This window comes from Rhipicephalus microplus, chromosome X (genome assembly GCF_043290135.1).
Source record: "Rhipicephalus microplus isolate Deutch F79 chromosome X, USDA_Rmic, whole genome shotgun sequence".
NCBI classification, from domain to species: domain Eukaryota; kingdom Metazoa; phylum Arthropoda; class Arachnida; order Ixodida; family Ixodidae; genus Rhipicephalus; species Rhipicephalus microplus.
Genome location: NC_134710.1, coordinates 185,844,059 through 185,988,237, shown reverse-complemented (window position 1 = coordinate 185,988,237; position 144,179 = coordinate 185,844,059). Strand labels below are relative to the sequence as shown.

At 43.9% G+C, this 144,179-nt stretch overlaps 3 protein-coding genes across 9 annotated transcripts; 2 read left to right on the top strand and 1 right to left on the bottom strand.

Annotated features, from left to right (window-relative positions):
• The first annotated feature begins 25,948 nt into the window (after window positions 1-25,948).
• Window positions 25,949-86,182, top strand: LOC119177257 (D-aspartate oxidase). 3 transcript variants are annotated; one of them, XM_075878339.1, is made up of 11 exons: window positions 25,949-25,958; window positions 31,331-31,385; window positions 41,039-41,262; window positions 45,569-45,692; window positions 50,038-50,117; window positions 54,322-54,387; window positions 54,448-54,601; window positions 54,951-55,009; window positions 74,114-74,231; window positions 82,004-82,102; window positions 85,849-86,182. In XM_075878339.1, exons 3-11 carry the CDS (start codon window positions 41,039-41,041, stop codon window positions 85,972-85,974), a joined length of 1,050 nt encoding a protein of 349 aa, XP_075734454.1. In that variant the 5' UTR covers window positions 25,949-25,958; window positions 31,331-31,385; the 3' UTR covers window positions 85,975-86,182. The 3 variants fall into 3 exon arrangements, with proteins under 3 accessions (XP_075734454.1, XP_037284595.2, XP_037284596.2); XM_037428698.2 differs by lacking the exon at window positions 25,949-25,958 and having other exon boundaries at window positions 31,190-31,385; XM_037428699.2 differs by lacking the exons at window positions 25,949-25,958; window positions 82,004-82,102 and having other exon boundaries at window positions 31,190-31,385.
• A 12,743-nt stretch (window positions 86,183-98,925) lies between these two features.
• LOC119176973 (uncharacterized) lies at window positions 98,926-112,033 on the bottom strand. Of its 3 annotated transcripts, none has more exons than XM_075878337.1 (2): window positions 111,519-112,033; window positions 98,926-107,341 (listed from the first exon to the last, which is right to left on the bottom strand). In XM_075878337.1, the coding sequence occupies exon 2, from the start codon at window positions 107,315-107,317 to the stop codon at window positions 106,874-106,876; it is 444 nt and encodes a 147-aa protein (XP_075734452.1). In that variant the 5' UTR covers window positions 107,318-107,341; window positions 111,519-112,033; the 3' UTR covers window positions 98,926-106,873. The 3 variants fall into 3 exon arrangements, with proteins under 3 accessions (XP_075734452.1, XP_075734453.1, XP_075734451.1); XM_075878338.1 differs by having other exon boundaries at window positions 111,604-112,031; XM_075878336.1 differs by having other exon boundaries at window positions 111,635-112,014.
• Window positions 112,034-112,396: 363 nt separating this feature from the next.
• Window positions 112,397-142,379, top strand: LOC119177256 (peptide methionine sulfoxide reductase). 3 transcript variants are annotated; one of them, XM_037428697.2, is made up of 4 exons: window positions 112,397-112,533; window positions 113,115-113,272; window positions 122,955-123,206; window positions 141,928-142,379. In XM_037428697.2, the coding sequence occupies exons 3-4, from the start codon at window positions 123,025-123,027 to the stop codon at window positions 142,139-142,141; spliced, it is 396 nt and encodes a 131-aa protein (XP_037284594.1). In that variant the 5' UTR covers window positions 112,397-112,533; window positions 113,115-113,272; window positions 122,955-123,024; the 3' UTR covers window positions 142,142-142,379. The 3 variants fall into 3 exon arrangements, with proteins under 3 accessions (XP_037284594.1, XP_037284593.1, XP_037284592.1); XM_037428696.2 differs by lacking the exon at window positions 112,397-112,533 and adding an exon at window positions 112,609-112,807; XM_037428695.2 differs by lacking the exon at window positions 112,397-112,533 and adding an exon at window positions 112,706-112,971.
• Window positions 142,380-144,179: the final 1,800 nt, after the last annotated feature.

The following is a 144,179-nucleotide window of genomic DNA, read 5'->3' as shown; positions in this document are numbered from 1 at the left end:
CACAACGAGTGACGTCAGGGCATCTCCTACCTCTCTTGAAATTCTCCTCTTTTGTTTACATATGAATGCGAAGCAGAAGGCGCGACTCCCTCTCAGGCTCGGAGAGCACTTTCGTGGGCTGCGCAGCGCGCGTGTCATGACGATCCGAAACTAATGGAAGGGGGCTCAGCACTCTGGGGCAGCACGACACCTTCGGCGAAATCATTTCCTCCGAGTATTAAAAGCGTGTAACGGCTCACCGCCAAAGAAGCAAGTACAAAAGAACGCGCGCTAGATGCACTGAAACGGCGAGTGTTTTCACGTCATTAATTCAGCAACTGTACAGACATCACCATTGGTCGTGCGTCTCTACGGTTGCATTCCGACACGAGGCCGACGCAGCGCCCGGCCACTGTGCCCATGTTCCGCGTGAAACTCACTGGCGTCACCATTCTGCTACTATGGTGACTGTGAGCACGGTGCAAGTGACACTAGAACGCGGTCGCTCTAACGTTGAGATTACAATGCCGAGGGCGAGTATAACAAGCGGAGCAGATCAGGTATTTTAATACGCGCATGCAAGTTGTCCCTGTACACATACCGAACACGAAACTGCGTATGTGCACATGGTCCTCATTGCGTCTTGCTGGGCACAACAGTTTCGTCCCTTGCCACAAGCAGGATAACTGCCCAACCGCCACTGACCTGCTAGGCGGTCGTCGTCGTTCCGGTTCATCATGGTGCCAAACGCAATTTCGCTGAACACTTCAAATGCTTCATCCACGTCATCCGCCGCACGAATTATAGATATCCGCTCGTTTTATGCTCTGTTCAGACTCTCTGGCGGACGAAAGGTTTTGTAAACGCTGCTAAGAGTACAGTAACTGCCAATAGAACACTGCGTAACCAATAACGCGGCGCAGAGCACGGATATTGTCCGCCACGGCTCAGCAGGAGACCTGCGGAGGCACACATGCCGCGCCAGCCGCGGCCGCTCACTGCTAGACCAGCTAAACAGCACAACACGTAACCATAGCAACGCCGCCATTGTGCCCTGTGAATATGGCCGCCGTGATGTCATCTCCCCCACACTTACCACGTAGCGCGCCGGCTGGGCATGCCCTCTCCTATCTTTCCTTCCTCCGTGGTTTTATGTCTCTTTTCATGCCCGAGCCAAGACTAAGGTCACCGAGAAAAGCGTCGGGTGCGCTAATCGGCAGAACAATAGGTAAAAAAAGTAGTATTTTTCTACAACTTGCATATTATTAAATAAAAGTTCGTCGCTGCTATCAATATTGTTATGCTTAGCTGAATAATGATGTCAGAATACTACACAAAATTTATCAAGACGTTATAGTTTTTGCATCCAAACTAGCGACACGATGGTGGGTCTCTATTACCACATGCCACACACACACACACACACTGCGGATTGTTAGCTATGAATAAACAATGTTGATCCATACCATGCATATTGCTGTGCTGTGCCAGTAATTTTAAAGGCCCACGGGACGGCTTTATGCTCTCCCATAGTAGAGTACGAAGTACTCTAAATCGTTAATCATTTAACCTAATCACAGCTGTATTTACGGACGGCTTACAGATCTCTCGTAGTAAAGCAGAAAAAGTGCTCTAAATCGTCGACCACTTTCTAAATCCGAAGCATTCCCTAGCAAACTTCGGCAACATTGGCCGTACTTATCTATCTAGCCGACAACAACTTTCAGCTCTCCTGGCCGTTTCGATAATGGTATCTATACAAAAATTGGTATGTCCTAACATGACTGTACGAGAAGCATAAGCGACTAGTACTAACATGAAAATGATGACATGTATGTCATGAATATCATAATTTACATGACCTTGTTGCTCTTGCGGTGGTTTCGTTCACATGACACATTGCAAAATTGCTATAGTAAGACAAGACTGCATGGCGAACATAAGTGACAGGCCTTTACGTAAAAAATCATGATATGCATGTCTTGTACGTCATGACTGCACACCAAGCTCATGGTGTGCTCGCGGTCGTTTCGCAAGCTTCACATATACCAAACCTTGTATTACTTGACGAAAGTAATTGACATGAAAGTAAGAATGACGACGAAAGTAAATGACACGTCCAAACATGATAATAATATGTATGTCTTGTAAAAGATGGCTTTATGCTATGCTCATAGCACGTTCATTGCCGTTTCACTAGCTTCACATATACCAAAGTTGGTGTTACGTGACGTGAATGGAAGACGAAGGTATATGACTGGTGCAAACATATGATAGTCAGGACAGGCGTGCCATGTAAAAAATGGCTACATGCTACGCTCATAGCGTGCTCGCGGCCGTTTCGCTAACTTCATATACTAAACGTGGTATTGCGTGAGGCAAACGGACGACGAAGGTAAACTACACGCCCAAACGCGATAATCATTATATGCGGGTCATGTAAGAACATAACAACATACCATGTTCGTGGCCGTTTCACTAGCTTGACATATGCCAAATTTGGTATTACGTGACGTGAATAGACGATGAATGTAAGTGACACGTCCGAAAATGATAATCATGAGATGCGTGTCATAGAAAACATGGCTTCATCCCACATACATAGTGCACTCTTTCTCTTTTCGCTAGCTTCACATATACCAAAATTGGTATACTTGCATCTCATCTAGATACGTGAGTGCGCATAACATGTCTACTTGTGCTTACTGTGTACAACGTTCGTCCGCCTCGTAACGTTGTGCTGATTTTAAAGTAACATATCAACCTTCCTCATTCGTGCTTCGCATATCGATTCCCATGGTAAATGGGATCTCCCTTTTTTTTTTCGTTCAGTGTGTCAGTGACTTCACTGACGCTATGTGCCTCGTGCGCTGCTGCTTTGAGCGGTGCCAACGGCGCCACCAACGGCAAACAGTGGGGAAAAGCAGATCGCGCTGCTGACCTTTTGCCCGCTACTAACCATATTTTTTAAATCACTTTATATTCTTATTTGACATTTTCACTACCGACCCTGCTCCGCTAGATAGCCATGACGTTTGTTACGCCAATGGTTTTTTTGTTTGTTTGTAATTGTTTGAAAATTACATGAACTCTTTTTATTGCTGTGTGCGAGTGCGGTGTAATGCATGTGGGTCTAACGCTCATGCGTTGAATATGTTTGCGCGACCAGCTAACATAAGCGAAGTAAAAGCTATTGCAACGTAAAAAGGTCTTCCTGTTTCACTGACTACCCTGAACAGTAGAACAACAATGCAGATCATGGTCGGATGCATGCTTAAGAAACGCACAAAAGACATACATTTTCAGCTTCGTCCAGCACTTTTAATCTTTTCCAGCTAATTATTAAAAAGAACAACAAAGAAAAGGCTAAGTAACGTTGTACCATGCGTCACAAATGCATTATATATATATATATATATATATATATATATATATATATATATATATATATATATATATATATATATATATATATATATATATATATATATATATATATATATATATATATATATATATATATATATATGCATAGCTTTCTTTTCATCCATTGGAATGCTCTTACGACAGTTTTTGGTTGCGTGGGTTTTCTGCTTGCAGAATAAGAATATTCTGATTGATTTGTGGGGTTTAACGTCCCAAAACCACCATTTGATTATGAGAGACGCCGTAGTGGAGGGCTCCGGAAATTTTGACCACCTGGGGTTCTTTAACATGCACCCAAATCTGAGTACACGGGCCTACAACATTTCCGCCTCCATCGGAAATGCAGCCGCCGCAGCCGGGAATCGAACCCGCGACCTGCGGGTCAGTACAGAATAAGCATATTCTGTCCGCTTAGCTATAGAAGCTTGAAGTTGTGCGCATCTGTCCGCGGTTCTCTCTTGGTTTTGCAGTTATCCTCTCTTGTTCACGTTGTGTTTCTTAACTAAAAGCCGCTTGCTTTCTTTAGAATAACATAAGCCTGTCCAGCTTTTCCTCGCACGCTTTTCCCGTTGCGTTGTTTTGCTCGCCGTTTTTTGAAGCTGAGCTGTTTCTCATAGCCTCTTTTGACTTGAACTGCACTGATGATTCTGGTGGAATTGCTCTTTTCAATACCGGTAACAACATCGGCGCATAGCTCTCGGTTTCCACTTTTAGGGACTTGAGTGCCAATATGTTAACTTGCACTCTCTGTACTAGCCTATTTAAGTCATCGGTATCTTGAACAGACCTCACTTTCCCCAAACTCAATAACTCATTCATGTGCATTTCAATGGAATGTTCTCGATTGCCGAACGTTTTTTGCAGTATTTTGATTGCGTCATCATAATTTTCCTCTGCCGAGTACTGAAGTCCTTCAATAGCAGCCGCCGCTTTTCTGGTTAGTGATGCTAACAAGTGATTGAACTTCTGTCCCTTGCTCATGTTCGGTCTCAGGTGAATTGCCGACTCGTACTGAGACCAAAAGCGGTTCCACTCCAAAGCTTTTCCCCAAAACTTTATCATTTCAAGCTTTGGTAGCTTAACTAGTTCCGTTGCTTCTTGTCCTGTGCTTGAGGGCGTCACCTGCCTTGTCCTATCGCTTGAATCCGATTGTTCAGGCTGTCGAAGTCTGCTGATTCTATTGCAGATAAGATCGTCGTTGATTTCATGTCATACTCTATGACGCTTTCGAATTCAGCTTCGGCATTGTCTTCTGTTAGAAACATTTCCATTTGCTCGTTCGCGCTGTTGAGACTGTCACTTATTGCTTTAATCTGCGCCTGCGTTGTAAGCAGCTGCTCTCGGTTACCTCCATCATTAATTTGCTGCTCGGCTGCGTTAATCAGTCGCGTGATCTGGGAGCGAAGCGCTTTCCTTTTCTTCGTTATCACTTCTTTGCTCATATTGAGGCGGTTAACAATGACTTCTTACTTGTCAATCGTTCGTTCTGATTCTCGTACTGCCCACCGTGGTCTCGTCGCTCGATCCAGGTCGATCCTCTGCTCCCCCGCCGTTTTCTTCTCTGCTGCTCCGTGGCAGGTTCACCTTTCTTTCCGGCGAAGAGGTAGTATCCTGGTTCACGGCACCATTATTAAGACGATCGAGACCTGTGACTGCTTCGAACGAATACGGTTTATTAGAAGAAACGAAGTAGCGCGCGCTCGCTCCAGGCAGCAGTCTTCTTTCTTCTTCTTCCGGCTTTTGATGATGATATTTTATACCGCACACTGGTGTCAAGTAGACGCACAAAGCCGACCGTGGTGTTTCAACTGTACCACAATCAGGCGCCTGCAGTAACGTCGCAAAAGTTGCCATCATGCCAGTGGTACCCAAGATGTATCACCTTTTTTACTCCTCACCCTGCCACGCTGGTCTAGTGGCTAAGATACTCGGCTGCTGACCCGCAGGTCGCAGGATTGAATCCCGGCTGTGGTGGTTGCATTTTCGATGGAGGCGAAAATGCTGTAGGCCCATGTACTCAGATTTGAGTGCAGGTTAATGAACTCCTGGTGGTCGAAACTTCCAGAGCCCTCCACTACGGCGTCTCTGATAATCATATGGTGGTTTTGGGACGTTAAACCCCACATATCAATCAAAAACTGCCGTGACCCCGAGAGCTGACTGTCAAGGAAAAACGCGGTTTCGTATATGGAAGGCCATCTTGTATAGCGACCAACGAACGAAAGTTCACGTCTGAAGCATCTGAAGCATTTCCGTATGCGATGGCAGCTGAGTGAAATCAGGGCTCATCGCCCGATGTGTGTATACAATTATAACGTTGCAATGTCCAAAGAAGACGCGACCGTGACGAAAGTGACGTGCTGCTGGTCTTGTTGGGAGAGCGTGCTCCAACGTCAACTAAAATTTATAAAAAGTGTAAAGAGGACTTAACTTGGAGCATGCCATGGCGATGAAAGCGAGAAGAAGTCTTTTTGTTGGTGTGAAAAACTTTCGAGACATGGCGCTCGCGTGAGTGATCATAAACGCATAACACTGGCAACGGGGCATAAAACTGAAATTAAGAACATAGAGTCAAAGCTCGTATTTAAAAGCTCGTATTTAAATGACACACAAATTACAAATATAGCCGCAAGAGTCGAGGACGAAGTAGGAAGACTACCGGGCAAACACTGGGACTATAATGAGCTGTTGAATGTAATGGCAAGGGAAAAAAAGAGAGAAGAAAACGACTTGCTGGGAAGGAAAGAGAAAGCCTAAAAATTGGTGGAACAGAGAAATCCGCGAAGCTATTAGGCAACGTGAGACATCATGGGAGCACATACGTGCAAAAAGGGAGATGTGGCCACAGGATGAAGTCAACCAAATATGGGAAATATTATTATTACAAAGTTAATCGCGAAATTTTGTGGGAAATGTTGAAGGAAGTGGGCATTGGTGACGACTGTACACAGCTTTTGAGATAAATATACCAAGAAAGCACAGTTTGCATAGTATGGGCCCAACGCCAGCGTTGAAATTAACAAGGGGTGGAGACAGGGACGTCCTTTGTTCCCTCTGTTATTTATGCTGTACATTGGGAGGATGAAAAAAGCGCTAGAAGGTAGCAACATTGGGATAAATCTGCAACACGAACAGGCTGGCGCGATCAAGGGTTGAGCAGAAGCTTTCAGGTCTATTTTTATGCGCACGATGTCGTCCTATTTGCAGACAGTAAACGCGATATATGTGGAAGGGAAGGCGAGGTTCTAGGACTAGGATTTATAGTTGGAAATCGATGGTATTCAATGGTCACGAAGACCAGGTGGTCACAATACAGGGCCAAGAAATACCGAAGGTAAGCGAGTACAAGTACCTCGGAGTATGGATAAATGAGAGAGACAGATATATGAGGGCAAAGGAAAAACTTATCTGCAGCAAAGAGAAAGAGGAATGCTGCAATAATGAAGCATAGAGCGTTATGGGGATACGTTACACGTTTTCAAGTTCTTACGAGATGAAACCGCTATATTGAAATGCGCACCGTCTAACGGCCAAGTTTGGCGAAATCACCATCTACGGCAATGTATGGCTGCGCGTACTCGAATCGGCGCGCTATCCGTTGGTGTGAGAACCCTGCTAAAGTCTGTGTCTGTGGGACCGGCGCCACCTCCTACCGCCGGTCCCCAACGACGACGACAGCGTAGCTCTGGCCGACCGGATAAGCCCTACGCCTTCTTCTGTCGCCGAGGAGAGCTCTCGCCAGTGGTGCCCCATCCTCGGACTCTTGCAAACGTGTCCTTCTTTTTTGTCTTCTCATCACTTCCGTCGCTCCCTCTCCCACCACATCGCTTTCTCCTTCCTCTATCTCTATCTTTCTACCTTTCAATCCTATCCTTTTATCCCCTTCTCTACCCCACACTTCGTGAGCTACTGTTGAGGTGTTCTCCCCCTGAGAGACAGTTACGGGGCTCACTTTCTTCTTTTCTTTTTAAAATAACTCCCCCCCCCCCCCGCTGTTCGGGTTTCATTTGACGCCGATAGTACATAATTTGCAAGCACAGCACGGAACTACTCTTATGATCAGTGCGGACGGACAGTGTTTTAGAAAGTCAGGAAACAAACTTTTTCTGCAGTATACGTGCCTTATACACGGCGAAATTTGTGCAGATGAAATAGCCTGTGTGGCTTCTGATATATGGGACAAAGGTTTTGGCAAATGCATCATAAACTACACTGTGCAGCTTCACAGTAATTCACATACCATTAAGCAGAAAACTCCCAGCCAGCAGTCACTTACTAGAAAGCACTACAGAAACGAATTGGTATGTTGTAGTTTGGTTTCGGTAAAAAAAACTCGCAACAAAAGCTTCTCGGTTTTTCGAATTCCGGATGTGACCAGAGATTGCCCTGGGACTCTTGGTTAGTGGAAAACCGTCAATATTCAAACATTGGCTGAGTTTGTTAAGCAAACGTGTACATTCCAGAAATACACCACAGTGCTGCCTCTAGGCCAAAATGGCGAAACTTCCCTCGTGCCCGGTCTCTGATGTTAAGGGTCCTACATGGAGTTTGCAAGAGTATCCTAGCGGATGACCGTAGTGACCAGAAACAAGAGTGGCTCCGTAAAACTGACAGCAGGGCCGTGACCGCCGCGCGCTGGCACCACGATTGTACCACTCACGCTTGTAATCTTTAGAAATCAGGCACACTGATTTCGTCGTCGTGAGACAGGATGCCTCAACTTAGACGGTCATAATCTGCACATCATTGGTGAGTCGGCGCTGATCATGCTACAACAAAAAGGCTAGTGGCGGCAAGTTTACGTCGTCACCACGTGAGCCACCACTGAGCGGACCACTTACTAGATCTGCAACACGCTGGTACACCACGTGTGCATATCATTAACAAGGCCGAAAAATCACCACTAAGCTTGGGACTATGCGCCATCCGTTCACTGTGCCGAGTCGCTTGACCTTGAAGTAGGGTGGAAACAGTACAATTTGTGTCGAGAAAAGAATGTTGTAACAAATTTAACAGCCTCAAAACAAGAATATTCTGTTTACACTGTTTATTATGGGTGAACTTGTGCCCAAAGTGAACGACGCACATCATTTAAGAAGAACCGAAGGACGGTAGTCCTGGTGAGCCTCTGCCTAAAGCACCCTCGTTCTCTTCTTCACGCACATTGCAAGGCTGTTCGGTCCCACACGTATGCAGGGCCGGCTCGTGCATTGCGGCTGGCTTCATCGTTCGTAGTTGTGCCGTCAACGTTTCTCGTCGTACACGACGTCCGCGTTGCGTGGGGCATTGGCAATTTCTCCTGGCATTATCCCCCCTCTCAAGAGGAATCGCCCCGATGCCTGCGATGATAATGTATGCAGCATTTCCATCCCGGCAGGTTTGAAATAATGTGGTGGTTGTACAGCAAGCGAGTGGGGTGGCTAGTCTTCGTATCGGTCGTAGAATGGTTTCATGCGCACAATGTGTACACGCTCCGTGCGTTTGCGTCATTTAGAATGCCCGTGTCCTGCAGGCTTGGCTTCATAAACAAGGTCACTGAGTCACTGTACTACCTCATAAGGACCATAATATTGACAAATGACTTTTTAAGACAGGCCTCGTAGTCGTACTGGGGTCCATATCCACACTTTGTCACCAACTTCATACCATGTTTCACGTCTTCCTCGGTTGTAGCGGTCGGCATTAATTCGTTGTTGGAGACCTATTCGGTATTTTGCTAATTGGCGGGCCTCTTCCACTCTCTCTATGTAGCCGTCAAGATCAGAGGGGTAGTCATCTTGGTATATCGGTAAACATAGCGTCCAGTGTTGTGGTAACTACACGACAGTAAACTAGTTGAAATGGGGTAATCTTGATAGTTTCTTGTACGGCGGTGTTAAAGGCAAAGGTGGCGTATGATAAAATTTTGTCCCACTTTTTGTGCTCGACATCCACATACATAGATATCATGTCAGCGAGAGTTCTGTTAGGGCGTTCAGTCAGGCCGTTGCTTTGAGGGTGATATGCGGTAGTTTTCCTGTGAACAGTGTAAGTCATGTTCTGCAGACACTTCATGACTCATGAGTTGCGCCATGAAAGCCGGTCCGCGATCGGGGATTACAACAGTCGGAGCGCCATGCCGTAGCACTATGCTCTGCACAAGAAACTTGGCCGCCTCAGCCGCCGTTCCCCGATGCAAGGAATCTGTTTCGGCGTATCTCGTTAAATAATCAGTCGCTACAATGCTCAATTTCTCTCCGAGTGAAGACGTCGGGGAGGGTCCAAGGAGGTCCATTCTAACTTGTTGGACAGGCGCTTTCGGTGGGTCTATCGCTTGCAGAAGGCCCGCTGGCTTAGCACGAGGCGCTTTCCGTCTACGGCACTCGCGGCATGTTTTAACATAGCGCTGTACTGAAGATAATAGCTTGGGCCAATAATAATCAAGGCTGATTCATGCAAGCGTTCGAGTGACCCCCAAATGCCCATACGTAGGCTCATTGTGGCACGCTTGTAGTATTTATTGCCGCATATTTGCAGTAACAACAAGCAGGAACTTTTCACGGTTGGGCTTAAACTTTCTCATGTAGAGTTCCTCGGAGGCAGAACGATGCGACGCTTCGAGAAAAAATACAAGGTACTTGTACGTCAGCTATTTCTAGGTGTTTGGTGAGCGGGAGCAATTCCTCGCCCGCGTGTTGAAATTCGGCTATCTGAGAAGCCTCGGCAACACCTACGAATTGAAAGTCTTCTTCTTCTGATAGTGCTGTGTCTGCACGTGCCCGTGACAAACAATCGGCATCGGTGTGCTTCCTCCCCAATCGGTATACCATGGTTATATCATATTCTTGCTGTCTGAGGCTCCGCCTTTCTAGTCGTCCGGATGGGTCCTTGAGGTTGGCGAGCCAGCAAAGGGCATGGTGATCGCTGACTGCCTTGAATGGCCCACCATACAAGTACAGCCGAAACTTACTGATGGCCCAGACGACGGCAAGGCATTCTTTCTCTGTGGCCGAATAATTAGTCTTCGCTTTTGTTAGAGTCCAAGAGTCTGGCTAGCGTATGTTATCACCTTTTCTTCGCCATTCTGCCACTGTATTAGAGTGCATCCAAGGCCGATGTTACTGGCATCTGCGCGTATTTCCGTGTCAGCTGTTTCGTCGAAATGAGAAAGGATTGGGGCTCTCGCAACCGTTTTCTTAATTCGTTGAGGGCACTTTGTTGCTCTGTTTCCCGCTGAAAAGGTACATCTTCTCTCGTAAGTTTCGTTAAGAGTTCTGCTATCTTCTAGAAATTTCTGACAAATAATCTATAGTAAGCACACAGACCTAGAAATCTCCATACTTACTTTTTGTCTGCTGGCACCGGGAACCTTGTAACGGCGGCTGACTTTTCGGGATCAGGGCGAACAGCGTGGGCACTGACGACGTGCCCAAGGAATCGAAGTTCTTCGAAACCGAATTGGCACTTCTCTAGCTTCATGGTGAAATCTGCTGAACAGATTGCTTCTAACACTGTCCGCAGGCGCTTGATATGCTCCTCGAATGTAGCGGCGAAGATGACCACGTCGTCTAGGTACACTAAGCAACATTGCCACTTCAGTCCAGAAAGTACAGTGTGCATCATGCGTTGGAACATCGCCGGCGCACAACGGAGACCAAAAGGGAGAGCCTTAAATTCATACAGTACATCCTGGGTAACAAAAGCAGTCTTCTCGCTATCACGTTCAACTTCTATCTGGAAGTATTCACTTTTCAAATCTAGTGATGAGAAGAACTTGGCACACCGAAGTCGGTCTAATGTGTCGTCGATACGCGGGAGGATATATACATCACGTTTAGTCACAGCATTTCCTTTCCAGTAGTTCACGCAAAACCGTAGCGTGTTATTCTTCTTGACAAGTACTACAAAAGATGCCCATGAACTGCTAGAAGGTTGAATAGCATTATCTTCAAGCATCTTCCGTACTTGATTATTGATAACTTCCCTTTCTTTTAGTGAAACACGATATGGGTGCTGGCGTACCGGCCTGGTTGTCTCGTCCGTTACTATCCTGTGTTTTGTAATGGTCGTGCGTCGTACCTTTGAACTGTTGGAGAAACAGCTGCCTCATTCCCGTACAAGGTCGTATAGCTGTTCACGTTGGATCACTGAAAGGTTAGGATTTACAGATATTACGTCGCAGACATCAGATGTTGGTTTCATATCCATTGATGTTGTTTCAAGGCTGCATATTTCTGTCGCTTCACAAAACTCACGAAGAAAGGCTCTATGGCTGTTCCTTTTGCAATGGCTGGAATTCGTTCCCAAAATTTGTCAGGAGGATGTCTGCGTACCTATAATTCCACGGAAAATTGCCAATGCTCCACACAACGCGGACGTCGTGAACGAAGAGACCGAAGCAACCTTGGCCGACTCCGACCATTGGCATGTAGTCGGCAGCCGACTTCACTAGCCCCAAGACATTCGAAAAGGGTCGGCCCGAGGTGCGCTGCCGGCTACGTTGGCCTTGGTCGGCGGCATGGCCAGCGTCGGTGGCCGAGTGAACGCCGAACGTGCCAAACACTCGTCAGGGTGAGCAGCCGGCAACACATCGGGCCGGCCTTGGTTGCCGAATGAGAATAGTGAAATAACGTATGTTTATTTAGGTTGGCATAAAATATATTGTTGCGTGAATCGGCTAATATTCTCATGTATACGCATCAATATAAACACCAGTGTGTTTTCTTTAACATTCAGAAACAATACCTGAGAGACAATGAGAAACAATATATCTGCGGTCTCAAGCTCGATTACTTTAATTGGCAAAGAGTACTTGTGCGACAATCCGATTACAATGTTGTTTAGCAAAAAATGTAAGTAATTTAATTCGTACCTGGTTTTGCCAGGTGAGCATACCTACTTCGAGAAATTTTGCGGCTCCATCATCTATCATTTGCCAAGATGGCAACAATAACTAAACTATATATATATATATATATATATATATATATATATATATATATATATATATATATATATATATATATATATATATATATATATATATATATTATTTACAATACTGCTAGCCCTTGCGGGCTGTAGCAGGGGTGGGAGGTGAACAGGTGAACAATACACAAACAATGTTAGGCAAAAAACAAGTCCAGCCGTCGTTGAAAATCCTGTGAGGATCTACATTCTGTAAGTACCTCGGGAGGAAGCGCATTCCAGTCAACAATAGATCGCACCAGAAACGAAAACTTAAATACATCCACCCGCGGTACATAAGCTTGGACAGAAAATGAGTGATTGGTACGAGCCGACACTCGTCCTGGGGGGCGCAGGTATACACTGGGATCCAGCTTGTAGTTCTTATGATACAAGTCATAAATAAATTTTAAGCGAGCTATTTTTCTACGTGTAGCTAACGATTGAAGGTCAGCCCTAGCAAGCAAAAGTGATACAGACTGTGTTCTCATGTAATTTGAATAAATAAACCTCGCGGCCAATCTTTGTACTCGTTCAAGTTTGTTAATTTCAGTTTTAGTATGCGGATCCCAGATGATAGCTGCGTACTCCAGCGTTGGTCTAACAATAGTCTTATACGCCAACAATTTAACAGAGGGCGTTGCATTACGGAGTTTCCTTCTCAGAAAACCCAGCTTTCGCTTCGCCAGTCCTGTAATGTTGTCAATATGATTGTCCCACTTTAAACTGCTGGATATAGTAACACCTAAGTATTTAAACTCATTAGAACTCTTAATTTCTCTATTGTTTATTGTGTATTTATAGTTAATGGGGGATTTTTTATTTGAAATTGTCATGCAAACAGTTTTATCAAATTTAATTTTCATGTCCCATTTTTCACACCAGTTGTCAATACATCGAAGAGCATCATTGAGGAGCATTTGATCAGAAACACTTTTCACATGACAAAACAAGAGACAATCATCTGCGTATAACCTTACATCAACAAAAGGAGGCACAACCGTTGCAATATCATTCACATAAATTAAAAAGAGTAGAGGTCCCAACACGGAGCCTTGTGGCACACCAGAGGATACGCGCAAAAGAGAAGAACGTGCGCCACTTATTTCAACAAACTGCAACCTATTGCGCAAGTACGCTTCAACCCATCTTACAATTTCGGGATCAATACCATGTATTAACATTTTTTGAATAAGTTTCTGGTGACATACTCTATCAAAGGCCTTAGAGAAATCAATTGCTATGACATCGACTTGTTCTTTTGAGTTTATCGCTGTAGCGAAAGCATGAACAGATTCAAAAAGCTGAGTGACGGTTGAAAGGCCTTTTCTAAAACCGTGTTGCTTATTATAAAACAGATTATTGTTATCTATATATTGAAATATATATTTTGAAATTATATGTTCTATTACTTTGCACGCCGTGCATGTGACAGAAATCGGACTGTAATTACAAACATTAAGGTGGTCACCAGATTTGAAAATGGGCGCAACTCTTGCTAATAACCAATCAATCGGAACAGCGGCAGTACACAAAGATAAATTAAAAATTTTAACTAAGAAACTAGAAACCCAATCAGAGTAGCGCCTCCAAAATTCGTTGGGAATCATATCTGGACCAGGTGATTTTTTATGATCCAATTCAAGCAGTAATGCCATTACGCCCTCTTTAGATACGGTAAGAAGGTTGGAACTAGTATCATCGAACGTACATCCTTTTTTTGAATGATCAATACTTGGAGAAAAAACAGTACTGAAGTAATGATTTAGTGCTTCGGCAATCTGAATCGGTTCGCTATAGGAGGTCCCGTCTATAGAAAGCCCAGTTATTTCAGACTGTGAACTAGACAGGTACCGCCAAAATTTCTGGGGAGAGTTGGATATGTATTCAGATAATATATTAGTTAGAAAATTACTTTTAGATTGCTTGACTTCTCTTCGTACCTGAGCACTAATGTGAGCAATAACAGACGAGTTTCTTGGTATTTTCTGACGGGCGCGACATAGTCGCCGTTTTAGGTGAATGATACTTCTGGTAATCCATCGGTTAGCTTTTGCAGTTCTCTTTTCTCTTTGGGGAACAAAACGTGACAAACAGTCGTTTACTACCTTCTTAAAGTATTCCCAGAGGTCATTTACATCATCTGTAGGCGGGATAGCGCCAAAAGCCATATATATATATATATATATATATATATATATATATATATATATATATATATATATATATATATATATATATATATATATATATATATATATATATATATATATATATTGTCGCAGTACAACGCGAACAAAGCACAAGTACGCCTTGAGGCAGCGAAAGCAGCGTGTTCTCAACAGCTGAGCCACACGATCTTCTTCGTTCCCGCGTCAAGCCAGAGGCCCACTACCTGGTGTCCACTAAATCCCCCCGTCATCGTTTTTGTCCACATGTAGACACGGGTCATTTGCCTCCCTCTCAAAGAGCATCGACCCGATGCGAAGTCAATAATGCAGTTTTTGTTAAAAGATAAGTCTCACGCAATCACTCGCTGACGTAAGGCTTCATGCGCACTACGTGAACGAGTTCAGGATGGTGCTGGCGACGATTGGTACTACACGAATTGTCGGGAACAACTTCGTAAGTGACGTCACTGAGTTGTCGCAGCACTCGGTATGGCCCAAAGTATCTTCTTAAGAGCTTTTCTGATAGTCCTCGTTTCCGTACGGGTGTCCAAATCCATACTTTGTCGCCAGTTTGGTAGACGACTGTTCTGCGGTGAGCATTGTAGCGGCCTGCATCGTACTCTTGTTGCTGGCGGATCCGTAAACGTGCAAGTTGCCTAGCTTCCTCCGCGCGTTCCGTAAACGTGTTGGCGTATGGGTCGATGCCGTCACCTTCGTGCAGCAGCATCGCATCTAACATAGTTCGTACTTCTCGTCCATGAACGAGACTGAACGGGGTCATGCGGGTCGTTTCTTGCTTGGCCGTGTTGTACGCAAACGTTATGTATGGCAAGATTTCATCCCAATTTTTGTGTTCAATGTCTACGTACATCGAAAGCATGGCTTCAATGGTTTTGTTCAGACGCTCCGTCAGCCCGTTTGTTTGTGGGTGGTAGGCAGTGGTCTTACGATGCGTTGTTCCACTCAGCATCAGGACGTGATCCAAAAGAGCTGCCGTAAATGCGGTTCCTCTGTCTGTGATCACGACGGTTGGCGCACCATGCCTCAGTACAATATTTTCGATGAAAAATCTTGCCACCTCCGCTGCTGTACCTCTCTGAATAGCTTTTGTCTCGGCATAACGGGTCAGATAATCCGTCGCTACGATAACCCAGCGGTTTCCTGCAGTGGAAATAGGAAGTGGGCCCAAAATGTCCATGCCTATCTGGTAGAATGGAGCTGTTGGGACCTGCACGGGTTGCAGTAGGCCAGCTGGTTTAGTCGGTGGTGACTTGCGTCGCTGGCAGTCGAGACAGGTACGAACGTGGTGCTTCACGGCTGTGGTTAGTCTCGGCCAGTAATACATTTGCTGTACTCTGGCCAACGTTCTCATGTAACCCAAATGGCCAGAGGTCACCTCGTTGTGGCATGCTTTGAGTATTCGGTACGAAGGGCTGCTGGTATGACGAGCAGATAGGCGGATCCTGTCGACGAAAAGTTTCTTTTGTAAAGTACTCCGCCCCGTAAACAAAAAGATGACAATACTCTTGCGAAAACTCTTGGCGCCTTCTGAGATCTGCCTTCCAAGTAGTTAATTAAGCCAAGCAACTCAGTGTCATCACGTTGTTGCTGCGCAATGGCGGTCGTGTCGAGGACACCGAGAAATGCCGTTTCCTCCTCCTCGGGTAGGGTTGCCGACTCAATGGGTGAACGGGATAGACAGTCAGCGTCCATATGTCGCTTGCCTGACTTGTGCACGACCGTCATGTCAAACTCTTGCAGTTTTAGGCTCCAACGCGCTAATCGGCTGGTGGGATCTTTTAGATTAGTTAACCAGCAAAGGGAGTGATGGTCACTAATAACTTTGAAGTGTCGGCCATATAAGTACGGGCGAAATTTCATTACTGCCCATACTACGGCGAGGCATTCTTTCTCTGTTGTTGAATAGTTAGCCTCTGCGCGTGTTAGCGTTCGGCTTGCGTAGGCGATCACTCTTTCTGTGTCCTCTTGCCGTTGCACAAGCACAGCCCCAAGACCTACATTGCTAGCGTCTGTGTGAAGCATCGTCGGGGCTTCTTCGTCGAAGTGGGCGAGCACAGGGGGCGCTTGGAGACGTTGACGCAGGTCATTAAAGGCAGCCTCCTGTTCTTCTTTCCACTCAAAGGCAACATCATCTCTTGTGAGACGAGTTAGTGGCGACGCGATGCGGGCGAAGTCTGCGATAAACCGGCGATAATAGGCACAAAGGCCTAGGAAGCGCCTGACAGCCTTCTAATTGGAGGGTACTGGGAACTGTGCGACGGCGGCAATTTTTCCAGGATCGGGCCGGACGCCTGCGTTGCTGACGACGTGACCGAGAAACTGAAGTTCGTGAAAACAGAAATGGCACTTTTCTGGTTTTAATGTTAGGCCCGCGAACCGTATGGCACGTAAAACAACTTCCAGCCTTTTGAGATTCTCGTCAAAAGTGGTCGAAAACACTATAACGTCGTCCAGATAGACTAGGCACGTCTTCCACTTCAATCCCGAAAGTACCGTGTCCATAAGCCTTTGAAAAGTTGCGGGCGCGGAGCACAAACCGAAAGGCAAGACCTTAAATTCGTATAAACCATCTGGGGTCACAAAAGCGGTTTTCTCTCGGTCTCTTGGGTCTACCTCGATCTGCCAGTAACCACTCCTCAGGTCCATGGAAGAAAAATAGCGAGCGTGCCGAAGTCTGTCAAGGGAGTCATCAATACGTGGGAGCGGGTACACATCTTTCTTGGTCACCCGATTCAGCTTCCTGTAGTCCACGGAAAAACGCAGGGTGCCGTCCTTTTTCTTTACTAGCACTACAGGCGATGCCCAGGGGCACTGCGACGGTTGAATGACGTCATCTGCAAGCATTTTCGCGACTTGTTGTTGTATGGCTTCGCGTTCCTTTGAAGCTATACGATAAGGGTTCTGGAGGATAGGTCTCACCGTGTCCTCGGTGATTATTCGGTGCTTTGTCAAAGGTGTTCGACCAACTCGTGATGTCGTTGAAAAGCAGTCGCGGAATTCGGCTAGCAGCTGAAGAAGTCTCTGTCGCTCGTCCTTTGACAAAGTGGTGCCAACATCGAGAATGGGTTCTGGTTCTTGATTAGGCTCTTCGTCCAATACCGACAAACATAAACTGCCTCGCATTTCTACAATATTGTCGTACGAAGCGATAGCTGTGCCCTTCGGAAGGTGCCGGCGCTCAGCACTAAAGTTCGTCAGAAGTAAATTCGTGCGTCCACCAGTGAGACGGACGATACCTCGTGCGACCAAAATGCCATGACTAAATAGCAGCGAGCCAATTTGGTCAGCAATTCCTTCGCCATCAAACGCTTCGTCACCTTCTACTGAAACAAGAGTGCATGACCGGGGCGGGACGACCACATCATCATCAATTATACGTAAAGTGTTGCTTATTGCGTCTGAACAGTCAACTAAACCAGGGCTGTTGCGGAATGTAATTGAACGGTCCGGGATGTTGATGACGGCACCATATTCTCTTAAGAAGTCCATCTCTATGATCAAGTCCTTGCAACACGAGGTGAGGATGACGAACGTCGCCACGAAAGAAGAGCCACCGATGTCGAGTCTTGCTGTACACCTTCCGACAGGCATCAACAGCTGGCCGTCTGCTGTCCTCAGGTGAGGTCCCGTCCACGTAGTCTTCACTTTTTTTAGGCGTACGGCAAGGTTTTCACTTATGATAGAAAAGTCGGCGCCGGTATCAACTAAGGCTGTTACTTGCTGTCCGTCTACCGAAATGGTAAGATCTGTGGTCACAGTTTCGTCGGTGTTACAACTTCTCGGCTTTACGGCGTCCTGTGGTACAAGTAACGGGGGCTTTTTTTCGTCGCCTTGACGGCCTGCAACCTCACCCCCGGAGGTCGCCGCCTTCAGTTTCCCCGGCGTGGACTTGGTGACCTCCTTCCACTGACGTCGGCTGTAGTACGGTGGCGCGACGAAGGCGAATATGCCGGAGACGGAGAGCGGGGTCGACGTCCCAAACCTGGCTGGTAATCAGGCACACTGTCGTCATTATTGGCACGGCGGTTGTCAAAATGGGACTGAGACAAGGGGAGTCCTTGAGAATGAGTGTCCCGGCGTGGTGCGTAGCCGTCGTTGGCGCGTCGATCGTCAGACCATTGCCGAAGAGGTCGAAACATATCTACGTGGTGCCAGCAATGGCGGGAAATGTGGCCCACACCTCCGCAGGTAAAACAAAGCGGGCGCCTATCTACAGTGCGCCAGGCGTCTGTTTTACGAAGCTGTGGACGCCGCAACGGCTCGTAATGTGGCAAATGCCGTGTCTCGTTGGGAGACGGCTCTTGGTACGGCGGCATTTCGTACGGCGGTACGACGGCAGGTCGTCGCGGTGTCTGTTCTTGTGGCGACCAAGGAACGGCTGCCGATGGCTGGCGGTACGACGGCGCAACGGGCGGCGGGCGGCGAAGCGCGGCTGCGTAGCTCATAGGTCGCTGATCGTCAGTAGGATCAGCTGTTGAAAACGCTTGGCGTATTTCTTCGCGGACGACTTCAGCGACAGACGCCGTGGGTGGTTCCGTGACCAGATTCCGGAACTTCAGCAGCTCTTCGCGAACAATCTCTCTTATCAAATCGCGCAACGAGTTTTGAATGCCAGATACCGTAGCGGCGACTTGCATGTGGGCGCTGCTGGACAAGCGATCGTATTGTCGGCATCGTAGGTGAAGCGCCCGTTCGATAGCCGTAGCTTCTTTGATGAAGTCTGTCACGGTGCTTGGCGGGTTCCGCAAAAGTCCGGCGAACAGTTGCTCTTTAACGCCGCGCATGAGGTAGCGCAACTTTTTGTCGTCGGTCATGTGCGGGTCAGCTTTACGGAATAGACGGGCCATGTCCTCAGTGAACATTGCGACCGTTTCATTGGGTTTCTGAACCCGTAGCTCGAGTAAATGCTGCGCACGTTCGCGCCGGTCGACATCGGCAAATGTGTCAATAATCCCTCTTTTAAAGTTGCTCCATGATGACAAACTGCCTTCTCTGTTCTCGTACCAAGTTTTAGCGCTGTCTTCGAGATAAAAATAGGCGCGGGAAAGCCTTTGTTCAAGGGACCACTGGTTGGTGTTAGCGACACGTTCATAGTGATCAAGCCATTCTTCGACGTCTTCATGTGCTCCACCACCAAAGCGATCAGGCACCAGCGGTGAAAAAAAGGTTACCTGAGATGGGGTTGGCAAACTACTGTCTCGTAGTAACTGTTGTGGATTGGCGGTGGCCATTGGTAGATCTGAGCGGTGCTTTGTAGAGTGTTCCTGTGAGAGAGTGAACTCTGGAAGGAGGCCTCGCAAGCGACGACTGAAGCGATGCACGGGAGTGTCGACAAGTGCTTCTGGGCTGGATGAACGGCTCCCCGTGGGAGTTTGGAGCATCAGGCGGGGTCGCGGGCCAGCACCTCCACCAGTGTCGCAGTACAACGCGAACAAAGCACAAGTACGCCTTGAGGCAGCAAAAGCAGCGTGTTCTCCACAGCTGAGCCACACGATTTTCTTCGTTCCCGCGTCAAGCCAGAGGCCCACTACCTAGTGTCCGCTAAATCCCCCCATCATCGTTTTTGTCCACATGTAGACACGGGTCAATATATATATATATATATATATATATATATATATATATATATATATATATATATATATATATATATATATATATATATATATATATATATACGGGGGGGGCTTTCAGTGCAAGTAACGTCCACCCCTAGGAGTAAAGTTTGACTCACATCAATGCGTTTATGTCATTTCACAACTACATTACAACCATTAAAAAATGATTCTGTATAACCTTAAAACAGCATATCGATATTCATACATCACTCATGAAGATTTTTCATTGCTTCCCGGGCAGCACTACACCATCAAACACTAGTCCACTATTACAGGTACGTAATTCTTTGTTATAAAAGCTAGTTACTAGTGTAGTACATACTAGCAATGCATATTTCGCTGACTACTAGATAGTTCGGATCCCGGCTACGGCGGCTGCATTTCCTATGGAGGCGGAAATGTACGCCCGTGTGCTCAGATTTTGGGGCACGTTAAAAAACCCCAGGTGGACGAAATTTCCGGAGCCCTCCACTACGGCACCTCTCATAATCATATGATGGTTTTGGGACGTTAAACCCCACATATCATATCAATCAGCTGACTGCTAGATATTAAAACGGCGATGCCATATGTGCTATGTGGGGAGAAAAAAAGCTCCGCGAAAGGCGTTGCAGTGTCCCTACGACTCGATGGCTCATGTTGTGAAATAGCGAAGGGTGAAACAAAGCCAGCGATTAAACAAAACGAGCTTATTTAACGACACCAATAAAATGGAACGTCCGCGCAGCTCAAATGTTTCACTGGCAGCAGGTCACTGAGGTCCTTGGAAGTCCTGTGGTCTCTTCTCCTTGCACCACACATATGTAAACACACACAAAAACAACCACTGACACTGGCAGACGTGTCCCCCATTTTATGGGCCACTTCGTAGGCGAGAACAGTATCCGTTGAGTCGAGCGCGCTTTCGATGGTCCAAGACCACGGATCCAAACTCGAAATGCCCCCAAAATGAGGTCCACGACAGGCGTGACCTCATGTAAGATTTTAGTACAGACACACTAGAAATATTCCTTCGAGATTGTCAGAATGAACACATAATAAGTGTACTCTTTTCAGAACGGACGGGTTAGATGCGCAGGAAAAGCACAGGCAAGCCAAGGTCAACACAGGAATGACGTGCTGCTTTACAGATAGCAGAAAACACGGAAAGGAAAAAAATATGTAAAAAATTTTACTGCTGGTTCCACCGCCCCTGCCGCTCGTGCTTACTGCTTACACAGAGCAGAACGTGCATTCCTTCGAAAAGGTCCGCATTTAAAAGTCAGGAACTCGCCTTTGCTTGCCACATTGTCTGGGTAATTGCTCAAATCTTCCGACAGCGTCTGGCAGATTGGGCGCCGAAGGGATTGAGAGCCTCCCCAGTAGACCGGCTTACGCACAATGGCGTCTGCCCAGACGAATTTCCAGGCCAAACTTAACAACGGCAAAAGAATTATATATATATTAGGTTATTTTTTCTTTGAAAGAGTTATCGCTTGGGTACGTTGGTGTGAACATATTACAAAATGTTACAAATGAAACAAAAGAAGAAATGGGACAGAACAAACACAGGCGAAGAGCGTTGACTTCCAACTGATGTACGGTCCAACTGATGCTATACGGTCCCCAAGCCGACGTCAAAATGATGACGCAGGCCTCCATTTCATTTCCCTCATTGGCTGTTCGCTTTCCCTTGTCCTTGCGACCGCTGCGGACCGCCCGCTTTTGGACGTCACTGACGGAACGCCTCTGTCGGGATTTGTAATTTGTACGTAATTGCTGATAACATATTTACGTTGACATCTCTAACAATCATTCATATAACATATTTGAGTTGAGGTCCCGTCGTTTCGGCCTTGGAATACTCCACGCGTCACGTCTCCGGGAAAGAATATACAGATTTAGTTGCGCGTCCGCAGCAGGCGTAAGGACGCAGGACGCGATTCCAAAAAGCGTTGTGCTGTGCTCCTGGGCTGCGAAAATTAGGGGACTCGCTCGCTGAATTTCGTGCCGACCGGTTGTGCCCTCGCGATCGACGACGACAGCGCAGCTCTGGCTGACTTGGTTAGCCCTACGCCAATTCCTGACGCCGATCTCCGACGACAGCGTAGCTCTGGCCGACTGGGCTCGCCCTACGCCATCTCCTGACGCCGACAAAAACTCTCGCCAGTGGTGCCCCGTCCCCGGACTCCTGCAACCGTGTCCATCTTTCCTGTCTTCTCCCTACTTCTGTCGTTCGCTGTCCCTGCACCTCTCTCTCTCCTTCCTTTCTCTACCTCTTTACCTTTTAATCCTATTCTTTTAATCCCTTCTTTACCTCCATCCCTCGTGAGCTACTGTTGAGGTGTCCTCCCCCTGAGGGACAGTTACGGGCTCACTTTTCTCTCGTTTTCGCTTAAAATCGCTTCCCCCTGCAGAATTTAGGCGCCTTCTTCCAACCACTACCACCACCATTGCAAATGGATAGCGGGCTGCGCCCGGCTACTGCGGACGCGTGACTAAATCTGTCTATTGATAACACCTGAAAGCAGAAAAGGAATGCGCTAGCCACGGAGTCGCTGTCACTCGCTCGCTGGATTTCGTACCGACAAGTTGTGCCCTCGCAATTTCCGACGACAGTGCAGCTCTGGCCGACTAGGTTAGCCCTACGCCATCTCCTGTCGCCGACAAGAGCTCTCGCAAGTGGTGCCCCGTGCTCGGACTCCTGTGACCGTGTTTCCATCTTTTCTATCTCAGTCGCTCACTGTCCTAGCGCATCTCTCTCTCTCTATCTCTATCTCTCTATACATTTAATCCTATCCTTTTAATCCCTCCTCACCCCCATCGCTAGTGAGCTACTGTTGAGGTGTCGCATGCTGATGCAGACAGTACGGGGCTCACTTTTCTTTTCCCTCTTATGTAACCACAATCTCTCTCTCTCGCTGCGTGCGTCGGGCCTTTCGCTTTTTTCCCTACTTTTTTGTTTTTCGTTAGGGAGGAGACAACGCAATTTCGTTCCGAGGGCTTGCTGAAGCACTGCCATACAAGTGACGCGCATGCATTGAGCAGCATTTCTTTTGATATGTTCCTAGAGCTAGCCGCGTCCCGCCACCGAGGATTTCATACGTACTCGTGACATTTAATTTCCTGGTGCATTGCTAGAAGGCCAAGAAGGTCACAATGCGGTACGCCCACGTCGCAGGGGCGCGATGCAATGCGGTGGCCCACGTAGCAGCTGCAGTGCTGCTCCACTGCGTCTGCTAGGTAGTATCCGTTTACGAAGACTCTCTTGACAAAAATCGCTTTGATCTGCGCAACTGATGTGTCAATCAGGTAGTCTCTTTTAGATGACGGATCAGAATGATTCAGGTGATCAGAAGGGTTCGGGCTGTTGTATAAGTCGTCGTTGATCGTTTACGTAAAATAGCTAAATATGTGTCTTTCAGAATCTCAGGCACGTTTCAGAATCTCAACGCTCTGACAATTATTGTGCGTGTACAGTTTTTTCCTTATTTGTGTATATACCCACAAATTGTTTTGCCAAATTTAGCGAATAGAGCTTATAAACGCATGCGACTGTGAACTAGTCATGCAAATAGTCTGCCTTTCTCTAAGTATTAATCGTTCTGTTTGTCCTTTCCGCTCTTACCAGCAAATAACAGAACGATACAAGCCTCACATCTCGGTGGCAAAACGTCGCGCACCAAATACGTATTGACGTCCAAGAGCACAAGAATTGGCCGAAAGAGAGAACTGATTTAGCAGGAATATACCACTCCATCGACTGTATATATATAGTTAGGTTGCACAAGACCTGCTGCAACTTGTTCTATGCGATCAATGTTGCATGAAAACATAGTGCATTTATGCAACTGTGGAATAAACATATAAAATGAGGAAGCTTACGTTCGTCTTTCTTTTATTGCGTGTTACGTACTAACACGCTAACAAGTGCATACTTTGTAAACGTTTAATTTCGTCTTACATGTGCAGTGAGCCAATGTCATGTGCACAAAATACAAAAAAAGCAGGGCAAGGAACGTTGGCAACTGACCTGCAGCCGGCAGTAAATCGACGCTTATGTAAGGTCGGGCCATGGTCAACCCGCGTTTGGCACGCACTCGGGCTCGTCGGCCAACTCGGTTGGGCCTACGTTGTGTTCTGATGTCGGCCAGCGTGAGGCAATGTCAATCCCCAAGACCGGCCCTACGTTGGTTGCCAATGTTGGACCAACCAATTCGCAGACAGTCACAGACCTCTCACCGACCTCTTGCTGAGGACAAATTGTTGCTTGGGAGAAACGCTGACGGCACAACTACGAACGTTGAAGCCAGCCGCAATGCACGAACCGGCCCTGCATGCGCACGGGAATCCACCGAACAGCCAACGTGAGTGAAGAAGAAAACGAGGGTGCTCTAGGCCGAGGCTCGCAAAAACTGCCGATCTTCGGTTCTTCTTAATTGCTGTGCGTCGTTCACTTTGGGCACAAGTTCCCCTCTTAATAAACAGTGTAAATAGAACATCGTTTTTGTGAGGCTGCTACATTTGTTACATTTTCTGGTGTAGGTGCGGGGTGGATGATTCTAAACTCCGCGAGAGAATGAAGTCCAAGCCCTGACCATACGGAAGCTGTGGAGCTTACACCGGTGCACCAACGGACAAGTCGTCGTATTCGAGGAGATTCACCAGAATTCGGACCACTTCCCTCTGTGTCAAGGGCATCGGTGACGGAGACAAGGAACGCCACCACCAAGACTAGCCAAGTTGCACCGTCACAGCTCATTGTCAGCCAACCCATCATACCGGAGGTGTTCTATGGTGACCCGTTCGAGGACGCCGAAGACTGGTTGGATCATTTCGAGAGGGTGGCGAACATAAACCAATGGAACGAAGCAGGCAAGTTGCGCAACGTCTACGTCTCTTTGTAAGACGCAGCGTGAGTGTGGTACGAAAACCACGACGCATCTCTGACGTCCTGGGAAGAGTTCCGGTGGCAGCTACTGTGTACGTTTGAAAACAATGATCGCCGGGAAAAGGCAGAAGCAGCTCTTCGTGCACAGAATCAACACACAAACGAGACTATCGCTATATGTACATAGAAGACATGTCCCGCCTGTTCAAGCGAGCTGATCCCAACATGACTGAAGACAAGAATGTGCGTCATCGCATGCATGGGGTAAAGCAAGAGCTGTTCACGGGACTCGTTCTCAATCCGCCACGCACTGTTGCTGAGTTTCGGCCGGAAGCAACAACCAAAGAAACGACGCTGCAGCAGAGATCCCGGCAATACAATCGTGACGTAGCCTGTACATCAGCAGGAGTCTTCTCGGCAAACGTTGTCGATGATCTTGACACCCTGCGAGAGCTCGTCCGGTCGGTTGTCAGGGCGAAGCTACGCGAGCTGCAGTCACTTACTTCACCGGAGCTGTATATTGCAGACGTTTTCCAAGAGGAAATTCGGCAGGCCATACGGAAGCCGCAGAGTGATGCACCACCGACACGGCGCGCGGTAGCTTATTCTGAGGTGCTCAGCCGGCCTGCTGTCCACTGTGCGCCTATCGAGACGCCAAGTACTTACCCACCAACAACACGTAACCCACGCAATAACGTAGAGGCAACTCGCAGCACACATTTTGAGACAGAGACAAGAACTCGGAAAAGCGATGTATGGCGAGATGCGGAACGTAGGCCCCTGTGCTTCCACTGTGGAGAGGCTGGCCATCTGTACCGGCTTTGCCGATACCGTCAAGCTTCGGGGATTTGCCATCAACGCACCATGTCCGCGAAATGGCGAAAGACCGTCCGATATCGAGGAATCCCTGTGCTCACGTCAGAGCTTCGACCTGCATCGTCGTCATCAACCGCGATCCCTATCCCCTCTACCTTGGCGCTCGCCAAGCTCACGTTCCTTCACAAACGCACCTAGGCATCGTTCGCCTAGTCCAAACCCGAGAAACTGAAGTGGGCGGCCTGTGGAGGCGAGGCCACTGGAGATTCAAAATATGAAGATCCTCCACTGCGACACCAGCGTCGATGACTGTCTCCCGGTAAAGAAGTGCAGTAATGAGAAGATAACTTCGGACTTGCCGTTGGTGATTGACGGGCTAGAGCTCATATACTAAGAAGTGAATTGAAAACACTAGTTTTCAGTGCCAATACACGCTTTACAGAACCCCGTCAGAATTGTGACAAGTAGACTTGGTTATAATCTGCAGAATAACGTAAAATAGTTGCAATGAAATACGACTGATACGCACGCGCGGGCGTGAGGAGGGGCATCTCGAATGCGACCGCAGCGCCGCCGCATCCGGATGAATTCTCGCTCGCTCTCCGGCATGCCGATGCTGACACCTCTCCTTCTAACCACCACAGAACACCTGTACACACGGTGTCTGTACACTACCACGCTCGACTGAGCCAATGGCTTCTAAAGTTTAGCTGTCAGAACACCTACTAGTTTGCGCCGTTTCAAATTGAATAGTGGTGGAGACATGAGAAGAGAAACTGCTTGAAACAAAGTTGTACCTAGCGCTACTACTAAACGTCCGGCTAAATTTAGCGTCATTTTAAAACAATGACAAAAATACGTTTGGATTGCGCCGTATTTCTTATTCATCGTTTGAAAACTAGTGAAAACACATTTTAATAACGAGTAACAATAGTTGAACATTTCTCAACAAGCTAACAACACTTTTCATTTTGCTATACGGTCCCCAAGCCGACGTCAAAATGATGACGCAGGCCTCCATTTCATTTCCCTCATTGGCTGTTCGCTTTCCCTCGTCCTTGCGACCGCTGCGGACCGCCCGCTTTTTGACGTCACCGACGGAACGCCTCTGTCGGGATTTGGAATTTGTACGTAATTGCTGATAACATATTTACGTTGACATCTCTAACAATCATTCATATAACATATTTGTTTTGACATATTCATGTTGACATAGCTAACAATCGTTCCCTCTTCCCTTTACAAATGGTGGCTTTATAAAGTTCGAATTAGCCGAAGTCCATTGCTCTTGACTAGTTTTAACCTTAATTAGCTGCATAGTGCGATTGCGATCACATTGAAGGTAAGCCTCGCGTTCAAAATGAAAGTGCTCAGGGCCATGACGCATTTTCTTGCCCTCTAGTCACCCCCTTCCCCGCGTATCTTTCAGCGCTCTCGCTGGCACGAAAGCAGAGATTAATATGTTGATTTCTACGTGAGGTCTAACGCCCCAAAACCACCATATGATTATGAGAGATGCCGTAGTGGAAGACTCCAGGAATTTCGACCATCTGGGGTTCTTTAACGTGCACCAAAATCTGAGCACGGAGGCACACAGCTTTTGCGCCTCCATGGGTAATGCAACCGCGGCATCCGGGATTCGATCCCGCGACCTGTGGGTCAGCAACCGAGTACCTTAGCCAGTAGACCACCGCGGTGGGGCACGAAAGAAATGAGAAAGCACTTGACGCGTGAGATAAATCCGCGTAACTCTACTCTTATTTTTTTTAACGGCAGTTCATTCATGAGGCAAAAAGCTCTTGGAGTGAATACATTCGATGATTGCTCGAAAAGTGTTGCAAGGTCTCTGCGAGTGAAAAAAAAAATGCGTCCTTTTTAAATGCGTTGTTAGGAAAAAAACTTTAGACAAACAATACGGGTTTATATAACATTATCAGAAATAATGGTTCAGCTAGTACTCGTTACTATCTTTAATTCGTTAAAACTGACACAAGCTTATCGGTAGTTTTTGAAGAGATGCAATGATTCGGGAATGAGTGCTTTGATGGATGCGTAAGCATCCACAAGTGGCTTCAAATTAGATTTATCAATGTGGGTAATTTTGTATGTGTAATCAACGTTATTCTATCTTCTATTAAAAAGAACTGACTTCTTGGCGCTTTTTTTTTTCTTTGCGTCAAAAACAAGCTCAGTTATTTTTTTCTTCATAACATTTTCATTTAGCATTTCTTATGCACAACAGCAAGTGACTTGCAAAGGTTATGCACGAGCACTGAAATATGATGCTTCTTTTTGTAAAGATGTTTGTTTTCATGCGGCTTCTAGTGTATATAGTCTCTCCCCAATTCATTACTTTTTAGATAATCCTACTTTCTTTTCGGATTTCAGTGTCTGAAAGAAGGAATGATTGTACGACAACAGCTTTGTTAAAAGCTGTGAGAAGGCTAGTTGTGGATAGCATGGTGACAAGAATGGAGAACTATCCGGTCTTAAATACGATTTCCAAGAAAGATCTTTTTAATCCAATTCCTAGATTGGCATCTGGGAGTCGAACAGCCAGACGTGGTCACGGGCAGGGAAGCGGGGACATGATTAATAATTATATATCAGTTTTCAACTACACCTGGCCACCCGAGTGTGGGGCTAAGGGGAATTTTCCTGAAATGGTTTAGACGATTTAGTACAACGTATTAGACCATAAAGCTACTCCGAAGGATCAGTTGCAGAGTGCAAATCATTTGCATGCTGCAGACATGCGAATCGCTACAGATCTCAGTGGCGCAGCCGAACGAGTTTTCAGCGTCCCGCTTTCATTCTACCTAGCAGCGTTACATGACAACATGGCTATAGGCGCGCGTAGGCCTGTTCTTCTTCATGGAGGCGAACGTTGGTCGCAGCAACCCCCTCCCTACTACACTTCCGCTCAGTGCAGTGAGGGTCGGGCTCTCGTCAACGTCAGGATCGACGCGCCTAAGCTTGTAACTTGATGCACCCCTGCACGCACAACCACGTTAATTGGTCCGATGGTCGTTCTCAAACGATTATTGTTCGTCCGCGTACGTGCACCTTGCCGTTTGCAGATTGTCAGCGCGTAATGTGAGATGGGCTATGTGTGCTCACCTGCTCCACTAGTGTATCTCAGGCTGCACAGTAGAATAGAGTGACAAAATGGCTGGTAGTGCTTCGGCACCTGTCGGAGCATATCTCAACCACTCCATCATCTGTTTAGCCTCCGCTTGCCAGACACGGCTCCGCGTACTGATAAGACAGTACTGTGAAAGAGGACAAGATATATCCGTAACTGCCTTGATACAATGTGCACATCGCGTTATCTATGGTGCGAATTATATGATTATTTTATAACCTAAGCGGTAACAAAATGTCAAAACCCGTTTCAGGATACTCCCTTTAACAAGGACATTCGTGGCCAAAATTGAGTGTTAAAGAAAGATGAATAACTGACTGAGTTCGAGGACGAGCATATAAAGTTCATGTTCATATCGCTCGAAATTTGGCGTACTTGTTCTTCACTTTGGTCATGGTCTTTTCGGTAAAGCACAAAAATCTGTTTGATTGATGATTTATATATATATTGTGATGGGGCGAGGTCTAGGCTTATAGGATAGCGTCCACCGAGAATCGGCAGCCGAACAAGATGTCTGAGTTGCCTCTCGCGCAAGCGCCTAACACACAGGCGCCTTCTTCATCTTCGCAAAGTGCCACGCTTGCTCCTGTCGATGATGCACCGTAACAATATGATTATGAGAGACGCCGTAGTGGAGGAATCCGGAAATTTCGACCACCTGGGGTTCTTTAACGTGCACCCAAATCTGAGCACACGGGCCTACAACATTTCCGTCTCCATCAGAAATGCAGCCGCCGCAGCCGGGATATGAACCCGCGACCAGCGGGTCAGCAGCCGAACAAAAATCTGTAACTGAGGGACAAGGTTAACTGCAAAAGCAAACAAAGATATTCGTCTCTCATTGAGTAATTTAGTTTGGATGAAATTCCAACCAAAGTGATTCGCAATTATGGATATAAGTGAGCTCAGTTATTCGCTTATAAGAGGTATGTAGACAGATAAGTTGAAGACAGCTGCCAACGTGATCGCTTATAAGAGGTATGTAGACAGATAAGTTGAAGACAGCTGCCAACGTGATTGCTGATTTTTTCGAGGGGGTGGGGGGGTGGGGCTGGGCTATAAGAAGAGAAACATAACTTGCATTGACGTCATTGTTGTCGCCATCTTCAGGTACCAGCTAGTCAACATGCTACACGATTTCTTGCTCGATCACGCGGAGCAAGAAATGGTGAAATCTGATTAAAACCGGTGCCCCTTCCAATTCTGTGTGTTCCCCCTTGACACGGCTGGGATGGCGAATAGAAGGAAGCGCGAATAGCACAAAAGAATGCGAGGGGTGAACGAGTCTCTGTTGTCCCTTGCACTGGTACTCTCAAATGCGTCAAAAAGTCATAATGGCCGCCATCTTCAGGTACCCAGCACAGAGAATCCATGACGTCACGAGCAAGTTATGTATACAATCTTTTCGCAACGTGGCCAAGCCATATCTGTAGAGACAGCAACTATTGGAAAAGAATTAGTCGCAGTCTCCCACTACGACGTGCTTCATAATCATACCCTGGCTTTGGCACGTAAACCACACCATTTGTTTTAGTATACTGTGCTCTCCACTTTCAGCTGTCAAGAGTGTTATGCAATGCTGACAGCCACACGCCTTTACGTGACCAGGAAGTGTGAGTAGTACGTGAGATGTGTGGCAGCGAAATACCCGGAATCGTCTTTTCTGCCTTATAATGTATGAATGTTGTGCAACCGTAAAGTAATTCTTGCACAGCAAGTACGCCACGACTGACAGGCAGCGTGGGCTGACTTGATACGATGAATACCTTGTGACATACCCTCCGAGAAGACTCGCTCTTGGATGTTCAGTAACAATGCTTGTAGTAATAGCTGTGAGTAGTAATGAAAGATCTAGAATTGCGACAAGAGGGACCCGCACCTCTTGTGACCGAAAACATTTGAGTTCAAATATGGCGCCATTATGTCACACGCCATTATGTCGCAACTGACCAGTAGCGGCCTCTAAACAAGCTTTGATTAAACTAAAGGCTATGGCACAGAACACCTACCAATTGCTATGGAACATGGCATCCGAGACAGTGAGCACGTCAATAGTTATAGCGCGAGAACAAAACGACGAAAAAGAGACAAGAAGGACACGAGCGCTAACTCTGTCGTCGTTTTGTTCTCGCGCTATAACTATCGTCATGCCATACCAAATAGCCCAAGCTGCCACACTTCTAAGTGAGCACGTGGCAGGCGCTGTGCGCCCAAAATTTCGGAGGCCATGTATGGAACATCACCATCAACGTATCGTCATTGCCCCCTCGACCATACGAATGGCTTCCGATAACGCAGTGGCCATGCTGTATCGGTGGAGTGTAGAGAGGCAGAGCTAGTGAGCTACATAATTGTTTGTGTATGCTCCAAACTTCTCGCCGAATTATTATAAGGTAAATACGTCCACTTCCTTTGCCGGAAGAGCGAACTGCTTCGATGCAGTGCGCTCTAGCCGGCGACTTTTTTTAAATAACACCGCATGCATTCCATGCCTTGGCTTTGGCAAAAATGATATTTTGTGCTCCCGCTCTGCGGAATCCTGTCGACAAGGTACGACGTTAATTGGGCTAGCATAACTCTTACGCAACGGCACGTTGCTACTGCTTGCGGACCCGCATTCGAGCGCGTTTTTTCTTCGGCGCGACTGTCGTTCTATTCTAGATTTTCGCCTGGCGTTGCGACGACACGCGGTGCACGTGAAACGAAGCACGCGACACGGCACACGTAGGTGCGAACTAAAAACATCATGACGTCCATAGGTCTATCGGCGGCGAGAACTTTGCGCCATCTCGTGGTAAATGTGTAAACAATATTTTGTGGCATTGACTTGCCTCAAATACGCTGGTGGGCGTGATCTTGGCTGAGCTTGAAGGTCAAATGCACGAAACGAGGCGTTTTCGGGGTTTTTTACTTAGAGCAGTGTGGCGGAATGAGCGAATCCATTCCAATTTCATACCAGGGAATTTGGACTTGTCGCAATTCTTTTTTTTTTTTCAATACCTCGGAATGAAAAAAAAAACTTAGCCCATTCCCATTCCGGGAATGGCCGGGCTGTTCCATTCCTGTAATTCCTCAATGTAGGAAATGCATATTGACAGTTTTGTTGAGTTGAGAATGAACACCCCATAAAATTGGTGTCACGAGATTCGTTGAGAACTGCAAAAGTAGGCAAAACAAGTTACCATGGTCGATGGATATCTTGGCGGCATATCTCGTGCAGTATAAAACCACCCTACTAATTCCCATAGGAGCAGTTCTTCCACTATATATAGTATTTGCATGGTGAGCATGCATGTTTGAAAGTTTGTGGTGTTTTAATATTATTTAAGCTTAAATTTGTTAGTGCTGCAATGACGACATCGCATATGCTTATGCTGACAAAAGTAGCGTTCAAGAAGACTAAGCTGTTTCGTCACGCGTACGAAGAGGCCGTGAATATAGAGAAAACTAATATTTACTAAAATTTCGTTAATACGAAACCTTCGAAATCTGCTGGTATTAGTAGGAACAGTGCACCACTGCTCGGGCACCTTGTGCCTTTGCATCGAATACCCGACACTGAGCCGCACTGCTCGTCAGCACTCACGCTTGTTAAGCGCGTCTCGCAGGTTTGGGTGGGGTGTGGAAAACTTTCTGTATTCGCCTGTGCACAGCTATGCAATGTCTTCCTTGTCGCGAAGGTTACTTACGTGTGTCAGGTGGTGGTGGTAGTGGTTAGAAGAAAAAGAAGATGCTTGATTTCTGCAACCAAGTGATATTTGTTCAAACACTTCTAGATGCTTTAAATGCTAATATACTCGAGATCATACCATCTGACAAACCAATCGGCCAAGTGCAAAAAGAATTTGATGATATCTTCCCAATGAATGCTAAACACTTGCCCTCTAAATATTTGATTGGCTTATTAGAAGAACACCTGTCTCAATTAGGTACTAATATAGTAATTGTAACGGATGCATCTATGAGTGGCTAGAAGGCAGGTGTGGGTATTTTTTATCTCTCATTATTCTGGTCTTTTTCATTACGCCTCCCAGATTATACACCAATATTTGAAGCGGAATTAACGGCTGTTATACTAGCTCTTCGGAAACTTCCTGCGACTCATTCGACAGCTGTGATAGTGATTGACTCGTATTCTGTGTGTTCATTTTTATCATCGTCGTCGGCATCAGCAGTGCTAGAAACTTTTAAATCATTGATCCCAGCAAACTTTTGTCTAGTGGGAATGATATGGGTGCCAGGTCATTGTAGTATACTTATAAATGAGATGGCTGACTCACTCGCGTGAGCATCCCTTGATCTACCGATTGTGTCAATCATGCCTCTTGCAGATTATGTAACAGCAGCGAGGTTCAGAAAACTTTCCCTTCTTGAAGACTCATAAAATATTACGATACCGAGTCCAGATTTCTCGCACCTGCACTTCACTTGGAATAATAAATGGTGTCCCACGCGTAAATTGGAAGTCTCTATAACAAAATTAAGTTGTCATGTACCACCTCTTAATTTCTACTTAAACAGGTCTGGTCTGGTGCCATTCCCTCTGTGCTCAAGCTGTAATGAACCGAAACTTATCGACCATTTTCTTCTCACATGTCACCGTTTCAAAAATCAAAGAAAAATTGTGTCGAAATTTTATTTTAAAAACTAGGAAGATCACTTACTACTCCTAATATTTTGTCTTTCGAGGCTGCTTCATTAGGACACAGCGACAGGAAAATCTGTGGGGCTCTTTGCGAATTCCTATGTAACACAAGAAGATGACCTTGCTGAGCCATTGATCAGCTCTCGATTTTTACTAGCCAATCTAACATTTATTATTTAGCTATTGCACTGTAATGATTTAATCTTCAAAAAAATTTCATATAACGATTATACCTCAGAGATTCAACAAATTCTAGCCCCGCCGCGGTGGTCTAGTGGCAAAGGTACTCGGCTGCTGACCCGCAGGTCACGGGTTCAAATCCCGGCTGCGGCGGCTGCATTTCCGATGGAGGCGGAAATGTTGTAGGCCCGTGTGCTCAGGTTTGGGTGCACGTTAAAGAACCCCAGGTGGTCTAAATTTCTGGAGCCCTCCACTACGGCGTCTCTCATAATCATAGGGTGGTTTTGGGACGTTAAACCCCACATATCAATCAATCAACAAATTCTATTGTTTCTCTTCTTTCCCTTTTTTTTCACATTGTGCCAAATTAATCCCACCAAGTCAAAAACAAAGTAATCCTATTCCCCTAGCCTGGATAACCTAAAGGCATTGACTTGCATTAACCACCGGCTTCTTGGCCAATCCCCTTTATTGGGTGAGAGCCACAAAAGAAAGGATCAAGCAAGCAAGCAAACCACGTAGGTAGCAAGGCGCAGCACCTATGGAACATGTACCAAACTGCTTCTAAGACCAGGTTTTTCATACGGTATTTGCCCCTTTTGTGGGAGTGTCGTTTCGACAGCACCCAGAGTCCTTGACGGACGCACACAGTGTCTCTGCAAGAGACCTCAGCACACTCGTAACAGCAGGCATGCTAGTTTTCTCTTTGTTCACAAAATGCGTTTCGAAGATGGCAGAGGTCACTCATGTCAGTACAAATCTGGTGTGACATCCCGACAACTGCCGTTGCTTCTCCTATTCTGAAATGTCAGTTTTTCTGTGCAAACGATTTGCCTAGATTGCGAGAGTGAGCATTCAGCTACACTTTTAGAAGTGAATTAAAATATATTCTACACGTTTGTTGTGTCTGACTCTTCGTGTGGAGGGTCTTTACATACAGAGGAAACCCACAACAGGCTTGGGATAGCCTCGAAATTTGTTGTCACCACCCCTTTAAGTGCTAGGCTTCAAAGAGTGGCTACACTAACTTCATATTACCATCATGGACCAGGACTAGAGTTATCATCAGAGAAGTGCTCACTGGTTGCCTTCACATGCGCGGTGTCATGGGCCTATATGTCAATAAAGACAGTGGACTCTCTATCAGCTATGATAAGACCCACTGCTTTTTGGGAGTAATAATAGGCCGCGACTTGTCCGGTATACTCAAATCACCTGTATGAAAAGGAACCTCTCAATCACCTCCCATGGGCTAAACTTTCTTGCAGAAAAATTGTGCATCTGTATGAGTGATGCTGCAACTTTAGCTTTTTTGTTCCTCGATTTCATGCAATGCACCATATCTGTGCTATTCAGGACCCAAAGAATAAGCATGCATGTCCTCTAGTTGCTTCAAGCTGAAGCGCTGAGAATATTCCTTGGCCTTTCGAGATGCGAATCTTAGCAGCGACTGTGCTCATTGCGCATGATCACCCTACCACAACATACGTTCGCATCAATACTTCAAGAAGTTCTGACACAAAGTTTAGACATTTTTATAATATTGCTTAATATACATTGATGTTGGTATCCCTAAAAAGGGTATTGTGGTGCCTTGGAATGCATAAAATTAATTTTTATATCACTGCATTAATAAAATGACTTTTGGTTTTGATATTGAGGGTGCAGTCTCACGGTGATGTGTCAACACAGTATGATGTAGGTCAAAGTAACATGGCAAAAGCAAGTCATGATGTCCTAGCATCAGCTCTGTCATCTGCTGTCAGTTGCACTTGGTGCACGTAAACAATGATGAATATGAATGCCTTGCTGTCCAGGGACACCGATAGTGATTCCGACATAGATTTCAGCTTCATGCAGGACAAAGAGTTCTCAAACCCTGGGAACTGTGCTGACTCTTTATGACAATGTTCATTGCAGTTAGGCTGACATACAGATAATGGGTAGCGAAAACTTTAAATTCAAACTAAAACTTTTATACGAATTTCCTAGTTTGCGCCACGACCATTTACTCACTATTGGCAGGCCGTACCTTGCGGCGTGAGAGGTGATGAAATCTGCGACCTCATTTGATGTTTAAGCCTTATGTTTGAGCCAGATGTTCGAGCCTGATCCAATGCTCGTGATCGCGTTCTGCATTTCCACTATGCGGGGATCGGCGTTAGTCCGTGAAAATATAGCTTGAAGTAGCGAAAGGCAATCTGTGTACATGTGGACGTCTTGAGCAGTGGGGTGATTTCTTAGCCAATTTAGCGCCTCTGCAAGGGCCACGGCCTCAGTACAGAACGCACTTGTGGCTCTTGATACCGAAAATCTCCCCACTGCCGCCACAGAACTTTATGTCGCAGAAGAAGGCTGTGAAGGCGCTCCTGCGCTTCTCGCATTCATCCGGCCTCTCTAAACGACTGTGATCGAAATGCCCTGCATGTGTGTGCATGTGAATTTTTTTTTCTAATTAATTTTACATCTCTCTATCTCCATCTTCTTTTTGACCCTTATTTTCCCACCCCTCTGTACATGGTAGCAAACCAGTTTCTTCTAGGTTAACCTCCCTGTCTTTTCTTTTTATTTATTTCTGTCTCTCTCCTGGTTCCAATGTGTGGAGAGCGTTGACAGTGCATTCCAATGAAATGAAAACTGTTCATTTTGTCAAGCCTCCAAATTGTGTCGGCACTTCTTTCAGACGTTTCACTCAGATTTCATGTCATCACCTTGATTCTCTCCCTCTACTTCTAGGCTGCACTGTGAACTTAGCAATATAATGGGTGCTCATCATAGAGTTCTAACGTCGAACTTCGTGCCTGCAGTAACACCACCATTACTGCTATTGGGCTTACATCTCTTTGAAGCCCTCCTATCCATTCTAGAACTAAAAAAAAAACAGTTGTCATATTTAACCCCGGAAGAAACCATGCTTCTGTGCTGTTTAAGAAACAGTATACACATTCACGTTTACATGGACGACTCAATTTCCTCTGCAAGCTCAGCAGAGGCAGTGATTATGCCTGCAAAGTCTACTGCCATGAAATTCAAGACATCACATTTCACATCTTCTGCACAACTTGCCATCCTCCATCCTGCTCCAGAGTTCGTGAACCTTCACAAGCATGATCAATCATCTCTAACTCCAAGGCAGCTTTCGTTATTGATATGTGGGGTTTAACGTCCCAAAACCACCATATGATTATGAGAGACGCCATAGTGGAGGGCTCCGGAAATTTTGACCACCTGGGGTTCCTTAACGTGCACCCAAATCTGAGCACACAGGCCTACAACATTTCCGCCTCCATCGGAAATGCAGCTGCCGCAGCCGGGATTCGAACCCGCGACCTGCGGGTCAGCAGCCGAGTACCTTAGCCACTAGACCACCGCAGCGGGGCAAGGCAGCTTTCTTATGTCGGTATTTTCTTATTAATCTAATGATCAATTAGTTCCTGTTGTCAGACTTATTCACTACCATGCAATCTGGAAAAAACATCATAGTGCTGAAAAAACAAGTAGTACTGTATTATTGCAGCATCTATGGTAAGAACTGTGCAAATGAGGCTGCCCGGTCTGCCCATGATGGTGTCCACCCTACAGTTATACTGTTATTGAAAACCAATAAATCTAGGCTTTTTTCTCTGGCATGTTAACTCAAACTTCTTCAGTAACACTTGGCAGAATTTTATAACGCTAGTCTACAGAGCTTGGATACCGATTCCCAGCTCTCTTTTTTCTCCATCTCTTTTTTTCAACAGTAGTACCTCAAGCTGTCGTGATGCTTCTGTGCCACCTGGGGCTTAGTGTGGCCCTCGTGAATGCCTTCTCTTTTCTGACTGGAATGGCCAACAAACCTATGTGTGATAACTTAAGAGTACTGAACACTGGGCGAGTTGGTAATTCATAACTACAAAACTGCAAAAAAGCGACAAGAAACAGAGAAGGCGCTTGTGTGTGTGCCTTCTCTGTTTCTTGTCACTTTTTCACACAGTTCTGTAGTTATGTGATAACTGTAGCTGTAAAGAAATAGTTCATATCTGCAAGTGGCTTTGTTTTAGTCTGCCCATGAGAGAACCTTCAATATGTTATACAAACTTTATAATCACTCTTTCTCAAAGGAAATAGCCCTGGTACTCTGTTCAAATCCGTTCTCCGCTCAGTAGGCATTGAAAGCTTTGTAGTGCATAGCACTTTAGGGCTGGCTTCTCATTTGTAGATCTCAGGTGGTGTGATCATTCTCACAATCAAGTGCTCAATACAGGCCTAAAACGTGGCTAGCGATCCTTAAAATAGGGTTACAACAAAGAAACAAGGTTTAAAATAATATAAGTGACAGAAATAACCAAGAAGTAACTTCAATAATTCATTTCAAATCTTTAAAAATGATTCAATAAAGATGCAGCTGACACCCGAGCCGTGCAAGTGAGGGGTTCAGTGTCTCGCCGAGCGAGCTATTGCTCCTCCCACCGATGCTTTGCTGGCATCATCGCTGCATCCGAAGGAGGAAAACAACCTGATGAGACTCGCTGCAGACGACATGTATCTGAACTACCATAACAAGCAATAACTTTATTGATGAAGTTCAACAAAATGCAGTGCCTTGTCGCGCAATGAGTTTGCAAATCTCCCCAAAAAGGTTTTACTTGTGCCTGGGAAACTGTACATGCTTACCTCAAACACTAAGGTCATCGGCAATTTGATAAATGGAGCAGTGGAAACTCTGCGAACGGGAATCGCTGGGTGCCAGTACTAGGCACTTCGTCAGATTTCACAGTAGTGCAGCTGCATTTAGCGCAGGATTTAGAATTGCACCAACCGCTACACAAGCTTTTCAAGGACATCTGGGCTTAGAGACAGACTTTAAACAATGTTGCAACCTACTTCACTTTTTTCTGTTTTTTTTTTCTTTTGTTGTAGTGCCTCCTTTCTGTTCTTTGATTCCCCTTTCCCCACCAGACTTTGAGTAAGGTCATTCTCTTCTTTTGTTCTTTTGTGGTTTTTTTTCTACACACTGGTACCACTTTAGCTCGGTGTTATTAGGATAAATTGTGGAAAATGTTCAGCTGGGAAGGGACTAACTTACAATTGGAAATGGACCATACCTAGTGGGAAGTGGATTAATATTCACTGGGAATTCAGCCAATTATAGTGAGACACTGGTGTATACTAATGAATACATCAGTGATGCCATTGCACACACCGACAATGCTCTAGTATTTGCACATGCTTGTCTGAAAATTTCCCAAGAAAGCCAGGAACACCACTTCTGTTACTGTTAGATGCACTTTTCGCCTGAAGCTTTCGTTTTTCTTTGGTCACCCTCTCGAAAAGTTTTTCAAGAGACTGTGCTCTTTTTACAGAGGCAAATGCTGTGTTGTTCATCACGTGGATGATGTGTGAAGTGCAAAATTTTTAAGTGTGAATACACTTTATAAGCGACCCCAAACCATCCACCGCCGTCGGCGGCGTCCGCAGTCTTCTCTCTATCTTTAAAAGAAAGAGGACTTGGCGGGCTGCAGCGCGACGCTCTACCGAATAAGCCACGGACGCGACGCTGATATCGGTGTCAGTAACGCACCTTATACCCCCTCCCCCTTCGCTCGCTCTTCCGCTCTCCTCGCTCGCTGCAGCTGCGCACGCACCCCTCTCTCTCGCGCGCCCGCCTTCTCTCTCAGTCTCCCGTCGAGAGCGGGTCGTGCGATGGATGTCCCGGAGGCAACGCTACCATCAACAACGAATGCAGTACAACCGAATGCCAGCACTGCACCCGTCGTTGGAGGTGACGGTACCGCGGTGGTTTCGCCGACGTTGGAAGACAAGGCGGCGCTGCGAAGGGCTCGTGAGACCGAACGTAAGCGGGCGAAGCGTGCAGCGGATGCCGAACTGCGTGCTCGCGAGGCCGAGTGCAAGCGGGCGAGGCGTGCAGCGGATGCCGAACTTCGCGCTCGCGACGCCGAGGACAAGCGGGCGAAGCGTGCAGCGGATGGTGAACTGCGGGCTCGCGAGGCCGAGATGAGGCGTCAGCATCGAGCCGCGAACGCGGCCCAAGAAGCGGAACGACAACGCAAGCGTCAGGCGGAGAAGGGCGATGAAGGCCGGGGTCAAGACGCCGCTCGCAATCGTCAACGGCGAGTGGACGTTCCCGAAGCCGTTCCAGCCAGTGAATGTGCCACGCGGGAGAGGGTGCGAGCCCTGGACTTTGCTCGTCCGGACGCGTCGTGAAGTGTAAATAAATAATACTTCGTATATAATGTATCTGTGTACAAATGCTTCATGACAAACAACACTTAAGTTCATTAATTACACTTTAATCATCATCATCAGTAATAAAACTCCCAAGCATTTCCCCGAGGGTGAACATGGTTAAGTGAGAATGCACGGGGTGATGCTATGAGGGGGAGTAAAGTTAAAATCCGTTGGCATTCGCCAGTGAGTTAACGTAAACTCCCCTGTGTGATCAAATTGCGATTCCCAGGAACCATTACATCATAAAGGCACCATAGTGTGATTAATAAATATAATAGTGCAAATTAATAAATAACCTCATAGCATCACTCCGTGCATTCGCACTTAACCATGTTCACTCTCGGGGAAATGCTTGGGAATTTTTTTTCTGCACTGCTAGCCTTGCTGTAGCTCTATCTGGTGTGACAATCAATGGCATGATGCACATCACTGATCTCAAACCCTACAACTCTCTACTCTTCAGAGAGATCAAATGACACCGAGATTTGCATCCAAGCTTTTGCAATTGGATGCATTGTTATGATACAGCATACATTTAAATACAGGCTAAGCAACAAATTCTAAAAAAGTGTACGAAGTGGGATATCTGTGTTCAGAGTGCAAGCTGGTCTTAGTCTTGGGTCTCTCAATGCTCCATATATCGTTTCTCTTGTTTGTGTGTCACATGTTCCAATATTATGAGCAAATGGTAAAACTGTTTTGTTTTTGCACATGAAAGTCAAATTATCTTGGCATAATTATTAGATAATAATCCAGAAATGAATTGTTAAAGTTAATGTGACATTTCAGTCAGTATTTGTTTTGTTAAAATGGTTGTGCTCAGTGTAAATTACTGCTTTTACAAGATAATCACTCTACTGCAGCACTACTACTTATTGTTTTTTACCATGCATGACTGACCATCTATATTTAGCTTTTTTAGCATATGCAACATCATGCACAACCCACATAGGGCCAAGTGCAGTGAATTAAAATTTTTTATATCTTGTGCAGATGACTCATCATCAAAGCCAAGTAGGGAGGATGCAAGATTCAAGAGTGGCGGTAATTGGGGCTGGTGTCGTTGGCCTGTCAACAGCCTTGTGCATCCAGAACAACATTCCTGGCACTTCTGTTACAGTCATTGCTGACCGTTTCATTCAAGACACACTGAGCTTTGGTGCTGCTGGCTTCTTTCGCCCAGATGAAAATATAGGGCCTACACTTGGCATTACAAGGTACTGCTCTTTATCCTGCCAATTAACATGGGCTCATTACATCTTCATCAAATTAAACTTACACACTTACTGATTCAGCCTCACTTTTAAAGGGAAGCTCCTGCTATTTTTCTTAGTAATTCATTCAGCCTCCTTTACTGGTCAATTAGGTCATACTTTTCGAATGACTTTAGCGGGAGTTTTTATTGTTTACTCTAAAGGTCGGAATGTGAACTCCTAAAATGTGCCATCTTACAGGTCAACATAGCATGGGCGCAAGATCAGCAGTGCTATTTACAACATCTTTTAAAGCTTCCTAAAACAAGGTATAGGGCTCTAATGGAGTGACTGTGTTCTGTTTATCTGCTCCATGAAAATGTCGGTGGCTGTATTGAGCAAGCCTCGCCACTTACCTTCAGTGCAATTTGAAATTAAGAGCTGTCTTTGACAAGCTTAGTGAGCCAAGTAGCTCCTAGCAGGTATGTGCTACAGATATTGGGCATGTCCCACCACTCACTTCTGGTCTGTCAAGCTTTATGAATTTGAAATTTTAAGCAGTTTCATTGACTTGACATCAAGAAGACGGTTAAATACTAAACAGTGTAGATGGTAGCAAAACTACTACTATAGAGCAAGGTCAAGCAATGAAATAACAATATGGTTTTATCAGCTCTACTTTTTAACCCTTTGTGGTTTTTTGGTGGGCTCTGACAGCACAATACAGTCACAGAAGTTCGTGGTTGAGTGGTACTGGACAAGTTCTTTTTGTACCACGCATGTATTTTCTCACTAAATTTTGTGCCATCTGAAAAAAAGTAAGTAAACTTCTCTTACTTGGGCTTCGAGTCTTTCAGTTTCTGACTAGAGTGGGCAGAAGGTGAAAAAAGGTTTTGGACCGCAAAGGTTTAACCAGTCTTCCTGACAGAAGGTCGGTGATTGAGCATCTAACATTATCACATTAAAACATTTAGCCATTCTAGTCATAATCTGGGTTTTATTTTCACGAGGCTACATGCCATACCCACTCATTCAATAATAATGGACTCAGAAGTCAGTTGTGCTCTTATGTACCTGATGACACTATAGATGCCGGTGGTTTATTGTCCCTTAAAATGCTAATCCAGATTTACTTGCAGTCATAGGTTGGCAAAAAATTTGTAGCTCACTCAAACTCACCAGAAATATATTTTGCTCTTAGGGATCACTTGGCCTCAGGCTTGTTGAAGTTTTCCTCAACCAGACTGACTCAGTCACGGACTTGCTAAGCGTTTTCTGAACTGGTGCCCACTCAGATTTGGACTCACCCGCATATTACTTGGCTGAACTCACTCATACTGACTGATTAATCTGAGTATGTGTGAACTGGAATGAGTTGACTCATGAATGCAGTAGAGCAAAATTAGCTTTTTCGTTACTGGTGTCAGTGCTGTTTAATGTCATTATCTTGCATATTGGGTACTCTACATGCCGTCTTATGATCTGGTACCTTCAAATACGAGTTATTGGTGGTTCTAATTAAGCAGGAACATTTTTATAAGAGATGCCATTGACACGAGATATTTGCATCAAAAATTTTCTGTGAAGCATTTTTGAGGGGAGAAGGGGGGAGGCACTTTTTTTATAACTTGTGCCTCCGAGCAAAATAAATATAGTGGTGGTATATAAAGGCTAGTGCATTGAAATATATGTGAGTTTATGGGAGTATAAACGTGAGCCGATATGAGGCTGATAGTAATGCTGAGTATTAGTAGATAGGACCATAAGTTGGCGAAAAATGGGGCTTTCTCAGACTCGCTCCAGAAATATGTTTTACACTTAGAGCTCGCTCGAACTTGGATTCACCAATATTTTCCTGAACCAGACTCACTCAAATACAGTGGCCTGATCTGAGCCTGAGTGAATCGACTCTTGAATAAGTTTGCAGGTTTATGCTTGAACTGTGCTTGAGAGTACCACAGGGGTTGGTGTTAGGCCTACGAATATTTCTTGCTTATATCAATGATGTTGTTAACTGTGTTGAAGAAGTTGTGAGAGTGCAGTTATTTGCTGATGACCTGGTTGTGTATACCATTGTGTGCAATAGGGATGATCACAACCTACTAAATGCTTTTTAAATAAAAATGCTCAATAGTGTGAAACGTGGGATATGGAAATCAGAGCAAGTAAATCAGAGTGCATGAGTATTAGTCACAAGAAGTCGTTGATCATATTCCATTATAAAATGATGGGTCATAGCATCTGTTCATGGCTTATGATATACCATGAACAGCTTCGATAAAATGTTTGTCTTTAACCATTACAAGTAAGCTAAAGTTGAAGGATCACATTGAGATAATATGTGCGAAAGCATTTAGAGCACTTAGATAATTACTAAGAAAGCTGGCTGCAACTCCTGCTTCCATGAAGCAAACAGCCAACAAAACTTTAGTGCATCCCATTCTTGAATATGGCAGTATTGATTGGAGCTCTTCTCAGGTAAACATTACAGACATTGTAAAGAGTCCAAAATAAGGCACTACTGCTCATCAACTGAAAATTTTTCTGTGAGGATAGCATCAGTGCTTTTCTAAATGCAGCGGGAATTCTTTCACTTGCCTGTCGGCAGCAGGTGGCAACAACGAAGTTCCTTTTCATGTTTATATCATGACCCTATAATCATAGGTAAGCACGGGCTCAAAAAACCAGCACATCATTATTCTTATAGAAAATGTCATGACAAACACATGAAGCAATATGTCACATGCTGTGACATTTTAAATGTTTATTTTTTCTGGCTTTTATTGAAATATGAAATGCGTTGTTCCAGAAAATTATTGGCATAGATAGTGTAAGATAAATCTGTAGAGTAAATAGAAGCATAATCAGTGTGGCATAATGACAGTAGCATAACCTTTTCTGCGTACAAGACTTATAAAGTATTTGTTGTCTGTATTTGTCATTACTAATGTATAATTTAATTTATTGTACACTATATCTCTATTTGCACCCTCAAATCCACTTCCTGTTATAACCAATGTAAGGCTGACAATATTTGTCAAATAATTTAATCATAAAGCTTTGTTGTGCATCTGGATGTCTGTAACTTGGGTGTGTTGACTATTGTTGCACTTTCCCACACTTTTTTTTGCACTGTATGTTCATGCAAATGTCCATCATATGTCATTTAGAGTGTCTGGCAATGGACATCCATCCAATGTTATGTGGACATCTGTGGTGCATTAGAAAGCTTTTTTACATTATCTTTGAACTTCTTTTTTCATAAAAGCACAATAGATGCAGTCCAATCACTTGAAGATTACGTAAGAGTTCCAGTCATCATCTTCATTGTGAAGATATAGGACAGACACGAGATTTTCATTGTCCATTTCATTTTGCCCTTGCATAATTTTAGGGGGGGGGGGGGAGGAGTTATAGTAATTTTAAAGGCGATAGTCTTTCTTGGGATACTTTAATGCAGAAATTCGGTCTCTCTGTCTGTCTTTCTGTCTGTCACTCGAAATGATTCAGCCACCCAGCCAAAGTTTAGACACTTCCTCAACGCTCAGCCATCTTGATCTGGTGCCTGCATTCATACTTGTGAATGTTGTGAATCAAAAAGCAAATACTATGCATATTTGAGGTGCAACACCAATACGTAAGTATTAGGTGGTGTGTTTTTTTATATAAAATACATGAATACAAAATTCCAAAGACCCTAGTGTTTATTACGCTTTGCTAAAACGATAAAATGCTGCCACCTACCACTGGCTCTGCATTCTACAGAAGCTTCTGTTTCCCGAAATTACTGCCATATGGCATCCATATCTCACGCAGCGCCTCCAGACAGAAGACTATAGTCTTTTGACGACATTTGCAGCGAAGTAGGCAGATACTCTACCAGTTTTTTTGTTATACGTTAACCCTTCAGCAAGGCAGTCAACTTACTTAATGAAGACGACTACATTTACACTCAAGGCCATGTTCTTGACTGATCAGTGATGACTTACAGCGACATTTCAGCTTTTGGATAGTGTAGCCTCTAGCTTTTGATGTGATGCCTCACAGGAGCAACAGATGTTTCATCCTTTGGCTTGCCCATTTCGTGGCTGCTGAAAATGATATGACTGTAAGTGATTGTAAGTGACCCAATATGTGACTGTAGCTTACTGGTACTGTTAAATTGTTCTGGGTGGCTGCCTGTAGGGAGACCATGGGAGCTGCCTTTGGGGAGCATTTCCCATGTGTAATTTAATAGAAAATACGGAAAATTGGCTATGTGTTGTATAAATTGTGTCTTCTTTGATACTGGCCCTGCTATCAGTCTTGCTCTTACTTTTGGTACTTTCAGGGAGTGGTTCAGAGCAACGTTCAGACATTACGAGGGCCTGTTGCATGGCAATGCAGCTGAAACAGCTGGAATCAAGAGGCTTTTTGGCTACGCTATCAGTTCAAGCAACCCAGAGAAACTTGTGGTATGAACATTTGAAATGAGCAAAATTTGGCAGTGGCATAGTTTTTAGTATTCTTTGACAGCTAGATAAATGAAAGAAGAGGAATGGATCAAGAGCTTGTTTTATTCATTAAAAAAAATTTAATGGAACCAACACACTGTGAAGTTGAGGAATTTATGGGGGATATTATTTGTAGTCTTTTACACGTATTGTAGTAATCATGATATAAATCTAAAGAAATAAAATGGGTGAAAATACAACTTGCTGCAGTTAAGGACCAAATCTCCAACCTTCGGATAATGCATCTGAAGCTCTACCAATTGAGCTACAGTGATGTTTGTCCTCTCATTTGCCTTTTTTGGGTATTTCTGTGCTTGTTTAAAGTTTGAAGTTCATTATTATTAGTAAACTAACGATACATAAAATGAAGGAAACGTTTTACAGACTAGCATCCCATAGTCCAAAGACTGTAGGGGGACCCACGATAAAAAAAAGTAGGTTAAAAAATTGCAATGGCAATTGGCAAGACGAAATAGTATAAACAAAACAATGTTACATAACAGTGTATATAGCAAAACGAATAAAAACATAGTAATAGATACAACTACAACAATACAAACACTGTATCACAAATCAAAAAGAACTACATAGAATAATTTATGATATTAGTAAATATAATTTCAAAGTTTTTTGAATGTGTGTAGGTTAGCTAAAGACCTTATAGTGGGTAGAATAGAGTTTCATATCGAAATGGCTGTGAATGACAATGAGTTTATGCTGTAATTAGCACAACTCAGCATAGTAGTAAATTTCCTTCTACTGCGAAGTGAGTGCGGTTAGTGTTTTTTAGTAAGTCACAGTTGATGAGATCGAAAGGTAGCCGACGGTTAAATATATTAAATAATAAACAAGTACAATGAAATTCAAATAACTTACTAATACACAGAATATTATATTATTTAAGCAATAAAATAGCGTTAGAACGACGAGAGCTGAAAGTGATAATGCAGATAGCTTGATTTTGTATATGTTGCATAGATGAGATGTAAGAATAATAGGTATTCTCCCAGGTATTTATGCCATAGTTAAAATGACTATGGATAAATGAAAAGCAGAGCGATAATAATTCATTGGTAGAGAACTATGGCCTAGCTTTAATCAATGTGCGAATATCAAAAGCAGCTTTTTCTTTAAGTCTAACAAGTGTAGACAAAAATTAAGGGTTATATCTAAACGTACGCCAAGAAAAGAAGCAGAACTGCAAGCATAGATAGTATTAGGACCCCACGTTACAGCAGCAGAAGTTAACAAATGTTTTTTAGATGTTCTGAAAACCATCAACTGAGTTTTATAGGGGTTTATAGTTGGGTCATTGTTGTTACAACATAAAGCCACATCATTCAGTACAGAATTTAGTTTGGATATTAAAGATATAACTGTTTTGGCTTTACACGATACCTGTTCATGCTGGCAAAAAAAAGTGTTTTAAACTCACCGTCATGGCTATGAGTGGTGCTGGCTAACACTTCCAGGTTGTTCTAGGCTGCACTTCATCTATCACATTGATTGATTGATATGTGGGGTTTAACGTCCCAAAACCACTATATGATTATGAGAGACGCCGTAGTGGAGGGCTCCGGAAATTTAGACCACCTGGGGTTCTTTAACGTGCACCCAAATCTGAGCACACGGGCCTACAACATTTCTGCCTCCATCGGAAATGCAGCCGCCGCAGCCGGGATTCGAACCCGTGCCCTGCGGGTCAGCAGCCGAGTACCTTAGCCACTAGACCACCGCGGCGGGGCAAAAAAAAAACCTCCAACCTTTCGGTTAACAGCCGATCGCGCTAGCCAATTGCGCCACGGAGACAGTCTATCGCATTGAAAGCTTGGCATATTAAACATAATGCCTTGTATGCTCAGCAGGATAACGAGGGGGAAGAGAGAAGGGCATTTCATGTTCCTCTAAAAGCAGGATTATTCGCTGTTCAATATGTATGAGAAGGAGGTAGAAACCATCGGTGTATTTGAGTGTACTCAGCTTTTACAAACACAGTCATGGTGTAGCACCTGATTTGCACTCCAAGCTGGCTAGCTGTCATGCATAGGTATACTCAGGGACTTTTGTTAAGAGATGCACCATAGCTTGAAGAATTGTCATCCTCCCTCCTCCAACTGCCGTTGGCACCCACCAAGAAAATAAATTACAAACTCGAGGTGTATGTGATGTTTGTTCTGTATGCATGGGCACTTCTGATTGGTTATTATAGTGGTGAGTAGGCTTGTGTGAATATTCGAATGCTTCGAATATTCGAACGAATAGTTGAATATTCGAATTCGCTTTGATTTGAATTTCAATTATCGAATATTTTGGAAGTATTCGCAATGTATGAATAGATGTAGATTAATTTGCATGTCACTGCCTATAAAAATGGTTTCACTGCAATGTAGAAGTGCTAAGCCGTGAAAGCATTTATCCAACAAAAATTCGTTTTGCCACGAAGCCCCCCTTCAAGTTTTAAGGGGCCCTGCAACACTTACTGAACATGGTCGGAAACGCTGTCGATCGATAGTCGAGGCTACCGAGAACACCCGAGGCAAATATTACAGTGCAGCACGTGGCCTGCAATTCACAATAAATTTTCAAAGCTAACAATTGCTTTCTCCCCTTGGCAAATGACACTACAAACTCAAAAATCACTTGTCACAGCCAAGAAGGAATATACGACTCCAGTCACAGTCATTGGCTGATTTGAGCATAGAGTGCTCATCGTTACCGGGACTGCCGCGGGAGGCCTCCGCTTGTCCACGAGTACGTGCGCGATAGCATTAAAAAACCACGTATTCGAAGGGGAAAAAAAAGGTGCTTAAAGTCACGAGGTGCATGTGACATATATTTTTTTTCACCGTGCCATTCCTCCCTGCTTAACTTCCAGCTATTTCGTCGGGACAAGAAGAAAGAATGCAATTGCAGCGTGCGACAAATTTTGGAACTCCGCTCGTACTGGACTGATTCTAGAAACTTTGCGGTGGTGAATTTGTGAGGCAACAAGCATGTTTACTGGCTCCATGGCTACTTGAAAAAGTGTTGCAGGGCCCCTTTAAAAGAACATGTTACCCTCAAATCAATTCATTTTATTAAGCTTGTTATATGATGGCTTATATGTGCCAAGTATAATAAATTTTAGAACGTTAAGTATCTTATAGATTATCACTCGCATCCCACTGAAACTACTACTAAAGGTTGTTTCGACTTTGTTTGAACGAAAAAAAAAATAGCATTTGCATAGAGTCCCTATTTCAATTCAGAAGAAATATTGTGCAGGTTAGTTAGGTCATGATAAATATTCCTTTTTTTTATATGTCATACATATAATTCAAATTCGATTCGAAATTATTACATCAAAATCACTATTCACTGCAAATTCGCTTCAAACCTAAAATTCATTATTCAGATAAGTCTAGTGGTGAGCTTTGCCTTGGAGATATTTTAATTTGTTGTAAAGTAAGCACAAGTGCTCATCTGGGTTGGTAGCTCTTTACAATATCACCACTAGTAGAGCATAAAGTGGGATTCATGTGGTGTTCAAAGAGTAAAGTGAGCATTATTAATATCACAGACAAGTTTGCAGGGTGTTCGCAAGATTTAAACTGACACTCTTCTGATACTGTTAGTGGGCTGCTCTTAAGGTGGTTCTGGCTGCTTATGCCAGCAGCTTTTGAAGTGCTGTAGCTATTCTTTTTTTTTTCTGATGGTGCAGTGTGCTTTGCAGGGGACATGTGTGTCTCATGTCACTTTGAAGAATGTGCCTGATGCTTTGCATGCTAACTCGATACTTTAGCACCTACGTCACATTTTTTTTCTGCATGCGAGGCGCAAATTTAGATAGTGTGCTCTCAATGTCACTCAAGGTTGAGCACACGTAATTTTATGGCCCCGTTGTGGTGGATTTAGCGAGAAAACTGAACACCACGAGTTAAAAATAAAAAGAATTTTGCATACACAGACAAGTTTTGTACCGTAACTTGACTATCTATACTGCTTTTATCATTACTACATAACATTAATGAGAAGTAATAGACAATAATATTTAGGAAATAATATCTTTTTTGTATTATTGTTCATTAGTTTTAATTAGCATACTCTCTAATAAAGAATGAGCTCTTGAAATTATCATTTTTTTCTACATCACAAAAGAGAGAGACCATGCATAGATTTGTGACATAAAACTGTGCGCTTATATTCAAGCAAATGGATGCATGCATATTATATGATAAATAAGAATGACTTTTTATATAACCAAGAAGAAGAAAGATGGGGAAGATTAAGTGCACTAAACATGTTACACTTTTTCATCTCCTTGCAGAATGGAACAATGAAAGAGCTCTGTGTTGGGCTCAGACCAGTTGATGAGCAAGAACTCCGGAACTTTCCACCGAAATACAAGTAATACACTCAACTTTGTCAGAAGAATTGTGATTGGATCTCAAAGAATTTAATTAAGGAAAAAATGAAGCTTTGTTACCAATATTTTTTTTTAAGATTCAGATCCGTTTATTTAAGCATTCATTGTCAAAACACTTTCTGTTGCTTTTGATGGGATACCAATTATATTAATGCTCCATGCAAACAAGGTGTGACACCATGTCCCAGCACACACATACACTCACACACATGCACCAGAAAAGTGCTGGGCTGTAGCACTGGTGCATGCTCCAGCACGGCATGTGCTCAACATCATTTTAGAAACAAAATTTGGTCTAGAGAAATTTATTGTCCAGCTACCATTACCTTCAACCATTAAACCTGTCATGCTTGAAATTCAGTCATCGCGCTGCAGTGGTCTAGTGGCTAAGGTACTGCTTGGCTGCTGACCCGCAGGTCACGGGATCAAATCCCGGCTGCGACGGCTGCATTTCCGATGAAGGCGGAAATGATGTAGGCCTGTGTACTCAGAATTGGGTGCACGTTAAAGAACCCCAGGTGGTCGAAATTTCCGGAGCCCTTCAATAGGGCGTCTCTCATAATTATATGGTGGTTTTGGGACATTAAACCCCACGTATCAAATAAAAGCACAGGACACAGAAAGGAACAACAGGACAGAGTTCTGAACGTAGAAATGAAGAACGCTTTGACACAAATTTCAACCTGATGTACAAGAAGTGCACATTAACAGTCGGTTCATCTGTACTGGTTGGTAAATTTTCTTTAAAAGCGAAACTTAAACTATGTAGCACAGGACTCTGAAAAGAACCATAGTACACTGCACTTTTGTGTTTTTTTTTTTCTGTGCCTATTGGCCTCGAGAACATAGCGTGGTGCCACCTATGTGGTGACGTCACTCATAAGATGCCGGGGTGTGTCGTTTGCTCGAACACAGCATTTCCTGCGCTTTTACCATCATCATTTTTGTTGTGTGCACTGACGTGCTTACCCCTTGCTTTGAAACTCATTTCTCAAATAAATGGTATGAACTGATAACCCGGGCAAGCAAACCACAACTCTCAGTGCTCTCAGTGTAACTTGCATGTATAGAGTCGGTACAGCTGACACAATAGAGGACGATTCAAGTGATGTCATTAAAACTAAGCTGTTACTTCATTGTGGATGACTTTCCCTGTGAAAATTATCTCAATTGGGGTGAAATGGTAGAGGTTCATGTACTGTGCAATGTAGTGCATGTTAGAGAACACCAGGTGGTCAAAATTTTCGAAGCCCTCTACTACAGCATGTCTCATAACGGTATTGTGGTTTAGGAACGTAAAACCTATGATGTTATTATTATTATTACTCCGTCAGAATTCCCAGACTGCATAACATAAATGAGTGAACTTGCAACAAGGAAAATGTGCCGCCGTAACACCCAAAGCACATGCAGTGCACATGCAGAACTGTGAACAAACGTATAGGAATGGTGAGCGGAGTGAATCGTCACACATGATTAAAAGTGCTGGTGTGATCCGCAAAACAAAGGGCCCATTCACCCTCCACTGCTCTGTATAGTTCTCTGATATTATTGATGATCATCCTTGTTTTTTTTACTGAGAGTAAGTGAGTGAAACAACTTAATTAGGTCCACAATATGCGTGAGTTAGCTTTATGTCACATAGCTAGAACTGGGAAGTTTACTTTTCGCTTTGACTTTCGCAATGTTTTCAACACCTTCAGTGCGATTTGTAATTGTAAAAAAATGTTTGTTTCATAAGGACCTCACCGTGAGAAATATTGGAGATGCAGGTGCCTTTTTTTTCCGTTACTTGTTCATTTACAGTGAGCCTGTGAGTCTCCATAGAAAAACTCATCAATAAACGCACATGATCAGCTGCCAGGAGCACTTTTGAACACACGTCTGGCTGTTGCTGAACATCTTAGCTGCGGGGACATATGCGAAATTCTCGTCACGGAAGTGCTTTCTGCAGACCCTGACCTTAGCACTGGTACAGCTGCTGTTTTTTATCCAGCGGCCATAGCATTGGTGTCGCACGTTTCTTTACTTTTGGGGTAATGATACTGGAGGATCTGTCGCATGCACATGCAGTGCACACGCACAACTGTCAAGGAACATGTGGGAATGGTGCGTGTAGTGCATCGCCACCCATACTTAGACGCGCGAGTTGTATCTGCAAAATAAAGGGCCGATTTCCCCTCCACTGCTCTATTTAGCTGTGCTCCGATGTTATTGACGATCATTACTGTTTCATTTTCTTTTAAACCACTGATATGTTTACCTTTAGTTTTAGCTTAGGTTTTGGGCAATGTATCGATGTTAGTTTTCAGCGCCTTCGATGCGAGCGTAAATGTGACAAAATGTTTCGTAAGGACCTCACCGTTAGAAATATTTAAGACGTGTGCACTTTTTTTATTTATTTATTTTGTCAACTTACAGTGACACTGTTATTCTTCAGCATCAATAAATGCCTGTGAAAAGCTGCCGGGAGCACTTGTGAGCACTCGTCTGCTGTACATTTCTGAACATCTTAGCCGCGGCAGTGTACACAAAATCGTCGTCACAAAAGTGGACTTTGCAGACCTGTGAGTTAGCGTTGGCATCTTTTCTCAATATTGGCTTCACCAGCCAACTGTAGCGCATTTCTTTACATTGAGGAGAATAGTAAAAACTTGCAGCAGGATCTGTCTCATATGTCTGGCAGTGAGACATAGAACCATACACCAACAAGCTGAAGCTACTTGCACGCAACCAAGCACTGTTTATATGGTGATATATAAAGCTGGCCATATAAAGCTTCTTATGCAGAGGATTGAATGTGGTGCACCGCGATTTCACCTGAACATCCTGTTCCACAACAAGTATGCAGCGAGGCGAGCAAGAGCATCTTTGACACCAAAACGATCGCAGCACTGGCCTCTCCAGAGGAGGCCCTCGTAGCCAATACCAGACTGTTGAAATTCTGCTAAAACTTATGCCCTGGGTGACTCTTTTCATGCATCCAGGCATCAACATTTATAATGTTAAAAATCAAATGTGGCTCAGTATATTTTCTTGTAATAGTTGTCATCCCAAACAAAAGCATATGGTGGGTCTGCTACAATGCCAGCATGCACTCTGTATCATGAGGAATACTGATACCACAAAATCTGCTGCTATATGCAGTTGGGCCTAGGCATTATATTCACTAAATTCTGCAGCTTAATTTTTTTACTGGTGTGTCATTGAAAGTAAACATTCGACAGAAGTCTGTCTGGTTGGGTATGAAACTGGGAGATGATTTAGACTCCAACCAAAAGTTTTGAAGAAACCCAACGTTTCGGAACCGACTTGGTTCCTTCCTCAGGGGTGACTGTGGAGGCTACGTAGCAGCGCCGTCTTCAAAGCACTCGCTAGGTGGCTCATGACCCCCCTCTTTCTCTCTCTCTCTCTTGTTTTTCCATGGAGCGCAGTCCATGTGAATACACTGGGGGAAGGGTTCCGAGGGAGCGGTGGATATTATGGGCTGTCCTCTGTATGTGCCACGACTCGACTAACAACCTTCTCCTCCAGTTCGGCTCGCTTTTAAGGATGGCCGTCGCTTCAAAATTTATTTTGTGATCCAACGTCTCAGCATGTTCGGCGACTGCGCTGCGCTCTTTGTGCGGAACGCTCAGAAAAGCATATTAATTGCGGACACCTATAACGCCTAAATCTGGTTGTATCTGAAAAGAAAGCTATCTCTTCAGGCAGCATTCTTGTGGGTTTGAGGCTGAGTTAATATATACACAGCTAAAAGGAGAAAACGCCTAATCCGAGGTTAAAGATGCCAAGATGACGACATACAAACAGGGTACCACTTCTAACAATGTTTATTCTGGGGCAAAAAACGGGTGCTATTTATAGAGGTAGTGCAATCGTGTTTCTTTGCTGCACAGTTGCATTCACTTTGATGTCGCATATCAGCAACTGCACAGTTACAGTCTTGAAAGAAATGTGGTACATATAATGTTCCAAAATAAAGCATTCAAGCTACTCTCTCAACTGCAAGCTGCTTAGCATACTTGTAAATTGAATATAATTTTTTTTTTCAATTGTAAAGTTTGTGTGTGAGAAAAAACTTGCTACCTAATAAATTTTTTTTTATCAAAACACTAAAAGACGATGAATAAGGGTGCATTTGTACTGACCTTCTATATGAACAGTATGCTGGTGCTCTTACAGGTATGGAATATTCTACAGTAGCATTTTAGCAGACCCAAGAAAGTACCTGAAATGGCTGACTGACAAGTAAGTTGATTTTTGTTCCTACTGAATATTCAGAATTTTCTATCAAGCGTTACTTTACAGGATATTATACAACGGTGGGCACATAAAGAACCAAAGTGTCAAGGACCTGCAAGACCTTAGGGATTTTAGTGTCATAGTCAACTGCAGTGGTCTCAGAGCGAAGGAACTTACAGAGGATCCACTGCTGACTCCTGTGAGAGGACAGGTTATCAAGGTAATGGTTATTAACAGCTCACAGTGTATTTTTAAATCAAAATTATCATACCTAAGAGCAGACTTCCGAAAAAAAAATAAAGTATGCTTTCTCATACAAGGGGCTTTTTCAATATCTCTTCCTTGAAACAATGAGAAACAATAATACATTGTGCAATGAAACATTTGCACAATGTAGTCCTTGATCTTGGTCTCCTATGAAAAAGATAGTTTCATATATATTCAATGATCAAAAAGTAGGTTTCGGAAGGCTACTGCAAGTGGTACTTGAATAGATAAACCTGTTTTCAGAATAATTAATGTAGCTATGAGAATTAATTCTAAGCTGTTTATTCTTTTTTCCTATGCAGGTATTTGCTCCCTGGGTGACTCAGTTTTATTATGCTGATGGCTGCTACATTCTTCCAGGGTAGGCATTGCACTTACTGATTACCACAACCTCTTTGTGCAGAGAGAGGGCCATGAGAAAGACAGTGTACCAATTAATTTTAAGCAACTTTTCTTATCAAAGTTGCACAATGTGCAAGCACAAGAATTTTCTGTCTATGATATTACTTAAGTAATCTAAGCGGCTGTGTGCATAGGAGATAGATATTGCATAAAGTCAAGTGTTCTTGACTTGCATGCATACAAGGGATGCACAGTAATTGACATTAAGCAAATTCAAACATATGTCAAGTGTTTTGTTGGTCTGCACAGTTTCCTGTGTATTTTAAGGCTGCTTAGTCGAAATTGCATCATTTAATTAATTTAGTTAATTCATGCATGCTTATCTGTGATGGAAAATATCTGCTGCCTTTGTGTTCTTATATCGCATTTGTGTTCTTATATTGCTAACAGTTGCAAATAATGCTGATTGCCTGCTTACATGTATCGAAGTGGCTAGAGTAGTCAATACTGTGTGCACCAACAATCACATGTTGATCAAGGGAGAAAAAAAAATTAGGCAACCTTAATGTCCATCTAAAGGTCTTGTATAGTGCTAGCCAGTGGCGTATGGTGAGAAGAGGAGTGCGAGAAAGGCACAAAGAGAGTGATGCCATGTTGAGAAGACTGGCATGCAGCCAAAAAAGTGCCATGAGAAGCGAAAAATACAGACCACACTATGCCAACGTCACCACGCCGCTGAGTGTGCACGTCCACCTCAAGTGTTGCAGAGGAGGTGAGGTGCACATTATGGGAATGACGTCAGCCCCTCCCTCACCCATATTAAGGTGTATAAGTCAACTATAAGTTGTGTTAACTGCTGATGTACAGGGGCAGATCCAGCCACTCATTTTAGGGGGGGGGGGGGGCGGTCACCTAAAGTAACACTAAAGAGGGGAGAGGGGGGAGTGGGCATGACTTTTCTGTTTTTACTCATAGAAAAACCACTTTATAGCACAAATACTGTTAATATGTGCTTCAGTGGCTTCAACCATTTGTCCTAATTGGTGATAGGAGGTGGACTATGAGCACAGATTTGAGGGGGAGGGGCACTGACAGAGATTGGAGGGGGGCAATTGCCCCTACCGCCCCCCCCCCTCTGTATCCGCCAATGCTGATGTATCAATACCTCCAATGTGCAGTTTTATAAGACTTTTAATTAATGTTAAATAACTATTCAATGTGGTTATATATCCCTACAATAATGCACTATGTACCCACCAAACGTCAATTTCTCGTGTTCATTTAGATTGAACCAATCCGTTGGCTTCTGTAGTTTTAATTTGGACCAGTCACTATTCAATTAATTGTAATCTTTTTTATTCGGACGGTTAACTGACCCTTTCATGTAATAAACTGATGCTTCTATATCCTATCTATTCTTTACAATCATTAACACTTACATTTTTATGTTCTTATTTGTTTTTTATTATGCACAACTCATCTGCTATTGCGAGTGGAACGCCTATAAATTAACTTTCGCTGCAACACATTTGTTTTATGTGGAAAAGTGCACTAAGATTTCTCAGGTAGGGATGTTTGCTCGAGATTTTCCAGTATGTGATATGTGACTGAGGGAAAAGGTTAGATGGAGCCTGTTCACCTACTGATGGTTAATATTTTATTCAAATCGTGCTTTCCTTTTAGGTGCCATATTGCTGTTTTTTGTAAACTTCTACACTTTTCCCCTTCATCATAATTTTTACAGCAAAAGCTGTTATGAGATCACAACTCGAGTCCGCCGCTGCTGCCAGTGTCCGTAACCACATTGCACGAAATTAGAAAAAGAAATTTAGCACCAATGACACAGTGGGGCTCGAACTGGGTCCACTGGGTGCCAGCCCAGTATTCTGCCACTGAGCCATACCGGTGCTTGGGGCTTGTTGGCAAACTTGCCTTAGGCAAGCTTGATGTCGGGAAAGCAATCGCGTTAATACGACTTATAAAGGGTTTTAAAACGGCGAAAGAACAACCAGTCGTCGCACAATGCGAATAGCGTAATGAGTGGGTCGTCGAATGGTCCAACCCTTTACAAAAGCTTGTTCTTGTTTCTCTATGAACTGTGGCGCATACCCACTTCATCTATAATTCCTCATCGTTGTCAGCCACTGCATCATCAATTGCCACAAAATTCCTTGCAAGTGTTCTGAGGGTACCACACTTCTAAAAAAAATGACGAAAAATAGCATATTGAATGCCGGCCTACTACCCAAAGGTATATTATTAATGCCCTAGCAGGTATCAAGCAAGTGTCCTTGTAGCAGTTACACAATTAGTGTTTAAAAAATGGCTTTCGCTGTGACTTTGAGTGTTTAAACTGTGACTTCGAGTGTTTGACTGTGACAATGAGTGTTTAAAAAAGCTTTCACTGTGACTGTGCTGTGCCTCCCGTGCAGGCCTGGCATTTTTATAATTTTATCCTTGGATTCTTGGCTTTTAAATCTGCCTTAAGGTGGCCAGTCATCACCTTTCTTACAAGCATTCTTTCATATTGTCACGTGCTACAAAAGGTCTACAACTAGGAAGAACTGAGCCGGTGGGGAGACGCACCGAAAACTGGCAAGATGGCTGCTTCTATAATCAGCAACTAGCCAGAGCACGCGCTGCCCCAGAACATCGTCTTCCATTCTCGCGGGCAGCCATGGCTTACGTTTGCCGTAACTAGCGGCCAAGTGGCGTTATCCCCCCTCTGAGAAAAAAAAAGGCATCAATCTGATGCTCGGAAAGTGCAAAGGCAAAGTCAGGGCGAATCAACAGAAAATACACGCACACACAAAAACAGCGATATGGTTCATGCGCAGTCGCACTACCGCGTGAAGTACGGCTTCAGGCGCACCACGTGGACAATCTCCGAGGAGTGCCTTCGCCATCGTGGCGAGAAGGCGCCGTCAGGGACTACCTCGTAGTCCACATCGCTCATGCGTCGCGAGACTTTGTATGGTCTGAAGTATCGACTGAGCAGTTTTTCTGACAATCCCTGGCATCGGACTGGAGTCCACACCGAAACTTGATCGCCTGGACAGTATTCAACTTGTCGATGGCGAGCGTTGTAGCGGCATGCGTAAGTACTCTTGGTGCGTAATGTGTAGGCGTGCTAACTGGCGTGCTTCTTCGGCGTACTAGGTAAGCTGCACAGCATCAGGAGTGATCAAAGCATTGCAATTGTGTGGCATCGCATCCAGGATAGTCTGGACCTCACGTCCATAGACAAGACAGAAAGGCATGAATCGCGTAGTTTCCTGGACGACAGTTTTGTACGTGAATGTGACGTACGGTAGCACCTGATCCCAGGTCTTATGCTGGACATCTACATACATAGATAACATGTCAGCGATGATCTTGTTGAGTCGCTCTGTCAAGCCGTTGCTCCACGGATGATATGCCGTGGTCTTGCGATGGTTCGTGTAGCTGAGCTTGAATACGTCATGAATGAGCTGGGCCGTGAATGCTGTTCCTCTGTCTGTGATTACGCACGACGGGGCGCCATGTCGAAGAACGATCTGGTCCATAAAGAATTGGGTGATGCCGGAAGCCGTAGCGCGTTGTAGTGCCTTTGTTTCGGCGTACTTTATCAAATAGTCGGTGGCTACTACGATCCACTTGTTGCCGGCAGATGATAGCGGAAAGGGTCCCAGTAAATCCATTCCTATTTGACCAAATGGCACTCTGGGTGGTTCTATTGGTTGAAAAAGCCCCGCGGGCTTTAGTGGCGGGGATTTGCGGCGTTGACGTTCTCGGCAGCTTTTCACGTATCGCTTAACTGATGCAGAAAGCTTAGGCCAGTAGTATGCTTGTCGAACTCGAGCGAGAGTTCGAGAGGAACCTAAGTGACCAGATGAGGGCTCATTGTGGCAGGCAAGAAGATTGTCGTCACACATGTCAGTTGGCACAACTAGAAGATAGGTTCTCTCATTGCCGTTGGAGTTTTTCTTATACAGGGCCCCATCTCATAGACAGAACAACGACAGACATCGAGAAATACATCGAGGTATGGACGAGTTGCGTCCTTCAAGGTTTTCGATAACTGCGCGAATTTCATCGTCCGCACGCTGTCGTGTAATCAGATCTGTTATAGTAAGGGCCCCAAGGAAACCATCGTCATCCTCGGTGTCGTGGCCACAAACTTCGACAGGTGCACGGGATAATGAATCAGCATCATCGTGCTTGCGGCCCGATTTGTAAGCGATCGTGAAATCGTATTCCTGCAGACAAAGATTCCATTGTGCCAGTCGCCCACACGGTTCCCGTAAATTGGCTAACCAGCACAACGAATGATGGTCGGTCACTACCTTGAAGTGGCGTCCGTAAATGTAAGGCCTAAATTTCATCGTGGCCCATACAACAGCGAGGCACTCTTCCTCTGACGCAGAGCAGTTGACCTGAGCGCGGGAAAGAGTGCGGCTAGCGTACACTATCACTCGCTCTGTGCCCTCTTGTTGTTGTACGAGGACAGCACCAAGACCCACGTTGCTGGCGTCAGTATGAATTTCAGTATCAGCGTCTTGGTCAAAGTGAGCGAGGACTGGTGGTGTCTGCAAACGCTCCCATAGTTCAGACAAAGCTGCGTCCTGTTCTTCCTCCCAGACGAATATCTTCACGAGTGAGTCGAGTGAGCGGTTCAGCAATCCTAGAAAAATTGGCTATAAAGCGGCGATAGTACGCGCAGAGCCCTAGAAAGTGACGCACTGCCTTCTTGTCACGTGGAACAGGAAACGAGGTCACGGCGGTACTTTTGTCAGGGTCTGGTCGAATACCATCCGCACTGACAACATGGCTGAGAAGCTTAAGTTCCTTGTAACCGAAGTGGCGTTTTTCTGGCTTCAGTGTCAGATTAGCAGAGTGGAGCACTTCCAGCACATTCTGCAGACACTTCAGGTGCTCCTCAAAGGTGGCAGAAAACACGACAACATCATCGAGGTAAACTAAGCACGTGTGGTACTTTAGACCGGTAAGAACAGTGGTCATCATTCTCTGGAATGTCGCAGGTGCAGAACAGAGGCCGAAGGGAAGCACTTTGAATTCATGTAGGCCATCCGGTGTAACGAAGGTGGTTTTTTCACTATCTCGTTCATCAACTTCGATCTGCCAGTAGCCACTTTTCAAGTCGTCGATGCGAGGCAGCGGATAGACATCTTTTTAGTCAGGCTGTTAAGTTTCCTGTAGTCCACGCAGAAGCGCAGTGATCCATCTTTTTTCTTCACGAGCACGACCGGAGATGACCAGGCACTTTTCAAAAGTTGAATAATGTAATCTTGCAACATCTCTTGGACTTGAGCATTTATAACGTGACGTTTCTTTGCCCCGCCGCGGTGGTCTAGTGGCTAAGGTACTCGGCTGCTGACCCGCAGGGCGCGGGTTCGAATCCCGGCTGCGGCGGCTGCATTTCCGATGGAGGCGGAAATGTTGTAGGCCCGTGTGCTCAGATTTGGGTGCACGTTAAAGAACCCCAGGTGGTCTAAATTTCCGGAGCCCTCCACTACGGCGTCTCTCATAATCATATAGTGGTTTTGGGACGTTAAACCCCACATATCAATCAATCAACGTGACGTTTCTTTGTCGAAACCTGGTAAGGGTGTTGTTTTATGGGTGAGGCGTCGTTATACACAATTATTCGGTGTTTGGTGATCGGTGTCTTCTGACGAACCTTCGAGGTGGACGCAAAGCACTCTTTAAATTGGTATAGCAGTTCACGTAGCTCTGTCTGTTGTTGTTCCGAGAGGGTCGAGTTGACATCAACTTTTCCAAGTAGTGAAGTCACGTCGCTTGGTGTCGGTCGAAGCCCGTCGTTGGCTGATGTAGATGCGAAGCATTCAGAAACGTCTGCGATAAGGTCGGCGAAAGCGATGGCGGTGTCACGAAACAGGTGCCGGTACTCGTTACTGAAATTAGTCACAAGTAGGGCAGAGTGTCCGTCATAAAGCGTGACGAGGCTGCGTGTAGCGCAGACACCTAGCGCGAACAAAAGCGTCAAGTTGCCTTCGGCGACAACCTCACCATCCCGTAGCTTGTCAGACACCACATCAACTAGGATGCTTGAACGCGGAGGCAATGGGATGCTGTTGACATAAACGCGAAGCATGCTATCACAGATGTCGTCAGGCTTGTCGGAGGATCCAGCTGTCGAAAACGTCACGGTACGCTTATGAAGATCGATAATAGCGCCGTGCTCCCGCAAAAAGTCAACTCCGAGGATTAGGTCTCCGGAACAGTCACAAAGTACGAGGCAGCTGGCGAGAAAGAAACGTCCCCGAATGTTCACTCTGATAGTGCACATGCCGATTGGGGTGACTACGTGCCCGCCGGCAGTACGAATTTGTGCTTCGTACCAAGGCGTTACAACTTTCTTTATGTGCGCTGCTAGTTGCCCGCTTATGATCGAGTAGTCCGCACCTGTGTCCAATAATGCAGTAACGTCGTGGTGACCATCGACTACCACATGTACATCCAGAGAAAATCTGCTTCTGGCTTTTGTCACTGTCGTCGGGGAATCGCTCCGTGTCCGTGCTTGTGTCGGTGGGAGGCCTTGCTTGCGTCGAGTGTCTGCGGCCTCGCTCCCGAAGGCCGCTGTCGTTAGTTTTCCCGCCTAGGGCTTGGCTAGCGCGCCAGCGCCGCTCCCGGGAGGCTCCGAAAATTTGAAGATCGCCTTGGGGAGGGGGACCGCGACTGCCGCCGCAGTGGCATGCGCTGCTGTGAGAGGTAATCTTCAATAGCTCTCAGTCTTTCACCAAATCTCGGCTGTGGTGCGTCGACGGCAAAACCCTGTAGTCCGAGGCGACAATAGGGACATTCCCGGTACACATGTTCAGCTTCACCACAGTGGTAACACAGTGATCGTCTGTCCGGTGTGCGCCATATGTCGGATTTTCAGGGAAGCGGCTGGCGATTTTCTAAGTGCTGAATTGGCTGCAGCGAAGGAAGTGCATCCTGAGGCATAGGATTAACGAAGCGCGGTGAAGGAGGAATATATCGGCTTACAGCTTCTGCGTATGATGCACGATGTGGCTTTGCCGGGACAGGCGGGACATAGCTGGAAGGCGGCACTTGGAGAACTTGTCGTACTTCATTTCTGACAAGGCTGCAAATAGACCCTGCAGTAGGTTGGGACTGCACTGAATCTTTTGTAGTTCATCGCGCACCACAAATCGAATGAGATCGCAAAGAGACTCGATGTTGATGTTGCTTGCCGCACCTCCGATCTGACCTATTGACGAAGTGGCACTCACTTGCCGGTCGTGCACAGTAGAGCGCTGCTGCAGCACTTGCTCCATGGTGGTGGCTTCGGTCAAAAATTCTGCCACGGTCTTTGAGGGACAGCGAACAAGGCCAGCAAAAAGCTGCTCCTTCACTCCTCGCATTAAATGACGGACCTTCTTTTCTTCTGCCACGTCGGGGTCAGCTCGACGAAAGAGGCTCGTCATGTCCTCGACGTACATCATGACGCTTTCATTTGGCATTTGGAGGCGCGACTGAATCGCTCGCTCGGCTCGTTCGCGGCGATCGTGATTGGCCCAACTTGCCAGCAGGTATCGACTAAAGATGCTCCACAAGGGAAAAGGCTCACGGTTTTCGTACCAAGTACGAGCGCCGTCCTCCAAGCTGAAATACACGTTCCTTTTTTTGTCGAAGTCGGTCCAAGCATTGTAATCCGAAACCCGTTCGAACTGAGCCAGCCAGTCTGCGACATCCTCCAAGACGAACCGCGGAACACCTTCGGCACACGTGGCTTCCACAGCGTATGATGCGTGGCTGCAGCGATTTCCTGTGCATTGGAGGCTGCAGCGCCTTCCGTAGCGTTCGGGGGTGTGACAGACGTCATTTCAGGAAGAGGTCCATGCTCAGGAGGTAGTCCTCGGAGTCTTCGTCTTGAGCGGTGGACAGGTGTTGTCACTGCAGGTACAGGGCTACCTGGAGGCGTTTGGAACATCAGCTGGGGGTTACCCTGCACCTCCACCAGTTGTCACGTGCTACAAAAGGTCTTCAACTAGGAAGAACTGAGCCGGCGGGGAGATGCACCGAAAACTGGCAAGATGGCTGCTTTAATAATCAACAACTAGCCAGAGCACGCGCTGCCCCAGAACATCGTCTTCCATTCTCGCGGGCAGCAATGGCTTACGCTTGCCGTAACTAGCGGCCAAGTGGCAATATTCTCTCCGATCTCATTCTTTATAACCGTTGAGTTAATAAATCTGATTCCTCTTCCTGTATTTATTATATCAATGCACTGTTTCATATTACCTGACATAGATGCACTGCCGCAACCTTTGTTCTTTATACATGTGATAGCAGCAAGCTTTCAACATCACTCCATGCATCAGAGCTTACAGGGTTTGATAATTCAACTTTGCTCTGTTGCAGCAGCACATAGGTGAATCAGCAGGATCAATATATTAATGTAAGTCAGTGTTAAGGGCTTTTATCTTTTCTATACCCACTTAAGCCAAAGGTCTGCTTCTACCAGCATGAATACTTATTTCGCACACGCATTGCATATGCTTGTTTGTTAATTTATGTGTGCACATGCCTGCAAAAAAACCATTCAGCCTCGTTGTGTAAGCATAAGTTGTGTTTGTTTAATTAGGTATGCACAAAATAACCATCCACACAAATTTGTGTTAATATTTTCATTTCACTGCTTCTCCTATGTGCTTCTGCAACTCAGCAAAGTTGGATTATCAAATTCTGTAAGCTCTGAGCCATGGAGTAATAATGACGGTGCAACATTTGTTACAGACTGTGCATTCATGTTCAAGACAGAAGAAATACTATCCGCGCTAAAACTATTGTTCATATTATAAGGGGGTTTATTGACTAAAACCAACTGGCTGGTTTCAGGGGCGTCAGTCCCTGTCACGGGCTCAGCTCTTCGTCGTCGTCTTCTAGCGGCTTCGACTAGATACTGTCTCCCTCTCTCTTCCCCACTGCACTTGCCCCGGTAGTGAAGAGGAGCCATCCTGGTGACTCACGGCGAAGCAAGTACAAAGGGCTTATATTAAGGTTTTAAGCGGCTGATGTGGACTGTCTTACGACCACGGCATCGTCTGTCATTGGCAGGTGTCACTGGTTCGACGACGTAGTTGACCGATGATGTGCACTGAATGAAGCGGTACGGACCATTGTACTTGGGTGCAAACTTTCAGGAAAGGCCGGGGAACTGGAATAGAACCGAAAGCCATAGAAATAAGTCTACAGGGAAGCTGTGAGCAGGCTTGTCTTGGTCAAGCCGTTCTTTTTAAAGATCTTGTGCAACAGACATAAATGAACGTCCTGATTGGCAGCACTCTTCGACACACTCAAGAAGTTCTGAGGCTAGGTGGTATTCTGAAACATCTGGGCGGTAAGTAAGTATCGTGTCAAGCATAGAAGAGGGCTCACGTCCATACAGTAGAAAAAAAAAAAAGGTTAAAACCCAGTAGTTACTTGCGTGGCTGTATTATACGCATATGTCATGAAAGGGAGCACCAAGTCCCAATTAGAATGGTCGGAGGATATGTACATAAAGAGCATATCACCAAGCATGCGGTTGAAGCACTCTGTCAAACCGTTTGTCTGCGGGTGATAGCTCGTAGTGGTGCGATGAATAATATTGCACTCACTGAGAAGCTCATGGACGTTTGTGATAGAAACGCATGCCCACGGTCGCTAAGCAGCTCGTGTGGCAGGTCATAGGGAACGACAAAGCTATGCAAGATGAACAAGGCGACATCATGAGCAGCAGCGGCTGGAAAAAGCAAAGCGGCGGTTTCAGCGTAACGGGTGAGATGGTCAACGGCCACAATAATCCAGCAATTTCCAGCAGGAGTACAAGGTACTGGGCTGTAGAGGTCGATGCCGATTCTATCAAACGGCCGAGCTGGACACGGCAATAGTTGTAATTCACCAGAGGCATGACAAGTTGTTTTCCGTCGCTGACACGCAGTGCAGGAACATATGTACTTGCGAACGTACAAGTACATTCCACGTAAGAAGAATTGCTGGTGAAGCTGGTTGTATGTTTTCAAAATGCTAGCGCGGGCATTTTGAGGGTCTGCGTGGAAGTATGCGCACATGTTGGAGTGCAAATGGCGAGGTATAACAAGAAGCTATTTTTTACTATCCGGCTGATATGCGAAGGTACAACATGGCATCTCGTATCGCATAATGGGGAACTTGTCGACGTAGTACATGAGGTAGACGCTGGTGTGGTGTCACCAAAGTTGAGGAGAGAATGTTGATGAGCGAGGCTTTCCACGAGTCCTTGCACTGTTCTGAACGCATGTCAGCGGTATCGATGTTGTTGATGGTAGCTTCGGCAGAGGAAACAGGTGCAACGGCTGAAGGAAGGGGCGAACGAGAAAGAGTCTGTGCGTCAGTATGCTTGCGGCCTGAGCGTACGGTACATGACGTGAATATCAAATTCCTGTAAACGTAGCGCCCAACATCCAAGCCGGTCCGAAGGATCCTTCAATGAAGCGAGCCAACAGAGTGAATGATGGTCGGTAACGACATCAAATGGGCGTTCGTATTATAAGTAAGGACGAAATTTTTGTTATGCCCAAATAATGGCCAAACATTCCTTTTCGGAAACCAAATATTTGTGCTCTGCCTTGGTGAGAGCGCGACTGGCATACGCAACTACATACTCCGAGAAGCCAGGCTTGCATTGAGCAAGGACAGTGCCAAGTCCTATGCCACTGGCATCCGTGTGCACCTCGGCTGGAGCAGTAGAATCGAAGTGGCCTAAATAGGTGGTGAAGTAAGGAGATGACGCAATGTCGGGAAAGCATCATCGCATGCTGGCGACCAATCAGAGAGGTGTCCTTCGCCAGTAATTAGCTGTGTGAGTGGTGCGATTATCGAAGCAAAGTTCTTCACAAAGTGGCGAAAGTATGAGCACAGTCCAACGAAGCTGCAAAGTGCTTTCACAGTCTTAGGCTTCGGGAACTCAGCGACAGCACGAAGCTTCTCTGGGTCTGGGAGGACGCCGCCGTGTTTTGAGATAACGTGGCCAAGTATTGTGAGCTTCCGAGCTGCAAAGCGGCACTTTTTGATGTTTAGTTGAAGGCCTGCGCTCGTGAGGCAGCTCAAGACTTCGCTGAGACGATGACAGTGGCTGTCGAAATCAGGGGAGAAAAAACAACGACATCGTCCAAGTAACATAGACATGTCTTCCATTTTAGCCCATGCAAGACGCTATTCATCATTCTTTCGAATGTTGCTGGCACATTAAAAAGGTCGAAGGGCATTACATTAAATTTATATAACCCATCGGGCGTCACAAAAGCAGTTTTTGGGCGATCTGATGGTGCCATGGGGTCCTGCCAATAATCGGACCGGAGGTCTAGTGATGAGAAGAATTCGGCACCTTGCAAGCAGCCCAGAGCATCATCAATGCGCGGCAAAGGGTATATGTCTTTAAGCAAAACTTTGCTTAAACGGCGGTAATTGACACAGAAGCGTATCGAGTTTTTTTTTTTTTTTTCTTTACAAGCACCACAGCTAGGTGAAGACCAGGGACTGCCGGATGGGCGAATGATGCCATGTTGAAGCATGTTGGCCACTTGCTCGGTGATCACACGATGCTCAACAGGAGATGCACGGTAGGGACGCTGTCGCAGAGGTGCTTGGGAGCCTGTGTTAATGTGATGGACAACGGTGTGCGTTCAGCCTAAGGACGTTTGCTGGCAATCGAACGAGCCACGAAACTGGTGAAGAAGTTCTAGAAGCTTCTCGTGGTGTGGTTCTTCAAGTTCGTGATCGATTAAGGGGCCAAACAAAAATAATGTTTGTGTGAACAGGCAAACGGGCAGATGGTGTCAGTGAATTAAGCTGCGAATCACTTTCATCGTCAAGGCCGACAATGGAAGAAACGTCTAAGTCTTGGAGTGTTCCAATACATTCTCCGTGATGCAAGGTTGTGGGACACAGCAAGAGATTCATGACAAAGAAATTGGTAGCGCTCGCCGAAATATCTAGGACAGGGAATGGCAACGTGAGGCACCTGCGGCGTTGGAATCTTTGGGAAGGCGTAAACAACACTGCAGACTTAGACACATTGGCACAAGACACGGGAACAAAGGCTGCGCTAGTCGGTAGTATGTCGATGTCGTCGGCGACAAACAGCTTGTTCAATGCAAGTTCCGGAGACGAGGCACACAACACAGAGTAGGCCACTTCAGCATGAGCACAGTCGATAACAGCATGATTAAGAGACAGAAAATTCCAGCCGAGGATCGCATCATGAGAACACACCTGCAGCACAAGAAATTCAATGGTATACAAAACATCTTGGATGAGAACGCGGACGGTACATGGACGGTATATGGTCCAATATGGTGAGCACTGACAATATGGAGGGACAATCTCTTTGGCATAGTGGTAACCTTTCGAAGCAGGCGGCAAAGTTTTAAATCAATTACTGAAATGGCAGCACCAGTGTCCACAAGCGCAAGGGTACGGCAATCATCCACAAAAACGTGGATGAGGTTTGTCGGAGAAATGCGAGGACTTGATTCTTTCGACGATGACGCAGTTCGTGCCTCGGGAACTCTGGCATCTAGTTTTCCGCATCTGAAGGGCAGGGTCGACGGTGCATAGGTGACCAGGAGCGACGGCGGGGAGATGCATATCGGTGACTGACTGAGGGGGAGTGGTCGGGTGAAGAAGATACTTGTTGACGTTCTGTGTCGTTAAAGTGCCGAAAGTCGTGCGATGATCTTACATGGTGTCGCTGTGAACGAGAGGGCGGTGGCCGCAGAAGCGAGCCACATGTCCTACGTACCTAACTACAAAAATAGCAAATCGGGCGGTTGTCCGTGGTGCACCACGAATTCGGAAACGCCGCGAGTGGTCGGCTGAACAGAGCCGGTGATGATCGAACAAGGAGTGGGGAGGTAGCATAATTGTGCTGTTGAGATGCTCTGGTTGCAATGACTTGCGCATAATTCAAGGGTACAGCCTCCAGAGGTGGTGAACGAGCGAAAGGCAAAGTGTCAGCTATCTCATCTTGTATGACGTGCCTTATGACTGGGGCCAGATGATCTGGGGCCAGAGGATGCGTTTTTGCTGGTTCGGACGTGCTCGATAAAATGGAGAGCTGCCTAGTGACCTCCTCACGCACAAACTGCTTTATGCGAGCCAACATGTCATTCTGGTCTCCGAGAGTCAAGGCCGCGATTGAGTCACGCTGTTCCAGAGAGCGCCATGTTTAGGCGCGTTGCTTGCACAATTCATCAAAACTCTGGCACGAGCTGACGAGATCAGGTATGGTTTGTGGGTTCTTGGCTAACAACATTTCAAATGTGTCATCAGATATGCCCTTGAGGATTTGCTTGACTTTGTCGGCTTCGAGCATCGCTGGGTTTACCCGCTTGCACAAGTCAACAACGTCTTCAATATAACTGGTAAAGGTCTCTTCTGGCTGTTGAGCGTGCCCACGAATTCATTGTTCTGCACGGAGTTTTCGCACAGCAGGGCGGTCGAAGACTTGCGAACAGGCGGTCTTGAACGAATGCCAGCTGGCAATGTCGGCTTCGTGATTACGCAATCAGAGACTAGCGACGCCGGACAAGTAAAAGCTTACATAGGTCAGCTTAGCTGCATTGTCCCACTTGTTCGCTGCGCTCACCTTGTGGTAAGTAGCCAGCCACTCCTCAACGTCTTGGTCGTCAGTGCCGCTGAAGATCGGTGGGTTACACAGTGGCCACAGGCCAGGACATGCAGAGGCGGGAACTTGGGAGGTACCTTGGGTGGAGGGTTCTCCAGCATTGCTGGCACTGGAGGTAAGGTGCAGATTTGTAGTTCCAGCTTCGAAGACTACCCAGCACCTCCACCAAATTTAAGGGGGTTTATTGACTAAAACCAACTGCCTGGTTTCAGGGGCATCAGTCATTGTCATGGGCTCAGCTCTTCGTCATTGTCGTCTTCTAGCTGCTCCGACTATATACTGTCTCTCTCTCTCTCTTCCCCACTACAATATGTATGATTAAAGTTACTAGGAAGAGTGTAGCCAATATATCACTAGGACATGTTATCCCTCTTTTCTTAACCAATCATGGGATAGAATAAAGGTGAACGGGCATGATCATCATGAATGGTGTGACTAACCTAATGCATCATATGCCGACATCACCAATGATGATCGAAACTCAGTTGATTGCAAAAACAGTCAACTCTCTTTATGTTTAATGTAGACATGCCGTAACATTCTTCTGATCTGCTTGGTGTACACCAAGAGACTTTTATGATGTACACCATAATGTGGTGGTGTACACCATTTTCGTGTACACCATTCTGACATTTATGAGAATGGTTTGGTAGCGGCGCTAAATTCTGGCAAGCACCTCCTATTGGCTCTGCTCATAGTAGAGTGCACAAAGCAACAACAAGACTCCCTGAAAATAATATAAGTTTATACCATTACAAGATTGCATGTGTAGTATGTATCACAGTATAAATATCCTGCCTGACAGTGCTTGTAGAACAATCACTTGTAAGGGCTCCATGATATGACAAATGTGCAGAATGTCTATATGTCTAGCTTCCCTCCATTATCATTAGCACACATGCATGCTAACATGAGTTTTGCTTTGACATTACTTTCTTTACTTATTTATTTTACTTTTTCGGACAATACAATTACATTGCCCACGGTCAGGAAAAAAGGAGGTGGTTTGCCTCCTGACGAGGTTGTGCTCGCGCTGGGCTTAACAGCGGTAATGCTAAATAGACATTTACAGTTGAAAAGAACATTCCATATACAATCGAAAAAAGAAGTTATTACATGAAATATACATATTCACAAAAATCAGCCATCAGATTGACAACAGAAATCTGCACTAGAAGATGCCTAGAACAAGTCATACTATTTGACACAGTTGCCACATCTGAGCACAAGGAGGTTAAAAAGTAAATAATAATAAGAAAATCATGCGAATACACTTACAGATATATATACACACATACATATATGCATATACACACCAATATATATATTTACATACATCAGTGCATACATTCATATATATATATATATATATATATAAATATGAAAGTAGATGCGCTTTCACATAACAACTGTTTATTGTGCCGACGTTTCGACAGGAACCCTGTCTTTTTCAAGGCATATATATATATATATATATAGTCAAGTAGATCCTCCGTGAGCGATCACAACCTGGTTTATTTTGACGTTTCGGCCTAGAGTCTGGCCTTCATCAGGATTGAGTGTACAGTTTGTTGGTGCTCAGCTTTATACAATTTTAAATCAGAGGGGGAAAAAGGGGGGGAAGAAAAGAAAAGAAGAAAAAAAAGAAAAAAAGGAGAATATAAGGTGGACTCCCCCGGGTGCCCCTTTCACTCTTCCTTCCCCCGTCATCTCTCTCCCTTTTCTCCTTTTCACCTTTAGGATGTCTGCGGTCTGTGTATCCTTCTTTTCACTAACGCATTGTTCCCAACCAGACGGCGCCTCCAGGCTCTGGCAGTTCGGTGTGGGGGAAAAAGAGCTTTTTTAAGAAGTTTAAGCCTCTAACTACTCAGCGCCCCGTCGACATCTCGTCGTAGAAAGAGGGGCGCCACGTATTGCCGCAGAGGCTGGCAAGTTGGTGCAATGACAATTCTTGCCCGCTTCTCAATTACGTATGCAGTTGGCGCCTCCTGACTGTGCACAGGGTTGCTATTGGGCATGTCGTGTTTGACACAATTGATTGGATTGTGACGTAAAAACAGAAACAGACGACAGCTGTACTTAGGAAAAGTAGTTACACTTGGAATTATTTTGAGTTGTCCAGTGCCCTTCGCCGCTGCAGTGCCGTGCACTCAGTTACTTTTTTCATTATTGCCGTTATTGTTTTCTAGTGCTTTAATTGCTTTAATATATATATATATTACATACACACATACATATATATACATACATGCACACACATAGATACACATTGTGTGGGAGACTACAGCCTAATCAACTATGCACATGGAGGCGGAAATGTTGTAGGCCCGTGTACTCAGATTTGGGTGCACGTTAAAGAACCCCAGGTGGTCAAAATTTCCGGAGCCCTCCACTACGGCGTCTCTCATAATCAAATGGTGGTTTTGGGACGTTAAACCCCACAAATCAATCAATTAATCAACTATGCACAAAATATCAATTTATCTTGAATGTTAAAGAAGGACCGAGTTTTTAACTTGACATTTCTAGAGTTGGTGCATGATCATGCTAATTAAATTCTTTCAGGGTGCTGATTGCATAATTTTATGACTTGGTAATCAATCTCCTACATACCATAATTAGTACCTTCATTCTTACATTGTTCACGTGTTGGGACTAGCTTAAATTTGATTAAAAAGTAACGCCTAAAAATGAATGGTCATCTACGAGGTCTAGCATAGAATCACCATAATACAGTTTCATGTTGTAATCTATATATATATATATTCTTGGGATGGGAAAGCATGACCTTCATCTTTTTAACATTTATTTTTAATTGATTAGAAGATACCTGAAGATTAAGTTCAGTCAACCAGTTGTCTGACATCGCCTCTAGCTCCATCAAATCAGCCCCAGAAAAAAAAAACACTTGTGTCATCGACATACATTAAGACCTCGCCAATAAAATGGATATTAATGATGTCATTTACATATATTATAAATAGTAGAGGGCCTAGTAACAGAGCCTTGAGGCACCCCATACTTGATTACAGCTTTTTCAGATTTAGTGTCTGAGAGACAAATGTATTGTAAACGATTCTGCAGATAACTACGAATGAGATTTAGAGCTTTACCTCTACAGCCATAGGCTTTAAGTTTATGGAATAAAGTTTTGTGTTTGATGGAGTCGAAAGCTTTCTAAAAATCTAGATATATACCTACTGTAAATAAATTTTTTTCAATGCTTTTGGTCATTTTATCTTTAATCCGCACTAGTGCCTTTTCTGTTGATTTTTCCTTTTGAAATCCAAATAGTTGCTCTACAATAACATTCTTTGCCAATAAAAATTTATTAAATCATGTGCACAGGATTTTCTCAGCAACTTAAGAAAATAGTGATAGCACAGATATTGGTCTATAATTACCCAACACATGAATTTTGCCATCTTTATGAACTAAAGTCACACGAGCAATTTTAGCCTATCAGGATAAATACGAGATGATATCATTTCGTTGAAAATGTGGGTTAATGATTTTGCAATGGCATATGCAACATCCTCAACTGATAACCCTTTTATGCTGTCTTCCCCTGCTGCTGAGTTATTTTCAAGGGAACCTAGATATGATGTTATTTCATCTTCTGAAGTTGGAGGCAGGAACAGCGTGTCTTTTACTGCACTATGCATGTACGTCATACAATTTTGCTCTGGGTGTACAGTATGGAAGGGTTCAGCAGCGCCAACGTTGATAAAATAATCGTTTAATAAGTAATAATCGTTAACAAAGAGTCACCAGAGTATTTTACACCGCTAACTTCTATTTCCAGTGGTACTCCTTATGAAGGAGTGCTTGTTAGTTCACGATAGATTTTCCATGTTCTGTGGCTATTCCGGGCAACACTTTCAAATTTGCATTCAGAAAAAACAAGTTTAGCTTTCTTGAGGTCAGAATTTAACCTATTTCTAAACTTCTTAAATTCCTACAATATTTAAAGATCAGGTGTTTTTGGAAAATTACTGAATATTCTTTATTTCTGTTTAATAGAATAATAAAGGTCGCTCGTGATCCATGCCTTCGGGGCCTTTCTATGCTTGACGACTGCTGTCAAGGGAAAAGTGGAATTATAACTCGACACGAATATTCACGAATATTTCATATGATTTAGACGAACTATGCTCTGAATACACCGCTTCCCAGTCGGTGCTCAAGACTAGAGACTGAAATAAAGTGATGCTGCGTTAATTTATGTATCTTGTAGTGAACAATTTTTTTTTTTCGAAGAGTTATGAGTTGGAAAAATTTCAAGTACAGATAAATGGGCACTGATATCTGTAGCTAGAACGCCAGAACAAGTTTCAGCCTTTGGTACACTTGTTAAGCAAAAATCAATGAGCGTATCACTGTGCCCGGTAACGCTCGTGGGTTGGTGAATTAGGTTATCGCAGTTGTTCGCTAGTATAACTTCAAGTAGCTGAAATTTTGCTTGACTATCGGAAAGCAGGTTTACAATAAAGTCACGAACTATAATGACGTGCCAATTGTTAGCGTTGGTGTGATGTAGTAGTTTTTCAACATAGTCAAAAAATTTGAAAGTACCGCCCGAGGTGGATGGTAAAGAACAAGTATAACAAAGTTGCGGCACACAATAGTGACCATTTCAAAATCATCGCACATGTACGTAAACTCCATTAGGGTGTAGAAGTGATTATGCTGGTGAACATAAAGGGACACACCTCCGCCCCATCTCTCGAAACGAAACAGAAGCATGCTTATAATCGACAAAATTGTGCACATCTACGTCATCTGAATACCAAGTTTCAGAGAAAGCTAAGAAATCATAGGAACAATATAACTGAGATAAGTATGCCTCAATTTCTACATGTTTGTTTCTCAGGCTTCTCTCATTCATGTGAAAAAGTGAAACGTGTATTTTATGGAAGCACTCCTCAACTTGTACCAAGCTATTGAAATGTTCAGAAATGAAGTGAGCAGCCATGATTTACTAGTGTCATCGCTTGCTTACTGTTAATGGGTGTTACGTGATTCTAGTCACGTTATCCTCGATTGAGATTTATATTGCACGCATGTCATGCTGTTTGCGCACAAAGATTCTGCCCTCTGAAGTCCAGACAAATTGATAGCCTTTTTTCCTTGCTTTTTGTTCGCATTCCAGATCAAAATATATGCCCACTAATTCAAAATATATGCCCACTAGGCTTCACATTGTTGCCTATTATTCATTAAACTGGCAAAAAAGTTCTGTAGAAGCCTCCAAGATTGAAGAATTTTTTTGTCAGCTGAGGAGCTTTCTTTCTGAGAAATTCATATCAATTCCCTTTTTAGTGTTGTGATGCAAAACGAATAAATGGCAATTTTGGCTCCTTTCGTTAATTATCAAATTGTAGAAGCACTATGACAAAACCCCATTTCGATTGTGCATGGTTTGCACTTGTTGGCAATTTTCAGGACAGAGTATGTCACACTGGGAGGCACAAAGCAGCTTGGAGATTGGAATATGGCTGTCTCGCAGCATGACAGGGACTACATATGGAGCACATGTACTGCAGTGCTTCCAAGTCTAAAGGTATGTTCACTTGCATAACTGTTTTAGTTGCATTGTAAACTTCATGTTTTAAACTTCATGTGAACTTTATATTGGGAGTAAATATCTTCGTGAATGCTTACGCATGAATGCTAGTAGCATGCCTGAGGATTACCGTGCTTCTTAAATGTTTGTACTAGGCTGACAGATGACATAGATTTGAGTGGCAGTTGGGAAGCTTCAAGGTGGTAGTCCCTTTCCAGTAGTAACCTCTCCGCTTTTTAGGCATTGTTTGCTGATGCATTGTGCTTGCTGCACTCAGTGTAAAATTTCAATTGTGTGATTTTGGAAAGCTTAGCATTTCTGCTTTCCAATGACACCTGGTATTATTGCTTGGTCTGAAGCGTTACTTACCATAATAGCAATGAAAGTAGTGTGAACAACAATAACAGTTTTTGCTGTACAAGCATCTATTTGTACTGCTAATATGGTGAAAATGTTCAGCATAACAGAGCAAAATTTACTGTACTTTTAGACAAAGTGTTACACAAGGTTTCTATGAAGAGATATTGCATATAAATTAATTAGTAACTTATTTATGGTGGATCCAAATAAAAATAGACACAATAGTAAAAATGTGTAAATGAATATCTTTCTTTCTTTTCAATGTAGAGTTAGAACATTTAGTGGTTCTAGAATAGACCAGGATGTTTAGTGAACTAGAATAGACTTATTTTACAAGCAAAGTTATTTTGTACTCTGACAAAACCATAATGAATTATTACATCAGTGGGACAGTTTATGGCTTTACTTGGTCATGCATTACCAATAAAGCAACAAATATATTCAAGCTGAAACTCGGAACTGCTATATAATCAAGCAGTAGGCCCTTCTCTAGAATTTTACGAAAAGAAAATTTTTATGTCTTTATTAGCGAATCAAGAGGACAGCAGTGAATTTTGGTAATTTTTCTGCTTGCCAGTTTCGTAGAGACTGGCTTTTTTTTCCTTTTAGGTGATAATTCATGAGTATTGCACATTAGTAAATGCATATTTTGTCTTGTATATACTTGTGCTCACTAACTCGGCCACACACTGCTTGAAATAAAATGTTTTCGGTAAATCATAAATTTTTATTGGTGGTAGCATTATCTATGAAAAAGAAAATCAAGTTTCGTGTGAGTTCTAATGTTCGTCTAATGTAACGCCACTAAACGTTATAAAGCTGGTAAAACGGGTATGGATTATTTCTCCAGGCTTCAGTGTTTGCCTCAGTAGCTAAGTCTAATCGCCGGACCTAACCAACACTAACTGTAGAAAGAAAAGGGCTTAGTTACGTACCCTTTCCGCTTGCATTATGTCAACCGATGAGTTGGTCACACCAAGCGACAGACAATTTAGGTATGCCGAAATATTGCACATTCGTCATGCATCCGCAAAACTGGCATTTCCCGGCGCGTCTTTATCTATGAGCATCTCTTCGCTCTCTAGTTGCTTGTACTTTGTGCATTTCTGCGAGTGTTTCTGTGTCTGTGAGGTTTGAAATTGTGAAGGAAGGACACTGACATGCCGTGCAAACGCTTTCTGCCACAATGACGTAGCAGCTTTATCGGGAACACCATGATGCTTTGCTCAAGTTCCCAAGGGTAGAAACACCCCAAAATGCTTGGACATACACTACGCCACAGGAAAACCTTTCGGTCACCAAAAATACTACAGTGTAAACCTGCAGAGCACTTTGCCGTCTGCATGTACTGACTAGCACTGGGAATCGGTAAGCAAGCAGGTAGATGCATGACATTCCAGCTGCATCTTTGTTGTAAGCAGCGAAGTTCTGTCAACGATGCAGAATGTCCATCTGATTCTGGTCTACATTTCAAGATATGCAGTTTACGGGGCCCTGAAAAAGTTGAATTGTGCAATATACAGCGATGCGCCAACTCAGCATAAGACGGCCACTGTCTCCGCCGCTCATGAATGCTAAGATGTCGAGAAGCAGTTTGGCCAAGGAGATCTGGTCTACCCATCAATAACTCCGATTTTCACAGCTACGTTGTATTAGAGGAGTTTGCTACACAGCTGAAACTGCTATCAGTGGCCAAATAATGTCGGGTCGTTACCAAGCTCTGACAGTACAATTGCTGGCCAATAAAAAGTAATCTGACTCTTAGTCTATGAGAGCGGCCACTTGAGTGAAAAAGTGCTAAAACACATCCTGCAGTGCAGACGAATGTTTTGCTGAAGAACGTTTGTGGCAAGCTCTATGACAAACTTCTCGACGCCTGTGTAAGCCAAAATAAAGTCCAGAAGAAATATGTGTATTGCTCTTTCTATAGCGCAAGCATTGCAAGCACAACACAAAAATGGATTTATTTATTCATTTATTTACACTTGCTATGTACCGACTACGTGACCTTAAGTGAATAGGCGCAGTAATATGTGTGTCTTTTGTAGTGGGTGACCAGCTTTAAACCATGAAGTCATTATGATAATCACATGTTCTCACACCCGATGGCAATGTACGCTTGTAGCACACATTACATAAAGGACACATGTGTTTGTAAAGCATGAAGGTTACTTTCACTGCATTTTCAAGCAGAGGAAGTTATTTTCACTGTGTCCCCAAGCCGATGCGTAGCTGTGTGGTAGAACATCCACTTGCCACACAAACGACGGGGTCTGTCTGCATCTGTATGCATCTGCCCATTCATCTGTCTGTCTGTCTGTGCATTCGTCTAGCTGTCTATTTGCCTGTCCGAACATCCGTGCATCTGTGCATACATCCATGTGTTCGTTCATCTATCTGTTAATCCTTTATTCAAGTGGGCGACTTTAGTGTAGACATTATGGACCTTAGGACCTCTAGCTTCAAGCACTCACCATCATTCATTTCTTAGAAATGCACGGTTTTTCTTAATGCTCTCAAAATAAAATAACCAATGTCTGTTCATGCCATTCCTTAATTGATATAAACTGTCAATTGCATTCAATGGATTGCGCTTAAGTAGAGTTGATTTTAACTCGATGTGACGGTTGTATCGTAGGCGTACATATATAATGTTTATAAAACTGGATAACCAGCACTGCATCCCTAATTGAACGGTTCACAAACATTGCAGTTTATTTGCAAAGCAGTTGTGAGACCTGGCGTGGCTTTGTGGTAGAATACTTGATTGCTACACAGGATGCTGGGGTTCACTCCCTGCTGGAATTCTGACATTTTTTCTTTGCATTCATTGGGTCAATGCTACTGATGTTGGCTTTTTCTTAATGCTCACATATTAAAAGTACCCATGTGTGTACTTGCCGTTCCTGGGTTGATATAAACTGTCAATGACCTGTGACATATACCCGCATACAGTGGCACATACCCACCCATGGGTATGTGCCACACATCTGGCTAAAAGGGTTTGACGACGTACGTGAAGGGACTGTGACATATTCATGTCATGACCAGTGAGTCATGTTTGTCAGACTATCTTGCCTTCCCATACTTATTTTGGTATATTCTAAGTTAAGAAGGTGATCACGAGAGCACCCAGACGTAGGCGGCTAAATAGATAGATACGTAGATAGACACCAAAAGTGCTTGCAGTATGCAAAGAAATGCTTGTAATTTAAAAACATGCACTGTATGAAAGTTTTATCTTCAGTATATTATTGGTAGCCGTGTGAATGTAAAACTTGTATTTTTTGTAGCTGAGCATTAAATAATTAAATTTGTTTTGCTAATTTCTTCATTCCAAGTCTGAACAGCATATTTTATTAAACAAATTCAGAATGCAGCACTTATTTTGTGCTGAAATTTGTCACTTTTCCCGGAAAAAAACAAAAGGACACAAAACACGCGAAATATGATACCAATATGTGCTCACGTGCCACTACAGAGCGTTCAGGTGCTTCCTAGCATCCCTTATTTGATACACGGCTGTGTTCGCTGATTATTTGATGGGCTCGCATTAAAAAATACTGCTCCCACTTTCATCATCTAGCGCAAAGTTATGGTAGCTGTGGGGAGTGCCGTTACTATAACTGTATTTCTCAAAACATACATTTCCAGCTGATCCACGGCAGGTACGGTATAGCTATCATGAGTCGGCATTTCTGGTAGTAGTCTTGCTCTCATGTTCAAGCTTACATTAATGCAGCTTAGCATCGGCGATTGCAGAAGCAGGCACGTTAGCACTACAGCATCGCTGATGTCACTCTGATGATTGTTCATATTCATGCAGTTTTAAAATAACCATGTTACAAAAACAAAAACAAAAATACACACACACATATATCTGTTTTGGGATGCGTGAGGCTCATAGTGCTGTAGCTGTAAATGTGGCAGCCTTTCGAGAGCACCTTTTTATGCCATTTCAAGGCTTAGAAAAAGGGCTTTAAATAATGCTAGTGTGAGAGCAAAAGAAAGGAGCTTTCTGGGGTGCACCTGAATGGAGAGAAAATGGGTATCAGCTGAAGCAGAACTTGTGCAGAACCCATACTATATTGACAGTCGAACCAAGAATTGTAGCGGTGACCATAATTTTAACTTTTACAAACGTGAACATGGTGCAGGCTGTCTCGTGCGACCCGACACCAGTGGTGTTCGGAGCCAGTGACAAACTTTCTCAAGGAAGTGACTGCAAAAACGTTCTTCTTCTTTATTTATAGAGAAAGGGAAATCGTTGATTCATAAACACAACCAGAATTTCTTGAACCCTTGCGGCAGCACGCCTCAGTGCTTAAGGTACGTTTACACTAGAGCGAAACTATGCCGATTTATGTCTTCCGACTGTAGCTAGGGCATCTTTTCTCATGTCATTGAAACGATGCCAACAGTCGGCCTATTGTCAAGAGTTGGCCGAAGATACATCCAGGTTTGTGCTCTCAGCCTTTTGTTGGCTGATTCGATGCTAACCGTACTTGCGCGCACAATTTTCATTCTTTTTCCAAACATATTAGTGGTGTTGTCTGGTGTCTGTATGAGGAGATGGCGGCAGTGGAACCGCTAGCTTAAATTAGTGCTGTCAATTACGTATGGCTTTTCAATATTTCGTAGCTTCTGACTCCATAATTACATTCTTGAGCCAGAATTTCTTGAGCACATAAAAAATCATCATTTCTTTTTTATTATGACTATTTGAAAACATATATTGTTATGTAACAATAACACTGATATCATGATAACACTGTTACGTGACGATAAGTGGAGCACAGCTTCTTGGGTGCAGAGTTTGTTTACAAGCTTACTTCTACACATCATGAAAATCGGAGGCAGTGGTCACCTTATCACCAACTGCAGATGCATGTGCATCAGGCTGGTTCAGTGTGTGTGAGTCAGTGTCATCATGTCCCTAAATGTGGGAATGCATGTCAAGCAATACATCTCTTTGCTTTCTGCTTCCTTGCATTTGACACATTGTTGCAGTCAATTCTGTACCTCATGCTGTCACCTCAGATGGCTGGGCATAGTTTTAACTGAATTTCTCTTATTACTCCACCAACTGCATGTCTCAGTAGTTTAGCGGCTGTGACATTGCACTTCTAAGCACAAAATTGCAAGTTTGATTCTCAACATAGTGACCACATTGTGAGGGTGGTGAAATGTAAAAACGCCTGTGTGCTTAGATTAAATATGCATAATATAAACCCAGCTAGAAGTCACAAATAATATTAAGTCCCCAACTAAGATGCTCCTCACTGTCATGTTCTTGTTTTGCATTTATTTTTTTACTTATTATTTATTAAGTACCTGCTTCGCCATAAGGCATTACAGCAGGGAGGGTACAGTACATATAATTAAACACATAAAAAACATTCATAAAGCATGGAAAAAAATTATCACTTAAATCAGTACAGGCTATTTGCGGTAGCAGAGTGTTCCATTCTCTTATAGTGCAGACAAAAAAAGAGAGCCCCATAATTTATTTTAAAGCCCATCAACTATAGCTTTTGGCAAGACAAGTACAATGTGAATATTCACGTTGCTCAGGCTCACACATTGGCTCACGTTGCTCAGGCTCACACATCCCCTCTCTTTGTGTTCAGGAAAGCCTTTGTAAACGGACCATATGTCAGGCAACCTGGCATACTTTTTTGACCAAAAAAATTGCAAAAAATTTTTTCTCAGTGGTCATTTGAAAGCACAATTATAAAGGTAAACCTGCCTACCACTGTGAAACTTAATGAATAATGGGCTAAAAATTGATTATTATCTTTTAAGAATAACTATTTTACAGCAGAGCTGTTATTTGAGGTTGGTCATGTGTCATAGATAAAAAATTGTCAGCTATGTGAGCTGGCACGTGCTCACTCACTGCCATCTGTACAGTCTTACTCTCTACAGATGGTTAATAAGAGAAGCTGAAAGATGTGACCATTAATCAGGGTTTGCTGCTCGTGTGTTCCCTTGTTAATTTTTAGTTGACTGGTGTTGCGAGTAGTAAGGTTTTCCCAATTTCTATGGCACGTATGTGCCATAATAGCTTTACAGTAGAACTGTGCGGTCAAGGAGTGAAACAGGTAAGAGGGTGAGAGAAGGTCTGCAGAAGGAGAGAGAAACAAAGACATAGAAAGAAAAAAAGAGAAAGTGAAGGGAAATCGAAAAATATAGACAGAGAAGCAAATAGAGATAAAAAAGAGATATATTGAGGCAAAAAAAAAAAAACAAGATTTTATTTGATATGCGGAGTTTAACGTCCCGAAACCACCATATGATTATGAGACGCCGTAGTGGAGGGCTTCAGAAATTTTGACCATATGGTGTTCTTTAACGTGCGCCCAAATCTGAGCTCACAGGCCTACAGCATTTTTGCCTACATTGAAAATGCAGCCACTGCAGCCCAGATTCAATCCCGTGACTTTAAAAAAAAAAGAGAGAGAAAGCGTAATCATATCAATGCCTCTTAAAAAAATTATGCCTGGAACATGAGCCGCGAACGTGCTGCCATACCCTCTGATTTTATCCTCCCCCTTCGGTACGAAGAGGCAGCCGCCCCCTGTGAACATAGCAGTGCTCTCACAGTCCCCTCCGAGCATCTGTGATGTCACGTGACAGAGTGGTACGGTAATGTCAGGTCACCGAGTGGTACGGTAATGTCACGTGACCGAGCGGTACGGAGGCGAGCGTTCTCACGCAGTGGACGGTCGCAACACGCAGCAGGCGGCATGACCTCCGAGACTTCGTGCTGGCAGGAAGCTGCCACTTGAAAGAGAGCGACGTTCTAGGCATACTTTTTCTAGGAGGCATTGATTGTGTATATATTGTACAGTATAGCAAGGGTCGGGAAAGAAAGAGGAGAGAGAGGCCAAGCCAAGACAGGACCATCTAGGTGCCCACCAGATCTGCTGTGACCCAGCCTCGTGTGACTTTATACAGTTTGTGCTAATTTTTATTGAAAAGGAAGCATTTTTTATTTCAAGACGATATCTTGGAACTGATTTTTCTTCATTGTGGTCAAGATGTGCACCAACTTACTCCTTGAACACAAAAACTTTCATTCAATGCCTTGGATATATATGCTTTTCATAATCTAGTTAGTCGGGAGCGAGATGGCTTGTAAGCTGTCTCTTACCAAACATATCTTAGAATTAAAATTTCTGCTTGTAGTATTAAGCATAAATCTTGTTCATCAAGCTATCTACAGTTTGTAGGATTGCTGTGCTGACTGTGGACAAAAGTAGCAGTATTTGAAAGTTACATGCACCTAATCAAACCCATCAATTTTCAAGTGACTTTCATTTTCTTTTATATGGTCTGTTAACTCAGCACATTCAGTATGTGTAACTTTAGGAGCTTGACTAATGTCTGTGTGCCTCCCTGATTAGGATGCTAAAGTGGTTGAAGACTGGGTAGGACTGCGCCCTTTTCGTCAGCCAATCAGAATTGAGGCAGAAGTTCTTGGGAGTGGCAGCAACCAGTGCAAGGTACTGTTATGTCAACTTCTGCACTTTATAACAGCATAGTCTCAATGTTGTAAACATGTCATAGCCACAGGAAATGTTTGTCTTACTGTAAGTTTGTAAATATATAACACAAATTCAAAATAGGTATGCCAAATTATGGGATGACAATTTTTTATGCAAGTTCATAATTTCCTTCTGCCAGCATGATATCATATATATGTTCACATGCTAATTTGGATGGTCACATGTTATAGACCACATGCTCCTCTCTGCATTTTTTTCAACACTTGCTTATCTTGCTTATGTGCTACACTAGGCAAGCAATTGGCAGCAAAAGAATGTACAACATTCACCAATATGGCTACAAGTAACGTTGGCTAATGCTTTAAGGAGCACACATGCAGAAATATCTGATATAGTGCACAAGAGAACAGCTGCTACTGTAGCTCTATTGGCAGAGCATTGGACATGAAATTTAAAGGTTATGGTTCCAGTCTATGCTAGTGACAAGTTTTTGTTTGTTGACATTACTTAATTTTCCTTTATGTGATACTTACTACCTAGCAATTAAAGGCTACGTACTCTAATACTTCTATCTCTTCCTTGGCTTCATTAGGCTACATATTTAACATAAAAAATCGGGCCCCTTACTCCTTCTTTCATTAATAAGAATGGATTGTAGTACATGTGGTGAACAAGAGATCCTTACGGATCCCGAAACGTCATTCTTCTTTTGTTTTTACATTGGTCAGTGGCCTGTTTTTCAACAATGTGGTGTCTGTGGGCCAAGTATCATTATTGTTATACCTTGGAAGACATACGAATGGGTGATGTATCAGAAGGAGCCTGAGTTTGTTCTGTCGGATTTTGGGCCAAATATTTCAGTAAGAATTTGGCACTTGATGTTGATCAGTAATATACAGGGTGTTTTTTTTTAACCTATGTAGATTTTATATAAAAATCCTATGGTAGTAAGGCTCCGGTCATTTTCACACATGAACTCCATGTCGAGGTTAAAACACTTTGGCGCAGTTAGCATGACACTGTTACAAATAATTAACAAAATTCTTAAATTAACTTTTAAATTATTGACTTGAGGGCAAGTGCTTATGTTACAAAGTTGTAGTTTGTGCCAATTTATAGCATAACTATTTTTTACAAATCGCAAAAGTTGCATGTAGTTCAAGATATTCACAATTGAACTTGACAGGCAAAATCAAAACTGATCACTCAAGACGTGCACAAAGTGCAACCTTTCTACCAGGCCAGACAGAGAACTACCCCTCACATGGAAGTGATAAAATTAGAATGACGGAGTGCCGTGGCCACATGTTATTGTGAAAAGCTGCAAGCCATCTCACTTGTGTTGGGGCAATGGCTTGCTTTTGCGTGCAGTATATCATGTTTTTCTCTTTTTGTCGAACTTTGCATAGAAAAATTGAAATAGCAACCTCCAGGTGTGATCAATTCAATTTCGCCCATGAAGTTCGATCATGAATATCTCTAACTATGTGCAACTTGTGTGATTTCTAAAAAATAACTATGCTGTGAATTGGCATGCACTATAACTTTGTAATATAAACACTTGCCCTCAAGTTAATAATCAAAAAGTTAATTATGAGTTCTTGTGAATTGCTCACAACAGTGTCATGCTAATTACCTGCAGCAAAGTACTTCTGCCTAACATGGAGTTTATGCTTGAAAATGACAAGAGCTTTACTGTAGTAGGATTTTTATTAAAAAAATGTGTATTGGTTAAAAAAAACATCCTGTATATCTGTAGTGCAATGTTAACTGGGTCCCAATAGTTGCCCAGCATTAGATCACTGATTGCATAATCTAATGCATTCTTAGTTTTTTACCCGCCACAGTGGTCTAGTAGCTAAGGAACTCGGCTGCTGATCCGCAGGTCGCGGTATTGAATCCCGGCCGTTGTGGTCGCATTTTCGATGGAGGCAAAAATGCTTGAAGCCCACGTGCTTAGATTTAGGTGCATGCTAAAGAACCCCAGGTAGTCATAATTTCTGGAGCCCTCCTCTACGGCATCTCCCATAATCATACGATGGGGTTTTGGCACATTAAACCCCAACAATTATTGTTATTATTATTCATTTTTTCGCTTTGCCATTCTTTGCCCATGGCAGTCAGTGATTTTCAAGATGCTAATTCAAAAGTGGATTCATTTGTAGAAATGAAGAAAACACGTGCAAAAAAGTCATTTTATTGGTCGGTCCTCAAACATACTGAATAAACACAATGTAAAGGCACATCATGATTAATTCTTGCCATTGCCACTCAGAATCAACTTATCACAGCTAGCATTTCCAGACAAATAAAATAATTATTTGTTTTGGTAAAGCAATAATTAATGATAAGTTTGAAGCTAGTATGAGGCTGAAAAAAATTCTTCACTTACACTAATTCTCACAATACATGGGATACACATAAATTTCTTTTATTTACTGGCTCCAGGTTACATAATTCCTAGGCTTGTATGAATATTTGAATCTGTCGAATATTCGAACGAATAGTGCAGTATTCAATTATTGAAAATTATGAAGTATTTGCAATGAACAAATAGATGTATGTAAATTAGTTCACATGCAATCTTCTGTAAAACTGGTTTCGCTGCAGTGTAGAAAAGTTAAACTGTGAAAACATTTATCTAATATATTTATAAATTTTGTTTGTTATTTTTTTTTGTAAAGGTAACTTCACTGCACTAAAGAAATGCTAAGCCGTGAAAACACATCCAAGAGAAATCTGCATGGTTGCGAAGCCATACTTCAAAGTTAAATCAACGTACAGTCGGACCCCTCTATAATGGACACTGATATTAGAGACAAATGGGTATAAGTGACACCAGTGTGCCTACAGCAAAATATGGGTTGATAAGACGATGCATAAGAGGTATCCTGTTCATTAAGAGACATCTCATATAAAAGACAAGAATTGCTGCTTGGAGCAAGCCATTAATAAAGGGGTTTGTTTAACTGCATTACTGTCAAATTGATTCATCATTTCTTGAAGTTTAAAAGCTTGTTATGCCAGCTTATACTATACTCTAAGTAAATTTTAAAATGTTACATATTTCACAGGTTATCACTTGTATTCTTCCAAAAGTCAAATACTGCTACTATTCAATGTTTCAATTTTTTTTAATGAAAAAAAATGGCATTTACACAGAGGCCTTGTTTCAATTTTTCAAAAATATTGTGCAGGTTATGGCCATTTTTTTTATATGTCATACCTACTATTCGAATTTGGTTCGAAATTATTTGATCAAAATCACTGTTCGCTTTGAACCTAAAATTTTTTATTTGCATGAGCATAACAATTGCACATCTAACATTTGTGCACAACATATATAGTCTGTTGTTGGAAAGGGAGGTGTTGACTTCCTCGCTTGAACTTGAATATTTTAGTATAATATATATAGCATTATCATGAGTAAGTGAAAGACTTTTGATGTTCTTAAAGGAAATATACTTTCTTAGTGTGCAGAGAACGTTTCAGAAAGAAGACAAATATGGTTCCTGCACACTAAAAAAATGCTAAGAAAGTATATTTCTTTCAAAAATACAATACCAAGCAGCCCAAGTAGCCACTCTTTTATTGTTAATGTGTCTGTCTCTGTTATACTACAACATATTTAAAAACATGGAGCACCATTGTCTAATTATACACATTGCTTAAACTTGTTAGCTTCAGCATAAACAAGTGTGCACTCATTTCATGTTTTATTTTTTTTTATCTATCTCTTGAAGGTGGTTCACAACTATGGCCATGGAGCACACGGAATAAATACATCCTGGGGTACAGCACTCCATGCAACGCACCTTGTTAGTGATATGCTGCAACAAAAAATGGCTAGTGTGCCTGCAAAATTGTAGATGTGACAACTGTAACTTTCTTTAGATGGTAAGCTAGGCTAGAATCATACAAAGCCTTATGGCAGAGTGATTTGAAATAAAAACAAACATTGAAGGAAAAAAAAGATTTATTGGCACTGCAGAGCCACCAGTGATAGCATTTGTGTATAAGGTATTTGCTTTCAAAAGCAAAACAAATTTTTATGAAATAAAAATCACAGAAAACGTGCCTGTGTTGCAGAAAAGCCGTGGACAGCACCAAGATTTTTTCCCCTAGGAGGCAGCCATGACATCCAGGTCATTTAGAGAGGGGGCCAGAGATGTGGGTGAAGTATACACTACAGCTACCTTATAAGTGATGTGGCTTGGTGCCATTGGGCCAACAGGCTGAAATTTCTGGGAGGGAAGCTGCCCTCCTGGCTCCCTCTCCTTCGTGCTGAACATGGAAACATTGAAAGGCTATATAACATTTGTTGTTCTCATAAAGTAGGTTCTTGAAGCTGCCAGCAAGGGAGAAGAAGTCTGCCATAAACAATTAAAATTACCTCTTGAAGTCTTGCATGAACATGAACTGGTAACTTAAATCTAGGCAAGTGCAAGAACACTTGATAACTTATTAGGAGAAGACTTACATATTATATTATTATTCAGCTATTGTTTCGTCACATCTAAAGAAAAAGTTCACCCTTAGTAGCATTGAACCTGTCAAAATTATAGACAGAGGTAACTGATCTAAAAAACAGAAGTGATCAAACTACTACACATGAACTTTTTGAAATTCAGGAAAGATCAATTTTATCTCAACATTAAAGCAGTTTTTTATACCCCGAAAAAACCTATAATGGTTTGCCTTCAAGATTTCAGTAATCAAAAATATTTCTACAGGATTTGCATATGTATCCAGAATGGGTATTGCAAAATACATGGAAGCAACTCTTAGAAAGTGCTAATCTGAGAAAGAATGGAGCAAAAGGGCAATTATTTCATAATACTATACAAAACTTTGTGTGGGATGAGGCTTGTAGGAAATGCATATATCACTATCATGCAAATTATCCTTAATATGTTAGCAAAAAATTATGGACATGCTGAAAATGGTCTGCTCTGTAAAACCAAGTATAATTGATGAACAAACTGTATGCAAAAAAACTGGATTAGAAATTGCTTCACTTCAATGCCATCTGAATTTTGACATTTACAGACTCATGGCTAGGTGGTGAAATAATAAATCTTTTTCCCTCAGAGTGTAAAATATTATTTTTGCTCCTGTTATATATCCCACTAAATTTAATTCAGTATGGGATAACATCGGTAATGTATTGTGGATGTATGCAATAACTGAGCACAGGCAGAAAAATTTCTAACTATGTGTGTTTGTGTTGCTTTATTTTTCTCAATACATAACTACAACTACAACAGAAGAATAGCGCAAGTGCCAAAGACTGGAGAATCAAAACTTCAATTCATGGCCCTCATGTTCCTGAGCATGCCAATACCTAATGGCAGGCACAATTCATATTTTGAAATGGCAAAAAACAGCCCATCCTAAAGCTCGCGCTTTGAGTGCTAGTCATAACTTTGGTCCTCAGTCATCAATCACTTCTGCTAATCTCTGCTGTGATTGTATTTATGACCAATGAATGCAGGAGTGCCCATATGAGTGGGAGCACACTTGAAAATGATCACCAATATGAAGCATTTAGTGACTACACAGACTGTGGTGTTTTGTGTTGGTTCTCTAAGTACTGTCAACAATGTAGACTGAAGAGTTCGTGGATAGTGCACAGGCTTCTTCCTCACTCCTTTATTGGGCTGCTTACTAACGTTTCTCTTTGTTTGGTTGCTCGCATCTGAACATGTGTCCATAATGGAGCGTCAGTGTGTGGTATAACTGTGTTCATTAGGGCAAACTGAGAGACGGCAGTACAGCAGCCATATTGCTTAATTACTCTTCGTATGCAGGGCAGTGGCTTACCAACTCTTTTGGGAGTGGGGGGGGGGGGGGCTAATCTACCACACTTGTCAGCTGGTATATATATATATATATATATATATATATATATATATATATATATATATATATATATATATATATATATATAACTCATCCCCTGATGAAGGGAGGACCCCTCCCGAAACTGTTGGGAAATAAATATATTTATCCTTGTTGACAACGCTCCCGTTGTGCCATATCCTATAACTATATATATATATATATATATATATATATATATATATATATATATATATATATATATATATAAATAAAATAAGGGAAAGAAGTGTATACCTAAGGGCTCGTTTTTCCGTGTTTTGACACAATATTAATGAGATCTAACAGACAGTAATGCCAAGGAATGTACAGGGGAAGTTATTAGAACCAATGGAATGTAAATAAGAAGAAAGAAAAGTGGATGAAAAAATAACCAGCCGTGAGCAGGAAACGAACCTACGACCTTCGAATAACGTGTTCGATGCTCTAACCACTGAGCTATCACAGCGGCCTTCCCTCCATCCACTTTTTTGGGGTTTATATGTGAATTTAGAAGGAGGAGTGTCAGTCAGCGCTATCTATAAGCCAAGTGACGAGTGTGAACCACTCTTTTATGCGCATGTTTGGCGTCACGTAGCACGTGAACTTATTACGAGCAGGCAGCTGATTAATAGTCCCTCGTATACAACCTAATGACACCAAGTCTGCCAGTACGAGACCCTCGTTAAATGAAATAAGGGAAAGAAGTGTATACCTAAGGGCTCGTTTTTTCGTGTTTTGACACAATATTAATGAGATCTAACAGACAGTAATGCCAAGGAATGTACAGGGGAAGTTATTAGAACCAATGGAATGTAAATAAGAAGAAAGAAAAGTGGATGAAGTGGATGAAAAAATAACCAGCCGTGAGCAGCTCACGGCTGGTTATTTTTTCATCCACTTTTCTTTATTCTTATTTACATTCCATTGGTTCTAATAACTTCCCCTGTACATTCCTTGATGTGTGTGTGTGTGTGCGCGTGTGTGCGTGCGTGCGTGTGTGTGTGTGTGTGTGTGTGTGTGTGTGTGTGTGTGTGTGTGTGTGTGTGTGTGTGTGTGTGTGTGTGTGTGTGTGTGTGTGTGTGTGTGTGTGTGTGTGTGTGTGTGATTATGATTCAAAAAAGAAGTTCTGTGGGTCCGGTCCACATATACTTCATCCTGACGAAGGCCGTGCCACGGCCTAAACGTAGACTAAAAAAGTATACAATTTATTTTCGTAAGTGTGCTCCTTTATTTCTTGACTATATATATATATATATATATATATATATATATATATTTATATATTAGGAGAGAGACAACTTCTTCGACGCACTCGCAGTTTCATGTGATTTTTCATACACACAGCCCTTGTTGAATAGCATAAAAAAAGGACAGTCAGTTTTAATCGGCATGCACTGGGACGACACGTATATGTTTGTCATGTATGATGAATGAAATAATTTTACACGCGATGCTTTTGAATGCAATTATATTGATGGCAGCCTCCTCAACAGTAAATATTTTATCATTGAATGAAATTTTAATGACTAAAAACAGCTCTCAAAGAATTCAGTTTTTAAATTTAAAGCACTTCTAGAGCAACCAAGGTTATTTTGAGCACTTCTATTTACTTATTTCAGCTTCCCACTGAGGTCTAGTCTACTGCTTTATTCGGCGCCACTTTGCAAGCTTCCTCCATGGCTCCAAGTTTCCATAAACAAGGCTGATCAGATTTATCGGAGATTAAAGCGGAAACTTTTCTTGGCGCTTTCAGTACGGCAAAACTAAAATATTTAGAAAGATTAGTCGCAATTACGTGCTCCCAGAAGCTTCGACAGACCAGCGGTGATGGCAATCCTTTTTGATGAAAGAAAATGATTTTCCTGAAGCAGAAAATGCTTTGACTGGTCCATAAAAAGTTTGTTCGTTCCCATCTGTAACTGCATCGGCCAGTCACTGCAGAATCAAGACATGAACAAGTTATGTAATAATATAGGGCCACTGTTCAACGCGAGCCTTCTGTGCAGTGCTACAGCAAGCGACACAAAGAACCTTCATAGAAAATCGTCACTGCTGAAATGTTTGAAAGTCATCCGTATGTTGTTACATTCCCCCGTAATATTTTCGTTTTCTCTTAAGATTTAATTGAGTGATTACAGTGAAGGGAAATTTTGCCTTAGTTGTTTTCCCCAGCGTGCAGCTGACAGTGACCACTGTCGAAAGTGGAGGGGCTCAGCCCCCCCAACTTTTTCCAGTGGGGGGGCTTGCGCCCCCCTTGCCCCCCCCCTCCCCCCCCCCCCCCCGGCTGATATGCAGGGTGCTGGTTCAGCAACTATACACACACTGCGATGTGTGCGATGAAAGTTAGCAATATATATATATTGTCGCTAGGTGAAAATAACAGAATACAGGACGACGGTGCGACCAGAAAAAACGAGGTCTGTATTAACAGAACAAAAGAGCAGCCGCTTCGACTTCTTCTTCCTCGGAGGAACCATGGGTGCTGTCTACGCTCATCACTTCATCGTCCTCTGTCTTCTTTCTCGGCCTTTAGCCGTGACATTAGCCTCCCATTCAAGAAAGCATCATCCCGATGCTTTATAATCAAAGCGGTTTGTACTCGTTAGAAACGCATGAGTTCATTCGGAGAAATAAGGCTTCATGCGTACCACGTGCACAACTTCTGGAGCATACCTTCGACGCCTTGAAGAGTGCGCAGTATCAGGAACAACCTCATAATTAATGTCACTGAGACGTCGCAGAACTTTATAGGGACCGAAGTACCGTCTTAACAGTTTTTCTGAGAGGCCACGGCGCCGAATAGGTGTCCATATCCAAACTTTCTCTCCTGGCTCGTAGGAGACTGGTCGGTGACGAAGGTTGTACCGTCTTGAATCGTAGTCCTGCTGGCGACTAATACGTAGCCGTGCAAGTTGTCGGGCTTCTTCGGCCAGCTGAGTGATATAATCAGCATCCGTTTCAGCGTCTTTGCACTCGTGCGGCAGCATAGCATCCAGCATAGTGGTGACTTCATGACCATGAAGAAGGCGGAATGGCGTTGTTCTTGTTGTTTCTTGATGAGCTGTGTTATAGGCGAACGTGACATACGGCAAGATCTCGTCCCAGTTTTTATGCTCCACATCGACGTACATGCAGAGCATATCCGCAAGTGTCTTGTTGAGATGTTCCATAAGACCATTCGCTTGAGGATGATACGCCATTGTTCGCCGGTGGGATGTGCCACTAAGTTTTAAAACTGTCTGTAATAGTTCGGCTGCGAATGCAGTTCCCCTGTCAGTTATTACCACTGTTGGAGCACCATGCCTCAGCACCACATTCTCTACGAAAAATCGGGCTGCTTCACTTGCCGTGTCCCTCTCCAAAGCCTTGGTTTCGGCGTAACGAGTGAGGTAGTCGGTGGCTACTATAATCCATCTGCGACCTGCTGATGAGGTTGGAAATGGGCCCAAAAGATCCATTCCGACTTGAGCGAATGGAGTAACAGGCACGTCAATAGGATGGAGGAGGCCTGCTGGTTTGACGGGTGGAACTTTTCTGCGCTGGCAATCAAGGCACGTCCCAACATAGTGTTGAACGGTCGCCGTCAGTCTTGGCCAGTAGTATTTCTGCCTCACTCTGCACAACGTACACGTGTAACCCAAGTGGCCGGTTGTTGGTTCATCGTGGCATGCCTGTAATACTTCGCTCCTTAGAGATGTTGGGACGACAAGTAAGTAGTCGTTTCCGTGTGGCGTGAAGTTCATTTTATACAGGACGTCGTTGCGCAAGCAAAATGACGAAAGCCCTCTCGCAAACAGTCTAGGTACAGCTAAAGTGCGACCCTCTAAAAAACGTATTATGGGTTCTATTTCGGGGTCGTCTCGTTGCAGCTGTGCGACAGTTGCCGTGTTTACAACTCCGACAAAGGCTGTATCGTCATCTTCTGCCGTCGCAGGTTCGTATGGCGCACGAGAAAGGCAATCAGCATCGGAATGTCGCTTCCCCGATCTGTAGACCACCGTCATGTCAAATTCTTGAAGCTTCAAGCTCCAGCGCGCCAACCGTCCTCAAGGGTCTCTTAAATTCGTCAGCCAGCAGAGGGAGTGATGGTCGCTGACAACATTAAAAGGACAACCATACAGGTATGGGCGGAATTTTATAACCGCCCACACCACCGCAAGGCACTCTTTTTCCGTAGTGGAATAATTTTCTTCCGCACGTGAAAGAGTTCTGCTCGCGTAAGCAATTACTCGTTCGGCGCCGTCCTGCCACTGCACGAGTACAGCTCCTAAGCCGACATTGCTAGCGTCGGTGTGCACTGTTGTCGGTGCGTCATCATCAAAGTGTGCGAGGACTGGTGGCTTCTGAAGGCGTTGCCGCAGCTCGTCGAATGATTTTTGCTACTCTTCATTCCATACGAATGCGACGTCTTCTCTGGTAAGGCGGGTCAACGGCGAGGCAATGCGCCAGAAGTTCTCAATGAAGCGTCGGTAGTAAGCACACAGTCCTAAAAACCGTCTGACCGCCTTTTTGTCAGTTGGCGCTGGAAAATTCGTAACGGCAGCTATTTTTTCAGGGTCAGGCCGCACACCTTCACTACTGACAAGATGCCCCAGGAACAGAAGCTCTTCGAAGCCGAAATGGCATTTTTCCGGCTTAAGTGTTAGTCCGGCGGAACGGATAGCTTCAAATACTGAGTGCAGTCGCCTGACGTGTTCGTCGAATGTGGCAGAAAATACGATGACGTCATCTAAATACACTAAGCACGTCTGCCACTTGAGGCCTGATAGTACGGTGTCCATTAGTCGCTGAAACGTTGCCGGTGCTGAGCACAAGCCAAATGGAAGTACCTTAAATTCAAGAAGGCCATCAGGTGTCACGAAAGCTGTTTCCTCCCGGTCTCTTTCATCGACTTCTATCTGCCAATACCCACTCCTTAGATCCATCGACGAGAAATAACGCGCGTGGCGTAGTCGATCGAGTGAATCGTCGATATGTGGAAGTGGGTAGACGTCTTTTTTTTTCACCTGATTCAGCTTGCGGTAATCCACGCAAAAACGTAAGGTGCCGTCTTTTTTCTTCACTAATACAACCGACGAAGCCCAAGGGCTTTTCGACGGCTGAATAACGTCGTCTTCAAGCATCTGTCGCACCTGCTTTTCGATGGCTTCACGTTCTCGCGGAGCTACCCGGTACGAGTTTTGCCTGATGGGTCTGGTCATGTCGTCCGTTATAATTCGATGTTTCGTCAGCGGTGTTTGATGGACCCTGGAAATCGAAGAGAAACAATCTTCAAACTTGTTAATAAGCTGCATGATACTTTGCTTCTGCGCCGGCAGCAAACTTGGGCCAATATCAACAGATAGAGGTGCGGGGGTCAGATCAGTTGAATTATCTTTTTCAAGAGTTAGGCAGTCTGTCATCTCGGCGAGCTCTTCCACGTACGCGACTGCCATGCCCCTCGTTAGATGTCGGCGTTCAGAGCTGAAGTTCGTAACAAGGACGTGCGTGTGTCCGCATTTTATGCTTACGACGCCTCTTGCGATAGATAAACCATGGCTGAATAGCAGTGTTGGAATTTGCTCGGCGATGTTTTCAGAATCGCTCGACGTGTCACATGTCACAGCCACGAGTGCACTCGACCGCGGTGGGATGGTCACGTCGTCTTCGAAGACGCGCAAAGGCTGACGTCGCTGGTCTGTACAGGGCACATCCGAAACTTGATCTGGGGCCGTCCAAAACGTAACCGATCTCTCAGAAATGTTGATAATGGCACCGTATTCACGCAAGAAGTCCATGCCCAAGATCAGGTCTTTGCAGCACTCCGGTAAAATTACGAAAGTAGCGACGAAATCTGAACTGCCGATATTAATTCGAGCTGTACATTTGCCCGTCGGCGTCACCAATTAATCTCCTGCGGTTCTTATGTTTGGGCCCGTCCATATTGTTCTTACTTTCTTTAGGCAGTCGGCGAGTTTATGGCTGATAATAGAGAAGTCCGCACCAGTATCTACCAGTGCTGTTATTGGGCGTCCGTCTATACAAATGTCTAGATTGGCGCTTACGATTTCCGTTGATGTCGGTGACATCGTATCGTCCTTGGTATCGTGTGTCGTACGATCCGCGGTATCATTCGTCGTATCGCGTCGTAGAGAAGATGTTGGGGGTGTGATAGCATCTCGACGGGCGGCAACCTTCCCCCCAAAGGTCGCAGCTGTTAGTTTCCCCGACGAGGGCTAGGAGATCTGCCCCGGACCACCTCGGAGTAACTGCGCTGCGGTGGCGAGTTCGGTGCAGGTGAAGGAGAGCGGGGTCGACAATACGGCACTTCGGGTTGCTGTGCTTGCGGGCCTGCACTGCTGTCACGGCGGTTATCGAAATAGGCACGAGGGGAGGTTTGTAGAAAGTTGTGATGTCTACGGTCTCGGTACGGGCAATTGCGGAAAATATGGCCGGCTTCTCCGCAATGAAAGCAAAGTGGTCGACGGTCGACGGTGCGCCACAAGTCCGTCTTACAGATGAATGGTCGACTGGTGGGCATACCTTATGCAGATGTCGGCGGAGTGTACATCGGCGCCGTTTGCATAGGCACGTTGGACTGTGGATACGGCTGCGGCGGATTGGGAGCTGGGGCCCACGGCTCGTTGTAAGGCCCTTGGCTCACGTCACGATAAGCCAGTGGTGACGAGTTGTACGACACTGGAGTGAGTCGACGGACAGCTGATGCGTAGCTTACAGACCGCTGGTCTGAGAGCGATTCAGGCAACGAAAATGCCTGGCGGAGTTCTTGCCGCACAACTTCTGCAACGCAAGCCATGGTATTTTCTTGCGGAGTCACAAGGAGGTTTCGGATCTCCTCCCGAACGACCTCACGAATGAGTTCGCGCAGAGAACACTCACTACCGGCACTCAAAAGCAGAGAGGCTGGGAGATGTTTTGTTTGGTTGGTCATGGTATCGGCGCCGTTGCTGTAGTGCTCGCTCGATTGTTGTAGCCTCTTTGACGAATTCCACTACGCTTGTTGGTGGGTTGCGTAGGAGACCGGCAAACAGCTCTTCCTTTACGCCCCTCATCAGATGTCGGAGTTTTTTACCTTCAGGCATCTCAGGGTCGGCCCGCTGAAATAGGCGGGCCATGTCTTCCGCAAACATGGCGACGCTCTCGTTTGGTTTCTGTATGCGTGCCTTGATGAGCTGCAGAGCAGAATCACGGCGGTCGATGTTCGCGAATTTCCCGAGAATTTGCTGCCGAAATTCCTCCCACGAAGACAGCGTTGACTCTTGGTTCTCGTACCATGTACGAGCGCTGTCTGCCAAAGCAAAGTAGACGAGCGATAGCTTTTGTTCAGTGGGCCAGCGGTTGGCTTTGGCGACTCGCTCATACTGGGCTAACCAGTCCTCGACGTCTTCATAAGCCTCACTGTGGAAGGTCTCAGGAATTAGAGGCTGATCAACAGTAAGCTGTGAAGGCCCTCCGGTAGTCATTTCTCCTGGTACGGTGTGTTGCTGGAGAAGTTCGAGCGGGATCGCCTTGGGACTAAGGCCTCGCTGTCGGCGACTGTAGCGGTGGACAGGAGTATCCACTGCAGGAACGGATTGCGGTGGTGGACTCGATGTGCTAGGGCGCGGAGTTGTCCCAAGCATCAGTTGGAGAAGTCCAGCACCTCCACCAATGTCGCTAGGTGAAAATAACAGAATACAGGACGACGGTGCGACCAGAAAAAACGAGGTCTGTATTAACAGAACAAAAGAGCAGCCGCTTCGACTTCTTTTTCCTCGGAGGAATCGTGGGTGCTGTCCACGCACATCACTTCATCGTCCTCTGTCTTCTTTCCCGGCCTTTAGCCGTGACAATATATATATATATATATATATATATATATATATATATATATATATATATATATATATGTGCAAGTGCAGGTTCAGTCCCTGCCAGCGGTGAGTTGTCTTTTCATCCACTGTGTTTTTTCCACATCTACATCATCACACATTATCTGCTGGTTTCATTAAGGTTGTATCCAACAAAGAAATGAGCCTTTATTTTCGAAAGCTTGAGTCCGGCTCAGAGAAAAATTGTGGTGAGCCCGTGTCCGAGTGAGTCCAAAGTGCAACATATATTTTTTGAGTGAGTTATAGTAAGGTCCACTTTTGTTCGCCAACCTATGGTCAGCGCCACCATGATCATGACGGCAAGTGTGGGAAGCTTTTTCGTCACGTAGCACATAATCTTAATACGCGCTGGCAGTTGACTAATAATCCTTCGTATACTGCCTGAAGGCATCAGGTTTGTGAGGATGATACCCTCGCTGTGTATGAAAGAAGTGTGCATTTAAGGGCTGGTTTTCTTCGTTAGGCACAATATTAATGAGAACATGCAATAATGCCAAGGAAAGTATAGTGGATGTTATTAGAAGTTATTGTAATGTATATGTGAAGAAAGAAAAGTGTACGAAAAATGACTTGCCCTGGACAGGAATTGAACATGTGAACTTCAAAGAACTTGTCCCAAGCTCTACTAACTGCTGCCATGATAGCCGCTCTGGTAGCTCAGTTGGTAGAGCATCGGACTCATTATACGAAGCTTGCAGATTCACTCCGTGCCCACGGCAAGTTATCTTTTTGTCCACTTTTCTTTCTTCACATATACATTCCAGTTACTTCTAATAATATCCACTATACATTCTTTGGCATCATTGTAAGTCCTTATTGTGTCCAACAAACAAAATGAGCCCTTAAATGAATACTTATTTCCTTCATTCCCAGATATTATTAGTTCAAGCTCGGTTAATTCAAACTTACAGTTAATTCAAACTGACACCCTTGTCCCAGCACAGCTCTATATATTTTTATAGAGGAAAACTCCAGATAAATCGAACGTGTCAGTACCCACAATGGCTAATTCGTAATGGGAGCCTCCGGTTTTCTTTGCTCCTAGCAGAAGTTGGCCTCGAGTGATCATAGTGTCTTTCAAAACCAAAGCAGACCAAATTTACAAAATATTCAAAACCAACAGCAGTATTTCTCAACAGATGAGAATTTAAATGCTGCGAAGGAGCTCTTGGATGAGCTGCAAATAGGGTCTTAATTTTGATTGTGTTAATAGTGCCACATAAACAATCATGTTTTGGAGTATAAATAGCACTATATATTTCGACATTAAGGCTCACTGCTCACAGGAGTGCATTTAGATGCATCTTTCTGGCAGATATGACCGACTGATCACTTAATTTTTATTCACTTTTGAGAGCTCCTTCAACCTAATTTACGAGATCACCTGCAACAATGTGTAGCAGTGCTTAATTTGCAATAACGAGTTCAGAGGTGCCTTTTTTGTGTTCTCCCTGCACAGTGTGGTGCAAGGTCAGTTCATTCTAACACCGGCCCACTAAACTATACTTAATTTGAACATTGTTATAGTCCCCCTTCGAGTTCGAATTAATGAGCTCTTACTGTAGCACTGGTGTTGTGACTGGCGCCCGAGCTGACGAACTAGCGGCGCTCTTTGTATCTTGAAACAAGTAGCCAACCGGCCGGCTGCCTATGACCGCCAGGCATTGTCACTCCTAGCCGGAGGGTGAGACGTCGTGTCACCACGGCGCCGTAAGCCGTTCGAGAGAGGACAAAAAATGCAGCATCTTCCTTTGAAAAGACCGCGGCGGCTGCCGCAAATCGCCCTGCTAATTAAACGAGCAGTTCGGCGGACCCTTTGAAGTATGCTGTTTTGAGCTTGGGACCCTTCGACCAGCGGCACACACACGACGAAGAGCCCCGCTGGCGCCACCTTGGAAAGCAGTGATCACGCCTCAATATTGGACGTTCACGTGGGCTGTGTATGCTCGTCCCCCTCACCAGTTGTGTGTAACCTATGCACGCGTTTCCTGATGTAGGGATCTGGGGAGAACATACCCTTTATAATTAGCCACCTGGCTCATTCGAGGGAGCGCCATGTAGTGGAACGCCAGATTCGAAAGCTCGCCATGTAAGAAAGAGCTCGTCATGTACGAGAGCTCACTATGTACATAATGTAAATAAACCCTCTTCGAGTCTCTCTTCCTCCTGCCTCGACAACTTCATCCCGGACCTCCAGTGCCTGCGGACCCCGGTCGCAACACTGGGCACTGCTTAGCAGAAACTCCACCATATAAGCCATATCATTATGTGGAACTCTGTAAGTGCTACCGAGAGATGCACCTGCTCCTGGAGATGATGTTGACACCATCATGTTGACGTATGCAATGGTGGCACTGAGAGAGACTGCCGCACATTAGAGGTACATGTTGCCAGCAGGGGCCTAATGATAGTGATGTAAGACAGGTAGGCAGAAGAGGAGCACTTCTCGTCACTGCGCACTCTAGAAATCATCCTGCACTTGAAGGCAAATGTCACCACTTGCTGTGGAGCAAGTGACACGGCCTCCCCTTCTACATTTATCCCTAAATGGAACTGTTGCCCTATAGGCCATACTAAACATCCAGTTATAACTCATTCCAATTTTTGTAAGGTCCTCATCCTCCTTGCCTTTCACTGCTAGTATTCGTAACATCACAGATCAAGAAGGCAGTGGCGGTTGCTACACTGCTTAAATTGACTATCATCAGTCATGCTTTCTGTACTATTATTATTTGACGACCATGTATGCATGCCCATTCTTTATAACCCTAATGAAGGTGTACATCCTGGCTGCACTGGCCAGCATCATGTGCAACATGTTTTAGTGCATACGGACATTTTGAGGACCTTGATTAAATGTGGTGGAGTAAAGTTGACAATATAAAGCATTCGGTGGCTAGGAATAAAACTTGAGACCTCTTCTTTTTTTTTCCAGACCTAGTACTTTACAATACCCAATATTTAATATATTTGCATGCATGATAGAGATAAAGTAGGCAGATTATTTTATTTAATCCCGAATTTCAAAACATAAATCTAATAAATGTACACTTCTTACACACAGTGTTGATTATCAGTTGTTTATTGGTAATGTCAGCTTATATACATGTGCGTTGAAAGCGTGACAGCAGTGTAAGACAACTACGACCAGCCGAAATGAATTATTTACATTTGTACAAGGTAATTACATTACACTTCTGTTGATAAGTTCAAATATTAAATATTCAATAACAGCAACTGCAAAAGGCACCTTTGTAAATATAACTGAAAGTTTTTGTTGGAGTGCTTTGTTTCTTGCAATAAAAAGAAATTTTAGATATGTACAGGACCTAAAAGGAAAAAATTTGTTCAAGAAATGTTCTGAATTATGAGCAACCAAATACAAACAAGAGAATAATTTCACTTCCGACAAATTTATAGCTCTCTATAATGCATTCTTTGAAAGAAAACATAAAACTGCTCAATAAAGTAGTCTGCATGACTGGATAGATGCCAACTGTGCATAGATAAACTTGTACGTATACAATTTCAAACCATACTTTACTTTGTTTGAAGATGTCTGAGAGATGGCTTTTAGGTAGGGCAAAATAGTGGTATATTTTCGATAACAACATATATTACTACACAATGTCACAATCTAAATTATTTAAAGCTATACGTGCTTTCCAGATACTATTACCATGTTCACTCGATTGTAATGTGACAACCATTGTAACAGAAGGGGCGACTTTTAATTGTGTCTAGGAAGAATAAAACAGTGGCATTGCAGTTAGACTGCAATGCAAGGACCAAGTTAGGTAGCAAAAATCTGAAAACAAAAAAAAGCATTACATTTGAGTAAATGCAGTACTACTACAATAGCACACATTTTTACTTGCTGCAGAAGTTAAGCATAAGGTGGCAACATAAAAAAGAAAAATTTCCATGAGTGCAATTTCTTTCGATTTAGAAATAGTCAAAAATCAGCATAATGACAAACCTGTATGCCCCTGCTACACAGCAACTCGTCAAGAAGCCAAAGTTCAAGAAGTATACAATGAATAATGTAATAAATCACAATTGTAACTTTGCAAGTAAGCAGAAATAAACCTGTAAATTAGGGCATAGTACTTTTGATATATAATACCAAGCTATTTTGCGTAGTAGCAAAATTATTCTGTACATATGTCACAAATGATACATAAGCAAATGCACCCCAATTTTCCTGCCAATAATGAACGACAAATTTGTAGTTTATGACAATTGTGAGCAACAGAAATAAATCTTACAAGTTACGTTTTTTCATATAACATGATCACTCTTTAATTTACAATAGCGACCGTGAGGTATCTTTATCTTTGAAGAAGAAGTCCATTGACTCTTCTAACCAGCCAATAACTTCTGACCCTTTCATCTTGTTTCAAGTATCAAACTGCGACATTACGATGGCAAACAAAACTGAGAAAGACTGGTAGAATTAAAAAAAACACAGTTATGCGTAATATCACAGCTGCTATGTAAAATTTGCCAATTTAAAGCATGTTAAGTCATCCATAAAAACAGCAGCCACACATATTCACAATGAAGAAACATAATTGCATACTTCAATATTAGAATGATGCAGCGCATAAGGCTAGCATTTCGATCAATAACATTATTCACATAAACACAACTTCTTTGTGCACTGGTATGCCAATTATTCGTTCATGCCAGGTTCCCAGGGGAAACAGACACCCAACCATTTATCCCCACCCCTCTTATGTCAGCTAGTAATGAAAAAATCCATAAATAGGGGTCGTGTGCTTGAGCCGACGTTTCAACAAGTGGACTTGTCTTGTTCAGGCCTTGAAGAAGACAAGTCCACTTATCAAAACATTGGCTCAAGCACACGACCCCCATCTACGGATTTTTTTAATGGAAAGCTTCGATCTTTTTGCTGTCGTTCTTTTTATAATGACAGCTTAGCATTTCAGCCTCAACATGCACATACGTTGCCACATTTTTAAATGCACCTTTGTTTTTACACTTGCCATGACAAGCCAGCATTAGTTTACTCAGTTTTCTTTCCATGCAGATCCTTGGGAAATTAGCAGCCCAGGAAAATTATGTCATAACTACAGCAACTAAGCAAAACTACATTTGTGCATCTCTTATTTAGGCATGTGCTGAGGTAAACGTCACTAAGGTGCCATTAATGAGTAAGATCTTTGAAACAACAACAAATACAGTGCTTGTAAGACAACGGGACACCATAGAAAAAGATACACACAGAAGAGAAGGTGTGTGCAAGAACAGCACTGAATAAATAACTAGGCTTGACTTCATTACAACAGCATGCACTCCACCCACTTCTTTCTTCGTGTATACATCTTTGTTGGCTTCCTGTTTATTTACAAGTATGAACCAACTCATCCACCTCAGTTAATGCCAATCATTTTTTTTTTCTTGAAGTTGATTATAACCCCAAAAAGGGAGGCAAGAATCAAGCTCTAATTTTTCAAAGTTTGTGCGTGATTCACAGTTCCAATGCTCTTATGATGCCACAGACTCATGGTATATCCGAAACAACTTTATACAGAAAATGTTCCCAAAAGGAAACAAAAAGTGTTTTTAGTTATTTAAAGGTCAATATAAGTGTTTCTTAAATACATAAATAGTTAACTAGTGTCGACAAAACACTGTCAAAACCTACAATGTTGCATGAAGAAGGTGCCAGAATTGCATGGTGCCGCCACAATCTATCATATGATTTTTCATTTTATGAAAAAATAATAGTAATAATCAAAAAGATAGTGCAAAAGTTAAATCAGAAGCACTTTTAGCAAAACAATAATGAACAAGGATCTTGTCTCAATTCGTGAGTCGACTGTTTCTCACTTGCTTCAGTGTTCCCTTAAACTGGGCAATGGTTTCTCAAAAGTACTATACATCATAAAATCTTGCCAACTTTGATTTAATAAGTAAGAACTACAGGCCCTAACAAGATTTTGAAATGTCCCAACTTAAAAGCTATCATTTATTTACTCCAACTTCCAAAAAAAGAATGTTCCACAAAGAGTTGAAAGGAATGCATAGGTAGACCCTGTGGTGGCTTCATCAGACAGCAACTGCTGAACGGTGTGTTCCATGTGGCACCATGTAAATGCATGCGAGCCATGACTTCAATACTGACAAAGCACACAACTAGTGTGAACAGCTGAAAAGCATTATATGATAAATTACAGATGCATTAAAATACATGTAGATGGCTCCTTGCGACACTATTCAAGAGCATGTAAATTAAATCCTGAAGTACTTTAATTTTGGAATTCACAAACTTGTATGCCATTATGCACAAGAGCACAAATTTTTATACCACAGTGCTAACAAATCTTTCACAAACTTGAGTACCTCTTCCTTTACCTTTTCCAGCAAGTAGTGTGGCGCATAATTTATCTGGTCTGACGCTTGGAAAATCTTGTACTTTCAGAGAGGCATCTACATTGCTTTAAACAGACTTCAGAGTGACCTACGTTTCCTCCTTACTTGAGATTACCATAACTAAAGTAATCATACATAATTATACAATCTAGACACTCTTGGCTGGTAAGCACAAGGTCCCCCGGTTAGACCATGACCAAACTGTGCAATTTGTCTCTCCTATGTGTCACCTCCTACTCCCCTTCTGTGAACTTTGTTCAAATTTATTCATCCTTTAAACCACTGCCTTGTGGCCTAAGGATAAAATGCTGGACTATTAAACACATGGTCACTTGCTCACAATGTGCCAATGCCAAAATGCACATTCTTTCTTTTAAATGTGAGAAGGTTCAAGCATTGTTCAAGCTCCGACATGAATGATGTTGCACGTTTTTTGTCACATGAAACAACATACAAATCAAGAATTACCTTTGGAACTCTAGCCAACTGGACAAAGAATGCTACATATCAATACCATATACTCAGAACTGCAACATATAAAATACTATGCAACAAGCTGCCTCACATTTAGGAGCATCCAGGTCATGTGATATATAAAAAAAAATGCAGGACAAAAGAGCATTGCACAAATAAAAGTTTAAAACTGGGTACATATTTGAGTGCTTGCTCAAATTAAAACACATTAGCTATTAAAGAAAAGCACAGAAAACTTGCTACTTTCCCACATTTTTGCCACCACTTTGCCCGGCCACTACAGTTATGTTTTGTTTGTGAACCATTAAATTCAGCCTCGACAATGCATAAACACGCAAAAAGATTAAATAAATAAAAAACAAATGTCTAATTATGAAAAACAGGTTACCAAAACTGTGTGCATTAGAAAAAGACAAGTGCAACACTCAAAGACCATGGCATAGCAGTGTTGAAAGCTGCAAAGCATTTGATTAAAGTACAGTTTACCACTCACATCCACTGCCTTACTTATGTCTTCTTAGATTTATCACACTGCTGCCTCCAAGATATACCTGAAAAACAATGGTGCCAACAGGAGAAATTATCACGTAATTAGCGATTCAACAAGTAATGTATGTGTAATGAGTAATGTAGCTATAAATGACTTTCTGGCAAATTAACATTGATAAATAAATGAAGTTTTGTTCAGACTACTTAGAATCACAATTAACAAGCAATTCCAAGCCAAGTTCTATCGTCACATTATTATTTCACTGTTTGCATCAGTTTGCAACAATAGCTACGGAGCCACATCCGTCTATTCCTTTAAATACGTTTTCATGAACTTGTGCTAGCAGTTTCCTAATTGGCTACTCAAAAATTTGAGTTTAAATTATTAAGACCATGCTACATACATTTTTTACTTAAGTCTTTTGTGCAAAATTTGTTCACCTGTAGCACAAGGCTTATATTATGCTGAGCATATAGGCTGCTTCATAATATAATGGGCAGCTGCCATTAGATAATTAGGAAAAAGAGTGAAGTAATTGGTAAACCTGGCAACATTTATGTACAGAGCTGCAAAGGAACACTTGACCCAAAGTTTGACAACCACACACTGGCTGGACTTATGAACAAAATGATTAAGCAGGTTCTTTTTCAAGTAATATTTGTTCACACTATCCAGACGCTCCACTTCAGGAAAAGAAACACTGATTCCAACTAGCGAAAGCCAATAAGATGTACTTACTATCTGTAAATCGGTTACTGTAAGATAAAAAAACTAAAACCTAAAATGTGTCACTTATACTAATTGGACATGGTACAATAACCTCATGATTGCAAAAAGGAGAAAAAAAAACGTTTTATACTTGTCATGTCACATTTGATACTTTATATGCTTTCAGTACACAAACTAGCTACTTAAAGCCAGGCATAGCTGGCTTTATCAAAAGAGGCCATTTCAAATGAAATTTATTTTCTGCAACTTATTAGGATAGTAGCCTGTCCCATGATGTGGGTTGCTTCTATCATGAATGTTTACTGCAATGTTGAACTGAAAGGTGCGGTACATGCTGTTTTATTCAATTATTGTAAGTCATATTCTGACAATGTAGCTGCAGTGAATGCATATTATAATGACTACTTGCCAACTATCAATATATATTACAGTGGCTAGAATGTGGCAATAACGTGGGAGCAGAAAGCACAGGATTGGGTTAATTGGCGGAACATAGAAGAAGCCTCTGCCCTTCAGAGGGCATAGTCAGGCTGTTGATGATGATGGCTATAATGTGCGTTAATGCATGTCTCATTTGCACCAAGTCAACTTTTCTAGCAATAATGATGCCTTTTCCAATAACATTCAGAAATGTTAAATTTTGGTCTTCTTATACGTCTAACATAACACTTTACGTGCTGTAGCATAAGAGCTAAGTGAATCTTTTGAGTGGCAACTTGCTGCACGAAAGGAAATAATATATTTCCAACACAAATATCCAACTTTGCTTTGAACCAATCTGACTTTACACAAGCTCCAGCTTCAGTAGAAACCAGTTACTAAATGCAATCATGTGCGTTACCAGCAATAATAATAATAACAATAACAACTTGGGTTTTACACCCCAAAACCACAGTATGATTATGAGAGACGCTCTTCTGAAAGGATATTGACATTTTGACCATGTGGTACTTTGTAATGTGCACTGACATCCTACAGTAAACGAGCCTCTACCATTCCACCGCCATCAAAATGCAACCAACACGGCCAGGGTCAATCCTGTGAACTTCAGTTCAGCAGTCGAGTGCCGTAACCACTGTTCCACCGAGGCGGACAGCTGCAACAGTTTAGCAGCTATGACACTGTTCTGTTGAGATTGACGTTGGGGGGATTCAATATCGTCCACAGCAGGGGTTAAGGTGCAAAAATGCTTGTATACTTTAGAAATAAGAGTATGTTGAATAGATCCTGATGGCTAAAGTGCCTCACATTTCCTGATGGCAATATAGTGTGCCTCACAATAGGATCATGCTTTTGGCATGGAGAACTCTAGAATTAATTTTCAATTTAACCACGTTTAAAACATTTAAAGCCATGACCACAGTGTTAAAATCTCTCCTTTCTTTAACAGCTTTTGAAAGATCCATTCAAACATTCATGGTTTCAGATAAGCTTGAAGTGACGCGTGGACTAATTGGCTGCTGACTCGCAGGTCGCGCGATTGAATTCCGGCTGCGGCGGCTGCATTTCCGATAGAGGCGAAAATGCTCTAGGCCTGTGTGCTCAGATTTGGGTGCTCATTAAAGAACCCCAGGTAGTCGAAATTGCCGGAGCCTTCCACTATTGCGTCTCTCATAGTCATTTTGTGGTTTTGGGACGTTAAACCCTACATATCATTAATGATGTCTCTTGTGCTTGCAGACCTGGACCTCATTCTTTTCTTGGGCAACAGTTAATAACAAAAAAAAAGCATGTGATCTACCACTGCTCTTTCATGCCCCTTTACCTGAGTGCGTGCTGGCAAAGACTCAAGTGCACATACATGCACTCTAAGATATAGCTGAGAAGAACCTAGAACACTTCTCAGAAACGTACTGCCTTGTACATTGCTTTTGTATGAGTCATACAGGCACAACGAATAAGGATACAAGAATTATGGAACATGCATATTGTACAACCAAGGCGCACAAAGACTGAAGTGCATTCCCACAACTATTCAGAATGTGAACTTCAAAAGCAAAGACAACAAAATTTGTTCAGCCTATATGTTTTGCCAATTGCTATACACAGCTTTCTCAGTGCCACTTTTCTTTTCACACGAATACAAAGCAGCAGAGAAAAAAATATGGCATTGGTGCAATACAGCCAAGCAATGAAACACACAACTATTAACAGTCACAAAATAGGAAAAAAAACAATGTCATTTACAGTAATTAATTCTTAATGTGGCCTGGACACTTATATGCATGTGTGACAATTATTTCCTGTGGTACTTTAAAAAAGCTGCTTGCTTCGAAGTATTGACACAATTAATAAACAAACTTGCAAGCTGAAATGCATGACAAACAAACACCAAGTATGTAATAATAAACCATGCAGTAACACCAGTATGAGCTCCACATCACAAGCAACAGCTGCAGGATGGTCCAATGTACTCCCCTGTCACAAGTGTGCAGGGTCGTTACCATATGACTACAATGGTAGCCAAAGTAAGCCAAGTCACATACTGGCACTCTCAAATGCTCTAAAGCATTGCAAAAGTTCGCATTGTCCTTTTTTGCCCCTTCGAGCTCTCCGGCTCCAGGAATGCTGCAGGAACAGCATTACATTACACAAACAGTTCTTTCTGATCCCACACATAGTGGCCTGGCCAGCAAATTCTTCATAAAGACTGCAAACTTCACAGGGTTTATAAGAAGGTGCTTTCCTTAAATGGATGTGCTTACTGTCATCACAAACAAGTTGAATTTCTTAGCAACTTTGGAAGCTGACAAAATAGTAATGAAAATATGCCTAAAAAATTGAGCTTTTCCATCATATACTCTGCCAACTCACAAAATCAATGTCCCATTTTCTTTCACATTTTGCTTACTTATGACACACTGTTGGAATACGACTGTTTCTATTACGACACTTGAAGTGATGCAGCACGAGCCAACCATGCTACCGTACTGTTCTTGCAATGACAAGGCTACGGCCAACCTTGTAGTCTTTGATGTGGTAGCGGCGTCGCTCCTGCGAACATGGTGTGGTGGCATGCTTGCGCTGATAGTGCCGCTCACGCGAAAATGCTGTGGCAAACTTCTTGGTGCATCCCTCGCATTCAAAACCTTTCAGTGGTGTTTCTGAGTATTGGCCATCCGTGTCATCCTCATCAAGTGCATATGACCGATCTCCAGCTGTGCAGCCATCTGGTGATGTTTGGCCACAGTGATGCTGGCTGGTGTGGGTCCGGTATTCGGAAAGCAGGCTGAATTTGAGTGCGCACAGTTCACACTCAAAGGCCTCAGTAGGAGGGCTGCCTGTGGAGTGTGTGCGCTGGTGTTCCTCCAAGCTCTTGAGAAAAGCAAAGCGCTTTCCACATGCACCACACTTGTGCCAAGCCATGCCACAGCTCCGCAAGTGTATAACCTGTAAACAGCAACAGCATCTTAGAAAAAGAAATGACAAAGAAAAAGGGCATCATTTTCCAGTTTGACTGTTAAAAGTTTGTCATGATGTCTGTGTTGATAATACTATGACAATAATATGCTCATCACTTCCCTACAAAAAATGTAAATTGCTGCCTCGATTTTCTCCTTTTCTTTCACTATCCTCCTCCCACACGGCCATTTAGATGTCAGCTGCTCATGCTAGACAGTTGCAGTGCAGCAAACACCAAAACTTCCTTTTCATTCCCTGTTTTTTGCATATATATTTCCCCAAATAAACAACTACTTACTACAACTAAAGCAACAACAAGAAATTGTTCTTGCCACAGTGTAAAACTTGCCAATGATAAGCTTGAAACATACTGCTGTATTGAGTTTATCCACATATTGTACAGAAGATTAACCAATACAGTGAGAGGAATGTGCTACTGACTATGATGTCACTGCCTGCATAGATACAAGGGCTGGTTACAAATGACTGTTAGGGTTTCACACCTCAAAACCACAATATGGTTATGAGGGACACCCTAGTGGAGGAATCCAGAAATTCTGACCATCTGGTGTTCTTTAATGTGCACCTAAATCTAAGTGAATGGGCCCCTACCATTTCACCTCCCTTAAAATGCTGCTGCCGCGACCAGGATTCGACACCGCCACCTTCAGGTCTGCAATTGAGCATCGTAGCTGCTAGACCACGATGGCGGGTAAGGGCTGGTTACTAAATCAAAGTGAGGCGCAATGTGGACAAAACACAAAGTGCGACAGAGAAATGTCATATATTGCTCATACGACAACTTCTTGCTTTCTTAGAATGTCTAAGGTGACACCACCAATCCAGGAAAGTTATTTTAACATAACGCTACCGTGAGTCGAACATTGCCCCAAGTTGAAATGGGTACCAGAGAGCAGTGCTAGTCCAAATAGAAGTACCTTGCTATAGGAACACCAAAAATATGTGACTTCGGGATTGTGGAACCTTCAACAAAATTGAAGTGTTCAAATGTCGTAATTTTAGTACTTGCAAAGAACTCTTTGGCCAGTGTTGGCCTTCATGCCATTAAACATCAAACATTTTCATCACAAACACGCAGTGATGTCATGTAACTATGTCTGTTTGCCATTGTATAATTCACTACAGAGAGTACCCTCATATTTATATTTTTCTTTTGTTAGTCATATGCACATGTTCAACTCGTTTTGTTTGTACTTCAGCAAGGTTCATCCTCCCAAAAAGCAATTGCCTGTAAATTATCGTTTCTTCAGGGAGCATGTAACAAAAAGCTCCAGCACAAGTATAGTTCAAATACATGTTTATGCTTTGAAGCTTGAATTGACAATCTGCATATGCATAAAACATTACCTATTTTATTACAGCAGCAATTACTTTTTAGACAGCAGTCACATATGCCATCAGGATTTAAAAACTACTTCCTTCAGGGCACAAAACCTATAACTGGAGGAAGTGCCATGCTGTCTGTGTAAGAACAGAGATTTCTGTAAAGCTATATGAAAATTCTAAATACAGCATTAACAATTAACATAATTATAGCTCTTGGGCTAAATTATGCAAGAAATCGTTGCACTAGCACAAAAATCAATATATATATTAGATAAATGAACTTGTCTAACTATCTTAAGTATTGATTTTCTAGCACATATTCAATTTAGAACATGTAACTGATAAGTTAATGGGGCATGAAACGAATTCCCAGGATGACCCCAATTTTAAAGGGGCCCTGAAGCACTTTTTCAAGTAACCATAGAATGAATCACTGGAAGAGCTTATTTCCTTACGAATTCAACCACCACATAAATTTTAGGAATCCGTCCAGAGCAAGTGGAGTTACAAAAATGTGTTGCATGCTCCAATTGCATTCTCTCTTCTCTTGTCCCGTTGTTAGTGCTGGAAGCTAAGCAGGAAAGGATGACAGGGGCAAAGAGAATACGTCACCCATGGCTTGTGACCTAGAGCAATTCTTTCTTTCTTTTTCTTCAAATACCTGGCTTTTTCAGTGTGATCACGCACGCACCCGTGGACAAGTCGCGGCCTTCCACGGTGATCTTTGTAACGACCAAGCGCGCCATGCTCAAATCAGCTAATGGCTGATAGATGGGTTTGCTACATGTGATTTTTGAGCTGCTTCTGTCATTTGTCGAGAGAAGAGAAAGCAATTTTAGCTCACTTTAATAATTTATTAGGAATTCCAAGCTGCGTGCTGTGCTATAATATTTCAATCGCGTGTTGTCGGGGCCCTCTACTGCCGATCGGCAGCGTTTTCTGACCATGCTAAAAAAATGTTGCAGGGCCCCTTTAATGTGTTCATTCACAAAGGGTGTAGTGAAATGGGTCTTCACATGCTAGCATGCATATCATGGCATTTTGTTGAAAAAAGAAATGTAACACTGCATTTTTACTCGTGAATGAGCCCACTTGAAGCTGGCATTTTCCCTGGAACTTGCTTGACAGGGATTGATTGTACTACTGTTTGTCAAGCAGAATGCAACTCATAAGTCCCAGTATATGCATAAAGTAACTGCTTTAAAAACATAATTACTGCAATTTAGTAAAAACTTGACCTAGCACTTGAAATCATTATGCCTATAACTTAGGCTGTTTGAGCTATCCTGTTCTAAGAATAATAGGGAGTTTTCGAATAGGGGCACCAAAAGCTTGGGGCCCAAAGTATGCATGCTTTGGGTCAAGTAGGAGCGAAGAGTTTTCAAATAGGGTCTGCAACGCTTTGTGCACTCAGTACTGGACAACAACTGTCACTTCAATAGGTGCCGTCACGTTTATCCGACGCAAAACTTTTGGGGCAGGCTTTAAGGCTCCCGATTTGAGAAATAGCGTCCCCAAGCCAAAACCCAAACGCAATCTGGGTTTTGCGCATGCGCAGTGGCCTCGACGTAATTTCTTTGGGGCCCCATCGAAAACTGCCTATTAAATGTGCCAAACGATTAAATTTCTGTACAGCTATAAATGAAAAAAAAAAACAGGTAAAAACACGTAATCACTAATCCACTAAATTCGATAAGGCTGCATATTTAGGCACCAACAAAAATTCTTTATGGCACAGTGTATTTAAGTAGTGCCTCTGCTGCCTTTTTATAGGCCAACATAAGATATATCTTTCGCTCACCGATCACCACTAATGTTTAACACCATAATGATAATGTGCTACGAGCCCGTACAACAAATTCGTGTTTACTCAAAACGCCGTACATAAAACACAATAATATCTAAGAACAAAAAGTTCAGCGTCATATGCAGTTCTTTTTTAATTTATTTTTACCAAGTTCAAACGCCGTCCTCTTTTTTAAATATCACAATATCGTTAGCTGATTTGGCAGTTACGTGAACACAAATCCTCGATCGGTACCGAACTATTAAATTCATATATCCGCAGTATATATATTAGATATTGCTTTCGGCAGTCTCCTAATTCACATTCGTTCTTCCGTGAAACCAGCACTTTAAGATAAAAAAAAAAAAAGCGCCCAGCGTCAGGTGGGCTATGCAAATACTACGCATTTACACAGTTACGAGGTTGAAAGGCGCACTGTAGATGTGTGATTACTGTACGTTGTCATCCGATAGTTAACGGCAGCACTGTCACGACAGATCAGCTGGCCGACACATGGCCGTCACCGATTTGCCACTACGTTCGATTCTAATTGATCAGTGTCACGGATAAAGTCATCTCCAGCATTAAACACAGGCGAATCTACTAAAACTTTAAAAGCACGTACTACAGCACACGCGCCATGCTTCCGCTTATCAAAGTGACACAGTGCGATGAAAGAGCAAGACCGCACAGCGACGCACGCGACCATCACCAGCTCAGGCACAACAATGTCGCTCACGAATAAGAAACGACGCGAACTGGCAGACAAGCAGACCCGTTTTTTTTTTTTCGTTTTTTTTTTTCACAAGTAGTGCGAAGCACCTTCAGAAAGACAAAAACCATTTGAGAACCACCGAACACAAGCGGTGTTGTGTCAAGTTTGTGTTGCGATTACTCGAATGGGCAACATGCTAGTAACAACAACGCGTCTCAGGCGTATGCAGTTGCTCGTGAGGAAGTCAATAAATAATATTTATCACATCAACGTGACCTCTGAGAAATAACACTACCCGTTAGTTTAAAAACACTCACACTGCGGAGGAATATCAGTGCATTTAGACGAAACAGGTGCAGCTGCACAGACGAAGACTTATGCGCATGCACTGAAATACCTTACCGACTGGGGGGGGAAAATGACGCACACAAACCTTGGTGTTGTCGTAGTAGGCTACAAAACGTTAGATCTTTTCACAACTAGATTATTTTAACGGAAAATGAACATCTTCGACATTTATGCAACAACACAAACATGGTTGCCGAGCTGAAATATCAACAAACGTATGTTTCTACGTTCGTAAAGGAAGGATGAAAAGAGATGCCCCGAGATGCCATACCCCACTTGCTCAACAAATCGTGTCGGAAGTAGTGTTACGTCACCAAAAAAAAGCTGCCCAATCACGCGTTGGATGACGGAGAGCAGACGACGCGCTTGTTTCGTTCTAGGATGTGATCCGAAAGCGGTTATTCCCTGTGATAGCTTGCAGAGTCATAATGCTGCTATCGAAGTGACGACATGTATAAGTACATGCCTTCACTTCGACAGCAGCATTGTACTTACGTAAGTGCAAAAAGGCAGCGACGTTACCAACGTAAAGAAAGCAGGCGCTTAATTTTCGCATGTACGAAAAAAAGTACTATGCCCGAGAGACGGCTTTAGAAATTAAAAAAAAAAGGTAAAACATATACCGATATTGCCTCTTTTTTGCAGTCTAGATTGAAAGCACAATGACAAAACTTTTCTTATACTCAGTGGTACAGCATTCATAATCTATTATTTGGTGATGCAGGGGATACGGATGAAATAAAATGCAATCAAATTCTTTCACGCTTAAATCATACGCAAAGAAATAAATAAAAGCTGATCGCTAGTGCATTCCTGCGATAGGATGGGGAAAGAAAAGGAAACGAATGCCACCGACACTCGCGCATATGTGCTCGCGAGTCGCGCATTGAAGCGCGTTCGGACACCCAGCCAAGCCGCGAGTTTGTTGCCAGCTCCTGGGCATTAGCGACTGCAAGTTGGTTGCGGTAGCTGCGATCGAACAAGGTAGCTGCACACGTGCTATCGTCTGAGAGCTGTGGATTCTAGTAGCTGTGGTAACTGTAGCTGTGGTAACAGGGCTGAGCGGGCTGCCACACTGCGGCCTTGCTTGTTTCGTATCCGGTGTGAAAGTGGACGATCCCACTGGTTGTGACGCAGAATCCGTCGGAAGCGAAAACAGCAGCAGTTGCTGATAAGGCGCAGTTCCTTTCTTATGCACTTTCCGTTCGCCACTATTCGGCAGTTGTTCCTTGTTTCTGGTCGGCTGAGCCTGAGCGAGGTACTATATACGTTTGTTTACCCGCCGTCGATTGAAACGTACGGAGTTGCGAACAAACTTGACTGCGCCGTAGGAATCTGGTCGTGTTGGCCTTGGGTCTTGCCGTTTGCTAGTGCCTGAAGCTGGATTTCGCTGTAATGGGTGACGCGCATTCGTGTCATGAGGTACGAAATGCACCAAAAAAAGCGCTTCGCATAAGTGCCCATTTCAGCCCCAATCAGCCAGCGCCAGTTTGTAACAGCGCTATTTCCTCCTTTTGGAAACTGATTGTTTCAATGTGCGTCTTTGATGTGTTGCTCTATTGCAGATGCCGTTGTACGAACCAAACGTGCCAGTCAAGAAAGCAACCTTAGCATTAGCATGATTCTGGTTCCCCGAGGCGCAGTACGGCTGCGCCCCGGGGGTTGTCCGTACCCGTGTCGGCTACACTGGTGGAACTACAAAGGACCCTACTTACCGAAACCTGTAAGTGACTCAAAAAGGCATGGCCCTACGCGCTATCGATAGCGTCTTGTCTGCTTACCTAGATAGCTTGCGTACGGGAAGAACCTTTAAGCAGTTCTTTCCTTCAACAATTGGGTGCATAACTGGCCATACATACCAGTATATAATATCCAATTGTACCCAAGAAATGGAATAAAGTGGAAACCAGTTGGAATGATGCACTTCAATGAGATTACGCATTTATACATACTTTACAGTTCCAAACAGTCATGTCAATCAGTGCTAACATTTATCTATTTGTTGGAATACTTGCATTCTATTCGGGGACTATAGTTCAACATGCATCTATTTCCAAACTTAAATGTTTGATTCCAAACTACTTGCACACTGAAATATTGATTCCGGTGGGGGTCGCCACTGGAACATAGCTGTTCCGATCAGAATGCTTGAGCATCATTTTATGTTCAGTTGGTATAGCATTCGAATGCTGACTGCCAACTCTTAGTTAGGACAGTGCTGAATGGGCCTCTATACATGCCCGGTTGGTATAGACAGTTCTATTTCGTTCTCTTTGTATGCATGTCACATATGTGAGGTCATGTTTGTTTATATTAATGGAGTGTCTAGCATTACGTCTAGACGTAACGATAGAAGTTGTTAAAGTTACGTCCAGACGTAAAAATAAAAAATGTTTGAGTTACGTCCAGCGTGACAACAATACAAAACCGACTTGTTAAGCCATCTGGACCGATCGTCAGTTGTGGCGTAGTAGGCTGAGGCAGCACATGTAGGAAATAATCATCATCAGCCTGACTACGTCCACTGCAGGACAAAGGCCTCTCCCATGTTCCGCCAGTTAACCCGGTCCTGTGCTTGCTGCTGCCAATTTATGCCCGCAAACTTCTTAATCTCATCTGCCCACCTAACCTTCTGTCTCCCCCTAACCCGCTTGCCTTCTCTTGGAATCCAGTTAGTTACCCTTAACGACCAGCGGTTATCCTATCTACGCGCTACATGCCCGGCCCATGTCCGTTTCCTCTTCTTGATTTCAATTATGATATCCTTAACCCCCGTTTGTTCCCTAATCCACTCTGCTCTCTGCTTGTCTCTTAAGGTTACACCTACCATTTTTTTTTCCATTGCTCGCTGCGTCGTCCTCAATTTAAGCTGAACCCTCTTTGTAAGTCTCCAGATTTCTGCTCCGTAGCTAAGTACCGGCAAGATACAGCTGTTATATACCTTCCTCTTGAGGGATAGTGGCAATCTACCTGTCATAATCTGAGAGTGCTTGCCAAATGTGCTCCACCCCATTCGTATTCTTCTAGTTCAAGCTCGTGGTTCGGCTCCGTGGTTATTACCTGCTTTAAGTAGACATAGTCTTTTACAACTTGAAGTGCACTATTACCTATCTCGAAGCGCTGCTCTTTTCCGAGGTTGTTGTACATTACTTTTCTTTTCTGCAGATTCATTTTAAGACCCACCTTTCTGCTCTCCTTGTCTAACTCCGTAATCATGAGTTGAAATTCGCCCCCTGAGTTACTCAGCAATGCAATGTCATTGGCGCAGCGCAGGTTACTAAGGTACTCTCCATTAACTCTTATACCTAACTGTTCCCATTCTAGGCTTCTGAAAACCTCCTGTAAGCACGCGGTAAATAGCATTGGGGAGATTGTGTCCCCCTGCCTTACACCCTTCTTGATTGGTATTCTGTTGCTTTCTTTATGAAGCACTATGGTAGTAGTTGATCCCCTGTAGATTTCTTCCAGGACATTTATATATACTTCATCGACGCCCTGATTCCGCAGTGTCTGCATGAAGGCCGATATTTCTACTGAATCAAACCCTTCTCGTAATCTATGAAGGCTATGTATAGTGGTTGGTTATTATTATACATGCAGGACAGTATTCTTTAAAACATTGTAGCAATAATGTTCCAAAAGTGCCACTTATATATATATATATATATATATATATATATATATATATATATATATATATATATATATATGAGGAAAAAATTGGTGGTCATGATTTCAACGTAACAAAGCCATAGAATACAGGAGTCTCGCTGGAGATATATTTCATTTTTTTAGGCCCGAGTGCTCAGATTTGGGTGCACGTTAAAGAACGCCAGGTGGTCGAAATTTCCGGCGCCCCCCACTACGGCGTCTCTCATAATCATATGGTGGTTTTGGGACGTTAAACCCCACATACCAAACCAACCTAAATTTCTTTTTTATTTTTTAAAGACCCTATTGAAGGGGTATTACAAAAGGGGTGAGTACATACATGAAGAACAAAAAGCCATGTTTTTTAATACATTGTAAAGTGATCTGTTAAAGTGGTAAAAAATGTCACAGGTAATGGCTGTGATGTCATTGGAAAGGCCGTTCCAGTCTGCTGCTGCACGAAAAAAGAATGAAGACGAAAAAGTGACAATGCGGGCATGTAGGCGAGCAACTTGTTGCGGGTGACCGGTGTGACTGGAGATGCATGTTGGGGGCGGAGAATGTACGGTGGCTTGCCGAGGGAGCTGTAAAAAAACTTGTGAAAAAGACAAATGCTAGCAGTGCGGCGACGAGATGCGAGTAATGATAAACTGGATTCTGTTTTCAGGGCTGATATGCTGATGTCAAATGAGTACTTAGAGTGAATAAACTTTGTAGCTCGATTTTGAAATGACTCAAGTTGATTGACAAGCTATTGTTGATGAAGATTCCAAATGGGGCAATTTTGATCTTATGAGAGACTGATAGGTGAGTGGCTTTACATCTTTAGGTGCAGGGCGGAGATGGTGTTTCAAAAACCCGAGGGTTTTATTGGCAGATGAAATGATGTTCGTAGCATGAGTCGCCCAGGTTAAATCACTGCAAAGGGTTACTTCAAGATATTTGTAGGAAGGAACTAATTCGAGGTTAGCGCAAGCAATTCGGTAAGAAAAAAATTAAGTGGATTTTTACAGTGGTAGAAACAGACAGTCTTGCATTTATTAGGGTTTAGTTCCATTAGCCATAGGTTACACCATTCTTGCACACTTCGCAAGTCATTTAAAAGAGATGCGTTATCGGAAATGTTAGTAATGTTGCGATAAATTACGCAATCATCTGCAAACGTACGGATGAGACATGCAATGGTAGATCATGAATATGTAAATTAAGAACAACAGTAGACAAAGTACGGACCCTTGAAGAACACCTGAATGCTGAATATATATATACACACACATACATACATACATGTACTGAGAGAGTATTATTTAAATGGTGGGCCAGTTTTGTATATATGTATATATATATATATATATATATATATATATATATATATATATATATATATATATATATATATATATATATATATATATGAGAGAGAGAGTAAGGTCAAGTGAAGGGCAGGGAGTTTAACCAGTAGAAAATTTCTGGTTTGCAGCTGTAATGAAAAATAGGGCACTGTGGAATTGCTAAGTACAATGTTGTGCGAGGGATTTGGAAAGGGGTCATGGTTCCTGGTTTGACGCTTGGCTATGCGGTCTTGTGCATGAGATGAGAGGTTCAAGCGAGATTAACGATAATTCTTGGGGTGGCTCTATGCTGTACGAAGCCAAGGTGGGAGTATTGCAGACCAAGATTTACCAAGCTAAATAAATACGAAGGGATAAGCACATTATGTAGTGCATATGTGGGGACGAGGAGGAGGGGACATCTGATCCTTAAAGACATGACGCTGTTCTGTAAAGGGCTTCACCTGTAGTCCTAGATAATGATGGATAATTTTTTAAAGCACTGCAGGGTTTAGGGAAGTGCAGGCGAAATAGACTTTAAGAAGGTAGAAATAACCAGGTCAAGGTTAATTTATTGGTGGCTACAATGAAGGCCTGAGTGAAATTCAATCCTTCACTGCACAGTGCTTGTACTAATGCATTCACAGCGCTTAATGTATTCCGGCTAAGCAGCGTAAGCCGCTGCCCAATGTAACGGGTACAGCCTTATCAAATGGTAGTATGTAGGTGTTCTGTGGCCTTATCTCGTGAAGTGTGTGGCCTTATCTCGTGACCATCTTGTGAAGTGTTGGCAATTTCAAAATCCTTGTGATGCCAAGCTTGAACTAGCGCCTGTGAAGGCCGGTTAGTGCATGCCCCCCCCACACACACACACAGAGAGAGAGAGAGAGAGAGGCTCCAGTCACGCCCTTCAGTTGTTCATTCATGCAAACTGAAAAGCCGAGCGGTACAGTTTCGTTGAACTTCAACTAATTACAAAGAAATGCTTTTTTTCTTCTTGTGGCTGGTACAGCGAGAAGTGAATACTTGATTGTTTCAGTTGCACACCACCATTTAAATACAACCTAAACACGCACAGATATAACAAAAACAATCGCGCTCAGTGTGTCACTGAAGGCCAGTACCCCATTTATTGGCATCAATGTACGAAGCCGGCCGAACTTTCCTTTATGCGAGTGAGAAGGGCAGTCTGCCAGTCAATGGGGTGCTGGCCCTTGGTGACAGTAGTATTTTTCACTTTGCACGACCATTTTTGTTTTATCTGTGCGTGCTTGGGTTGTATGTAAATGATGTTGCAAATCTGAAACAACCAAGTATTCACTTCTTGCTGTAGCGGCCTCAAAAAAAAGAAAAAAAATGCATTTTTCTGTAATTTGTTGAAGTTCCATGAAACTCTAGCAGATGCAAACATCACCGTGGTACCATGGAGGCTATTGGCTATTGTTATGTGGCTATTGGTATGTCTAGTCATAGTGCTTCTATTGGCTCTAGTTACGGCTGGACATAACAATAGCGCTGGCTATAGTTACATCTGACCTCTTAATTCAGCGAGCGGCAGTGCCAAACGTTACCGTAGGAGATGCAATTGTCACTGTGGTACTATGGTGGGTACCGTGGACGTAATGCAAGTAGTGGCTATAGTTATGTCTAAAGGTAGCCCTACCATTGGCTATAGTTAGGGCTGGACGTAACAATAGCGCTGGCTATAGTTACGTCTGGACGTAAGGATTGCGGTGCTTACAGTTACGTCTGGACGTAACCCTAGCCACACCGTTATAATAATAAAGGGTTTCATGGTGGAATTCGTAAATATAACCTGGTTAGGGGCCTGAAATTCCAGCTGGTTCTAATCGGAACTTTACTATAGACATCGATGGGACTTCTCAGAAATTAGCAAATCTGTAACAAGGAAGTAGCCAATAACATTTTTACAGCGAAAGCTGTTATCGTGATCACAACATAAATCACGTGTGGCGCGTAGCTGCCCGCTGCCGCCATTCGTAACCACTATCGCAAGAAATAAGCGGAAAAAAAAAAACTCTGTAAATAAACGCCAAGGACACAATTTTATTCAAACCCGAGATCACTGCATGCCATCCCAGTATCCTACCACAGAGCCACGCCGGTGCTTGGAACTCATTTCTAAACTAGCCTTAGGCAGTCTTGATGTCAGGGAAGGAATCGCATTGATATGAGTAGTAAAGAGTTTTAGAACATCAAAGGAACACCCTAGCGTTGCACAATGCGAATTGCGTAACGAGTGGATCGTCCAATGCTCCAACCCATTGCAAAACTTGTTCTTGATCACCTATCAACTGTGGCGCATACCCACTTCAGGCATAATTCTTCATTTTTGTTGGCGACTGCATAAAAAAATTTGGCATAATTCCTAGCAACACAGGAATCGAAATTCTGGCTTTAGGCTGTTTTAATCAGAAGTTTGACGGAAGACACCATTCTATGATTTTAAGGTATGTTGCCACCTTTTTGGAAGTATGTTGCGATCTTTTTGGAAGACGAAATGTATGGCCCCAGTGTTTATTACTTGGTTAATGCCAATAGTTAATTAGTCTTTAGTATTGGTTATGTCTGTACAAAAGTTTTAATTGGCATTTGCCAACAATGTGTTCCTTCCTTCATTTTTAACAGAGCAGTGGTGCGTAGTGGAATTTGTTTAATTTCTATAATGCTTACGTTTTTGCTAGTGAATGACTTTCTTAATTTTTAGTATACCTGTGATGAGTAGTGGCGCTTACCCAATTTCTGTGGAACATACATGCTAGCAATGCTGGCACACATAGGAGAGATGACTTTTGGTTTTACTTAGCCATGTACAGCTTCGCTGGAAATGTATGCTGGTTGATGCTTTCTTGCTCTTGAGAATGAACCATTAGCGAGCCCCACTGGCAAGCAAGTTTTCTGATAGCGCATAGTTTCATGCCTATACAATTGCTCTAGTAGGGGTTGGCACGTTTTCAGCCTCCTTGTTATGTGCAGTGTGTGGAAGCTTGGTTCTGCTCCCCGCAGGTCGCGGGTTCAAATCTCGGCTGCGGCGGCTGCATTTCCGATGGAGGCGGAAATGTCAAGGCCCGTGTGCTCAGATTTGGGTGCACGTTAAAGAACCCCAGGTGGTCAAAATTTCCGGAGCCCTCCACTACGGCGTCTCTCATAATCATATGGTGGTTTTGGGACGTTAAACCCCACAAATCAATCAATCAATCAATCTTGGTTCTGCTATTTTGAATACCAAATGCATTGAAATAAAGGAGGCTATGCATCTGGTATTGTTTACAATATAAAAGTTGAAAAGAAAAGAATGAAAAAAAGTTCGCCGAAATGTACGATACTGTTTAATGCGAACACGTAGTTCAGCTTTGTGTTGGGGCAAGGCAAACTGTGTTTGAAGTTTCGGCTCTCTGCAACGTATTGACCATGCCATAAATCATAATTCTTGTAAAGTAACAAAGCATCCACTATACCATTATTAGTCTTTCTGCTGAACTGGCTAACCTCCCTGTCTTTCCTCATTTATTCCTCCTCCTCCTCCTCTGCAGATAAGCGAGGTACCCGCTACACATTTGTAAAGTGTTATGTGCACTTTGTTGATGTTGCATGTGGCTGATAACGATGAAGAATTATGGCTGAGCACTTTGAAGTGGGTGGCAAGCATTAAACCAGACACTAGTTGTGCAATTAGCATCTTGTGATGACTGGTTGTTATTTTACTCTTCATAGGCTAACGAGATTCCTTTGCCGACATGATGCCTTTATATGGTTTTTTTGCAACTGATTGTCAAACATCATCATGGCTTTGTGGTAAAATATTCGACAAAAAGATACCCGAAAATTTCGGGTATCTTTTTCTCATTTAATTTTTTTTCATGTCCACCGGTTTACTTTTACAACGAAAGCTGTTATGAGATCACAACTCGAGTTACGCGCAGTTGTTCGCCGCCGCCGGTGTCTGTAACCACATCGCGCGAAATTAGAAAGAAAAAAAAAACATAGCACCAAAGACACAGTGGGGCTCGAAACCCGGGTCTGCTGGGTGTCGGCCCATTATTCAACCACTGAACTACGCCGGTGCTTGCGACTTGTTGGCAAACCTAGCACCAAAGACACAATGGGGCTCGAACCCAAGCCTGCTGGGTGCCAGCCCAGAATTCTACCACTGAGCTCTGCTGGTGCTTGTGACTTGTTGGCAAACTTACTTTAGGCAGGCTTGATATCAGGAAAGCAATCATGTTAATACAACTTATAAAGCGTTCTAAAACAGTGAAAAAACAACCAGTCTTCGCACAATGTGAATAGCGTAACAAGTGGGCCGTCCGATTCTCCAACACATTACAAAAGCTTGTTCTTGTTCCTCTATAAACTGTGGCGCATACCCACTTCAGCCAAAATTCCTCATCGTCGTCGGCCACTGCATGAACAATTGGCACGAAATTCCTTGCAAGTGTTTAGCAGATACCGTGATTCTCAGAAGAATGACGAAAAATAGCATAGAAAATGCCGGCCTACTACCCAGAAGTTTATTATTAATGCCCTAGTGGGTATCAAGCAAGTGTGCTTGCATTAGTTACCTAATGAGTGTTTTGAAAAGGCTCTGAAAGGCCGCTCTTTTAGCTTTCGCTGTCACTGTGCTGCGCATTCCGCGCAGGTCTGGCATTTTTTTATGTGTATCAGTTATGCCACTGATGGCTACGTGACAGTGACACCACTCAACACAAAAATGGGCACCTAAGAGCTGCGCTCTAAATGCGTCTACTTGTATTCATATATAATGTCACTGTTGAGGTTGTACTGCTCATTCCTCTGTATTGGCCACAGAATTAAAATAAATATTCCAGTTCTTTTCTTATTACTGCTACAGTAATCTGTGGATGTTTTAAGACAGCAGCTCTTTTAGCTTTTCATTGTGCCGAGTAGTGCAAATAGAAAGGATCATCATCACGAACTGGCGTGCGCTCGCTACGTCTTTTTTGTCATTTTCACTCTCGTGACATATGCTCTGATTTGTCCAGCCTTGAAGTGCAATAACTATGATTGGTGGGTACGTTACAAGACTAAAAGTTATGTAGCGTCACGTAACAACTAGTCGCTTAACTGCAATCGTGTAATATCGTGTAACAATTAGTCATGTGCCTAAAACTCATGTAACATCATGAAATGACTACATAGTTGCAAGACGAAAATTGCACAATATTTAGTCGTGTAATTACTAATCAAGTAACTAGTTATGAGACTAAAATCACATAACATGCACTGTCATGACTAAAATTACATACATCTATTCATGCAATTAAAACCTTGTAACACCCAGCATCAAGCCATGTAATAAAAATTGCATAAAAGCTAGTCGCACAACCTGTTCCCCACCATGAACTTTGCGACTTGTCAAGTAAGTAATAAGTAAAATCAAGTAACAGCTAGGCATGTGATTGAAATCACATACAGTCAAGTAACTAACCTCGGCACTAGAAACTACTCGGCACTAGAAACATAACTAGTCATGTGACACTTTTTTTGCAAAAAATCATGCAGCAATTCGCGCGATTAAAATTGTGTCGCATAACAACTAGCCATGTGACTATAAATCTTGTAAAAAGTAGTCACATGATTAAAATTGCATAAAATTACATAATGGCTATTCACATGACAAATTTTGTGACAGCATGTGGCAGCTAGTCACATGACATGGTCCTGACAAAACCTTCACGTGCGCAGTGCCGGGAATGTGACCCAAACTGAACAAAAATAGCCAGGCATTACTGGCAAAAAACTTGGAAGCTAAGTTAAACACTAGCTCTCCTGTTGGTTCCAAGCCTTGCAACACTAATGGTGCAAGCTGCACAATTTTTTTTCTTAGAGTGCGCATGAGATAGGAGGTTCACACATTAATCCGGAATAGTCATAGCTGGAAAAAACAAATTCAAAAGTTTTCAAAGAATACTAAAGATAATTGAACTTTTGGATGCTTTAACATTTCATTTTCCAATGTGATAGTTCAATTAAGATCGGTACCCTGCTTGTCTTGTGGTTATGGTGCTCAACTGCTTGCGCAAAGGTTGCAGGATCGAATCCTAGCTGTGGCAGGCCACATTTTCAATAGAGATGAAAATGCTTGAGGCCCATGCTCTTAAATTTAGGTGCAAATTAAAGAATCCCATGTGGTCGAAACTTGCGATGCCCTCCACTGCGGCTTCCCTCATAATCATATCATGCTTTTGGGATGTTAAAGCCTATCAATTATTTGTAATAGATAAGATTGCCACACTTTGATTTAAGAAAGATACCTAGGATGCTGAACTTAGTCAGAGTTTTCCTTATATTTTGGTTTCTTTATCTCTATTGCATTTCTCAGTGGCAAGAAAGGTAATGTCTGTGACCTTCTCATGATGTAGGTGTATTTTACTGTTTCAGTGGTGACCATACAGAGACTGTTCAGCTCGACTATGATCCTACCAAGACAGACTACAAGACTCTTCTGGACATGTTTTGGGGATTTCATGACCCAACTGCCTGCCACAAGCGACAGTATATGTCTGCAATTTTTTACCATGACAAGGAACAGAAAGCTGCTGCTGAGGAGAGCTTGAAGCGAGAGCAGAAGAAAATGGGCAAGCCACTTGCTACAAAGATCTTGGCTGCTGGAACATTTTATGATGCTGAAGAGTATGTATTGTTTTATATCATTTGTTCACGTAATTATAAGCTTATTGGTGGAACGTTGTCATAAGCTGCATATCCATGATTTCAAGGTATCTCTGTCTCAGCTTTAACTGCTGTTGTTTTTGGTTGAATGTAAAATTATAGCAACCAAGGAAGCAGTTTCTCAGTAGCCATAGTTGAGATCATCATTATGAACAGGACTTGTGATTTTTAAGCCGAGTATCATAATGGTAAACATCCTAGCTTAGTACAGTGGATTCAAGCTACTGAACATAGAAGCCAATATTTGAGGCAGTCTTGAAATTTTGGAGAAGAAATCTGGGAGGCTTACAAAGAGGGTTCAGCTGAAGGTGGCAGACTGGTCTTTGGGACCAAAAAGTGGAAAAAAAAAAATCATTTTTTAAAATTGACATATTTGGTTTCTGCATGTACTTTTCTATTTCTCTGCGAATTTTCACACACCAGAAAGTAGTAATTTTTTTTGTAATGTCATTCTAACTGTCCAGATTCCTGGTGCTGTAAACATGCAGAACATGCAAAAAAATGGGCAACCGACATTGAGGCTTCTTTATAATCGGTCGCCGCCTATGTTAGAAGCTCTGCTATGAATTTATTAGCACCTTTATGAGGTTTGAATGTTGCTTTTTGAGGAAGCTGTGTGTTTTCAGTTTTTTTTTTCATTTTTCTCAAAAAAGTAAATTTACAACTGTTCAATTTTAAGGCCTCACTTTGTAGCTAGGGCAGGTACAACAATAATTCATTTTGCAATGGAAACCTGTATGTGTGTAGAATGCAATTATGGGAGCAGAATTCAGAGCACAAGTCTTTTTAATTAACTACTCTTTAAAATTGTAATGCAATTCCAACTGCTTTTGAAAATGGGTAGTTCGTTTTGCTGTAAAACAACCAATAAAGGCCTAAAAACAAAAAAACTCTTGCATACTTTCACTCTATAGTCATTAGTCGATGTTAGCACTTCTTTTTCTATGGTGGCCTTAAACAATAGGGGGTGAACTTAAGTTGTCTCAGGAATAAGGTGAGTTACAGGAAAACTAATTAAATATTTGAAATCAGCAGAAAAAACTGCATAGTCCTGTGCAGTTAGATCAAGATCACTGAAAAAAGAAACAAAAAAAATGTCTAAGACCAGTCTGCCCCTTTAAATTGAGGACAATGCAGCGAGTGATGAAAGGAAAATGATAGGTGTAACCCCAAGAGACAGGAAGAAAGCAGAGTGGGTTAGGGAACAAACGGCAGTTGAGGATATCATAGTTGAAATGAAGAAGGAATGGACACGGGCTGGGCAAGTAGCGTGTAGACGGGATAACCGCTGGTCATTAAGGGTGACTGGATTCCAAGAGAAGGCAAATGCACGAGAGGCACACAGAAAATTGGGTGGGCAGATGAAAGCGCAAAGCAATAAATGTGACAGGAACAACTTGGAATGTAACGATGAGAACGGCAAGCAGATCAAAACGTTCAGCGCGCTGCTCACACAAAAATGACGCACAAAAACGATACTCGCAGGACTAGAGCGAACTAACAACGTTTACCGCGCGACACGTAACACACTGTTAAAGGGGGGAGGCTACCCTGGAGACCGAACTTTTTTATTTTTTAAGGTATCTGGATGAAACTTTCAGGGGTTGTTCACTACAATAAAACTAGCACAACTGCTAAGTTTCACGAAGCTGTGTTTCTTAGTTCCAGAGTTATTGAGGTTTAACTGGGTGCTTCACATGGGTGCCTGAGGAAGAGTCGTGAGAAATCACAGTACATAGTAGAAAGCTGAAATTCATTGTGGTCATTCCTTGATAGCTATCCCAGGGCGCTACAAAGCCGTTTTTTTTTAATTCCCCCCCCCCCAAAAAAATTTTCACGCAACTTTGAATTTGATGTAACCAGTAATGACCAGATTCATCAAAAATTGATTGTTTATTATAAATTAACAGCACCAATTTTCAAAAAAAGGAGCTTGTTACGCCCTTGCAAGGTCATTCAGGAACAGAATAAAAAAAAACGGCACACAAATCTGATGAACGGTTTTCGAGTTCTTGCTTTCCTCAGCACCACAATTAGCAAAAAAATCCGTTCTGAGAAAACAGGCCGAGAAAGTTCAAAACACGTGTTTTCTTCAAAAAGCTCCAGCACAGTAGCTAGAAGTGTCCTGGCGCACTCTTTTCTTCTTTTGCCTGGCCTCCATCTTCTCTTGGTGTCTTTTAGAATTCTTTTTTAGGCGTAAAGCGTCTTTTTCACGAGCTCGCTGGATGGCCAGATGACCTGGTTGAAGTCCAATGGAGTCCGATATCACTTGGGTTGCTTTGCAGCAGCCGGCATTGTAGCGCAGCACTGCTTCATGCAGTGCTGTTTCTACCGCGATCAAGGATGAGTGTTGTTCCTTCGGCATCAGAGACCACAGAATGGAGTGCAATGATTCTGATGCATTTTGCGTCTTCGCTCCCAGGCAGCGCTGAAGAAGCGACTTTTGTGACAGTCTTTCGTAGATGGGCAGCATAGCTGCAGCGACATAGTCCGGTAGGCTGTGTTTATGTTTTGGCTGTGGCTCACGCTTTGCCTCTGCAGCTCTATGGCGGCACCACGATTGAGCCCCCTCTGGGCAAAGTTCATGGTGAGGGTCCTGGTCAGTCGATGTGACGTGGTGATATGTTGCCATCACTGCACGCTGCATGGCTGTTAGGTCAGTTGAATTGTTTCTCAGGGCCCAACCATAATATCCTGTCAGCTTTTCAATGAGGGCTTTAGTCAGCTTCCCCTTCCCACTCAGTGGCTTATCACTTTTCTGCACAATGTTTCGAAGAGAACTTCCAATCCTTTTCTGAACATGGTTCAGACATTCTTCTTTTACAATTGGCACTAGCCCGTACACATTCTCTTCTGTGAGGGCAGCGAAGGTACGGCTGTCTCCGTCGGACACAAGAGTGGTGTACCGCAGGCCATGCTTGGATACAGACTGCCCAAAGAGCGTCAAGCCTGCCTCCACTTCCATGCTTCCCGATTTTGCGTCTGTGTTTTTCTGGCAAATGTGGTGCTTCTGCCAGCTTTCGTATGCTGCATCTCCAGGTTAGGGCCCTGTTTGGCATCCAAGGCAGTGGTTTGAAAGAACTACAGCATCCAAGATGAGACCTGTAAAGAAGTCAATTACCGATCCCACTCCGATGTGTGATGTGTGACCCCGCTTATGCCATGTGCCATCGTACACTACGGTGATGTCCTTGCAGAAGGTGGGGTCCATTTCTTTATATCATCACTGCTGTGATCACTGCTTTTTGATCACTGCTGTGGCAGAATCAGCATAAATCTTCTCCAAAGCGGTGGCCTCTGGCTTCCTGAACGTCTCTTTCAAGTGCTTTTGAAACGTCTTGTGGTGAAGACCTCTGTAAGAGACGTTCATGGCAGCCCAAAAGTCATTAAGAGCTGTTTGCCCCTTGCCTATTTGCTTTATAGCCATTATGGCGCGGACATTTACATCGAAGGCCTGCGTGTCCTTTTTGCGGGGTGATGTCCATAATTTATCGACGGTGCCACAAGAGGCGCACACGACTTCAAGTTTTGTTGCAAGTCCAAGCTTGGTGCTCTCTCGGACAGTCATAGCACCTTTCAAACATTCTTTGCACACTGTGCGGCTGAGCACGACGCTAAAGATGTTCATTTGAACGAGCGAAAAATGTTTGCCCTCACTTGTCACTGCAGGTGCAAGAGCCGGCTGCATCAGTTGAAATTTCTTCTGCGTCGCTGGCGTAGACTCGAGTTCAGCGCGAACGGCGTCACGACGTTTCGCATTTGCATCGATTTCTTCCTTCGTTAAGAAACGCGTCCGCAGATGAAGCGACGGTCCACTCACGCTCGATGCGGCACCGATTCAGACGAAGTGCTGGGTCCGGCGATATCAGAAGCACTCGGTGTCACGCTGGATGGCACCGATTCAGACGAAGTGCTGGGTCCGGCGATATCAGAAGCACTCGGTGTCACACTGGATGGCATCGATTCGGAGCACGTGTCGAGCCCGGCGATCTCGGAAACACTCGGTGCATTTGCGGCTCCAGCCACACTCGATGTGTCGGATTCTCGACTGGCGACAGCCGACAACACAGTTCCGTCGCTTCAAGCGTCTACGCAGTCAGCACCCGCAGCAGAATAGCGGAATTTCGATGATCGTACAAGCCACATAGCGCGCCTCCGCGCACCGGACTTCCGCACTGACTTTGGCTTCGTTGCCGGCATCGCCCGCAACAACAAAGACGAAAGGCACAGAACTAGTGCAAAAAGAAAAAAAAACGAGAGAAAATGATCGAAAAGATAGCACAAGGCGAAGAGCGGCTCGTAAGCAGACGTCTGTCGAGGCGGACGGAGCAGAGAGCAACAATGAAGCGAGCGCGCTGGACGCGCCATCGAGAGGAGCGACCGCCCCTGCTGCTGCACAGCAGCCAATGACGGGCACGCTTTCTCCCGCGAGATATGAATGCGCTGCTCTAGCCAATCAGCGCTCCGCATCGCATCGCGGGAAAACGCCAATAGCGTCTCAACTGTGCTGCCGACGCCATTTTGCAAGGCGGCGAACGAGAGAGAAAGAATTCACGGTCAAAACAACACCAAGATGGCGCGGGACGACCGCATGGTCCGGGAATGGCGCGCGCGCGAAGTTTGGTTTGATTTCGAGCTTTGCGCCTGTTTTGGACGCTGCGGCGGCCTCGAAAATAGTATTTTTTTTTGCACTTTGCGGTTGAATTAGGTGCTGATAATTACAGAATAGGTAGTTTATGAGACATACAACCCAAAAATGTGGTTTTTCAAAAACAGTCTTTTTCGCGATTTTTCGGTTTTCAAGGGCCGCGTCCCCCCTTAAACAAAAACGATGCATGAAACGAAATCATAGGTGCCGATGAGTACAAATTAACAAATTTCCCAGTTGTTATACCTCTCTGTGTATGAAAAGTGCGCAGTTTTCGCAAAAGGGGCCTGTGCTGAGACCAAAGTGACCTTTGTGGGCACAGCAATTTCGTTTCAGTGATAGCTGAAGGCCCGCGATTCCCCCACCAAAGAATAAGTGCGCGCACAGGCGTCCACCCCCCTCCCCCCTCATTCATGGGGCAAAGTACACGTGAGAGATAAGCAGGTGTCTGCCCATCGCGATCGAGCTCCGCACCGAGCGCGGGCGGCTTTTTTTCTTTGAGTGTTCATTTATATAGATACGTATACATATACGATGAACAATAGCGGCGGGGGCAATGGCAAAAAAAAAATGGCAGCATATCCACAGGGTGAATGATGGAGAGTGGGGCGAAGCATCTGTCCATCCATTCGTTCTTGCTTCCGTTTGTCCATGCGTCCATCTGTGTGACCGTGCATCTGTTCGTGCGTCCATCCCTGCGTTCGTTCGTCCGTCTGTGCAGCCATCCGTGTGTTCGTCCATGCATCTGTCTGTGTGTGCATTCGTCCATCTAGTCAACACTCCAAGTACCACCATCTCGCATCTTTTCATCATATATTCCGCATATAGAAGCACCGCCATCTAGCAGAGATTCCAAGGACTAAACGAGAGGTGGCACATGCACACTTTCTTACGGCTTGCGCTTCGTGTCTACTCCCCACCTTTAAACACCTCAAGTTCATGGAATATACTAGTTAAATCTATTCATGGCACTGCGGCCCAACGCTCGCTAAACCTTTCTGAAACCTGCGGCCCAACGCTCGCTAAACCTTTCTAAAACCAAGGAGGTTACACCCAGCGAGTATAACTGCTGTGTTGGGGGCTGGCTGGTCCCGACGAAGCAGAAGAAGAAGACGGCCGACGGAGACGTACGCGACCGGCGGGGACGCCAACCAGCCCGAACACGCGGGTTGGCGCGAAGCGCCGAAGAAAAGAACAACAACCGCACTCCACGGTTACCCAACACACACTCGTTTTATTTTACAGTCGCCTTGAAATCCTAGATGCCAGAGCGGTGCCCCCTGGCATCCTCACATGTCATTTCGAAACCGGAACCGAAACCCAGAACACAACAATCATCCCCTTCTCGAAAGAAGTTCACCTATACACTGTTTATACTTGTACATGGTCTATACAAGGTATGTACGTTAGAACACATGAAAATTCAGAGCACGGCACACCGAACTCACACACTATGAGTCCTGAAAATGCACTGAAAAAAAATGTACACAACTCAGTACAATATTGATTTGAATGCATTGGACCTTTTCACAGAACAATATGTTCACAACAGCAATGAACAAGAGTTCTACGTCACGTAGTCTTCGAACCGACGCGGCTTCTGCCGTTTCCGCTTAGGGCGGGCCCTATTGGGTGTAGAATCGGGTGTCTCTGCATCTTGGTCACTTGTGCTCTGATGTGACACATCAAGAGCAGAAGAAGATTGTGAAGGCTCTGAACGAGCGTTAAAATTCGCGGTCTCATCAGAGCTCGCAGCATGAGCTTCGGAAGAATTTTGCGGACCGGAGTCCGGTTCAACGGTCTCAGCCGAATTGGAAGGTTCGAAGTGAACCGCAAGACTTGGTGTACTTGAACCAGCGACACCGACTGGTAACTCCTCCCCCCTTGAAGAAATGCCTGTACATGGAGGCCACATGTAATAATCTGATGGATAGTTGAAAGGTGCGGACGAAACGTGATGGGGAAGACTTTTAGGTGTTGAAGGCGAATCCGTATGAAAAATAACAAGGCGCAAAGCATTCCAGATGTTACCATCACTTAAGCAAAAAGAAGTGGGGCTAACCTGGCCCAAGACTTTGTAAGGACCCCGATACTTGGGGCGCTTGCCTGGCACACGAAGCTTGACTAGATCGCCAGTGCGAACTTTGGACTGCTTTGCACCTCGAGGGGTGTCGAGGTACTTTTTCAATGCTTGTTGATGAGAAAAAACCCTGGTACGGATTTGATCAGGAGAAGACACTGCTATGTTACGAGGCAAAGAGACTATGTCGAGAGCAATTCGCAGTTGCCTACCGTGGAGAAGTTGAGCAGGAGACACTCCAGTGGTGCCTTGTGGTGTGAACCTGTACAAAGCTAAACATTCAGTCAAGACTTGCTTGAGGGGACGGTCCTCTAATTGGGCGATCTGGATATGTTCCTTCAGAACGCGATTAAAGCGCTCGATTTGCCCATTTAATTAGAGATAGAAAACTGATGACCTCAAGTGCTGAATACCTTGTTGTGAAAGAAAAGCCTCGAAATGTTGGGACTGAAACTGTGGACCATTGTCCGTAACTAAGGCATCAGGAAAACCTTCCCGGCTGAAGATTGAAGACACAAACTCAATGATGACCTCAGAAGTAACCATATGTGTGAAACAAAGCTCTGGCCATTTGGAATGGTAGTCGATGAGAGAAACAATGAACCGGGCATTTTGCGGAACATTATGCAAAGGACCGATGATGTCCATGCCGAGTTTCTGCCAAGGCTGATCAGGCCACTGGACTGGCTGCAACGGAGAAAATGCAGGTTTGGAAGACTTGTCAGCTGCCTGACATATCATCATCATCATCATCATCATCATCATCATCATCATCATCATCATCATCATCAGCCTGACTACGTCCACTGCAGGACAAAGGCCTCTCCCATGTTCCGCCAGTTAACCCGGTCCTGTGCTTGCTGCTGCCAATTTATACCCGCAAACTTCTTAATCTCATCTGCCCACCTAACCTTCTGTCTCCCCCTAACCCGCTTCCCTTCTCTGGGAATCCAGTCAGTTACCCTTAATGACCAGCGGTTATCCTGTCTACGCGCTACATGCCCTGCCCATGTCCATTTCTTCTTCTTGATTTCAGCTATGATATCCTTAACCCCCGTTTGTTCCCTAATCCACTCTGCTCTCTTCTTGTCTCTTAAGGTTACACCTACCATTTTTCTTTCCATTGCTCGCTGCGTCGTCCTCAATTTAAGCTGAACCCTCTTTGTAAGTCTCCAGGTTTCTGCTCCGTAGCTAAGTACCGGTAGGATACAGCTGTTATATACCTTCCTCTTGAGGGATAGTGGCAATCTACCTGTCATAACTTGAGAGTGCTTGCCGAGTGTGCTCCACCCCATTCTTATTCTTCTAGTTACTTCAATCTCGTGGTTCGGCTCTGCGGTTATTACCTGCCCTAAATAGACATAGTCTTTTACAACTTCAAGTGCACTATTACCTATCTCGAAGCGCTGCTCCTTGCCGAGGTTGTTGTACATTACTTTCGTTTTCTGCAGATTAATTTTAAGACCCACCTTTCTGCTCTCCTTGTCTAGCTCCGTAATCATGAGTTGCAATTCGTCCCCCGAGTTACTCAGCAATGCAATGTCATCGGCGAAGCGCAAGTTACTAAGGTATTCTCCATTGACTCTTATCCCTAACTGTTCCCATTCTAGGTTTCTGAAAACCTCCTGTAAGCACGCGGTAAATAGCATTGGGGAAATTGTGTCCCCCTGCCTTACACCCTTCTTGATTGGTATTCTGTTGCTTTCTTTATGAAGCACTATGGTAGCAGTTGATCCCTTGCAATTCGTCCCCCGAGTTACTCAGCAATGCAATGTCATCGGCGAAGCGCAAGTTACTAAGGTATTCTCCATTGACTCTTATCCCTAACTGTTCCCATTCTAGGTTTCTGAAAACCTCCTGTAAGCACGCGGTAAATAGCATTGGGGAAATTGTGTCCCCCTGCCTTACACCCTTCTTGATTGGTATTCTGTTGCTTTCTTTATGAAGCACTATGGTAGCAGTTGATCCCCTGTAGATTTCTTCCAGATGTTTATATATACTTCATCTACGCCCTGATTCCGCAGTGTTTGCATGACGGCTGATATTTCTACTGAATCAAACGCCTTCTCGTAATCTATGAAGGCTATGTATAGGGGGTGGTTATACTCTGAGCATTTCTCTATTACCTGATTGATAGTATGAATGTGGTCAATTGTTGAGTAGCCTGTTCGAAATCCTGCTTGTTCCTTTGGTTGATTGAATTCTAATGTTTTCTTTACTCTGTTAGCAATTACCTTTGTAAATAGCTTGTACACTACAGAGAGCAAGCTGATCGGCCTGTAATTCTTCAAGTCCTTGTCATCTCCTTTCTTATGTATTAAGATGATGTTAGCATTCTACCAAGACTCTGGTACCCTTCCCGTCAGGAGACACCTCGTAAACAGGGTGGCTAGTTTTTCTAACACAATCTGTCCTCCATCTTTGAGCAGATCTGATGTTACCTGATCCTCACCAGCAGCTTTGCCTCTTTGCATGCTCTCCAAAGCTTTTCTGACTTCTTCTATCATTACTGGTGGGGTGTCGTCTGGGTTACTGCTAGTTTTTATAGTATTAAGGTCGTGGTTGTCTCGGCTACTGTACAGATCTCTGTAAAACTCCTCCGCTATTTTAACTATCCTATCCATATTGGTAGTTATTTTGCCTTCTTTGTCCCTTAGTGCATACATCCTACTTTTGCCTATCCCAAGTTTCCTCTTCACTGCTTTGAAGCTTCCTCCGTTTTTCAGAGCGTGTTCAATTCTCTCCATGTAATACCTTTTTACATCGCATACTTTACGTCTATTAATCAACTTCGAAAGCTCTGCCAGTTCTATTTCGTCTGTTGTACTTGACACTTTCATGGTTTGACGCTTCTTAATTAGGTTCTTCGTTTCCTGGGAAAGCTTGCCAGTGTCCTGTCTAACTACCCTGCCTCCAACTTCCACTGCACACTCCGTAATGATACTCGTCAGATTATCATTCATTGTATCTACGCTAAGGTTGGTTTCCTCACTAAGAGCCGAGTACATGTTCTGTAGCGACACTCTGAATTCCTGTACTTTCCCTCTCAGTGCTAGCTGATTGATTGGCTTCTTGCGTATCAGTTTCTGTCGTTCCTTCTTCAAGTCTAGGCGAATTCAAGACCGTACCATTCTATGGTCACTGCATCGTACCTTGCCAATCACTTCCACATCCTGCACGATTCCAGGGTGTGCACTCATTATAAAGTCTATTTCGTTCTTATTTTCGCCATTAGGGCTCCTCCATGTCCACTTGCGGTTTTCTCGTTTTCGGTAGAAGGTATTCAAAATCCGTAAATTATTGCGTTCTGCGAATTCTACTAGTAGCTCTCCTCTGGCGTTTCTAGTACCGATGCCATAATCTCCTACTGCCTGGTCTTCAGCCTGCTTCTTCCCTACCTTTGCATTAAAGTCGCCCATCACTATAGTATACTGTGTTTTTACCTTACTCATTGCCGATTCCACGTCTTCATAGAAGCTTTCAACTGAAGCGTCATCATGGCTGGATGTAGGCGCGTAAGCCTGTACTACCTTCATCTTGTATCTTTTATTCAGTTTAATTACGATACCTACCACCCTTTCATTAATGCTATAGTATTCCTCTATGTTGCCAGCTATGTTTCTGTGAATTAGGAACCCCACTCCCAGTTCTTTTCTGTCTGCCAAGCCCCTGTAGCAAAGGATGTGCCCATTCTGTAGCACCGTATAGGCCTCATCTGTCCTCCTAACCTCACTGAGCCCTATTACCGTATTTACTCGATTCTACCGCTCCCTCGATTGTAACGCGCACCCGATTTCCACCGCGAAAAAAAAAAAAAAAACGTAAGACATCGATTGCAACGCGCACCCATTTTTCTCGCTGGCCCGCACGATCACACCACTCGAAAAAACGACTCCTTTCGGGAGCGTCTTCCATTTAAATATGAGGTACGGGCGAAGCTTGTTCCCATCTGACGTGTAACAGAGCATTGCCGTCACTGTAGCTTTACCGTGGACCGATGTCAGCACGCGAACTTGCTTCGCTCCCTTCTTCTCGACGGTTGTGGTGCCAGGCATGTCGAAGTAAAGAGGCGTCTGATCGGCATTCCCGATTTGCCCAAGCAGGTAGCCGTTGTTGCGCCGCAAGTTTAGGACGAACCTCTGAAAACTGTGAAGCTTTTCATCGTACTCCTCCGCAAAGCTTTTCGCATATGCATGTTCCCCTTCGGAGGGAAAAGCCTTTCCTCTTAGTTAGCCAGCACCTGCTCGCTTTAAACTGGCTCCGCATTAGACCTTTTTCTAAGACTAATTGCATAGCCCGCACTTGGAGCAGTTCTGTCGTCACGGGCCGCTGTGCCGCTCAAGCACATACTCGCGGAGCAGCTCTTTTAATTTGCGGAAACCGACCCTGCTGTGGTCCACTGAAGCCTTTGCGTGAAGCTTTGCTGTCAACAATCTTCTGCTTTTGTTTCCGCCGGTCCCGCACGCACGTTTCGGGAACTCCGAACGACCGCGATGCGGCCCGATTTCCGTCCGTTTCTGCACACGCGATGACTTTTCTTTTAAAAGCGGCATCGTGGTGCACTCGAGTTTTTGGAGTCGGCCCTTCCACGCCGTCGATGCTAATGCACTACTAGATGACGAACTCCTCAGCACACGTACGAAGTGCCCCACATGGGAAACACATAGGCAGAAATGGCCGACGCGCCATGCCGACGCACGTAGGGGGCGGCCATTTTGGATTTGCCGATGGCAATAGATTGACCGTAATTTTTTTGTTCATACTCGATTCTAACGCGCATGCGATTTATGAACTCGCTTAACCGGAAAAAAGGTGCGCGTTAGATTCGAGTAATTACGGTATATCCCATTTAACACCCTCTAGCTCCTCGAATAGTACAGCTATACTTCCCTCACTAGATAAGGTTCTAGCATTAAACGTTGCCAAGTTCAGGTTCCAATGGCGGCCTGTCCGGATCCAGAGATTCTTAGCACCCTCTGCTGCGTTGCAGATCTGACCGCCGCCGTGGTCAGTTGCTTCGCAGCTGCTGGGGACTGAGGGCCGTGAGTTATTTGATGTAAGCATGTGGGAGGTAGTGGCCAGATACTGCACCAGGGTGGCCAATCCTTCTCTGGTGAGGGAGTGCGTTCTCGGCGGAGTTTGCCGGTGAGGCCGCACCCCAGGCCTCTTAATGCAGTTCCATCAACACGCGGATTTTTTTTTTTTTTTTTAATCCGGTTGGGAACTGCGCGGTACCGGGATTTGAACCACGGGACCTCTTGCATGCGAGGCGGATGCTCTAACCACTACGCCATCGCCGCAGATGCCTGACATATATGGCAGTTGTAAACTGCATGCTCGACCTGCTTGTCTAAGGCTGGCCACCAGTACCTGTCTCGGAGATTCTGTTTGGTGTGGACAATGCCTGGATGGGCCTCATGGGCAAGCTGTATTAGCTTGTTACGGAAAGAAGCAGGGGGAATCACGCGTTCATCGCGGAAAAGCAAGTCCTCGACACAAGACAGTTCCTGTCAGACTGCGAAGTAAGGCACGAATTCAGAAGCAAGAGCACATTTGGAAGGCCATCCTTCGCGTAAATATTTGAGTACTTGAGACAAAGTGGAATCTGCAGCTGTAGCTGCCTGAAGCTCAGCTTTAGTAATGCAGGAAGTAACTAATGAAACAACTTCCTAATCCCGCTCTTCAGTAACCGGTATCTGAAGAGGAAGGCGCGACAGTGCATCAGCAACCACGTTATTAGAACCTTTACAATATTGAACACTGAAATTATAATACATGAGTTTCGCACACCAACAGGAAATGCGAATGGGGCGGCGGCCTTCGGATCCTGCAGAAAGAAGAGCAAGTAGTGCTTGGTGATCTGTACGTAATGTGAAGTGCCGGCCCCACAAGTAAACTTGCATTTCTCACAGGCAAAAAGACACGCGAGAGCTTCATGCTCTCCTACTGAATATCTGCGTTCAGCAGGGGTCAACGTATGAGATGCAAAAGCGATAGTGATCAGCTGATCACCTCTGAGTTGTTGAAACACTGCTCCCAGTCCAACATCGGACGCATCCGTGATGACGGTGGGAAGCTTCTCATTGAAAATACTAACAGCTGGCTTTGAGGCCAGTATTGACTTAACTCGAATGAAGCTCTGCTCAGCTTCAGCTGACCAGTTAAAAGGCTGTGCTTGACGAAGTAGAGTACGCAGTGGTTCAACAACATCAGCATAGCGAGGAACAAACTTGGCATAATAACCAACAAGACCTAAAAAAGATTGCAAGGTTTTGGCATCAGTAGGCCGTGGGGCATTGACAATGGCCTGAACTTTAGATTCAACAGGTGTCAAGCCGCGGGAACTGACATTATGTCCTAGAAATTGTAACTCATTCACAGAAAAAATGCACTTGTGATTAAGTTTCATACCACATTCACTGATGCGGTTGAGAACAGTATGCAAGTTAGCATCGTGCTCTTCGCGAGTACGTCCCCACACCAAAATGTCATCCAAGTAACAAAGGGCACCATTACAACCCTTAAGAATAATTGACATCATTTTCTGAAACACTGCAGGGGCAGATGCAAGCCCGAAACACACGCGGCGAAACCGAAACAAGCCTTCGTGTGATACAAATGTGGTTAAGTCTCTACTGCACTCGGAAAGTTCAACTTGGTGATAAGCAGACGCGAGGTCCAGCTTGGAGAAACATACCGCTCCGGAGAGCTGATGAAGCAGTTCTTCAATGTGAGGAAGTGGAAACCCGTCTACGACGATCGCCTTGTTCGGTTCTCGTAAGTCGACGCATAGTCTAAGGGATCCATCTTTTTTCTTGACGACGACCAGTGGAGAAACCCAGTCAAAAGCAGAGACAGGCTCGATGATTCCGCTGGCTTGAAGGCGAGACAGTTCCGCAGAGACTTGCTCACGGAGAAGAAGAGGAATGCGGTGCAGCTTGGCACGCACAGGGCACACACCTGGTCGACGCATCACTTTATGCACAAAACCGCGCACACAACCCAGTTCACGGGTGAACAGGTGGTGGAATTCAGAAGGCGCGTTGGCCGGAAGATCATCTTGGACGTCGACTTGAGCACACGTCATAGACGCACCGACGATGTTGATGGACAAAGTCCTGATGCATCAAGTCCCAAAAGCGAGCTTCCATTGGCAGTTACATAAAAAGTAATGGAAGCAGTGCGACTGCGATAAGAGACCTGAGCTGTAAAATGACCTAATATATCAATCGTTTCCTTGGAATATGTTTGTAGAACGACGCGTGAAGGCAAAAGCCGAGTGTTGGAAAAATGACTATGGAAGTCAGCGGCACTGATTCAAGAGACTGAGGCACCAGTGTCCACAAGAAATGACAAGGGAACATGGCCAACTGAAGCTACGATGCTGGGCTTCGACGTAGTGTGGAGGCCATCCACATTTAAAACAGTGACCGTATTGGTCTGTGCAGTGCTCGAAGGAGCGGACGAAGAAACTGGTTCAGGAAGATTTGCTGGACGGGCATTGCATACGGACTGAAAATGTCCGATTTTTCCGCACTCAAGACAAGTGCGGTTTCTCGCGGGACACTGCGCAAAATTGGCTAAATGCCGAGCCGATCCGCAACGAAAGCAATGCGCGGTTGCGCTTGGAGAAGAAAATTGCGAACGCGAGTTAGGAGCTCGGTGCTGTTCCTGAAAACCAGAATTTGGCAGAATGGGGTCGCCATATTGCCGGCTTCCTCGCCCCCACGACGCAGAGAGGCCGCTATGTTGGCCGCCTCAGAAGGACTGTGCAGGCGGGCGTCCATGTTGGCCGCCGAGACGAAGATGAAGGGCCGCCATGTTGGCCCGTCCCGTGAAACAAAGAGCCGCCGCCTTGGCCCCCCCGCAGCATAAAGTTGCTGCACTGAATGCGGAGCGAATTGCTCCAACTGGGAGCGAATAAGCTCGTCCTCTCGTGCAATCGAGAGGGCTTCGGATAATGAAATCGAGGAGCCTTTTTGAAGCATGCGGCAGCGGACGTTTTGCGAGGCTACCCCGGTGAAAAGCTGATGGCGGATCATATCGTCCTCGAGCGCGCCGAAGCCGCACGACGCGGCGAGCGTTCGAAGAGAAGTAATGAACTCGGCGACTGACTCGCCAGGCAATTGTCGCCTTTCTTGGAATTTTACGCGTGCGAGATAATCGCACAAGACATCTTTAAAATGCTCATCGAAAAGAGCAACAGCATTCTTGAAGGCATCACCCGACGCTGGCATTGGCGACGCGTTGGTGGCTTCGAAAGTATAGAAGAGCTTTAACCTGGCAGGGCCCAACGCGTTGAGCAGCAGGGCCTTGCGACGCTCAGGCTTGCTGGCGTCTTCCCCGGCCGCGTCTGCGTAGGCCTGAAACACCAATTTCTAGTCCGCCCACGGAAGTGGCGGGTCTCCGGGCGAATGAAGAAATAGGGGAGGTGGAATAGGAGACGCCATTTCAAGCAAGAAGAATGGAGAGGTGCAGACAAGAAGAAAATGACGCCAGTACACTGTTTGAAGAAGACGACAAGGTGGCGTAGCTGAATGAAGAAGGAATGAAGCGACGCAGCACGCAGTAGCCACCTTGCTGGGAACAAAGAACGTCTAGGGTTAGCAGGGTAGGTCTATTAGAAGCAAGAAAAAGACGAACACGGAGAATGAAATGGGTTCTTACAGGTCCTCGTCGCCATTTCTGTGTTGGGGGCTGGCTGGTCCCGACGAAGCAGAAGAAGAAGACGGCGGACGGAGACGTACGCGACCGGCGGGGACGCCGACCAGCCCGAACACGCGGGTTGGCGCGAAGCGCCGAAGAAAAGAAAGCGCCGAAGAAAAGAACAACAACCGCACTCCACGGTTACCCAACACACACTCGTTTTATTTTACAGTCGCCTTGAAATTCTAGATGCCAGAGCGGCGCCCCCTGGCATCCTCGCATGTCATTTCGAAACCGAAACCCAGAACACAACAATAACGTAGCAACCCTTTCTTGTCAGATAGTGGTCAATGTGCATACCAATGGCTGCTAATGGGGAATGAGAGACAGGAGAATTCGGCTTTTAGTTAATGTGCACGCTGCGAATTTTTTTTTATTCAACAACGCAAAGGAGAAATCTCCCACCGGCACCACCTTGCAGGTAAAAGCGTAAGACATGTCACGCACTACTACGAGGGACGAACGGGTGCTGCTTTAAGGAGCTTCGCCCCTAAAAAAAAAACAGCTTAGACTGTCAATATGAATGCTATCGCAATAAAAGGGGGCCAGACGCGTTTTGGCATTACTGTCAAAAGAATCTAGTAGTGAGCAAAGCTTTGACCCACGCTTTCACGGCAGCCAGCTGCGCCTTCCTGTCCATTCACGTGTGTCCCAGGAAGACATGCGAGTTGTTTCGACCGAAATAGATTCTGCTAGTTGTGTTGATCGTTTGAGAGTTTCATCTCAGTGAAAAACTCTACTCTCGTCTGTTCGGTTACTCCTAGCCTTTATAAGAGTGCAATCCTGATGTTGGTGCTTGCGATTCAGTCCCCTTCCCACCCCCTTTTGTTTTTCGGGATGTTTCTTTGTTTGTTTGTCCTTGGTCTTTTTTGCCCCCCCCCCCCCCCCATTGCGGAAATCTACCGGATTCAGAATCTTTGAACTTGGCAGGTATGTAAAGACTTAGCTGGTATCTACTGTAGCAGTCGCTTGAAGGCTATTTATGCTCCTACTTTGGAATAGCACACTGTGTACTGGTTAGCAATCGTATAGTTTAGAAAAATATTGGACGTTTTGCACACATCATCGTCTGCCCTTCTATGTATGTGTGTCATCACTTATCACTAAATTTTTATTCCTAAGTAATCGACAAAATAACATTAGTCAAAATTTTTCTTATGGGTGTCACTATTACTGCAAGATTTACGGTGGTGTTCACAAGAGATCTGGCAACGTATGCGGCTTAGTAGTTACCTAGATAGAAAGACTAAGAAACCATTCCTGGTTAGTAGGGGCAAAAGTTTCAAGCTTTACTAGCTGCTGGCTATAGTAAAATATGCTCTAAACAAGTGAATACATGAGTTGCCAACTGTTTACTGACTTTTTTTTAATATTGTACTGACCATACAAATACTATAGATAGCGGTGAAACTGCCCCTATGGGAACTAGTAGTGTGGTTGTACGAGATAAGTCACCAAGCCACAATCTCTCGACCGTGGTAACGAGTTTAGCATAGTGTAGCAGTTCTTATGCATTTGATGACATAGCTCAGCTTTATGTTGTTACAGTCATTCTTAGCTCAATAAAGCTATCAAGAGAGACTTTTCCTACATTGAGGAATTGTAGCAGCTATCGCCACCTAGCGGGCGCAATGCTCAAAGATGTCAGTACACAGAACTGTGATGCATAACATTTGTGCGGTTCACATCAAGAAGTTTTTTGTTAACAGGAAACGGGACAGCGGTGTGGTCAAACACAAAACAAACTCGTGCGCCGCGGCCATGGACTCGCGAGCAGGTGCAGAGTATAGTCTGCTGGAGCACATGCGACCAAAGATAAATGCTGGCTATGACATACTCATAACTTGCTGCTGCAGTGTGGTCATGTGAGGGAATTAGGGGATCCCCAATAGTCCCCCCTTTGAGGGTGTGAATGGCGCGATGGAGTCTATCGCTCATGCAAACTTCAAAATTAATTTAAAATACCTTCCAAGCTATATTTGCTGTTACAATTTTACAGATGGTATACGAATGTTCACGGGAATCGAATCCCAAAGGCTATCTTGGTCACGAAACTTTGTGTCAGTGCCCCTTTAATACAGAGGAAAAAAATTGAGCTCAGTCTCCTTTTGAAATTTCGCTTTGAAATCTCTACACATTATGCCACATATTTGGAAGTGTATTTTTCATATTTGGAAACCTTGCCTAAAAGTCTTTGGCCTCTTTAAAGAACACTATACACTCAAACCTCGACGAGCCCGGATATAACGAAACATTCGCCCTGCCGCGGTGGTCTAGTGGCTAAGGTACTCGGCTGCTGACCCGCAGGTTGCGGGTTCGAATCCCGGCTGCGGCGGCTGCATTTCCGATGGAGGCGGAAATGTTGTAAGCCCGTGTGCTCAGATTTGAGTGCACGTTAAAGAACCCCAAGTGGTCGAAATTTCCGGAGCCCTCCACTACGGCGTCTTTCATAATCATATGGTGGTTTTGGGACGTTAAACCCCACATATCAATCAATCAATCAACGAAATATTGATATATTGAAGTTGATATATCTACATACATCTTTATTGATATATATCATCGCACTGGTCATCCGCTTCAAGTCGCACTACCACATAGCCAGACCCCAACATTCGAAGCCTCCTTTTTTATACGAGCAGCAAAAGGCTGGAACGGCCTTTCTCACGCTATTTCTGCCATGATTAACCAATCTGTTTCCCGAAGCTATTAAAAACATCATTGTATAGTTTTAATAAACACTACCCTTTATGTAATACCCCTGAAGGGTGACTTTAAGAAAATAAAGTGAAGTGAAATAAATGAAAATAGTCTTGCAGTAGCGTTAGGAATAAACCTTTATAAGAAATTTTTCGGTGTAAACAACTTATTTTTGAATAAGGTGCCACTTTTTTATTATGAGGTTTGAGTGTACTCCATTTTTACCAATTAGAAACGGCGTGGCTAGAACCTAGTAGATGTTTCCAAAACCTACGATGTCATGGCAATTGGTGCGAAAACTGCAAAATGGCATCGCCGCATGCATTTTTTTTGCATGTTTTTTTTTTCACTTGTCAGGTGTCTTCTCACGGTGAGCATCGTGATTTTGGGATTGTTATAGAGTAATCAACTAAAGAACCAAATTCTCCCAAGTTAGATTTCCTTCATCATGCTTGCCTAAAGCAAGTTTAAACATTTCTAATGAGTGAAGAAGCTTCTAACGGTGATGCAAGTGCCGAATTAATTTTCTTGCTCACTTTTTCTCCCAGTTACCACCAGAAGTACCTGCTTCGACGTAATACTGCTCTTTGTGAAAGCCTGAAGAAGGCAGGTCTGAAGAATTTCAAGGAGAGTCATGTTGCGGCCCGGTTGAATGGCTACTGCTGTGGTGGTGGCAGCCTAGCTAATTTTGAAGCAGAGCGGGAAAAGCTAGGACTCACCGACGTGCAGGCTGTACTGGTTCGACAGTGCATGAGGTCATAGCCAGACTGCTTCACAAGTATGATGCAGTGCCCCATTTTCCTTAACATGTGTTAAAAGATTGAGTTGCTCTGGCACCTATGCTACCCATTGCTTATCAGGATTGTAATGCAGGCAGTGCACTTATGACATTCATCGAGGCAAGGCATCTGTCTCTCGTTGAATTGAGGTTTGACATTGGCTGCAGTACCCTGCGAGCTTTGTAGCAAGACTTGCAATAAAGACGTGCCCTTCTCCTTTCTGCTAGTGTCACTTTGTGGAAAAAATTGTTGGTGCTGCAACTTGCAAGCCACTACTTGCTGATCGCAGTCGAACGCTTCTCATGCCTTTTTTTTTCTTTTTGCTCACCCATTTCCTTTAACTTAGTGTGCTTCGAATAAACACACTTCTTTTCTGGTTGACACCTGTCTGTCATTTTGGTGTGGCTTGACCACCTGCGTTTGCAACAGTTGGTTGTAGGCCGCACATTTGCTTTGCTTACAACACCCTTTAAGTATCCATTTGGTTAGTGATTTGCCATATTTTAAGCCATTGTGAGTGGATTATGAGGAGCATATTCTCAAGCTTCTCATTATAGCTTTTAGACCAAGAGCCCATGAAGATGTTTCTGGAAAACTATTATTAGGAGATAGAACAATGACCACATAACCATGATTGCAATTAGGCTACTGCTAGTGTATCTTGAGGAATGTGTTGTCAAGCTGCTGATTACTGCTTTTAGCCCAAGAGTCCATCCAGATGTTTCTGGAAAACTATTGTTATTAGGAAATTGAACAATGACTGCATTAGGTCTATGCAGCTTTTGGAAGAGCATGTTGTCAAGCTGCTTACTGCTTTTAGCCCAAAAGCCCATCCAGATCTTTAAGGAAGATTCTTGGTAGGAAATAAAATGACCAAATTGCCACAAATTATCACATCCTTGTAAACCAGGTGCAAATGTTGCTTTTGAAGTTGTGAGTGGTCCAACTGCCTTATGGCACACTTTATGCATACATTTCGTTGATAAGTTGCCATTTTTTTAGACTACTGCTTGTGGATTTTGAGGAGCATGTTGTCAAGCTGCTTATTACTACTTTTGGCTCAAGAGGCCAGTCAAATTTCACATCATTCTTATAGACAAGGTCCAAATTTAGCTTTTCGGGTCGCGGTTGTTCGCCTGCCTGAGTAACATTGTCTAAAATTCTGGACAGGACATGCCCAAGTTTTGCATAGTTTGCTAGTTTTAATATCTCTAATGCTGCCATTTTTTTCTAGGTCATGAAAAGTTTTGTTGTTGCAGCATTGGTTATTCACTGAATTGTGCTGCTTTTTTGTTAAGTATAAGAAACAAACCGAATAAGTAGCTGCAGTGGCAAGTGCACTTTTGTCACTAACCACTAAGTATATGATTATTCCAACTGCGGGAGCGGGAGCGGCCGCGTCAGCAGCACGGGTAAGTGAGCTCTGCACATATCTACCTATAACTTTAGCAATTTTTTTCCTAGGAGGGTCAGAGTGGTGTTTATTTGTTCGTGAAGATACAAGGAGTTCAACCGCTACAAATACTGCTATTACAAACGAAAATTTTAAATTTTAGGAGCGGGAAACAGTGTGAATCTGTGAAAACAACAACAGTCGGACCACGTGCCGGTGCCGCGCAGTTCCCAACCGGAAAAAAAAAAAAATGATAAATCGCGTGTTGATGGAACTACATTAAGAGGCCTGAGGTGCGGCCTCACCGGTAACCACCGCCGGGAACGCACTCCCTCACCAGAGAAGGATTGGCCACCCTGTTGCAGTATCTGGCCACTACCTCCCACATGGATACGCCAAATAACTCACGGCCCTTAGTCCTCAGCAGCTGCGAAGCAACTGACTACGGCGGCGGTCAGATCTGCAACGCAGCAGAGGGTGCCAAGAATCTCTGGACTACAGGCCGCTATTGGAACCTGAACTTGGCAACGTTTAACGCTAGAACCTTATCTAGTGAGGGAAGTCTGGCTGTACTATTCGAAGAGGTAGAGGGTGTTAAATGGGATATAATAGGGCTCAGTGAGGTTAG

Bases quoted from the DNA above. Each gene is read 5' to 3' on its own strand.
- LOC119177256 (XM_037428697.2), top strand. From the start codon at position 123,025: ATGTTTTGGGGATTTCATGACCCAACTGCCTGCCACAAGCGACAGTAT. The intron at 123,207-141,927 runs GTATGTATTGTT...TTTTTCTCCCAG, and splicing joins ACATTTTATGATGCTGAAGA to TTACCACCAGAAGTACCTGC.
- LOC119176973 (XM_075878337.1), bottom strand. From the start codon at position 107,317: ATGGCTTGGCACAAGTGTGGTGCATGTGGAAAGCGCTTTGCTTTTCTC.
- LOC119177257 (XM_075878339.1), top strand. From the start codon at position 41,039: ATGACTCATCATCAAAGCCAAGTAGGGAGGATGCAAGATTCAAGAGTG. The intron at 50,118-54,321 runs GTAATACACTCA...GTGCTCTTACAG, and splicing joins AACTTTCCACCGAAATACAA to GTATGGAATATTCTACAGTA. The intron at 54,388-54,447 runs GTAAGTTGATTT...GTTACTTTACAG, and splicing joins CTGAAATGGCTGACTGACAA to GATATTATACAACGGTGGGC.